General features: G+C 36.4%; 9 protein-coding genes across 31 annotated transcripts; 5 read left to right on the top strand and 4 right to left on the bottom strand.

The window, feature by feature from the left end:
• Nucleotides 1-4,053: 4,053 nt before the first annotated feature.
• On the bottom strand, nt 4,054-10,489 carry LOC103707063 (uncharacterized membrane protein At1g16860-like). 2 transcript variants are annotated; one of them, XM_008791413.3, is made up of 5 exons: nt 10,273-10,489; nt 6,173-7,244; nt 5,369-5,524; nt 4,950-5,161; nt 4,054-4,640 (listed from the first exon to the last, which is right to left on the bottom strand). In XM_008791413.3, exons 2-5 carry the CDS (start codon nt 7,064-7,066, stop codon nt 4,448-4,450), a joined length of 1,455 nt encoding a protein of 484 aa, XP_008789635.1. In that variant the 5' UTR covers nt 7,067-7,244; nt 10,273-10,489; the 3' UTR covers nt 4,054-4,447. The 2 variants fall into 2 exon arrangements, with proteins under 2 accessions (XP_008789635.1, XP_008789636.1); XM_008791414.4 differs by having other exon boundaries at nt 6,173-7,294; nt 10,273-10,464.
• An 11,792-nt stretch (nt 10,490-22,281) lies between these two features.
• On the top strand, nt 22,282-41,779 carry LOC103707060. Of its 8 annotated transcripts, none has more exons than XM_017842798.3 (8): nt 22,282-22,408; nt 28,180-28,328; nt 28,518-29,568; nt 34,088-34,148; nt 34,234-34,349; nt 35,622-35,712; nt 38,150-38,197; nt 41,030-41,779. In XM_017842798.3, exons 3-8 carry the CDS (start codon nt 28,559-28,561, stop codon nt 41,078-41,080), a joined length of 1,377 nt encoding a protein of 458 aa, XP_017698287.2. In that variant the 5' UTR covers nt 22,282-22,408; nt 28,180-28,328; nt 28,518-28,558; the 3' UTR covers nt 41,081-41,779. The 8 variants fall into 8 exon arrangements, with proteins under 8 accessions (XP_017698287.2, XP_026660439.2, XP_017698286.2 ...); XM_026804638.2 differs by having other exon boundaries at nt 28,405-29,568; XM_017842797.3 differs by having other exon boundaries at nt 28,180-28,934; nt 29,037-29,568.
• Nucleotides 41,780-42,899: 1,120 nt separating this feature from the next.
• On the top strand, nt 42,900-46,355 carry LOC103707059. Of its 14 annotated transcripts, none has more exons than XR_001879447.3 (3): nt 42,900-43,558; nt 45,622-45,764; nt 46,086-46,355. XR_001879447.3 is itself a non-coding variant. In XM_008791410.4 (3 exons), the coding sequence occupies exons 1-2, from the start codon at nt 42,926-42,928 to the stop codon at nt 45,737-45,739; spliced, it is 663 nt and encodes a 220-aa protein (XP_008789632.2). In that variant the 5' UTR covers nt 42,909-42,925; the 3' UTR covers nt 45,740-45,764; nt 46,059-46,355. The 14 variants fall into 14 exon arrangements, 7 of the variants coding, with proteins under 7 accessions (XP_017698264.2, XP_026660435.2, XP_026660434.2 ...); XR_003385704.2 differs by having other exon boundaries at nt 46,059-46,355; XR_003385706.2 differs by having other exon boundaries at nt 42,901-43,558; nt 45,669-45,764; nt 46,059-46,355.
• A 2,626-nt stretch (nt 46,356-48,981) lies between these two features.
• Nucleotides 48,982-65,036, top strand: LOC103707058 (mediator of RNA polymerase II transcription subunit 8). Its single transcript, XM_008791408.3, has 12 exons — nt 48,982-49,236; nt 50,299-50,423; nt 51,259-51,383; nt 51,474-51,657; nt 51,841-51,948; nt 52,204-52,271; nt 53,872-54,141; nt 54,967-55,023; nt 55,120-55,326; nt 60,384-60,437; nt 63,207-63,270; nt 64,334-65,036. The coding sequence occupies exons 1-12, from the start codon at nt 49,007-49,009 to the stop codon at nt 64,489-64,491; spliced, it is 1,650 nt and encodes a 549-aa protein (XP_008789630.1). The 5' UTR covers nt 48,982-49,006; the 3' UTR covers nt 64,492-65,036.
• Nucleotides 65,037-65,708: 672 nt separating this feature from the next.
• LOC103707057 (diphthamide biosynthesis protein 3-like) lies at nt 65,709-66,183 on the top strand. The gene has a single exon (XM_008791407.4). It carries the CDS (start codon nt 65,906-65,908, stop codon nt 66,146-66,148), a length of 243 nt encoding a protein of 80 aa, XP_008789629.1. The 5' UTR covers nt 65,709-65,905; the 3' UTR covers nt 66,149-66,183.
• Nucleotides 66,184-70,036: 3,853 nt separating this feature from the next.
• LOC103707056 lies at nt 70,037-76,282 on the top strand. Its single transcript, XM_008791404.4, has 5 exons — nt 70,037-70,203; nt 70,690-70,771; nt 70,927-71,095; nt 75,555-75,615; nt 75,775-76,282. The coding sequence occupies exons 2-5, from the start codon at nt 70,735-70,737 to the stop codon at nt 75,958-75,960; spliced, it is 453 nt and encodes a 150-aa protein (XP_008789626.1). The 5' UTR covers nt 70,037-70,203; nt 70,690-70,734; the 3' UTR covers nt 75,961-76,282.
• An 896-nt stretch (nt 76,283-77,178) lies between these two features.
• Nucleotides 77,179-89,824, bottom strand: LOC103707054 (cryptochrome DASH, chloroplastic/mitochondrial). Its single transcript, XM_008791402.4, has 15 exons — nt 89,737-89,824; nt 88,109-88,297; nt 85,892-86,738; nt 84,930-85,069; nt 83,174-83,389; nt 82,930-83,070; nt 82,376-82,450; nt 81,678-81,794; nt 81,546-81,592; nt 81,336-81,412; nt 79,464-79,539; nt 79,275-79,344; nt 77,939-78,062; nt 77,798-77,847; nt 77,179-77,595 (listed from the first exon to the last, which is right to left on the bottom strand). Exons 3-15 carry the CDS (start codon nt 86,406-86,408, stop codon nt 77,398-77,400), a joined length of 1,848 nt encoding a protein of 615 aa, XP_008789624.2. The 5' UTR covers nt 86,409-86,738; nt 88,109-88,297; nt 89,737-89,824; the 3' UTR covers nt 77,179-77,397.
• On the bottom strand, nt 88,799-91,322 carry LOC103707055 (probable plastid-lipid-associated protein 8, chloroplastic). Its single transcript, XM_008791403.3, has 4 exons — nt 91,072-91,322; nt 90,300-90,423; nt 89,737-89,916; nt 88,799-89,358 (listed from the first exon to the last, which is right to left on the bottom strand). The coding sequence occupies exons 1-4, from the start codon at nt 91,258-91,260 to the stop codon at nt 89,168-89,170; spliced, it is 684 nt and encodes a 227-aa protein (XP_008789625.1). The 5' UTR covers nt 91,261-91,322; the 3' UTR covers nt 88,799-89,167.
• Nucleotides 91,323-93,338: 2,016 nt separating this feature from the next.
• On the bottom strand, nt 93,339-106,964 carry LOC103707053 (glycosyltransferase BC10-like). 2 transcript variants are annotated; one of them, XM_008791401.4, is made up of 11 exons: nt 106,627-106,964; nt 105,124-105,559; nt 103,378-103,476; nt 100,802-100,902; nt 100,645-100,716; nt 100,323-100,413; nt 97,388-97,468; nt 96,317-96,376; nt 96,091-96,213; nt 95,948-95,986; nt 93,339-93,888 (listed from the first exon to the last, which is right to left on the bottom strand). In XM_008791401.4, exons 2-11 carry the CDS (start codon nt 105,505-105,507, stop codon nt 93,760-93,762), a joined length of 1,179 nt encoding a protein of 392 aa, XP_008789623.1. In that variant the 5' UTR covers nt 105,508-105,559; nt 106,627-106,964; the 3' UTR covers nt 93,339-93,759. The 2 variants fall into 2 exon arrangements, with proteins under 2 accessions (XP_008789623.1, XP_026660432.1); XM_026804631.2 differs by having other exon boundaries at nt 105,124-105,651; nt 106,627-106,944.
• Nucleotides 106,965-112,384: the final 5,420 nt, after the last annotated feature.

The raw sequence follows: 112,384 nt of genomic DNA, 5'->3' as shown, positions 1-112,384 counted from the left end.
TCTGCTTTCATCATCTATTGAGCTCAGTGCCTGAGTCTCTCCTATCTCCGCCTGCGGATAAGGGTTTAGCTGTACTCTTTATAACCGTTCAAACCTGTACAGGCGCTTTCCATATCAAACAATTTTCCTTTCATTTCATCTTATGTTCTCTAGTGTTTGTAGTTGCTAAGATCTTTGTATGCTCATGAGCATTCCCATCATCAAACCAATCAAATGTTCTAATCCCTGCAGTAAGCCACTAAGTTCTTAAAGAGATTAAGCGGACCAAGTCTTCAGGGCATTTGATGGCATGATACTTCGATACCATATATTAACCTTTCCAACTTTGTTTAATATTATGCGATCCTGATTCAGGAATGGTATGGCATACTCTCATTACCAGTTCAAATGGTAAAAGTTCATAGTTCCGGCAAGTAAAATGCCTAAGTCAATTCCATGAGATAAATGATAGACATTGGCATATAAGAATAAAAATAAACATATTCCAAAAGAAGAATATCAAGACATTTATAATCATCCTTCTGAAAGGGATGTGAAGATGATAGCAGAACGGCTCCTTTGGCATACTTGAGCACCGTGTGAGAGCAGCTCTTGGAAGGAGCTCAATGTGTTCTTTGTACATGGAAAAATGGAAGCCAACACAGGAAGCCTTGGTGAAGGGAGTAGGAGAGAGCAACCGGTATCAAAGAAATATCAACTTGAGGAGTTGCAGTTCAAATGGCAAGGATCAACAACCATTCACATGTATCCAATACAGCCAAGTGAAATTCAAGGACATACAATACTGCAGCAGAAGACCTAAAGCAGCAAGAATATAGTGAAATGCCACTGATCCCATTGCAAGAAACATTAATTTTTCAATACGCACTGTTGGGTTTTCCATTCATTCTGTCGTCCAGTCAACAAAAGCAGATTGATCAAGAAGAGCTGAAGGATGATACAATAATATAAGGCAAACTATACCGTGCTACTGGACTCACTTTACAAATGTTCCACCACGAAGAAAGAGGTTATCGATTGAATAATTCAGGAAGATGCCATTGTGACAGAACACCTGGCCACTTATTGGGGGCTGACACCTAGTTCAGTTGACATGCTATACACATGCAAGAAAGAGCAGAGAAGATTTCAAGATCCCCGTGTTGTATCAGAAAGTATATCACCAAAAGATAGCATAAAACTAAATGATCCACAGCCATCTAAGCATGAAAACTAATGAGCCAAAGCAATTTAAGCATCATTAGTAGATTCATCTATGACGATTTAAGTTGAAGATGGTCCTCACAGAGTACTATGTTTTCTCCATTGATCATAAATGGATTGAGGACTAAATTCTAATTATCAACTTCTACAATTCAAGACTCGTAATCCATCTAATTACCTTCAAACTTTGTTTTTGTATTTCAATTCTTCCGGTCACAAGACCTCGTAGTTAAACACTACCATGTTATGGAAATGAATAAAAGCACATGCAGACTAAGAGTAATGGTACATCCAAATTGTTTTGAGAAAAAGTAATGGTACATCCAAATAAATATTTAGATTCCTTAAAGAATGTTTTGCTGGGTGTTTGAAAAGATTGTGTCATTCAAAAGCTTTTGCTTTTGACAACACTCTTACTTTAATTTTCTTATGTACAACTCATTTCAGTGATGCAACTAGTAGTTAATCTGTGGACGCACCTAGTTTTCTACCATTCTTCAGTTTGAAAACGTTATATATACCATATCCTACTAACCGGACTACATATGCCCGAACATATATGACTGCTAGCTCCCCGTGCACAGATCAGGTTGTAACCAGGATAATTCTTGAACAATATATTGAAGCATTTATCTCCTTGTCATCTGTTATACTCCTATTCGTTGATATTCTTCTATTTGCATCCTTTAAACAAACATCCAAGGTTAAAAACATTCTTGGTTCGCAAGCGTTTAATGTTTTGCTGCTGGATGTGTAATGTTGTGGCACAGTGATGTGTCAGGGTTGACAGGCCAATTCCAATTTCTCAAACTTGTGCACATTTATATATTTTTTCTTCTCTAAAATTTCTGTCATATCTGTAGCTTCTTATTTGTTTGACTCTTTCAATTGTCGATAAGTATAAGACTCGTCAGAATCTCATCTCAATATGCAATTTAATTTTACTTTCTAATCGTGCATGTCACTAACCTGTGCACTCATGCTAATTCAACTACCTATATGACCCACCGAGACAAAACTTTACATAGGAACCAGAACCCCTACATTAGTAATGTAACAACTAGTTAAAGGTAGTTACAGAGAATAGAACACAAAAGTTGCCATGGAAAAGTCTGTTAGGAGCTCATAGCTAATTAGAGAACAAGTGCAGAAAGTGACCGTAATGCCAGGTGATATTCAGCAACCAAAAGAGGAAAATTCACTAAAGCCAAAATGGTGCCGAAACCTTGAACTCACCTGAAATTCAAGGATCCTATTGTAAAAGCAATTTAAGTTAGTACAAGAGTATTGGATGGTTTACACTCCCTCACTTCTTGAATTTTAAGAAGGGGGAAAAAAAGGAGAAGTTTAACTAGAAGGGTAACAATTTTAACATCTTGTCATTCTCGGCAAACCAGCTCACTACCAAAACAAATAAAAAGATAAAGATCGTAAAAGGAAGAACTTTTTGACAGCCACAATCATGCATGAACATAAGTTAAGAAATCCACAATGGGGTTTAATATTGATAATGAACATTGAATTTCATAATGCTGCAACTGGAGTACTGAGCAAGGAGTAGACAATTTTATTAAATAAACCAAATTCAGTCGACAGAAATCATCATGAGATCATCATGCACTAGTACTGGGTGATGGCAGTAGCTACAAATAAACATTGACCCAACTTCTTATTCTCAGAAACTCACTCTAGAGCCAACAGAAAAGGTGTGGGAATTCAATAGGAGTGGATAGCCAACCCAATGCTCACCAACTCTAGCAACCACCCCATATTTACCAAACCATCCACTCAAAAGAAAAAGAAATTATATAAAAAAGATAGAAAAAAGTACCTCATGATGATTCACTCATCACAAACAGTAATAAGATGAACGAATAAGAGAAAGATGAGTCTAAAGTGCGAAATCGCCCAAACGTCCTATTTACATCACAACCATCCCAAGTTTATAAAAATCCTGAAATGATTGGCATATAAATCTTCCATTCATAAGTTTATAGCACAAGACAAAGCAAAGAGTGCAATCAAAAACAAATGGCACCACACAGACATTACACTAGGAATAAAGACAAATAAGAAGCAAGCACCTTTGCCAGAGTAAATTCTTCAGACACATGACAAAATATATCCTCTTGATGGTTAGAACCAAACAGGGTTTGGAGACAATGGGAATAAAAATTCAGGCTTGCAATGATTTTGGCAGCATCCATGAGATGTTCCCAGAAACCATCGCTTTTACTATTATGTTGGTGCTCAGGTCCAAAGCAGGCATCTTTTAGAGGGAAAGCTCGAGAAATAGCTTTGCCAAAGTAAATGTAGTAAATAGCGATATAAGCCCATGAGGTTGCATCCTCTGATATACTTGAGTATATATTAGCCACCAAGAAGACATCCTGACATGACACAAGGATTTATTGATCACCAGCTTTTCCATTTATAACAGATATTAAGATGCATTTGTGAACATGTGCAGAGAGGGTTGATCAAAAAATTATGCAAGTTCAACTCTCTTCCCACTTAGAATTGGAGATGTTTCGGGAGCATCTGATCAGAATACTTGATTCAGAAAACTCGCCTCCCACTTAGAATTGGAGATGTTTGTTCCAAATCAAGGCAATGCTGAGATGATACCTCAATAACTACTGATGCAGTAAGGCTTTTGTCATCTAAGTTCTAATAAATCCAGTTTTATTCTTGTACAGTCAGATGTTTGCAAACAAAAAATCCACATGCCAGTGAGATATTATCACCCATAATTATATGCACAGAACAATCTATGGAGCAATTCCTGAACTCTTCTCAAAAAAACAAAATCAAGAAAAATCACGACCCCATGAAACGAGCATCTGTTGCTAAACTATTAAAACATTCAGAGCAGGTGAGGAAGGAAAAGGGTTAGAGAACCCACAAGACAACAAAGTTCTCTTCAAACATGATTTTACTCAGTAACTCCAAAACTAATAAACCAAATGCCACTTTATCCTTCCCTTTGAACACAAGGAAGACCCCTCTACTGCACTAAGCATACATCCTTGTTACAAAAGTACTCAAATCTTAATAAACAAAAAGGTGGATAACAACATAAAAGCTATACAATCAAAACCAAGTCAAGGAAAACAGCACCTCCATTTTAATCCATCATTGTCACCATCATCATTTCAGACATTGCCAATGCCAACAGCCAACAAACAAATTCTGGGGTTGACATAAATGATTACCCCACAAATGTGAACTCAACTGCTGTCCGCTATACCGGTATGACATCAATCTTTGAAGTGTCCTCACATCTCAACACTATTCCTTCAAGGCTTGCTGGGAGTATGCACCTTGCCCACTGGCATCCCATGGAAAAAGGTTCTGAGGGAGGAACTATCATCAGCACATTGTCATTCCTTTGGACAACCCCCATTACACTAACAGTGCTGCCCTCTTTGATGTACCTACAGGTGACAAGATAAAGAAATTATCTACAAAGTGCTAACAGAACATTTATGAACATGTTAATGCAGTGTTTTTTTCCAATTTTTTTGCTTTATGCCATATCACTCCTGATGCCAGCCCATGCAGTATGCAGCAAGAAATACATCAAAAATTCTCACCGAAAAAAGAGGCCTTGCACTATCATGCTTACTATATTTAGATATTTCTTGGCAAAAAGCTTGCACAAGTCCAACAAAGAAAGAAAAGCAACAGACATGCTTCTTCTAAACTTGATAGATGCTTATGACCAAACATAAGTTTCAGATTACCCTTCTTTCAGGCGCATTACACGATCATCACTTGAAAGGTTCCTCTGCCGCAACCACCTGAGGAATTCAGGAGACAAATCTTTGTTTTCTGGGTTGATATCAACAACAATGGACTCGTCCACATACGGGGTGACCCTGGCACCATAGCCTGTTTTGACTAAGGCTCTTAACCCAGATTGAAAATCAGAGATGTAAAAGTCGACCACATGCCTCTGCCAAAGTTCCAATTTTTGATGAAGTGAGTTCAATGTCACAAAATCATGATACAATAAAAGAGCATTTAGGATGGCTGCAGAAAAGGCAAATCCGATATATAACTTGAGTCATGACAGCAGGGTTCAAGTGGCTTAGGTGCTCTTTGAATCACAATTTATCAGTTTATCTTAAACAAAGTTCAATAAAATAAGAGAGTTGCTTACCTCCGACGACCTTAGTCCCCAGGTAAAACATCGGTGCTTGGAATTGGCAGCCTTTGAGTCCCAACCCCTGTACTCATATAAACTTGTAGATGTATACACACATCTAGGAACCTTCTGAAATGACGACTCCAGAGGGACATTTCCACATGTGACAACCTGCAAGAAGCACAAGTCTATATGAAAAATCAAAGAATACATGGCACTGACCATAAAAGTGAACAAGAGGAGGTGAGTACTTTAGGACTAAAAGAAATGTCTCTAACAAGACAATGAGCTATTTGATCTATTAAACTGAAAAGTAAACACCATAAATAAATAGAGGAGTGGACTTGAGCTGAAAAATAGTAATCTGGAATAACTTGTGGAAGATTTCTATGCTCCAATGTCAAACAACAACAGTTCAACTCAATGGCAAATGAGGAAAGTAGACAGTAGAACTATACCAAAATTTCCATAGTAATATACAATGAAAATCCATAATTAAAAATGATGTAAGTCGCATATACTTTCCAAAATTATGAGCACATCAAATTTGATTTTCTGTCACTGGAGGAAATCAATTTATTTTTTCTGCAGTTCATTAAATTTGGATACCATGTAAACAAAGATACGCATAGAATTTCAAAAACAGTCTGAAGCAGAAGGTGTGAGATTAATTGGAATCCCCTGCATATCCGTTTCTGTTAAGTGCATAGCTCTCATAAAACAACTAAAAATAGAATGTCTCCATAATCTTAATTTCAAGTTTGCTTCCCTCTTTAAATACTGAAAAAATCCAGTAATGTTTTGCAAGAAGAAACATACCCCAGATACTTTGACATATTGACCATTTTTTGCAGTTCTAAGCTCAGCATCAGGATAGCGGGTAATGAACCCAACAATCGCTCTCCTTCCCCAATAAGTATTCCAAATGAAAAGAGCAGCAACCGCTCCAAATATAACCACAACAACAATGAGAAGAATGGCATTGTGAACAGCAGCAAGAATGAAACCACCTGCAATAAACCCCATCACAAACAGCAGGACAACAGACCACAATATGGGCTTGGGCAAACTCCCCTTGAATGAATTCTCATCCTCCTGGATGAGATTAGTGACAGCTTGGTTATGAGCAATGGAGATGCTATGCAACTTCATCGACCCAGTAGAATCCAGAGGACCAGAGACTTTGCGAGGAGCGCCAGATGAGTTAAGTGACCCTGAAGAAATTGGTCCAGATGTGATTAACCCTGTTGCAGGAAGCACTGGTGGAAGGGGGCCCGAATTTTGGCGAGCCATCGGGGTGACCCCTCCAGGCTGAGGACCAGATGACTTCTTAACTGGATCAACATGTCTGTTAAGTGGTCCAGAATTGGTTTTCTGTCTGTTTGAGCCTCCAGTGACCGGAACTGCAGATGAAAGAGAACCAGAGGAGTAGCCAGAGCGACCAGTTGCATTAGGCATGATAGGTCCTGAGTGTGAAGCTGCACCACCAAATGATGTGCTCCTTGAAGGAGCATTATTAAGTGGTCCAGATTTTCTTGATTTCTCCACATGAAGATCAAACATCTTTCCAAGTTCTCCGGATTTTTTGATATCTCCACCTGTGTATGGCATGGCTACAGAGCTCATTGTTGGAGGCTTCTCCTTTGGTTGCTCTGGCCGGCCTGAAACATACAGGCCATTGCTGAGCTGATGTGATGGAAATCTGGAACCCATCAAGCTTTCTCAAACTCACTACACTAGATCTCAGCAAACCAAATGCCAAATATCTGCTATAGTTCCAAGGGATCAAAGTTAAGCTCTATTGTCCAATGGCATTATCATCATGAAGCCAAATTTGCAACCAAAGTTCTGGTTCACAGAATACTTCCTGAAAGCACTTTGTAGGCTGAACCTGTGAGCCATGTCAGAGATCAATGAATTCGTGTCCATACTGGCAGAAACCTATATGAAATAAAAGGGTTTCCAAAAAATTACTGTAAATGAATGAATCACGGTTGAATTAGTTTCAATTTATAATATATGCAATATGTACATATGCATGGAAGCAAATTGCATCCTAATTATGGTAATGCTAATATCAAACCTCATCCCAACAGATTAGAGTTAATCTTATTAATCATTCTTCACCAAAATTCTTAAGTGCTCCAACCATTTTACAGGCAACATTTCCAGGTCCTTTCTTAAAATTTCATCCATATCTTATCCACGCCTATCTTGATCTTCCAGCAGAAATCTCAGCCACTCTCCATACTGAGCCTCCTTAGATCTTTGCTCCCATGCTAAAATTAGCCCTGCACTACTTTATCCTCAATTGGTGCACATCCTACCTTCCATAGTGTATTCATTTCTAACCCTACCTTTGTTTCATGAGGCATCTATTTGGCACTCTTAAACATCGCAAAAGATGAAGAAGCGCAAGAAGGAGAGGTGCAAACTATGACATGGATCATGGCTCTAACCTTTGGTGTGAAAGGAAAATTAGAGGGCATTGAGAGGGGATATCAAGTCATAATCATGAAAGGAAATAGTCAGTATTTTTGAAACATGGTCTGACAGTAATCCCACTAAATTTAAAATTTAAACCACTTAAAACCTCGTTCCTCAAAAATGTCATGGCACCAAAAACAGAACTAAAACTAATTAAGAGAAATCATAATAATAGCTGCAGCAGAGTTAAAAAGAAAATATCATGTTAAAAATTGTTTGTCTAGCGCTGAAAATATGAAAACTTGGAACCAAAATTCAGCAAGAACCTTGGTGTTAGAAACTAACAACTGAAAAAAATAACATACTTAGCAACAAATTACGTATACATGCAAAATCTTCCATTGTTAGTGTCAGTTGTAGAAGCTAAACAGATTTATCACAATAACCAATGTAGGCACCAGATATATTCAGAAAGGAGAAATTAGAAAGGCATGCACCTCCAAGATGACACAAGTACCAGATTTTCGTTGTACCAATCTTCTTGCTAATTCCACTACATTGTTTACTGGAGCAGAATCTTTGCTGCCATTCAACCTATTGCCAGGTTTATATAAAAGAACTAATTGCCCTATTAAGTTCCGTATGAAACTAAAAGAAGGAACAAAAAGAAAGAATCCATGTTCTTACATCAAGAAGACAAGGTGGTGCTCAATCATATTCTGGTAAGATTTTATCTCTCTGGTTCAACAATACAGACTTACCCACCCGAGTCAGGTCATTGAAACAAAGGCATCTTGTTGATTAATTTTGGAAGAAGATTGAACTTAGGATTCTAAGTTGCACATTTGGTGAATTTTCTTCCCATTATCACGCATTTCTAAGGAAGGTGACTGATCTCACAATCAGGACTCATGAATTCTTATGTATGAGTGTAGTGATTCAAGCACAATAAATGCTCAAAATATTAAATGGAAAATATGATCTAGCGCCACTCAGTCACACCATAGCAGGATTGTAGCCAATCTCATACCCATAAGCAAAAACTGCAGATTACAGTAAAACACTTCAATGATATTCTTTTAGATGGCAAGCTGCACCTATGTCAACCTACTGCATAGAAAACCAAGCCCTGATCCCTGTCTCAACATCAAATTCACATCAGGAGACATTTCAATTCCACTGAAATCAGGTCAAACATGTAAGACCAATAAACCTAAAAACCATGTAAAATTTCAGAAATTATACTATCTTTAACACCCGGAGTCTACACCTAATCTCAAGAAAAGCACATTCTTGATAACCCTTTGAAGAATTGGGCATATCCAGATAAGTCTATATAATAGAAAAAAACAAATGACATAACTGAAACCCCACGTTCCAGATATATCGGACCAACATTTTCAACATCAAGAAGTCAAAAGGAAGAAACAGATTCCACACAGTAAGGCATGACATGCCCACATGTCTGTTTACACAAACTGTTTTCAACATCCAAACACTACAGAAACCTGAGAGTAGATCGATTAAAATCAATGAGAAAGTACCCAAAACCTCATCGCAAAAGGGAATATTAAAAAAAATACGTGCAAGGAATGAAGATCCTGACCAAAACTACCATTTTCCAGCACCTAGAAACAAGAAACTAGATCCCGTATCACATCCTGGGGGACCACAAAGACCCCAATCTCAAATCCATCAAGAGAGGCCAAGAATTGAACCCAAGTTTACGGAAAATCCTTACATATTACCAAGAACCATTGCTCCAAACTCAGAACCCAGATCTCTAATGGCGAGGCCAAAACTAATAAGCTGCCATCACTATAGAAATCAAGCATTCCTTCGGGCACTACAAAAAAAACCACTCAAACAAAGTGATTACTGCACCATTTGCAAACATAGTTCTAAATCAGATTACGGATCTCACTTAGTAAGTCAAAATACACACAAATTCCTCCCTCTTATTCACCATATTTTGCAGTGGCAAGAAACTGAAATAATAGAAAGAGCAAAAACTAAATTGGAAAAAAAAAAAAACGAACTTTTCCCCGCAAATCGATCACCAAAACTAGAACCGTCGATCGCATACCCCAAGGAAGTAAATCGAGGGACAAAGTAACCCATCCCATCACGTTTCGACTGCCCTCTGAGAAAAGGAATAATTTTTAGCCATCTATTTGAATCCCCCATCCCTGTACCCCAGATCCCAAATCCGGAAAGAAAGCAACCCACATTCCCACTCGCATCGAAGGAACACCAAACGACAGAGACCAAAACCACCTAGAGCGACCCAAATCCCCCTAAAGGCCGGAGCGTTTCCCCCTCTCGGACCTCAAACCAGAAGGAGGAGACCAGCCCACATTCCATTCCCGCAAGAAACGGGCATAGTGGGATGGATCAGAGACCCAGATTCGAGATCCCAAAGCCGCATCACGAAGAGAAACACACACGCACAGAGAGAGAAAGACTGAGGAATGAGGAAGATCTCTCCATACCTGGGGAAGCCGAGGCAGGGAATGGGCTTAAGCTGCTAACAATCACCTCAACCCCAACACTCACGCAGAGAGAGAGAGAGAGAGAAAGAAATCAGCCGTTTCTACCAGTACTATGAGTTCTGCCTTCCACAAAACCTCCAAAGAAACAGAGGGAGAAAAAATAATAAGACGGGGAAAGAAAAGCGGAAACACACCATGCCCCGCTCTCAAGTCTCACCTTCGTGTAAAAGTTAACCATATGCCTTCCCAGATTTAATTTTATATCTAAATTTATCCGAATATAAATAAAAACCTCATGATTCATATTTATATCTATATTTGTAAAAAATATATAAATATAAATATATAATTATTCAATTCATATCTAAATCTCTTTTTCTATTTACAATCCTATTTAATTTTATATCACATTTATAAACCTCTACAAAAATATATATGGTTATAGTACTATTTTAACTTAATTTATTATTTATTTTTTAAAAAGGTTAAATTCTGTGGTCATAAAGTTTAATTATCCAACTTATATTTGTATTTATATTCGTGCTTCTAATATTCAATTTGTATTTGTATCTATTTAAAATAAATATGAATATAATTAATATTCATATTTTTATAAAAAAAATAAATTAAAAAAATTGTAAAGTGTGTGGATATCATTTGAAAATGAGCAGTTCAGATAGAATTGAACTTCCGATTAATCCGTAGACTTGCGATGAAAATATGGTCTCTATGACCTCATTGAATTTCATTCAGATGGAGAATCCTATAGAGATCGTATTGATTTTATCAAAGAAAGACAAATTTAACTGAAGCTGTTCAGACAAGCATAGGTTAACTAAATGGTATTCTCATAGCAATTGAAGTTAGGATTTTAAGTTCTTGGAAGGTAGTATGAGATCCATAGTAGGCATGAAAATCACCGATATTTATAGAATAAAATAAATATAACTATAGATATATTGGTATTTGATTCGTATTCTATCCGATTTCAGACCAACTCTTAACCATTGCCCTTTTCCAACTTCTCTCTACGATAACCAAAATATCCCTAAGGTTTTGCTGATATAGCTGCAACCTGCAATGACATATGGATGTATAGTGGACTTTATGTATTTACTTTTATATTAGATTTTTATTATTGATTTGACCAATAAAATTCCTAAAACTATTGATAATAATATCATTTTACATTATGATATGGGCAATGTTATATGAGCATATAGTTAGAAATGCCCTTGTTAGTATACACCCCTTTAAAAAAGAAATTGCTTGTATGTTAATAAATATTCAGACATTTGACCTTCAATGTAATTTCATATTAGGGCTTTGCATACTATAACATTTCATAATATTATCCTTATACATATAATTCATGATAAACCGTTTGAAAAATTTAAATGCGCATGCGTCCCGAGATTCGGCCGTGTGCGTGTTTAAATTTCGCAAAATGGGTTCGCGAAATCACCGCGGGCGCGTCCGCGGAAGGTGCGGGCGCGTCCGCGGAAGGTGCGGACGCGTCTAAAAAAAACCAAAAAAAACTCTCTAAAACACCCATATAAATACCCCTTGATTTCATCTCTTTTGAGACACGAAAAATTAGAGAAAAAGATCAAAAAAATCCTGAAGAAAAGTTTTTCCTCTTAGCCACTTCTGATTTTTATTTTTGCAATTATATTCAGTTTATTTTATTCTTTTTATTTCATTCTTCGCTGGATCTGCAAGTCCAATCGGATTCGATTTGGCTTCTTCCGAGACGTACCGAAGAAAAAGTCTAGGATCATCGTATCTCTGAGGAGGATTGCCGGGAGATCCGTACATGGAGGCAAATACTTTTTTGGGACAGCATCTACGCGCTTCGACATGCCTTCAATTAGGCTATTTCCTCTAACTTTTCTTTTTAATTTAATATTAGTAGAACTGTAGGATTTGCTATTTTATGATTTGAATTTATTAAATGAATAGATTTATTTTGTGCTAGAATAGATTTTTTTATGATAAAATAGATTTATTTTAATACTGTATAATATATATATATATATATATATATTGTTCCGTTTAAGAATTTTTATTAATTATAATTATAGATTTATTTGCTTAGTTAGGTGATATATTACTAACAATCCAAAAAAGTGATTGGTTTATTATTTTTGTTAGTAATATATAATTCAGTAAATCATTCTAAAAAGGTAATAATTTGTTTAACCTCCAAGAGATTTATCATACCTCCATTTGGACTCCTCAAGGAATAATTTCGAGATCCCATTCAAACGAAAAATTCGAAAATTGGTTAATGCATAATAATTAATTCATTGAATTGACTTATTAGATCTCAATCAATTATTCTAATAAGATAATAAATCATTATAATATATAATTTATTGAATTAACAAATTAGATCTCAATTACAATAATTGATTTGCTAGCACAAAATTAGTAATCGATTATTCTAATAAGATAATAAATCTTATAATTCATTAAATTGACATTTTAGATCTCAACTACAATAATTGATTTGTTGGCACAAAATTAATAATCTATTATTCTAATAAGACAATAAATCAATTTTAATATATAATTCATTGAATTCACATATTAGGTTTTAATTACAATAATTGTCTAGCTATCACTAAATTAGTAATTAATTATTACTAATTCGAAAAATTCAAATAGAAAATTTGAAAATTGATTAATCCAAAATAACAAATTTAAGTTTACACTTAGGTTTTTGTAAAAATTGAATTTGTATAATTTTTAGTAATTATATCCACTAACTAATAGTATCAAAAAAAAAACTTATCAAAAAGGCATACGTGCCCAAGAAAGATTGGTACTTAAGTAAGCCTAGTACTCCACCACCGATTTACAGCTAATCCGGCTATTATTTTTTGGATATATCAACTAGACATTTAACATTCAATACAAATTTTAGTGCAATCTTTTGACATTTGCCTTCATTCAGGTTTCTGTCTCTTTTCTATAACCTTGAACCTATGGCCTTTAAAACTAGTGACCACCTTAGTGCCAAACATGAAAATTTGATGGTCATAACTTTAAAAGGTGGCAGAACCAAATGTGGTTCCTTAGATGTTAAATTTACCACAGAATATGTCTTTCTCCTATGAGATGCTGTTGTGTCTTGGAAATCCACCAAACAAACCTTGATATCTAGGAGTATTATGGGGTCTAAACTGATAGCTTTAGACACCATTAGCACAGAGGCTGAGTGGCTCAGAGATCTACTAATAGACCTTCCTGTAGATGAGTCATCTTTACCACCTGTCTCCTTACATTGTAATTGTAAATCTGCAATAGATAAGTGTAACCAAGAAAATGCCAATGTAAAAATGAACAAGCACTTAAAAGTGCATCAAAAATCATTAAGATATAAATAAAAAAATTAACGTTATTGCTTTGAATTTTATAAAATTAGAAAATAATTTGGTTGATCAGCTTACAAAAGGTTTGTCTAGAACAGTAGTTCTAGAGTCGTCGAGAAAGATGGAGCTTAACCCATAAAAATAGATTACCACGGTGGGAACCAACCTTAAAAGGTTCAATGGATAGAAATAAACCGGAGTGTGACTACGAGAAGCACTATTTTATGTTTTTCTCATCTCTGTGGTGCTAGTGCTCATAAAAGCAAGCGGTAGGATGAGTTTGTTTGTATAACTCTTAATGAGTCCGAGACCCAAGAGGCATGAGCTTCCTTGCTAGCTTTTTTATTAGGACTTACTTATATGTGCAGTCGTGAGGCCGCGATTTGAAAAATAGGCGATTCTCTAAAAAGCACATAAAAGATATCTGCGCATGGCCACATTAGCGCAACCTGTTTAAAACCCAGATCGGGCTATATTATGTGTGCTGTTGATTTAATTTAAGCCATGGACCGAGGTTTAAGGTTAAGACCACCTTAGTTCCACAGATGTAATCAATTGTCACTAAGTGGAGGTTCAAACTGAAAGGTACTTACACCTATTATATAATATAAGATATCCAACATTTTAGTTTGATTTTAAAATTATTTAAATTTTTGTGGAGAATTGTTGGAAAAATTTAAATGCGCATGCGGCTCGAGACTCGGCCATGTATGCGTTTGAATTTCGCGAAATGCAATCGCAAAATCACCGCGGGCGCGTCCGCAAAAAGACCAAAAAGCTCCTCTAAAATACCTTTATAAATACCCATTGATTTCATCTCTCTCGGGACACGAAAAAATAGAGAAAAATATCGGAAAAATCCTAGAGAAAAATTTTTCCTCTTAGCCACTTCTGATTTTTATTTTTGCAATTATATTCAGTTTATTTTATTCTTTTTATTTCATTGTTCACTGGATCTGTAAGTCCGATCGGATTCGATTTAGTTTCTTCCGAGACGTACCGAACAAGAAATCTAGGATCGTCGTATCTCTGAGGAGGATTACCAGGAGACCCGTACATGGGGATAAATACTTCTTTGGGACATAGTCTATGCGCTTCGACCTATCTTCTATTTTTTCTAACTTTTATTTTTAATTTAATATTAGTAAATCTGTAAGATTTGTTATTTTATGATTTGAATTTATTAAATGAATATATTTATTTTGTGCTAGAATAAATTTCTTTTGTGATAAAATAGATTTATTTTGATACCGAATAAAATATATATATATTGTTCCGTTTAAGAATTTTTATTAATTGTAATTATAGATTTATTTGCTTAGTTAGGTGTTATATTGCTAACAATTACTCCCTAAGGTTTGGGCTCAAAATTATTTGAATCCCCAACCTTTCAAAAGTTGCAATATCATCCCTGACATTACAAAAAAAAGTTCATTTAAACCATTACCATCACTTCAACATTGCTAATTAAACAGAACTGCACGGGTGGCATGTTTTTTATTAGGTGGAAAGAAGATGCCACTTATAGGGCCAAGACATGGTAGAGTGAGTAACTAGGATAAAAAATTACGATGTCAGCAGGTTGTTAGGAGGAAAATATCCTCCAAAATAAGAGGGAAAAGAGCTATGGTTTACAAACAAAAAAGAGAAAAAAAATAGGAGATTGAGAGAGATAATTAACCTAGTTTACAAAGATGGAAGCCCCTAATGGAGTCATCCCCATCTGTTTTTGCAGAGAAAGTGTATCATTGAAGACTTCATGGATGGAGGCCAATCCAAGGAGAAGATTTCTTCGGTGTAAGAGCTATGGAGTGGGTTGGCTGCCGTTCATTTTTTTTCTTTCTTCTTTCCAGCGAGGAGGCCTATCTATTTTTTTTCTTCTTTCTTTGTTTGATGCACCCTCTTTATTTTCTTCTTTATTTTTTTGGTTAAGAGAATGGAGATGGAGAGTGCATTCGAAAGAAGAAAGGATAGATGCTTCAACCTAAAGGACTATTTAGTAATGAAGCCCATTATTTTTTCTCCATAACTTTTAATATTGGTGGTTATATCATACCTTGATTTTAATATTGGTGACTTGAATATAACTTTCATACCATGAATTTGGTGTTGCGATTTATCTGCATTGAATGTTACAAAAATATCATTAGATAGCGATTTAGGTGAAGAAGAAAGGCACACCTCTATCTTCTTTTTTTTTTTTTTTGTGGTGGTGAAAACGACATTCATAGAGCTCTTATATGGGTATAGCCTGCCAAGTTAGAAACAATAAAATGATACGAGGCACTAGTTCAAAAAAACTCTCTGCAACGTAAGAGGCGACCCAGTTTGCAACTCTATTCGCCTTCCAATACACGTGTGCAGCCTGGAAGAAAGCTAACCCACTAACCAGTCTGCAAGTCTCAAGAATCAGTGGATGACCATTCCCATATCGATTAACCCTTCATATCCAATCGATCACCATGAAGAAATCTCCCTCGAAGTATATTTTTTTGTCTGCATCAAGTACCTTCTTCGCACAGGAGATGCCCTCTTTTTAAACTCTTATTTGTCTTTCCTTGGAGTCCAGCTATATGTCATGCATGATATTTTTTTTCTAATATTTACTTCGTTTTTTGTTTCCTGCCATGGAGGCTCTTCTTCCAAACTTGACCGCCGGCTGCGAGCTTGGTGGAAGAAATCGCGGGAATCTCGCGTTGTTTGTTTGTTTGTTTGTTTTTCATGCGACCGAAATGCTCACCTGGTTTTTAACCAAAAAAAAAAAAAAAAAATGCTCACCTGGTTGCGGCAATGATGGTGTGAGTACCGCACACTGCTTTCGGATGTGATGTCTCTGTCACTTCGGCTCGACACCTGGGCACGAGATCCACCCACGGGCAGGGAGGTGGTTCCAAAATGTCCTTAGATCAGCGTCATGATCACATGGTTGGAAGCGGTGGGACAGCGGGCCGAATGGCTTTGTTGTTGGCACGTAAATTAGCCATCAGCAATGGCCCGCACTTGAGAAAGTCTAACTAATCTTCGTATTAAAGTAAAAACAAAACTTTATCCTGTCTTGATTTGGGCAACTTTGATCAAAAACCTAAATTGGACACAACTACTTGGGTAGATTGGTATTGTGCAAAGTCTGACTAGAAATTAAATTATTATTGTTTTTGAACGAGTTATATGATATTTCAACAAATTATACATTCCAATATTTTTTGAACTAAAAAATTTGCATAAATGCCCTATAAATATTGGTCTTTATGCTTTAAAAATAGAGAATATGGATTAACCCTGTATTGTATTTTAATTTTTTTTTTCTTTCAGTAGCTACTATATTTTCTGATTTATAGGAAGGAATTATTGGAGCTTCGGTGCAATGATAAGATTGCTTCATTTGCATGAAACGGATTTTTTTTGGCATATGGGGTGTAGATTGCCTGCATCTAACATTTTGGGCCCTGCAGTGGTTGGGGGATGCCCTTTTTGAGCAAATCATTGCAATAAATTATAACATAATCATTTTCTTTAAAAATTTTGCTGGCATTAAAAAAGAAAAAACAAGTTTGAGGTCATATAGGATTTTTAATTCATTGATGTAGCAATGGTGGAGGGAGCATTCATCGTGCACTTAGATTAATACATTAGTGAGCCTTATATCCAACCTCTACGACTGGTTTACTGAAAAACAAAATGATTACATAGAGTATTTTACGAGCCACTATGCCTCGGAGTACAAATGGATCAGGTGGTCTTAGATCTTTGAATAAAAAACTTTAGGAATCGAGCCATGCTCAAAAATGATTCACCTGGATCAAGCTCCAAGACAACATGTTAATCCTCTGATAAAACAAGGTATGAGTTGAGTTATGCTCGTCCATTGGTTATTCTTCACTCTATTTTCCCTTAAATTAAGGCTAAGATAGGAGATAACGACCTCTCAAAAAAATGCTATATAATTTGCTAGGTTCAGTGCAGATACGTGCATGATAAGGTACATACATAAGCAGGAATACAATAGAAATCAGAGTTGTTTTGGTGTATAGGAACAAGATGAGAAAACAACCTTGGACAAAAACCAGCAAGAAAGGAGTCAAGAACTGGCCATTTTTATGAGAAAGGTTTCTTCGCAACTTGGATTCATAAGCTGCTCCAGAACCACTACTTTAGTGTCTTTGGGGTAGCTAGAGAGAAAGGCTAAGGCGCTTTTAGAGATTTTTTTTTTCTTTTTGGTTGATACAAGAAGTTGTCAAGAAGATTTTTAGGTGAGATTAATTCCATGGGTAGTTCCCAACTTGTTTTCAATCAAGTTTCTCAGGAGGGGTCATCAACAAAGACTTTATGTAATTAGTTCAAGTCTCTTCAAAAAGGCTAATGGCGACGGTGAAAACGATGGACGCAGCAACAAGTCTTAAGGGAGAAGGCAAAAATTAATGGTGTGGCATATTTATTTGTTCATTGAATAGTTAGAATATTCCTCTTTACTATTCTATTGGTTAAACAAATACCTTGAACATTAGTGTTTTTTGACATGAGAATAGCTTTAAAAAAAAAAATCAGGGAGATTTCTTGTTTCAGAAGAAAATCACAATGATTTTGTCATTGTAGTTAGTTATAAGCAATGGGTTTGGTGAGGCTATACGTAACAATTACTTTAGCCTCTTTAACAATGTGATTGATCCTACTAACAACCAAGCTGCTTGCCAGGGAACAAGAAGACTTGCTGCTTACAAGAAGCTCCAGAATCTTATTGGAAGTGGTCCCTGTAAACTCAAAAGTAGTCATGAAACATGAAGTTGTTAGCTTTAGAATATGTACACGAAATTACTTCCCTTTCAGAAGTCATATTTTCACTTTTCCACCATTACAGCAAGAGTGAAGAGTAATTTTGGAGGTTTTGATTGGTTGCCATAGCCTATGAAAGAGCATACTAATAGAGACACTAAAATGGAAGAAGCATAGATTTTTGAAAATCTCAAAGGAGACTTATGCTTCTGGAACATTATTTCATTGCATTATTTTTTGAAACTAATGGAGCATGAAGACAAAACTCAATCAATAATTCATGCATGAGCAGATGGTGTTCTACATCATATAGATTTCTCAGGAGAAACATCCAAGATATATAATGCAACAAGCCAACAGACAGCCCATTCAAAACTGAAATCAGATCGAAGCACTGTAGGGCTGGGTTTGCAGGGTACTCCTCTAATCTCTTCAAAAACAAGAGGAAAAAGAAGGGAAAGAAGCGAAGGAACCTTAACGTTATGATCTTAAAACAACTACAGATATCTCTTCAGACACCCTCTTCCCCTGTTTGGCGAAACCGGGTGGAATCTTTACATAAACCTCCTCATCCAAATCCTCATGGAGGAACGCATTATTGGGAGATGGAATTTAGCTGAACTAGTGGCCTTGCTGAATACTGCCAAGGAAGATTTATGCATCCGTTGTTCCTCTACTGAAAGGTTTCTGAGATTAGATGGTAATGATCCAATGGAAGCAAAGCCCATTAAGGGACTAAACTATAGGTGAATGGCTTAGACTATAACTATAGAAAAGAGTAATTTTGCAGGAATCAGTATCCTTTGTCAATCTTTCAGTTGTATGGATTTTGGATATTTATGAAATTTCTCTTAAAAATGCAAGCAATTAGCCCTTCAACTGGCAATCAGTTTACCTCCCTTAGTAAATTCACTGATTTTTATCTTTGGAGGCTCCTTGACATAAGAATAGTCATCTATATTATTCACTTTATAGATCTCTCCAACACAAGCTAGGCTATCAAACAAATCTGTCTTCTTGGTGATATGAGCATGCCGTATGCTGAGTATACAGTTAATAATTTACATAGAACTTTCTCAGAAATCTTGGGTGAAGTACCCAGTAAACACCTGCCTTTCTGCTCTAGAATGTCATCCAAGTAACAGTTGCATAAGGTAGAGTAAATTAAGAATCAAATTTTAATTGCCATTACTTTTATTTTCCTTTACGTAAGTAATTGTGTGAATTATAGATAGTTTAATTATTAATAGTCTTAAATGCAGTTAGATATGCGTAGTCTACCTGCATTTGTATATGCTGTATTTGATCAGGCTCAACAACTCTTCCTTCCACCTTCATCAGCTTAAATACAGTAAAAAGAGTAGGAATGCTCTCCTGATATGATATAGTCTCCTTCTGCTGCATTCTCAACCAAGAAATGAAGAAATCTTCCTTTACTGCTTTTTGCAGCACCATAGTAGAAATCAGCATGTTCTTGAGCTTTAAATATTTGGTCCAAGGTTAACTGTTCATATGGTTGTTGAGCGCGATGTTTCTAATTATATTAGTCAGAAGGACCACAGAGAATGCAATGATCCTTGACCTTTAGAGAAACAATCTGGCTAGGCTTTGTGGCACCTGACTTGGTCTTCATCTACAAGCTCACACTTATAGTAACAACCATCCAGGAAAAATGGAAATCAAACTTTAGCCTGATCAGTTGTTTTAGGCCTTCTTTTCTACAGAGCTTTTTCAAAGGTCAGCAACTGTCCCACAGGAGGAAAACCAAAGAAACAGCTTTAGTTCATTCAGAAGCTGCTCAGAGCTGACCTGCCCATTCACTGGACTCTTCTTATCCAAAAGAATGGGAAAAGAAAAATGAAGATTTGAAACAGTTAAAATCATAATGTGCACAGTAATGAAGCTTTATTAGGAGCTGGCTAGAAAGCTGTAGCTTTGTTGAATATAGAAGATAAGTATGCAGAAAGAATGTTAGAATATGAGGACCCACCAAGGTGAGCAAAGAGAATACCAGAGATTTAGATTACTGAAGCAGCAATTCCAAGATGGATAGATATGGTTTTTTTATTCTATGAGATGAACAGAATCTCCCAATTGTGAATGGGCAAATATTATCATGGAAGAAGTGGTTGCGTCCTTTTGAATGCTATATTATGTTTGATTGGTCTTTGGTTGTAGTAAATTAATATTGGATGATACTTTGTAACTATTTTATTTTATTAGAATAACACGTTTTTTATGAGGAGAATCAAATGCTTGCATTATTTTTTAATAAAGTTTCCAAGTTTTCTGAGGTTCATGTTAGCAGGATCCAAACTGTGATGATGCTAAATTGCTGCCAGCCATGATCAAATTGGAAAGTGTTACTTTGTACACAATGAGAACTCAATTCAGTAACATGTTTATTCCCATCAACAACAATAACTGTTTATATCAAAAAGCTAATCGCAGGAAATTATTAGTCTGATCATACATTCTGTACCACTGCATATTGACAAAGATGGTTAGATAGCATTCTATTATATGGAGTGGTAATTACTGGAAGAGGGACAACCAGTTTGCATCAAAAATTTCATACTTATTAACAATGAAGCATGTATTTTTGATAATTGATGAAGCAACTTCAATTATGGTTATATTCACCCAGGGATCTAAACCAGTCTTCTGGAAAATAATGTTGTCTATTATGATTCTTTTGTTTATTTCATTGTTTGGCCATTTTCATGGGAAAACATGGTTTCAACAAGAGCCAGCACTTTTATCAAGTAAATTGTAAGAGGAACAGATAACCTCTTTACATGGGTTCAGCTCTATTGCCTAAACCCTTAACCAATATACAGTGGCACCCTATCCTAGGCTAGTAAGAAGTCCCTGTAGTTAGAAATGGTGTCTTGTGAGTATAATCCATTCATCTTTCCAAGAGATCAGCAAGTCTCAAAATATTGTTCTTTAAATAGTTGATATTCTTGTTGCCAAGACACCAACAAAACATTAGCAGAGAGATTCGAGTGTAGGATCAAGCTAGAAATTGGTGAGATAGTGGATTATAATCCAAGTCGAACATGCATCAATTTGCTTGCTGTTTTTGCCAATTTAGTTGCCTCTTTGATAGGAAACAAACTCAATTGTTGTCGGCCTGACACTTAAATTTTCTAAAAGTTTGTCAGAATTGATTGATCATATGGTACACTCATACACTAGCAAATCCATTTGATTTTCAAACTGGGAGAGATTCGCATAGGTAATGTTAGTAGCCACCATGAATTTGTAGCATATGTAAGTTGTTGTATCCTATACCAATAAATCTGTTAATTGTGAGCAGTGCCATCTATGTTCCACTGAATTCATAATCTAGTCTATTACTCAGCTTGAAGGGTGCCATTTCAATGTATCTTCATGATAGGCTGCATCTTGAATCTTAAATGCATAAAGTCCTTTGTAAAAATCAAAATTTATAAATATTTATTGCATCAAAAAGAAAGAAGAGAAATGATTATGGATATCTCATCAACATGGTTCAAGCAAGCATGATCATCACATCAAAGATCATCTTGATCGCCATGAATTCTGCTCCAAAGTCCATACCGAGCTAAGCATGAATTGTGCATGATGAGATAGTTGCTGCAATGCTTATCCCAAACCAGTACACGTATTCTCTCGAAATCCGAAATCACCTTTTTCGCACCGTATAACGTGACTCTATCCATACATATACAGCTTTCTACGGTGCAAAACATATATATGGCCCAAACTCAAAGGACACCACGGAGTGGTGGAACACTGTAACTAAACTGTTCCTGCAGGTAACTTACAGAGAGTGTCAGTTTAAAACACCCAAACTTAGGGTGGCAAATGTGGAAAAAGGTACAGAGAATTTAAAAAGATATATCCCCAACTATAAGAGTGCATTCGGAGAGTCACTTGGGCGAGTTTTGACGAGAGTTTGGGTTCTTCGCCAATGGGCGAAGCGGGTTCCGAGCATATCTTGGGTAAATCCGACTCACTAAAATTTCATCTGTATTTTGTCCTAAGTTTTTGCTTTCAGTTGCTATTTTTTTTATTTAGTTACGTGAATCACTTGTCTGGAATATTTTGATGGTTAGGCTGCTGCTGCTGTGCTAATTTCGCCTTTTCCTCAAATCTTAATTAAGTTGTTACCAGTTGTTGTTTTTGTCTCTTTTTAATGGTTTTTTAGTCGAATTTTGGTGCTATGGATTGTATTATATGCATGTGTCTTGTTGGGTTATTTGGAATCGATGGTTTTCTTCACGTGGCTGGTTTCAATTAGGGTTTTCTTGTTTGATGGTCAAGAAACAGGTTGTTAGGAATCAAATTTCGTATTCTTCAACAAACAATATTTTCCTTGGCAAAGCAAAAATGGGGCTTAAATAAGATGAAAAAAATGAATTGCTTTATTTTAAGGTCATCCACCTTATGAAATATGACTAATAGTTTGGCATATGTAATTGTTTAAGGCGAATTCCAGACATGGGAATTTGTATTTATGCATTCATCTAGTACTTTTCTGATTTAGGTTGTCATGGAGAGGTTTGGTATTTTCCATCAGCCTCGTTCTTGTTTTGGTTTTCTCCATTGTTTATGTTCTTTTGTGATGGTTCCAGAATGCCACCATATCTTTCTTCTTCTTCTTCTTCAAAAAAAAAAAAAAGATCTTCTGAATGACAATTATCCATGCTTGTTGGGAGTGGAACATGGTATGCTAATCATTGTTTTTATATTCCTGTCTAGGAAACCTATTCGCCCAGTATTCTGTGCTTTATCATTAAGATCTAGTTGTGCAATGTTTGATTCGACAATGTTTAGTTTACCATTTATATGTGTGATTATGGCTGTATGTGTAATCACGCAGTCTTGTCCTTGCTATATATGATTGTATTTATGAATCATGAATCGTTCCTATTACATCTTCCATCCATATTAGCTCAGAATTTCTCAAATTTTTTTAATGGTTGCACTATTACATGATGCGCTAACCACAGAAGATCAGCTGCTAACATACAAAAGAGGATAGCATGATAAACTTTTTGTATTCTCTTGATGAAATGGTTGATGGTTTTCCTATCTTTAACATCGGAAAAAGAGAGGATATATGAATGCCAGAATCAACACTGGAAGTACCCAGATCACTGTTTAGATCAATGAAGGGTTCAAATCTTGAGATTGACACATAATCAAGATCTTTTGAGCCCTTATCTAGTTGTTAGGAGTGTGATTAAAGTGTATTGGAGCATTAGTAGTATAAAATGGTTTATACTTGGTCCAGCAAAGAGCTCACTTCCTTTCCAAGTCCAAAGGAGAGATTATTGCAGAAGTCTCAGTGGTGTTAGATAGTTTTTAGGAGCCTTTTTTGGATGCCCAACTCATAATAACTTTACTTTCCTTTTATTTTGTTATTATTTGGAAAGTTTTGGGTGCAATGGAGTTTTAGGTTGGTGGGTAGTCTCTTTTGGAGTCAAATTGTGTTGAAAGAGTCCCAAGATTATAATTGGTAAGATGAGAATCCCTCTTGGACTAGGAATTGTTGTTTCTTAGCTATTACGGTCATTACAGTACATTAGAGTGATGAATTTTGAAGAATTTTTGAGTTATTCTAATTGAAGAAAAAGAAAGAAAGATGAGGTTTGGCTATTCTCCCTCTTTATTTTCTCTTCACTTCTTCTTCCTGCTCATCATTCTTCTACTTTTTCTCCATTATTTCATAGGATACTAATTCTGATGATAATTGGAACAATTGTTGGTTTTAGTTTGCTTACTCATAATCTAGCAAATCATCATTAATTTAACCTATCAGTTCAGTAATCTACTTAAATCTATGCACCATTGTCTTCAATTCTTGCAGAAATTTATTGCGGTTACCGAATTTTGACTTTTGATCAACACCAAATCCAATTTGCTAGTTCTTAAGCTTCATAATTCCTTTTCAGAACCCTTCCCTCCCCTTTAATCCTAGGAGCGAGGATTCAAATCCCATTGTATGGGATGGTATCCTTAGTACTGTACCATTTTGATTGGAAAATGCGATCGAGATAGATGTGGGACACCATTCTCTCTTGACTAGGAAGTCTTGATCGTCTTGGCTATATGCCGATACTTGGGATGCACCAAGATAGTCAGAACAGCTGGGATGCTTTTTTTTTTTTTTGTTCTTGTTACTGATTGTTTCACTCCTTCTCCATCATATTGTCCCATCCCGATACTTGTACCATTGCACGACCAAGTGGAGATGTGGCTTGATATCAAGATTTAAACCCCTGCCTAGGATTAGTTCTGAAACCCTCTTTTATTTCGTATAACTTTCAAAATACATCACTTATGCCCTATCACAGAATTAGGGATAGAAGGGTCGGGCTTTGGTCAAGCCACCTATTGCTTGAGTTTGACCTGAATTGTTATTTTTCGGCTTCAAGCCAGGCTTAAGCCTTAAACTTTAACAAAAGATCAAGGTTGAACTTTGCCCAAGATCCAGCCTGAGTCAGGCTTGAAGCCTAAATAAGTCTGATTGTGATGTGAAAGAGAGGCAAAAGGGACTTTTTTTGAGAGAGAGAGGGACCTAGGGGGAGAACTTCTAGGAGCTAAAGTGGAGGCAGAGTGATGTAGGCAATGGTGCAATAGTGGAAGCATCTGGACAAGGTAGATGTGGAGGATTATCGTGGCTATGGATGACGATGGTGGCAACAATCATGGAAGAGAGGATGGCAGGCATGGGCTATGGTGCGGCAATGGACAAGCATCTAGTTGAGGGAGATGGGGAGGGATGTGTTGTGGCCATGAATGACCATGGTGGTGGAGTTGCCTTTGAAGCAAATGTTGATGTCGATGAACTTGATGTAGATGGCAGAGGGATTCTTGATGGGTGCAATAGGGCATTAGGGGAGTGGGGCAGAGGAGGATAAGTAGGATATGAGAGGAGTATAGGAGGATAGATGGGAGACGAAGAGATGAGGGATCTGCTAGGAAATGGATTGGGAAATAGGAAAATGGGTTAAGGTTTCTAGTTAAACCCAATTGATCCTATCCATTCATTAGAAATGAATTGTTTGGATTTTAAACGTTTTAATGCATTATGTAAAAATATATTATTAAGTATGATTCAGGCTGAGCTCGAGTTGGACAAGAGCTGCCCAAACTTGGTCTGAAATCCTTTAGGGCCTTTAACTTTAGTCCCAGGCCAGGCTTAGAACCTAGTTAAAATTGGCTTGGCTTGACATGCCTTGGTTTAGACTAGGCCCATTTCTTACTGTAACAGAATCTGGACGATGATCTTATAGTTTTGCTTGAACCTTCTGATTTCCCCTTCCTAAAGGCCTAACCTGCTCAAGCACCTTAACACATTGAGATTTATGTCTATACGGGTGCTTGTTAAGGATCTAAATCTATAATCAAAATTCATAGTATAAACTTTTTAGGAAGCTATGGACTGGATAAGGGCTTCAAGATTTTGGAGTATGATTAAATCAAGGTTTTAAAATCTGGTGTAGGTACCCGTGCCAGACATCGGCCGACATGCATCGTGCCATGGGCATTTTTGGTTGCGCATTGGGTTTTCATGCCATCATTATAATTTTTATTATTTGTTAACCTATTTCTAGTTAGGTGGGTCTTATATGATCCGTCAAAATATATATATATTTTTTAAGGCGGCTATCTAGCCATACATATCTATGCCTTTGCATGTTGACATACATAAAAGATGGAAGTTGATGATACTTCAAGTCAAACACTATTAAGGCACATTATCATTGATACATAATCATTTATTGTGATGTATGCTAACTACACATGCACCAAGCTCCCACAATGAATTACTAGGTAATTAGTGATTGTGTTATTTTTTATGCCATACTCTTTTTGTGTCATTGGTTTCCATGTCCTTTGATACTGGTGTCTTTTCCCCCTTTGTAAATGTGTTCTACTGATTATCATGAATTTTGTCTTCCATTTTATCTCAGTCACTGATTTCATGTTCTCTCATTATGTTCTTGTCCATTTGTCATGTGGGTTGCATCTGGCACTTGACTTGGTCGTAGGATTTTTACTTTTGACCATCAAAAATGTGTTCTGTTTGGCTTGGATGGACAAAATCCATTTCCTACCAAGCTCCCAACTTCTTTATCTCTCCCAGCTTCATTCTTTTTTTGGTTTGCCAGTTTGGCATGGGCTAATGCAGGCCGAGACAACTTTGATACTGAGTGATTCTGCTGGCTTGCAATACTGGCCAATTGCTTGGTGCTGACTGTGCGAGCATGTTCGAACTTTGGATCACAGGTTGGTACTTAAATCCTTTGTTAGATATTATCCCTAGGCCTGTTATTTAGCCGAGCCCGAGCTTGGGAGGCTCGGGCTCTGTATTGGGCTCGAGCTTGGGCTTGTTTGGCAAAGCAAAGGCTCGGACTTGAGCTCGTAAAGCTCGTTTCAATTACGAGCTCAAGCTCGAGCCTGAGCTCAACCCAAAATCCAACACCCATATCTCAACCTACCGCCGCTCCTCGAGCGGAAGGGAGATGGACGCGAAGCAAGACGCAAAGAGGAACACATACCAGATCGGCTTCAGCTCCCATACCTCCCTCTCGATCACCACCCCCATCGAAACAGAATCCCCCCTCCGATCTCCCAAACCTTGGATCGCGTCTCGACGTCCCGCTTGCGTTCTTCTCTCTCGACACCCAAAACCGAAGACGAAATAATAATTTCCGACGAATGCATGATGGGGTTCGACGGAGTCAAAAATGATGTTCAAGAAACCGGATCCAGGAACCTGAGGCGAGGGAGTAGAGGAGCAGAAATTCCTCTGGAACCGCAGGAACGGCGCCGTAGGCTCGAGATCGAAGAGCGAGGAGGCGGCGGAGCCTCTAGTGGCGCCGCTGCTCCTCGAGCGGAAGGGGCGAAGGGAGATGGCGCGAAGCACGATGCAAAGAGGAACACATACCAGATCGGCTTCGGCTCCCATACCTCCCTCTCAATCACCGCCCCTATAGAAACAAAATCCCCCCGCCGATCTCCCAAATCTTGGATCACGTCTCAACGTTCCGCTTGCATTCTTCTCTCTTGGCACCCAAAACCGAAGACGAAATAGTAATTTCTGACGAACGTGTGATGGGGTTCGACGGAGTCAAAAAGGGTCCAGGGCCTCCAGGTAGTGTTAAGTCACGAGCCCAAACGGGCTCGTGAGCTACTCAGGCTCGAGCTCGAGTTTAAACAAGCCTCATTTTGAGCTCGGGCTCGTTTGACTAACGAGCCGAGCTTGAGCCGAGCCGAGCCCGAGCCCGAGCAGCTCGGCTCGTTAACAAGCCTATTATCTCTGAGGAATATATTGATGGGTTGGATTTGAAGCCCCTCTAATTTGGTAAAGCGAGACCTAACTGAGCATCATTTGAGTCATGGGTGCCAAATGTCAATCTGAATTTTTTGTTCCTAGTTTATGACCTAAAGGAGCTGCTTTGATATGTATGTATGCACGCGTGGATATATGTAAAAGCCAATCTAACTAGTTGCAACAGTACTGGTCTATTGTGATAATTTGACTCTTTATGCTTTTACTTACAAATGATTGTTAATTTTTATTAGAAATGTTCTAGGGTCTTTTAATGTGGATAGAACATTGCTAATTTTAAGTAGTTTTTAACTTGAATATTACGATCCTTTCTCTATCTATTTCTCTATCTTTCTGTTTCTGTATGAGGGTTTAGCTGATCCACATATATATATTTGTATATTTTTTTTATTAACCAAAAACTTGCAGAGTACAGGCAAAGTGGCTTGCGGTTACACCAAAAAAATTCTAGCATTTTAGCCTAGAACGTGAAAGATTAAATTCTAATCCAGCAGGGAGTGCTGCATTTCAGATTCTCTTGATATCAAATGTTGATTCAGAGCTCTCTTCCTAATTCTGTGAGGACAATTTTTTTTCCTACTTCTGACCATGAAAAAATCAGGAGATGAACTTATTTTGTGATTGTCCACGTAGTGGTTAAGCTAGGCTGATGTCTCCAAATTATGATGAATTCCCTTGGGATAGCTGTAGAAAATCCATTTCTTCTGAGGAGGAAGAATGCAAATCATCTAATACTGATGTTGTAGATTTGTCGAGAAGCTGCTCAGATTTATCAACTGTCCACAACATGTGTCTAAGTTCTACATCTAAGAGGGATGGCTATGTGTACAAGAGAAGGAAGTTGCATAGGAACTCTATTGCTATCCTGACAGAAGAAAACAGAACCACAAAAACAAAAGAAAATGTTAGTAATCATTCTTGCATGAGTTCTGAAGATTTCCAGTTGACCTTGCATAAGGATGATCTTGGATGCACTCCGATCATCTCATTTTGTGGTTGTTCCAGAGACGTATCGCTTAATGGAGATCTATTGATTTGTGAACAGCACCATGTACAGAAGTCCATAAATGTACTTAGCTCCCAGATTGAGTCTGTTCCGAACTCTGGGACCCATGATATATGTTCTATTAGAGAATCTGAAATGCCTGCAAAAGCTTCTATTGGTAATCTTTGCAAACCTGTATTGGGGCACTACTACAGCATAAATGATAGGTCTTCATCATCAAAATCTAATACAGAACTTTGCTCGGCTTTCATGAAGACAGAAGTAGAGGATCCTGATGCTGGGGAGTGTTCGTCATCTGACATTGCCCTCGTAGAACCATGGGGAGAATTCACATCAGCAAGGGACCTCTGCATATCTCTGCTCAAAAGCCATGGACTCCTTGGAAGTGCATGGGCTGCCAGTGGATCTGCTTCTTTAGAAGTCCCGTATGATAATGATGACAAGTTTTCTCAGACTTGTAAAATATGTGGGCTTTTGGAAAACCCAAAGAAGATGCTAATTTGTGACCTTTGTGAACAAGCATATCATTTGTCTTGTTGCAACACTAGAGTAAAGAAGCTGCCAGTTGATGAATGGTATTGTCAACCTTGTTTTAGAAAGAAACCAAAGCCGCTGACAGGAAAACCATTCAATGCTGAGGGTAAAATTTCTGGGTATAGGAAACGGATGTCTTATGGAGATCTGGGTTCTATATCATTCATGTTGACAGACACTAAGCCATATACATCTGGGGTTCGTATTGGTAAAGATTTTCAAGCAGAAGTTCCAGACTGGTGTGGTCCCGTTGCCAAGTATGTTATTCCATTGCTTCTTATCTCATTCTTGCAACTCCTCTAACTTTCATGTCGTAAGCATGTAAAAATAATCAGAGCTGATCTAAAAGTGAATTAGCAAGCCATGATTCTTTATGGAGAAGCAAATTACTGCATGCTCCTATGAAACTTGTGCGATGCTTTTGCATGGCAATTGTACTATATAATGTTATGCTCTTCCATTTTCATCTCAATTCATTCTTGCAACTCCTCTAACTTTTATGGCTGTAAGCATGCGAAAAAAAAACATTTAAGACAAAATGAATTAGCAAGCCGTGCTTCATAAGAAGTAAAAAAATATTCGTTCTTATGAAACTTTTGTAATACTTTTGTTCTTGTGAAACATAGCAAAGAAATTTACCTACTTTTGAGGGAAATTTTTCCATACTCCCTTGTCTTTTCATATTGCGGTGACATGCCAGGATCTTTTTTAAATGATTACCCAAGGGAATTTGCGAGAAACCCACAGATTTCAGACCATATTTTGCAGCCCACACTTAAGGCCATCATTAGCTGAAATATGAAGAATGACTTCACATAGAAGACTGGTCTGACTTCCAGCATCAAACATCACTATAACTGAATATTGTCATTTACTCATTTATAGAACTAAGTAGTAAGTACTTCAAGTACTCGAAGTTTATTCTTAGGGAAGGCTACCATACCATAATATCCTCTCATTAATTTTTCAATTATATCGCCTCTCTATAAGGAAAAAGTAAAGTTAAATGGGAAACTAGTTTCTAAAGAAGCTGATACCTCACAATCTCACATAATATATCATATCAGCTCATGACCTATGAGATGTTAATTTTGTGGCCCATCTTGTACCAAGCATAGGGTAATGTTTCAAATCTTGTAGGATGGGGCTCTCTCATTTTTCTGCGGAATAGAATGCAGACATCCCATCCCAGGCTGACGCTTGGGATGGGGGATGTCTTGGGATGTGCTTAATGGGATTCTGAGATGATGGTGGGTCAGTGCCATCCTCACTTTAAGGAAAAAGTGAAATTAAACTGGAAACTGGTTTCTAATGAAGCTAAACCACACCAAATATATCTTATTGGCCCACTACCTATGGCTCATTATTAAACTTGCGGTCCATCTTATACATAGGACAATGGTTCGAGTCCCATAAGATGGTGCTATCCTGTTTTTCCCATGGAACAGGATGAGCGGCCATCCTACCTCATGCCGACAGTTGGGACGATGATGTCCCAGGATGCGCCAAATAGGACATTGAGATGATGGTGGGTCAGGCCCATCTCAACACTTGGGACAACGCCTTGCCCCGACATCTTGCGAGACATCCCACCAAGACTGGTATTCTTGGCATAGGTATAGTTGAAAGTCCTTATACTAAATGGTTAATCTCACACCGATTCTCCACTTTAGATGTCTTATCCTACGTGCTTGGAGGTTGCTGCATGCTAAGCATCTTTGGCTTTCTCGGATGTTACACATCAAATCGCTGAATTGTAGGGAACAACTTTGTGTAATTTGTCACTGAATTGAAAATTGCAATTAACTATGTGTATGGTGAAACTAAAATAAGCTGAATTCTTTGATAAATTAGATATGAAGAAAATAATTTGTATGTTGATTATTTTTCGTATATATGATTCATGTTTGATATGATCCGGGAGAAGAAAGATTTTCTTCAACCCGCTCAACTTAGATCTCTCTCAAAAAAAAAGAAGAAGATGGAAGGAATAAAAAAAGTAGGGCTTAAGTTTTCTTTTCTTTCATTGATCATCCACACATCCAAAATGGAGGTACATAGCCCTTATTTATAGTACTAGTGAGGTCTCCTCTTTCACAATTTGGGTTGGATTCCTCTCTTGATTTGAATAGGACTAGGTATCTTACAATAAATATAACTAATAGAAATATTCTAGAAAAGACTAAAATTTAGAAATATTCTAGAAAAAATTTTTTTTTTAAGGAGGTAGACTTCGACTTCTACATTAACTCTGCCTTCTACATCAACTCTTCCTTCTGTCGTTTTGTCTGATTTTTTTGGATACAGAGCTATGCCCAGTCAAAGTCTTACCCGAAAAGAAAATTTTTGGTTTGACCAGCCTGTTTTGGGGCCTAAATGGTAGAATTTTGTCCTACTTCAACCTTCTAATTGTAGATCTCAAAAAGTTATCCAATTCAAAAAAAAATCATTTCAATCAGGTATTGTATGACCAAGTTATAGCCTCTGAAAGTTTGGTCTGCTACTTAGCTTTCGGCTGCGGCGGATCTTGCTGCTGAACCCTGTCCAGCCCTGCTTGTAGTGGCTAAAGTATTCCACATCGAATTTAGTAATCCTCTTGAATACTTGTAGCGGCCAAAGTGTTCCACATCAAGTTTGGTGATCCCTTTGGATATCCGTAGTGTCCAAAATGGTCCATATCGAGTATGATGATCCTCCTGAATATCCATAGTGGCCAAAGTGATCCACATCGAGTTTGGTAATTCTTCAAAATTTTCGTAATAGACAGTATTCCACGTTGAGTTTGGTGATCTTCTTGGATATCCATAGTGGCTAAAGTGATCAACATCGAGTTTGGTCATCCTCCTGCATACTCGTAGTGATCAAAATGATCCACATCGAGTCCGGCGATCCTTCTGGATCAGAGCTCTCCTTATATAGGAAAATTAGCTTCAGCTAAATCAGAACTAAAGATGGAAAAATGCTTGTTTTCTATCTCGCGGCTGAACCACATAGTTTTGCTCGAAGATAGAGTTGTTGATGCTCGTGTTGAAGGTGTGGCCAATTGAGACATGATCTCGGTGACTTGGGTATTTTCTTTAGTTGTGTGAGACGTTTCATCATCTTGTTATCCATCGAGGTAGAACTAACAACCTTACTCATCTTTATCCTTCAATGTACTTCAAGCATGGATAGCCCTTGTTCCGATTGTTTGTATCGCTCACGTATCCGGACCATGCACTAAGGCTCCTATAAATGTAGAGGATCGAAGCTCTAATACCAAGCTAATCCGATCGAAAAGAAGGAAGACATTTTTCAACCCACTCAACTTAGATCTTTCAAAACAAAAATAGAAAAAGATGGAAGGAATCATGAAAGTAGGGCTTAAGTCCTCTTTTCTTTCATTAATCATCCACATGTCTTAAACTGAGGTATATAGCTCTTATTTGTAGCATGATATGCCGTACCGAACTGAACGTACCATGCCGTACCGTGCCGTACCGTACCGTACCGGTTCGGTACCGGTACCGATAGTATACCGACTCTCGATATGCTAAAACACTCTGTATCGTACCGTACCGACACTATGCTAATGTGGACCGGTACGGGGTTCCGTATCGATATGGCGAATCTTGATTTATACTACTATTGAGGTCTCCCCTTTTACAATTTGGGTTAGATTTCTCTTCTGGTTCGAATAGGACTAGGTATTCTAAAATAAGTATGACTAATAGAAATATTCTAGAAAAGACTAAAATTTAAAAATATTCTAAAAAAAACTAAAATTCTTAAGGAGATATATCTCGACTTCTACATCAATTCTGCCTCCTGTTGCTCCGTCTGATTCTTCTCGGATAGAGAGCTATGTCCGGTCAAAGTCTTACTAAAAGAAAAAAAAATAGGTTTAACCAGCCTATTTTGGGGCCTAGATAATAGAATTTTGTCCCAATTCAATCTTCTAGTTGTAGATCTCAAAAAGTTATCCAATTTCAATTAAAAAAAATAATGTCAATGGGGCATTGTATAGCCAAGTTATAGCCTCCGAAAATTTGGCCTGCGACTTGGCTTCTCGATGTGATGGATCTCGTTCTTGAACCTTATTCAACCCTACTCGTAGTGGCCAGTGTTCCACATCTAGTCTAATGATCCTCATGAATATTCGTAATGGCCAAAATATTCCACATCGAGTTTGGTAATTTCTTTGGATACTTGTAATGAGCAAAGTGGTCTATATCAAGTCTAGCGATCCTTCTGGATATCCGTAGTGGCCAGAGTGGTCCACATCGAGTCTGGTGATCCTTCTGAATACTCGTAATGACCAAAATATTCCACATCGAGTTTGGTGATCCTCTTGAATACTCGTAGTCATCAAAGTGATCCCCATCGAGTTTGGTGGTCCTCCTGAATACTCATAGTGGGCAAAATGATCCACATCGACTCCAGTGATCCTCCTGGATCAATGTTAGAATTACAGATTAATCACTGTGATACAACTTCATGTGTATTTTATGTTCTTAGAAGTTCATTTCTCACCACTCTTTGTTGATGCTTTTCAAAGCAATTGCAAGCATGGCATGTACTGAATCATTCTTAACTTAGTTCTTTCTACTATAGCTTATCAAGTCATTGCAATGTTATGCTTTGTAGAAAGAACTCCATCTTCCATGTATTTGTGTTATGTGTCATAGTAGAACTCCGCATCCCTCAAGATCTTTAATGTTCTCGAAGTTTATAGTTAACTCTGTGGTTCACATTGTTTTATGATGCTTTTTTTGATCATTTTTCTTTTATATGCAGTGATCATGATTATTTTGATGCACCCTCTGAAATAGATCCTGGTGAATTTTCTAATCCAAATGTAAGAGTCCAGGCTTTAATGCTGATGATTTTTATTATGGTTTTTTATAATGTATATTTATTAAGAACGTTCCGTCCATACTTAGGAGTGGAATGGTAACAAGACATACAAAAGAAGTAGCATTGGTAATTGGATTCAATGTCGGGGGGTGGTTGATACTGGTGGAACCAAGGAGGAGATTATTTGTGGAAAGTGGCGCAGGTAAACTTCTTTGCATGAATTAAGGGAGTCCTTTGATTCTTTCTTTTCTTCAATAAGTATTTAGATGTTTTAATAGATAATTGGGTGAATCTGCATAGATAATGGTGTGCATTTTTTGTTGTGCTAGCATCTAGATGTAATATGATGATTGTAGTAGCACTGAATTAACTATTAAAGAATTTCTATCATGAAATCTCGAAGACCTTATAGAACAAATTTAGTAAATACTGTCTTCTCTAAATAACTAGAAAAGTTGATCCTAGGTAAGGATTTAAATATTGGTGCATATCTATCCATATTGGCCATGCTGTACCACATCAATAAGTTATTGGTATTAATACGCCGCTTGGTACCAGTTCACACCAATGTCATGGTATGTCACATCATTTTTTCGTTGTGTCAGCACCAAGATGCTTACAACGGCAGTATGATATGCACCATTTCCAGTAAGGTATCTTATGGTCATTGATTGGTACTTCAACCCTCGATCCTAGGATTCATAAGTTCCTCTATCGTCATACTTAAGTATATTAATGCAGTATTTACTTGTTAACAAGTATTTTGTGAGCAACCAAACTGGTCCATTATTGGGTATATTGACTCGTATAGGCAGGGAACCAATACTTGGTATCCACCTGTACTGTCAGCACCAAGAATAGTATCGTACCTACACTATACTAGTTCGGTATCTGTATGGGTACCGAAACCAAACTGAAAACCTTGGTCGTCTTGTATATACTAATGTAATTCCTGCAATGTAATTATCTTATAAATAATAGGAAGTTGTGAACTGGACAATGATTTACATTGATTAATAGTAGCACAAAAGTCACAATTAATCCAGAAATTCCAAAGAGTTTTAGCATGAACTCCTATCTTCATACAAAATATATTAAGTAATAGGTCTTTAAATCATCAGATATGTAGTCTTAGGATTCACTATTCCCCTGTATCTTGCCTAAGTGTATCGGTATGATCATGTGCACTTGTTCAAGTTTGGATTGATGACTAATGATCCAGGTGAGGAGGGTGCTTGCACGAGTTTTAGAGCAACATGATGGAAGTTGAAATATTAAAGAACATATTTAAAATATATATTCTGTAATTTTTTGTTGTTTCGTTCCTTATTTGTACACCTGACTGCAATCTCCCTTCTATTCCAGCTTCAAGTAGCTCAGCCTGTGATTATTTTGTGCTTATATATAATCATATTCAAATATCGCTAGTTAATCCCTATGTGATATGCTTTTCCTTTGCTTGATTCAATCCCAGAGCACCTCTTTATGTAGTTCAAACTGATGATTGGGATTGTTCATGTTCTGTTCTTTGGGATCCAGTCCATGCTGATTGTGCTGTTCCTCAGGTAAGCTGCTTGCTTCATTCTTGCACTTCAGTTTCACTTAATTAGTTATTCCAGATGTGATCGCGATTGTTAGTTAGACTTACAACTGCTATGGTTATGGCTGCTTATAATGCTTTTTTAAAGAAAGTTATTACACCATGATTGACCAATTTGATGGATTTCTTACAATTGGTACATCATCATAATATTTCATTTTGAAGAGTAGGTTTTTTTGGCAGGGGCATTCTGATATTTATTTGCATATCTGACACTTTGCTTTCTACAACATACTCATACTCCTAAAAAAAATTGTCTATCGCATGAAGTTTCACATGCCGACTTGAACCATCTTGTTACAGCCCGTAAGCCTTGCTGGAGACACACTACTAAACATTTATGGTTCGCACTATTTCCATCCAATCTTTCTTGGCAAATTTATTTGCATGTGTAGTCCATTATTATATTGAATCGAGGACATCTAGATTCAATTATGTATGGTTACTGTTAAGTTGTTCACCAAGAATATTATAAAATAGTTTAGAATTTAGGTGCACAGCAATACAGTAGCTGCTTTAGGTAATAATATTTTTCTATTAATGAATATGAAAGACGGTTAGGGAGCTGCTGAAGTTAGTCATATTTATAAGCATAAAATGAGGCTTGGGAAAAAATCTGCTAGTTGGTAAAATTTGGGAGATGTTCAGGAATGGTACTAAATTATATGGTAGCATCTAGTAGATAGAATTCCACTAATAAGAGAATTTCAGACTAAAACGTGAAAAATTCACAATGATTAATTAGACTTTTGTAAAATTTTCTTTTGTTTTTCATATCTTGTGATTAGATTAAGAAACAATATTGTGGCAAGGAACATATCAAGTATCAGACCAAGTGGTAAATTGTGATAGATTTAACTCACCCTGGACTTAGCCTAAGTCAATCAAAACTAAGTCCCACTAGGTACGACATCAACCACTATAGTCACTCATGATTCCATTAGGCCCTCTTTGGGTTCAAAGTTGGAGATAGCAATGCACTTTTAGTTTGGATCTTTTAGATCTCGACACAATTCAAGCAACTTATACCCTTACTGCCTCTTATCCAGCATTGTTGACCTAAGTTTTGCCTGAACATCCAGTTCTGTTCTCCTCATGAAGAGAAAGGATAATATTGGGACGAGAAAGGTGCAAAACAATGCTGGCAGTGAATGCGTGTGAAACACATTGTTTTCAAGACTTGAGAATCTCTCTCTCTCTCTCTCTCTCTCTCTCTCTACATACATATGTACATGCATAAATGCTTACATATATAGAGACATAGCTGACACTCTAACAGGCTTTTGAATAAGATTTTGCTGCATGTTATATCGTCAGTTTTAAATAGTTCTTAGTCTCTGCCAGGGTTATTTTATCAATGCGGATGTTTAGATTGAACAACTGATTGATAAATTCAGGGGCTGCCATTTGGTAAATATATTGCAGATCCATCTCTGAAGTTTGAAAACTATGTTTGTCGTCGAGAATATTTCTGTGGTCAAGTTGTTTTTCAATGGAAGTCATTTGATGTAATATAAATGTCAGATGCAAAACCAAAGAGCACAAAGTTTTGTATACTTTAGAGACTCAGAATATCATGTAAGTTTTGAGCTCTTAGTATGAAGTAGATGCTGAAGGTTTGAAGACCTTGCATGTGCATGGTGTGTGTTTTATATGGTAGCTGCAATGGTGAATTGTTGGAAGCATCATACTCTGTTCCTTCACTCTTTAGGGGAAGTTTCTTTATTCCTAGTCTAGTTTTAGGACAAAATATGGATTTTTGAATGTTTAACATGGTTGCTGTTTATTAGCATTCTACTAAAACTGACATTAGGGCTTCTTGACAGACTAGCACTTGTTAGAAAATTAGTAAGTTTTCTGGTGTTCTAGAATACATGGAATATGGATGGAGCGTTATCATCGGTGCCCATTCCAACCAGTTTATGTAAAATGCTGTTTAAGTTGGGTGGATTTAGAATTGCAAGGCAAAATGATCAATGCACTTGCTATAGTGGGGTCAACAACCATCTCCAGGCCTTTCAAGTTTTTACCTGTTCAGTAACTCTGGCCACCTTGTTAGGTCAAATCTTATACTCTTGTTTCATAATACCCATGCTCATTAGCCTAAGAGAAAGCCAGCCCAAAGTAAGATGTGTAAGTGGTTCAAAGGGATATAGCTCATCTTTAAAATATAAGAAAACTGCCAAACTGACACCTTCAGTTCTATAGGCCTGTTTTAGTTCTATTGCCTACTTCAACTGTTTTCTCTTTAATATGAGACCTACTTTTTCTTTATATATCTCAGTCTTAGTGATATGATGTTAATGTTTAAGTTTTGATCTTTTTAAAGATTATTTGATTGTATTTTGGTGGGTACATTGTTCTTTAAATCATTGTCTGCAATGGTTCTGTGTAAAATGTAGGAGCTGGAAACTGATGAAATTCTGAAGCATCTCAAATATATGAAAATGGTATGTTTGAAGAGCCCCTTATGAAGTGAATTTGTTGTAAAATGCATTCTTCTTATACATTTCAATCTGTAGATGAGACATGACTTGTTCACTTGGTATGAATCATTTTTGCTCTGGAGATTTTTTGCTCATGTATAACTTATTGAAATATACGCAATAGAAAATTTTACATGTTTATGGGGAATTTCAAGGTTAGTTGCTTGTTCAAGTTATAACCTATATATTAGAATTAGGTTATTATGGGAGCTGTTGGGACTCCTTGTACCAATATACTACTTTCTATTATATAATATTCTGTAAATTAATAATCTTTGCTATTTATAAACTATTTTCCTGTTTGTGTGTGTGTAAGAGTAATATATGCATATATAATGCATTAGACTATATATCAAAGATCAAAGCATCAGATATCTTGCAGCTGTGATATAGTCTTGGTTTAGCTGATTTATTTATTTTCAATCTATTTTCCTTTTTTTAAGTATCAGGGTAATGGGTTAGATATTTTATGATTTACCGCAATTTTCATACTCAACTCCAGGGGTTCTAGAGTTAATTTTCTTGTAGGTTCTGGAATCATGTTATTCATATTGTGGGAAAGATCAATATCTGCAAGTTCTATTTTAGGTCTAGCTTAGGTTTGGTAAAGTTTGCATTGTTAGGATTGCATTTTGCATTAATTTTGATTCCTCTCTGTAGAGTTTCTTTGTGGATACTATTTTGCTGTTTTAACGAAGTTCCAAAGCATCTTCTTTGCTTCTTCTCTTATTCTTTTTTTTGGGAGAATGTCTAGAGGTGCTATTAGTCATCTCTTGCAAAAGAGGATAAAGAAGAGGGTCTATTAGTTTTCTAAATGATTTAATAGAACGTTTTTGTTTTCTTTATCCTCTTCATCTTTTTCTCTTCTCTATTTTGTCTCTTCTTCTTATCGAGACCTGATATAAATCTTTAAAGCAGATTTTCAGCATAGGTCTGATTTTCAGTAGATACTGCTGACTGAAATAAATTTCAGATCTTAATGGTTCATCTTCTAGAGTGAATCCACACCAACCTGTCAGGGATCAGCACGACATGCATTCTATGTCTTGCTGACAATAGGCACACAGAAATGATGCACAGATTTTGTTGAAGGGTTTGCAACTGATACATTTAGCTCGTTTGTTTCAACTTTTATTCAATATAGACCTTTTTTTATCTTTTTGGGGCATTACACAGTAATTTTGGTTGCTTTATACTAGTGCATGGGCAAGTTCTAAATAAATAAACGTAACTATGCAGTAGAAACTAGAAAACTTTGATTACAATCATCTTAAATATTTATGATAATTGCAGTTTAACATGTCTATTTCACATCTTCAAGCAACTTGTCATACAAAATACATTACACAACTATATTGAACATTAACAAAAGAAACAAGCTAAAAGTTCATCATAGAAATTGCAGTGGGACATGAAATTATATTACGCATCAATGACATATTCAAAGTATTATACTGATGCTGCTAGTACATTGGATGCCATGATCTTTAATCTCTGGTATGATATAAAATCTTGATGTTCTATCACTATCACTTAATATGTAGATTAGATTTTCAAATCCTTCAAAAGTAAAAATGGAAAATTCAACGAGAACATATTTCAGACCATCTATAGGGATGCTATTAACATGTGCAAGCACATGTTTAAAATGCAGAAGGACACAAACTTAAAGCACTATGTATTGACTTGATGGCCTTTTTTCTCATGTGTCCCAAGGTTATGACAGCAGCCAGTGACTTGTTAGGGGTCCATACCTTGATTTTTTTTTTTTCAGTACTTGGTCAAAACACATGAATACGAGGATATGCATTGATATGGGCTGGCATACATGAATCATATAAATTGGTTAAGGTACAGAACAAATAGGCAATTGAATTCTTACTATTATAAATAAATGCATATATTTATGTCTACTATATCATAATCCCTGCATATGTTGTAATAGTTTTGTTCTACATTTTCTGTATTAATTTATAATGCTGGAACGGGATATAGTTTAAATGCAACATGAGTTTTTTTTATTTAATGCTGGAATGGGATATATTTATAATGTTGTTTTTTTTTTCTTGGAACTAAACCCAAATTTCTCAATCCATGTTCATTCTTTTTTGTCTCATTCATGCTCTTTAAATGGAGAACCATCGGGTTAATGGGTCGATTCAGGTTAAGGCTTGACATGACCCAGTCAAATGTGGCCATAGACTCAATCCATTAACAAGTTGGGTCATGTTTGGCCTTACTTTGAAGTGCATCCATACTTTTAGTAATGTCTCGTCTGCTGGTCCCTAGTTCAGTTCAAGGGGAGGGTCAAGGCATATGACTCATGGATGAACTATCTATAAAAACTTTTAAGTTTGACTCAGGTTCAAGGGGATTTAACCCCCACCCGAGCGAACTAGTTTCTGATGCCATTGTCTGCATTATATGCCGAATTCAAAATAGTTGATTGTTATGCCATACAATCAAAGTCTCACATATAATGCAGACAGCAAAGTCTCACATGGAATTGAAACTTGAGCTATAAACCCAGCACTATTTGCTCATACCTAGATGAGGTGGGTAGACAGCATTCATGTGCCCAGACTGGCTTGCCTATACAGCACTATGGTCCTAATCCATGCCTGCTCAGATGAAAAGCTATTGTTCTCTTAATATGCTAAGATGGATCTAATATTTTGTTTATTTCTAATAACTGATGACCTCAAACTAACAATTTTTTCTTTGTACCATGATTATTATTATAAATATGCAAAGGTGCTATTCTTTAATTCTTATATACAATGAAATGCCATGCAGCTGAGGCCTTGTCCGGCTGAAAAAAACGGAAACCACGTCAAGCCCAAGTAACTGCCCTGAATTCTAGATTGAGGATGGCCAGCGGATCTAAGCAAGTTTTCAGGCATCTTACCGTATCAAACGTCTTGTATGTTGCATCTGAGATATGTTGATAATTGGAGGGTTTTGCACATCCTTCAAGTCATCTCTTGTACATTTCGACGGAGTAATTCAGAATGTGGTTAATACTGGCATTAAGATACTAAAATATCTTATTTTGATTATCAAGTAACCTGGCATGGACCACATTTTTCCATGCCATGGTGTTAGATATGAAGCAATGGAAATATGAGATATACTTTTGAGAGCAAGTCATTATGGCTTTGTTTCTTGAGGCATTTTATTTTCTCGAACCCTATACCATAATTGGATTGGTCTGCAATGCAGTCTTCTGCAGTTTGAGATTTAAAGATATATCACATATGGAAGTTGGCACCTTTTGATGGCAGCAATTTCATCGGCATGGCATGGTCTTTCCAAGAACCCAATGTTGTTGTCATTTCCAGGTTGCATGATTTAAACTGCGCCATACAGGTTGATTCCATGTATAACAAATGCCTTGGCAGCATTATGGGTGTAATTCACTAAAGAATTGGCTTGAAATTGATCTTCAAACGGCAGTAGACCGATCAGTTATGATGTAGATGTTGTGTTGCGCTCAAAGACTGAAGAGATGTAGTTGTGTGCTTCTAAATAAATCATTTTCTGTAAGATAATTCAATAAAAGTTAGCATGTCATGAGTACGAAAAACTTACTTTTAGCAGAGAAGGATGCTCAACATGAAAGAGATTTTACTCTCCATAGGTGTTAAAAAAGATGCAGTTGTCTCGCTCATCTCACTCTAGTTCTCTCTATTGATTTGCAGCCCATCGAGTTGTTTTTTTAGCAGAGAATGCATGAACAGGAATACTGACTCTGTTATGGTGTTAGAAATTAATCAACCGAATAGCACGGATTCATATTTTATCAGCAGATGAGAAAAGATGGTGTCTTTGCGGCAAGTTGTTAAATCGTGTTTTTTTTTTTTGGTGCGGAATTTATATTTTTGTCAAAATTGGAAAAATAAATTAAGTTATTTTCTTTTAGAGGATATTTAAAACTTGTTTACAGTTAATATTATCATGAGAATTCGCATTAATCAGCTACTTTTCTCATTATTTCCACTCCAAGCACATATGGAAGAAGCTATTATTCCCTGCGGTGAGGCGCAAAGAAGAGTATGGGCACCACTGAGGTGGTAGCCCAGTGGGAGCGTGGCCTTACTTCCAATCAAGTGGTTCCGAATTCGAAACGCGCGGACGTCGATTAAATTGTGGAGGCCGGATGCTTTTTGCTCGGACATAGGGTCTGGAAGGACGTATCGCTCTGCTGGTAGCCTCGGTGGTGCCAGGTGTAACGTACTCACACGTGGTATTCATGCCGAAGCCCAAGGGGTAACCGAGCCGGGCCCACAGGTGGGGAAGGTATGAGTAAAATCGGCCGAAGTGTCCAACATACGGTCATTTCTGCCCGTATCGAACATTCTCCTAGTGGGGTGGGGGCCTAGTGGAGGCTGCTACGCGGGGTAGGCTTGTCCCTTCCTCCCCTCTTCCCCTTTTTTTAAAGCAAAAAAAAAAAAAAAAAAAAGTATGGGCAGCAACCATGATGCCAAAACAAAACTCCATGCCATAAGCCAAATGCAATGATCCAACGGTCATCATGAACGTAGCCACCGCCTGAGACGCAAAGATTATGATGACCCGCGGAGCAGCGAAACGTCGCATCGCGAGCTTAATCCTTCGGAACACTGCAACGAGGTCGAGAATTTTGAACACACTCGATTTTGTTACAAGAACCGGCCTTAAACCAAGTGCGGGATGCCAAGTGACGCCGATGATCGAAGAGGCCCCAACCCTGCCATCTTTACACGCTTCCCCTTTCGAACCGACCGCATACTCCCGTGCCCGAGTTCGGATCCTCTACGGTGCGTCGCCAGGAAGAACTGTGCTTGCTCGATGTCTCCGCTCTCCCTGTCTCTCTCCTGCCTCGCGATGGCTCGAATCCTCTCCCAAACCCTTATCCGGCAGTCCCAAACACTAATCCACGATCCGGCCGGAGCGCGCCTTCTCGTGCCGCCGGCGGTCCACCTCGAGGGCCGCCGCGGCCGGGCGAGCCGGCCGGAGAAAGCCCAGCTCGTGGAGGTGGACCTGGAGACGGAGGCAGCCGGGCCGGACGCGGAGTTACTTGGGATGCGCCGCCTCGAGGACGCCATCCATGGGATTGTTGTTCGCAGATCCGCCCCCGACTGGCTCCCCTTCATCCCGGGTTCCTCCTACTGGGTGCCGCCGCGGAAGCGGCCCTACGGCGTCGTGGAGCTTATCGGCAGGCTTGCGAACCCCATGACGGAGGAGGAGACCCTCTCCCTCGCGAGCGTCCGTGGTTGGCCCTCGTCCACCTATTTCGTGGAAGGTGAAGTTCCAACATCTCAGATCCCTTTGTTATATGGTTTGGTAGGTTTTTCGATTTCTCCGCTGATGATTTCACCATAAAAGATGAAATTTTTAGCTAATTCTTTCGCTAATCAATTCGAAAGTTTGAATTTGCTTTAGTTTTCTTGGTGAATTTGTCCTCCATTTTGTGGACGGCGTGGGATTATCCTGCGATTCTATTTTACAATTTGGCTGACTCGGTTGGGCTATTAATCGACGTGTAATGGCTTTGCGTTGTTTCCCCGGAGCCCCGACCATATCGAGCTATAGAAACATGATAGAAACATGGCTCGTTGAACAGCACTATTTAGTGCATGTTATCAAAGTGGCACGTGTAGGATACAGATTATGGTATGCTATCTAACTGTGATGCCACTAACTTTTTTCATATATGTAACTAGTTTGGGAAATACGTGTTTGGGATTTTGATTGCTATTTTCTTGAGTTCTGTAGCTTGGTTTTCTGTAAATTTTCTATGCTCCCCAAAATTCCTGCTAAAATGTAGAAGGGATTGTTATGTGCCTCTTGGGCGTTAGTCTCTTGTGTTGAGGCGATATGGTAAGCTGATCTGTATTTCACAAATCTCAGTGACTGTTAGGAATAATTTGCCGGAGGATATATTTTTTTTTTCAATCTCCATCCATATTCATAACTTGCACATGCCATGAATCTTAAGACGTCTTTCACAAAGGTGGCCATGGATAATGATCTTATGTATCTGGATCACTTGGATTGCTCCAGTGGAAATAGGACTATGTTTAATTCCATGACATTTGACTGTGCAGTCTGTATTTCTGTATTCTGTAAAGATGTATGACCTTATGGAGAGAACTTTTTTTTTTGGTGGTTCCCATCCCTGAATTATTGGGGATATGACTACTAGATACTATTTTGATTGGTTCTCCACCTTTGACCTATGGCAACTTGCAATAAATTCTCTTCCTTATTTTCTCTTCTCTAACCTGGATGTGACAATGACCACAAACATTTTCCTAGTAAGTTGAAGTTTATAAATTATGGACTTGTGATACCTGGACTATCCTTGTTTCTATCTCTTCAAATCACTGGGTATCAACTGGCCTGTTGTACTGTGACAAGAGACTGGCCAAAAACTGCACAGTTGCTTGGCAAGTGGGCATTATCAAATTCTTTATAATTTTTTGTTTATTATCCTCATTCCATTGTCAGTAATTATTATGATGGTGTTCTTCATGAAAATAAAGTTGATTGCCAGGGAGTCTATCATCAATATTAATTTTAAAAGTTTGGTGAAAGGTTCCAATAGTGTGAAGAGAAATATTGCAATTACAAGATTCTTTGGTTGTAGTTAGAAGGGAAACGGGTAACTAAAACTAGTTGACATGTTCTATGTAAAGAAATTGTGATGCAACATTGGTGCATGAAGCATATTTGATAGTTAGAAATTGAGATTGTTTGTGGAGGTTGAATAATTTGAATCATCAGAACGATGATTCATTGGTTGTTCTTATGAAGACCTATGCAGGCATGTGTTTAATCCCACATCGGCTATGCACTGTGTAGATCCTGAATATTTATACAGAGTCAAAAAACTTAAATAATGCCTTCTGGCTAGTCTAGTGGGTGAGATTTTGGATTGTTACAAATGGTATCAAAGCGCACCTAGCCCATAGGCATATGAACTAGGGGACATTGCTACACATGTCCATTTGGACTAACCATGGGTTGATCAAGATGTTTGTAATTGGATTTGAATGGATTTGAACCTTTAGCCTAGCGAGTACATCAAAATTTAAACCGGAGGAGGATGTGAGGACCTGTGTAGGTGGGTCTGTTTAGTCCGACACTGGCCATGCAATGTGTAGATCCTACGCACTTTTATAGGGCCGAGGAACTCAAATAATACCTTCTGGCTATTCTTTTTGGGTGAGATCCTGAGTTGTTGCAGTTTTTAAACCATGCACAAAGCATGTTTCAGTCTTGTTTTCTGTTCTGCTATGTTACATAATCGCTGTAGCTTTTATCTTGATTCCATTTTGTTGCATTTGTGAAAATTGAAGAACAAATCAGGAGGTGAGATGTGCATCCTATCTATTGACTAGCAGTTATTGTTTTGTTGTAGGTACTTGACTCATTGCTTTATGGATTATAGGTGTATCTCCACATCCTGTGAAGAATAGCCCAGAGAAGGCTGCTGCACAGTCTGATGATGAAGAAAGCTGACTGGTATCTGATTGACAGAAGCAGGGTGAGCAATCATCTTGTTTATATAATTCCATGGATCTGATGGGAAAATAACTTCCTCGATTTCTCCATTGTTGTATTTATGGTATTAGAGTGGTGTATTAACTCTGGAAGTATCAATGACAGTTGGTTAGGTATTCACAAATTAGTTGTTTCATTGTGTATTGCTGTCTATGTCGCTGGTTTTCAATCAACATAAAGTGATATAATTTTATGCTTCTGTTCAAGTTGAAATTGGGGCATATCAGAATTTGATATCTGGCATCGGCCCTCTTACTTTTAGTTACTTGTTTACCAGGTTGAACCATCTATCTCTAACGTGCAGGCTATGCAAGAATGTGGGTATTGGATGGTGCCAAACCATCCAGAACCTCAATGCAAGTTGTACATGTAGGCAGGGGAAGCTGGCGCTGCATGGAATGCCCATGAATTCCACAACTCCCCTTCACTTCATTGCTTCATAAAGATCAATGATGTAATTTAACTATTTTAATGTTCTCCGAGTGTAATGTAATAAATTATCAGATTTTTCTGTATTTGTCTTTGTGATATAAATTGTGGTTTGCATGTGAGAAGCATGCAGGTGTTGGATTCATTAGGTGATAAGGGAAGTATGCTGTTGGGAATGATAAGAATTAGGAAGCAACCATGACTGCAATTTAGTAGGATGACCTGTGCTGTTGATTCTGTGTCAGTGATTTAGACTCCTAAAACATGATCTGGTTCTGAGTTTAATGAAGGTGAGAATTAGACCAGGTTTAATGTTAAGAGGAGTAAGAAATAGATGTTTGCTGTTATTGTTGGTGGAGGGGGGGGGGGGGGGGGGGGGGGGAGGGAGGGAGGGGGAGAGAGAGAGAGAGAGAGAGAGAGAGTTTGAAACGGTCAAAATTTCAGACCGTAGGAATGTACGATACTTGAACTGATGTTATATTTCTTCAGTATAAGTTGAGTTGCTTGCTCTCATCGGATAAGTTTTATTGCGATCAAAATTCTAAACTATTTTGATGCGGTCGCTGTGACTATTTTAATACAGGTTCCGTGTAAGTAGTTTGGTTTGCTGGGTCCTGCAAACCGGCTACCCTATGTACAAGGTTTGTGCTGATCAAGCAATGTGATATCTTTTTCCTCTCCAGTTTCTCAAAAGGATTGGATCCATCTTATGGAATTGTTGTATTTTAGGGAATTGCCAACCAACAGTGAAGACTATGGATGGGGGTCGAATCCTTAGAGATGGATGCAGGTAGAATAATGATATCCAGAGATGTATCTGTGGAGAGTGAAGAACAATTTGGTTGGCAGCTTAGCGGGGTAGTTTAGTATTCTTGAAAAATCTAACTTTTCATTTCTTTGCATTAACATAAAACTGATAGTTTAAGAAGTCAATTGCTAGATATCTAGAATTTTTTTTTTTTTTTTTTATAAAGATGTCTTTTTGTCCTTTTTCATGAATTTCTTTACAGTTGAGCGAAGATCGTGTGTGAATGTATCATCGAAGCTGTCATTAAAGATGTTTCAGTTTTCTCATATGTATGGCTTGCATGTTGAAGCAAAAGGTGGAAGAATTGGTACAGCATATGTCAATATGTTTATGGTGGTTAGTCATGGCAATCTTTGATTGTTTTAACTTCTAGCAGGTATCACAGAAAATGCTCCATGGATTGGAACCATGTTAATATGTTGAATATAACTTCAAATAGAGTGTCATGGCTTGAGGTGGTCTGTGCATGCTTGCAGGTGGACGATCTCTGAAAGATTATTTTGTTGCAAAATTGGCGTCGGACCTGTGAGGGTTATTTGTGGGGTGGGCATTGCTTTTTGCTGTATAACTCACCAACCTACAAGATTTTGTTGTTCTTACATTAAGGAGATGCATTGCAACCTATGACATATTAAATCGGCTGATACTTGCTGCCTTTTAGTTATTAAAAAATTGTTTGCACATAAAATTTCAAATTGGCTGATAATTGTATAACTTATTGGTTATAGGCCTCTTCTAGACCCCTCATCAAAAAAAAAAGGAAAAAAAATCTAATACAATAAATCAATCTGATCGGTATAGAACTAATCAATTTCGAGTTCTAGAATTAAATTGTATGTATTTATTGGATTGGCTTTCGATATACCATCAAACTAACGTACTAGTAACGCTATGTATGTATGTATGTATGACAAGAGTTAGTTTGCCTCCTTTTAGTTTCAAGAGAAACTAAAGCTGCAAATGGGTCGAGGTTGACCCATGATCCGACCTGACCTATTTAGATTCGACATGACCCGTTTTGAAGCACTCATGGGGCCGAGTCGGATCTTAAAATTGGACTCATTTCATTTTTCAGGTCGGATTTGAGTTTACTGAATTTAGATCCAACTTGATCCATTTGAAATTTGGATAATTTTGGATTTTTAATCCTAGCAACCCGATCCGATCCGATCCGAATATGTAAAATTATTTGAACCCGCGGAGATGCAAACAAGTTCTGAAGTAATAGATGAGTTGACCCGAACCGACTTCGATTTTTTGGGTTGGGTCCAAAAAAAATAGAACTCGAACAAGAAACATGGTTGAGTTGGGGTCATTCACTGGACTCGTCTGACCCATTTGCACCCCTAAGAGAAACCATGTGTAATGAATCTGTATATTGAGAGTAATAGATATTATCAAAAATTTCATCTAAATAACTCTACATGAAATTATGAAAACTTATTGTTCTTGTATGTTTTCAAAATGTCTAATTATAATTCCGTTTAAAACAATAGGCAATAGCAAGGAAGCTAAAATGTCAAAGCAAAAAAATTAAATTATTCTATTTGAAAATATCTCATTTGTTTGTGGTTTTTATTTAATTTTAGAAGGCCTTAAATATATCAGAAGTCAACTAAATAGCAGATATTTGTCAAAAAAAAATAAATAAATCGCTGACATTTAGTAGCAAATATGAAAATTATAATTTACAATTACATGGAGACCGTAGACGGCATTTTCAAACAGATGCAGCCAAACTACTGGACTCTATTTTTTTGAATTTGTTAAACGAATTTATTTGAATTTAACCTGTGGACTCCGTTTAGAGGGCGAGAAAATAGAGTCGTGGGCGTGGCCGCGAACCGGCTCCGGCCGAGACCTGAGACCCGGCGCTGCCGTTACCGAGTCGTGTGCCCGTTTCTTTCAAGATGTTCCGTCGGAACATCATACCCCAGTCTCCCTCTAATTTTATTCCCTTGATCTCTCTTCCAGTGGTAGCAGCGGCCATGGAAGCGACCGGCGGAGCAGTCCCGCCCCAAGGGCAGCAACCGCCGCCGCCTGCGGCGGGGGACGCGGCGGCGCAGCCACCACCCAAGGCGGAGCGCCTCAACGCGGCTTTGCAGCAGCAGCTGAACCTGGAGTCGGTGAAGACCCGCGCCATCGGCCTCTTCAAAGCCATCTCCCGCATCCTCGAGGACTTCGACGCATACGCCCGCTCCAACACCTCTCCCAAATGGTCTCGTCCCTCTCCCCAAACCCCATTCCCTTTGTCTCTTCTCCCACCACCGAGACCTTCGACCTCTCTTCTTTCCCCTACTACTACCCTAGAATTCCTTTCTACGGTTCTTTATGGGTTCTTTTCTCTTTCATATTATCTATTAAATTGAACCATTTTTTCGGTTTTTTTGGTTCCATGATGTCGATTTACTGGTGTCGTATTTGTTTGCTTTCATGGTTCATGAAATCTGATTTATTTTTGGAGGTTCTTATTTATTTGGATTCTCCAGCAAATTGGTTTTTTATTTTTGTGGCTATAGGAATAAAATTTACTAGTTCTTGCCTTTATTTGTTTGCATGGTTCTTGAAAGCCGATCTTTCTTTGGTTCTTCATTTATAATCTCTATCAAATTGAAATCGTTCTTTTTTAAATCTTTTTGCTATATGATTTGTATTTAGTTGTTCTTGCATTTGCTTGCTTGCGTGGTTCTTGAAAGCTGTATGGTATTCAAGTTTTCTTTGTTGCTAGCTTTTGATCTCATTATGTCTGTTCAAGAAAGCTTATTGAGTAAAATTGCCATCATTTTCAAGTTTTGGATTGAAAGTATCCATGGATGGGAACTAGCGTTAATAAAGTAGAACTAGAACATACCTCTTAGGGTAGTGCAAGTGGCGCATGATTTTATCTAACTGTGCATGCATGAATATATGCATGTTTCTTTTATTCTTGATATTTCTTATTTGCGAAGTTTGGTTGGAATTGGTGGGTGAAGTTTAAGGGAGAATTATGGGTCTGGTATAGTACAACTAACTAATACTGATAATTTTCTTTTGAAGACACAAGGAGCATATGAATTGATATGCGGCGGCGTTGCATGTATCTTTAGTGGCAACATTACCATTCAAATTTCCTGTTTGAGTTTTGCAGCTAAATTAGTGGGTTTTGGCAAAATTTTAGTGTACAAGATATGGTCTTGTCTTATTAACTATTGAACTTCTTATTAACTATTGAACTGGTGCTCAAGTTTCTCCTGAGCATGTAATAAATTTGTGAACTGATGTATCTTGCTTTGCTTGGCAGGCAAGATATACTGGGGCAGTTCTCCATGGTTAATATGGAGCTCTTCAACATTGTGGAGGACATCAAGAAAGTTTCAAAGGCATTCGTGGTGTACCCAAGGAATGTCAATGCTGAGAATGCTGCCAGTATGTTTAACACAACAACCCTTTGCTAATTCGCAATTCCATGTATTGTAGCATTTACATCTGGGACCCAAATCTCTCCAATTTGAAAGCATTGGTAATGAACATTCTGTAAACAATAAATTTGTTTGTATTTCCACAACTTTATATAATAACCACAACTCTTTCTATGTTACTAAGATTTACTTATGAGGAGGTTATCTTTTTTGAAGTTGGTATCACATTTTACTTGTACAAGATCAAAAAAGGAAAAAAAAACTCAGCTCAAGTGATATTCAAGTGACTTTAGATGAAAAATCAAGTGATATTCATTAAGTTGAGCCCTTGTAGATGGAGAAGGCTTATTGTTCATGTTAGCAATCATGTCCCATCTTTAAATAGTTGACCGCATGAATCACTGATTTCATGTGTTGCCATTCATTTCTGTTAGTCTCTAAATCTAAATCTTTAATTATGCACCTTGTACCTGTGGTACCAAGTTTGCCCCTCTTTACATACTTTAATCCTGGAACAAATAAGGGAGTGGGTGTAGAAATAAGAGCGAACAAAAAAAGGAAAAAAAATCATGTAATGACTTCTGGTAAATTTGTGCCTCATAAATGAGTTCAACTTGACAGGAGACTCAAACCTGCTTCTATGGTCATAAAGTTGCTCTATTAGCTCCTTAAACATTAGTTTCCTGCAAAGATCTGTGTCACATGTTCCTGTTGAGTTAATTCTATATCGTGACATTTTTCCCCAAAATTATGTACCTGTAGTAGATGCTTCAGACACTTTCAAATTCTGTCCCTCTTCGAGAAGCTAATGCATTATATCTGATTTTCTGAGTTGGTCACAGTATTACCTGTGATGCTGTCATCGAAGTTATTGCCAGAGATGGAAGCAGAGGATAATGCAAAGAGAGAGCAGTTATTATATGGATTATCAAATCTTCCTGTGCACATGCAAATTGAAAAGTTAAAGGTGATCTAGAGTTCAATACAGAATAAATTTCATTTACCAATATTATTATCTACCTTTTGGTCTAAATAAGTACCATCTGAAATTTCACAGGCTAGAATTGATATGATTGAAACAGCATGTGAAGCTGCAGAAAAAGTTATAGCTGATGCTCGTAAAGCCTATGGATTGGGATCGCGTCAAGGGCCAACCCTTGTTCCAACCTCAGACAAGGTGCAAGCTGCAAAAATTCAAGAACAAGAAAGTCTTCTTAGAGCTGCAGTGAATTTTGGTGAAGGTGTTATTTTCAAGTATTATGTTTGCTTTGCATTACGATGAAGATTTTAAACTAGACCAAAGTTCTATATCATGACTTTTTTGTAAACTAAGCATATTTTTTTTTTGGTCAATCTGTTCTTTAATTATTTTTAAGACAACTCGTTCATTTTTTGTCCAACTAAGAAATAATTCGGTGCCTCAGGATTAAGAATACCTGCAGATCAAAGGCATCTCCCATCATCTCTTCCTAGTCATTTAGTAGATGTGCTCACTTGTGGTGATGGCGCACAGAATTTTGGGGACAACTCTGGTAAATTACTTATTATCCTTCTATGCCATTGAGAAACTTCTTTTGTTAGTTATATTACTTCATCATTGGTCCTTAATTTGGCTTCATAGCTAGAACCTTTGATATTCATTAAAGATCTAGGTTCTAGGGCTGGTGCTGAAGCTTATTAAAATTAAATGATAATGGCTTCAAGATTCTTTTATTTTTTTCCAATATATTTAACGAATCAATGTTTTTGAATCCAGTTGTTCTGATACTAAGTTGTAATTCTTGTAGGTGTCTACACAAAAAATACTCCATCATTCTCATCTAATACTGTCAGCACTCAGGGAGCTGTCATGCAGGTCTTGCCTAATTACCATGGCATTAGAGTTTAGTTGGTGAATTGTTAGAAAAGTAATCTTATTTCTTAAAAATGTATGAACAAATAGTGTTTCAAAAAAAATATTTATGACAATATGGTGATACTCCATTTTCTTCTTAATTAACCATTTTTCTTCACTTGGATATGCATCTCCTTTTTAACTTCTGCTGCAACTTCATGTTGTTTCCTTCACTATTTAGTGCTCTTCATATCATTGATTATTTCATGTTGCATATTGGACTTCATTCAATTTTCAAGAACCCCTTCTCCCTCCCAAATGAATGTGCACTTTTTATATACAAAGAAAGGAGAAAAATGAAAAATGGAAGGATGCAATGAATAGAACAACTCAAAGAAAGAACCAAACTAAACAATTCAAAATAAATAAAATATAGTAATTCAAGCATATGTGTATTTGTGCTGAGTGAGCCCTCTCACCAGAAAAGGAAAATTCAAGTGATGATTTGACGTTCTGTCCATTTGAAAGTGGGGATTGAAAAAAAAGTATTTTAAAATGAGAAGGTGTATTTCACACTGAATGGTAATTAGACTATTATAACATTTTAGGTAATAACCTAACCAAATTATTCCAGACACTTCAAGTAAAAAATGAGTGAATTTCACAAGCCAACATTATAGATCTTCTCCATCCAATTGGTAGAGCATAAAGTTGAGCACCTAAATGCTAGTAATACATAACATGAATTACAACTTGATTTTTTCATGCACAATTCCCTTGTAAGTTTACTTGGCATTATCCTTTTTACTCCAGATTCATTCTGGTTATTATTGTTGCCAAATTTTTTAAACAATCATCTTGTCTTCTTCATTCTATCTGATTCACCTCCCTATTTTCGTAGTTCATATCTGATCAACTGCAACACATCTTTGATGCTTTGTTATTGCTTAATTGGATCTTTAATTGTTCATGTAGCCTTCAACATGGCTTCTGATGTAATACAACATATCATCCCATGTGAGTCCATTTCTTGACAGCAAATAACTAGGTCTCTGACTAGGTTTCTATTTGGTGCTTCTTGTGTTTAAACATATGTAGCACATGCTGAAACAATATTAAATAATTTCAGCATATGCAGAAACTATGGAAAGCTTGGCAGTGGTTATTTGACATAAATTGTAGTAACAGACTGAAAAGGTGGTTCGATCACTTATGCAGAGTTAGTAGCTAAGGCTATCCATAAAGGTTTCCTATGTCTAATATATTCTAGTAATATCATCTGGAAATAGTATCGATGGGATGGGTGAAGTGTTATGGGATGGAACCAATTACATGTGCAAGTTTCAGTATTATAAATAAACTATGTTGCAGAACTTACCATGAAGTCATTTTCAATAATTGAGCAGGTAAGTTTTTATTCCCCTAAGTGATTGATGAACTATTTGCCATTCCTCAATTTCTACTGATCGTTAGTAACAGAAGTTGAAAAACTTTTAAGGCTGACCATGTATAAAGCTACCATCTTTTCTGTTTTATCAGATTCTTCCAGAATATAATTGAAAACTATTTACAGTGTTTCATCTAATATTTTCTTGGTATATGCTATTGGTTTTAATTGCAGACTCCTGGAACACAATTGATTGGAAGACCAGCTCCGTCGCCCTCTGGTGTCACAGGAACTGCTTCCTTTGACAATGCATCGACACCTCCTTTGCCATATGCAAATTCTCCTAGATCTAGTACAAATATGATGAATACACCATCACCTCAGCAGCAGACACAACAGCAGCAGCAGAGACAGAAAATGATGCAACTTCCTCAACAACATCAACAGCAACTTCATGCTCAGCAGCAGTTGAGGCAGTCGCCGTCTCAGGGAGTACTAGGACAGGTAAAGCAACATGTTCTCCTCAGTTTTCACTTTCGAAATTAATTATCCACTTAAGGGCCCTACTGTTTTATTTTAAAGATTGTAATTTCTCTTTTTTTATGGACCTTGCATGTCAGGAAAATATTAACTTTGTGTATAAACTTTTGAAGTGGTGAGATTTTTCATGAGCAACATCTCTTCTGAGTGCTGATAGCCGAGGTGCTTAGAAGTTGATTGTGTTAATAAACTGCATCTGTCAGTGATGATAGGATACAGAGAGTGCAAGCTGTTAGCTCTATGGAAACTTCTCAAGTGTTTAGCAAATTCAAATGCTTTCACATTGACCATATAAGCGGCATACTTGTACTTAAATAGTTGATGTTGCGAAACTTTATTAGAGCTTATACTAGACTTTTTAGTGAGAGCCTGTATCGCAAATTATCAATCTTAGAAAGTGATATTGTTAAAGTAAAATTGCAGCGATTATTTAGAACAGATTGACCTGTACATACTTGTTGCGCTGGTCTGCTAGGTGAAAGTGAGTTTACCCTCATGTATTTTTATCGCATGAGCAGGGTTTAACCTTTATTAGTTTCACTAAGTTTTTCTAGTATTCTTGTTTCAAAACTCTTTATTCAACTTTTATTTCTATTCTGATTTTAACTAGCTTAAAATCACTGTCATTTTTTCTTTTGACTTATGTTGTGCGCTGCCAACTACAATTTTTCGCGCTGCTGGATGCAAGAGACTGATTTTCTGAAGTAGACTTATTCTCTGAAGTAGTTTTATGCATGAACCTTAACAAGCCTTAATTTTAGTTGTATTATTGACTTATCTCGGTTGCAGAACACAATGTCTCAACTAAATGATATACAGGGGCACACTCAGCAGAAGTTTCAACAGGTATTTAGTAGGCAATACAAATCCTTTTATGTGTGTGTTTGTTAGCCTAATGATCTGCTTTAATATTGTCATAACACAAACAAGTCTTTATCCTAGGTACCTGGACAGCACCAAATGCAGTATTCTCAGCAACTGCCACAACAGCAGTTTCAGAATCGACAATTGCAGTCTCCACATATGCAGCATAACATGACACAAAATCAAATAAATCATGCAAGTCAACTAAGGAACCAGTTGAGTCAATTCAGTGCTGTGAATAGTGCCTTGTTCAATGCTGCCCAGTCCTCACCAAACTCTCAAATGGTCAGCTCATTGTCTATCATAATCATGCAAATTAGCAAAATAGCATGCTTATCATCATCAGTACTAAGAACACTTTGTTTCCAATATTGGGGGCAAGAATATTGGTTGTTTATATATCAACATGTTTGTGGCTAGTGTTAGTTGGACACATTATACTGGTGTGAATAATCTAGCCTGACAACCTTAACATAACCCAAATTGCTGACATGCTTGCACTTTTATGTATGCGCTTTTGGAAGCATGTATGTGCTGCAAAATTACTAGGATCAACTTTTTCACAACCGTATATAATCAACAAAACCATTTCATCTAGGATTCGCTGAACCGGTCTTGAGAATTGTACCAACCAGCGATCGGTACCGAACTGCAGTGTACTGGAACTAGGGAGAAGGAGAGGGAGAGGAAGAATGTGAGGGAGGACGAGACAGAGGGGGAGAGAGAGGCCGAGGTCTCCGAATTCACTTGAGAGAGAGAGAGAGGGATCGGATATGGAGAAAGGCATCCAACAACAACTTCGTGAGGGGATAGAGGCTGGAGGAGGCAAGAGAGGGAGAGAGGGGGGAAGTGAGGGCTTCAAGAGCTTCGAGCTCGTTCGACGACTTCGGATCCAGTGATAGAGATCGAGACAGTGAGGACTCACCTGGCTAGGTCATTATTGTCATTGGACATCGTCATCGTCGATAGGGATTGAGGGCTTTGAACAAGGCATTGGTAGAGCTCCAGCAGCTTTGAACCTTTGGTTGAGGGCTATTTATAAATCTTGTTTAGGCTGGCTGAACCGTGCTAGTAATTGATCTGTCCGGTTTCGTACGCTCCCGAACCAGCCGGTTCAACATGACTTGGCTTACCCTGATTTCATCGTTTGCCAATAGTTACTGGTATTAACATGGAAAGATGGACCTCTTTCTGAGCATCAAGGAGTTTCCAAGTGCCCCAAGCATTGAACCCCTTGAGAAATCCTAAGTCAAGTGTACAAGTAATTATATGATTTATGGAATAGATGCCCCTTTTTTGTTTTAGATCTTGGCATGTCTTTGACAATGGATGTCTATCTGATAGTTATCACCAGCGATCAGATTCTTTTGGTTACAAATGCTTGGTGGTTTTATAGTATTATGTTTTGTTTTGCAACCTTGTATCCATTAATGTTCTCACGGGTATCACTAGATGTGTTTCTGTTGCTATATTGATTCTATGACGTATGCTAAAAGTGTGAAGGGAATATTCACTTCCTGATTCCTCATCCTAGCAGTCTATCTGCCAGGCTCGGTGGGGTGATTATTTATTTTCTGATTTAAGTGGCAAATTTGGGAGATATCATTTCTTATATATTAATAAGAAAGGTATCTAGACCACCACTAGCTGCTTTCTACTTTTCTTTTTTTGGGAGGGGTAGGGGAGAGGTTGTACTTTAATAAACAAATATTTTTCAGATGCTACAAACTTTTTTGGAAAGGTTTAAAAATAAATTTCAAAAAATATTATTTTATTAAGAATCATATAAAACCCAAATAGCAGCTGTTATTTGTCATAATGGGCTATTATAATGCTAAATAACTTATTATAATGGATGTTATCTTTTTGCCTTTATATATATATATATATATATATATATATATATGTATGTATGTTTGTATATGTATATATATGTAATGTAGTGGAGCAGGTGTGAAACTGTTCTAATGGCTGTTATTTTAAACCATGCTCGAGTTATTTCTATTGCACCTATATTTTTTAATGATTTTTTTTATTAGTTTTCTTTTCTCATACCTCTTTATTTATTTATTTTTTTTGTATTGATGCTTGATTCATCTCATAGTTTTGGTTTATGGAGATTTTGGAAGAATTATAGGGTAAATGTTTCCAACCCCACTAAATAGAAGGTGAGCCTTGGCATAGTGGTAAGCTATATGCATCCAACCATTCCTAAACCTTGCAATGACATCAGCTTTGTGCACGGGCCGCCCCGAGTTTCCAAACCCTCCAAATAATGGAAATTTTAGATTTTTTTTGCTGATATATATATTTTTTTGTAATGAAATTATATTGTAGGGGAAGAATATTGTTCAAGATTGAATATTTGATGGACTATCATTGTCATATTCTTCCCATGGTAAATAAAGAAAAAAGCATAGTTAATAAATGTCTCTAATATCATTGATAGATGCTCTTTTTACAAGGTTTTTAATTCTAGCGATCTTGGCCATCTCGATGAATGACCAAGATTGAGATATTAGATTTTCTCGACCTAGATGGAAACTAGAGCCAAAAAGGAAAGGGTTGAAGTATTCAGGAATCTCAGCTGGTATTTCTGGGATTGAGATAGCAAAAATCTAAATAAACAGAGTATATATGAATTGACTTAGGATTTAAAGGTATTAATTTGAATGTTATTTATTGAAATGTAATTGAATGGAAAATGATGGATTAGGGAATCTTGATCGGTGTTTTGCTAACATGACCGCCGACATTTTGAGATATATTGATTTATATAGAACAAGATAACATGGGCCAAGATATCGATCCATCATACCAAGAGTCTCCTATATTGATGCAAACCGATATCTCAACAGAGATGAAAATCTTATCTTTTCAAATTAGAACTTTGTGGTCATCAATTTGTTTTTGACTTATTTGAATTGTTTGTCACATGTTAAGTTAACAACTGTTGTAGTGGTTTTAAAGGTCTCCTCTTAAGTTATATAGTAATAATGAAATATTTAAACAACAGGTGTTCCTTTTTTTTATTATTACAACCATTATATATGGGATTAATGGTTGTTATTTGACATTTATATTATTTATCTGAGTATAATAAAACATGTGCATTTTGCATAAAAGTTTTACTTAGTTAATAATTTTGCCAAGAAAAAATCTTTTTTTTTTTGCAGAACAATACACATTAAGTGGTCTTTGTCCTTGGATCTAAGTATAAAACCTGTAATGCACAAATTTAAAATGCTCGATGCACATATTTTGAATGCTTGATGAATATATTCAAATATCTGAGACACATTTGTGTAGATAACTCCCTGCCTTGTACTTCAATCAAAGGGCAAAATCATCGAGGATCCTGTAAATGCGCATCATTCTGCAGATAGAATAAATCCAACTGTTTTATGCAAATCAATAACCAAATGGATTTTTTATGCAAAATTTATGCAGAATCAATAATAAAATATTATTATACTTTATAATTAATATAAAATTGCTCAAAATAATATTATTATATTTTCTGTTATCTGCACGTGCAACACATGCCAAAAAACTACTACAACAAAGCTTGTCTAGTGGGAGATTAAAGAAAGTGACATTAATGACTGTTGAAGGCATGCATGCTGAAGCTTTTAAAAGCATATATAGTACTTATGAAGGGACTATGTAGTTTCTGGTGATACTAGGATATCGCCAAGGATTTGTTTTAAGATCTACCGCTTTTCACTTGTTAAGAAAGCACTAGATTTGCTCTTTCCAACAATCAAGAGGAGCCTTTTGGGTAATCTTTTTATCGAGGTTATACTCTTGGTTCATGAAACTGGAAGTTGGGTGAATGTTAATTCAGTAATTTGGCACTATACACCGTAAATTACACCAAGTTAGATGTTGATAAATCTAAGTTTTAGTTATCATGAGACAATAGATGCCTAAATCTAAGTACCTTTACCATTTTTGGTCTAATCTATAAAAGATTGAAGATGAAAAATAGATGAGGATTAATAGGAATAAAATAGGGCAGGTAGACTAAAGGTGCTTATCTAGAGGATTGTGCTATGATTAACTGTCATTGAGACTTAGGAAAATTAATGAACTACTCAGCAAGACCAGGTTTGCTTTTAAGATCATAGGCTTCAATTCAGCCAGTTGCAGATCGTACTCCATTCTTTGCTTTATTTACACACGAAGCTCAATAGCCATGCTTGTGGCATAGAATAGAGACTGTATGAAGTGCAATGTGCTGCATGGATTTTGGGCTCGGATGTGCCCACTGTTTTCAGTCCATTTGTGGCTGCATATGTAGCCCCAGTCTATGTGACACAACAGGAAAAGGAAGAAAGGGCGATTTGATCGACGAGCTTATGTTTCGAAGATCAACATGCAAATAAAAGAAAACTAAATTGAAGAATTCTTTACTTGGTGAAAGAAATTCTCTTGAAAAGAGTTTTATTAATATCTCGAAGGCTGTTTTATAATGTATTATTATATGCGTATTTATATGACATGATACCTTGACCCTAATTTAGGCATTAAATCTTGATACAAAATCATACTCGAAATATGACTCAACAATAAAAAAGCACACTAGAATTGTTGTATTACAAATATAGAAACGTGGCTAAAATTTGATATTGCCTCTAATGAAAAATTTATAAGAAAATCTGCTGAAAATCTTTGCATCCTGTTCGCTATATCCTTCGACACTTGGCATGGTCTAGTTGGTCATAGTACCTGTTGGATGCACTTTGTGCTGCATCACTATGGGCACCTTGGCAACAAGAAAAAGAAAAAAGAAGGGAAAGAAGTTAGGAAGAAAGAAAAAAAGAAAGAACCTCTTAATCACATTAGGTGTCCAAGAAAGCCAAAAAATTATTTTATTGACTATCTATTTATTGCATAACCTGGATTCTAGAAGAGTGTGTTGATGAGGATTTGTGGCTTGTGTTTCCGGGTTTCCACCATCTCATGTGCCACATGTGCCATGCTCAAGTTTTCAATAACGAATGTGCATGCAAGTCACAGGTTATTTCTTGAAAACTTAGTTAAGAGCTTGCTTCCTAGAGCATCTGTTATTTGCTAGAATGAAAAAAAACAATTTAGTATGTTACTTGCTTAGACTTACTGCAAGTAAGTTGTGGATTGGGTTTCCATAGTTCTGCTAGTTGACATTTACATGGATTTCTGCAACCTTGAGGCCTTGGGATGTATCCAGTTGATCCCAAAAAGGATAGTTTTAAAACTTGAACTATTATTAGCAATATCTGTGACCAACATAACCGGTAACAAATAGCTTAATTGAGGTTATACTGCAGGCAGTCTTATGCTTGTCTTCTCTTTTGCAGTTAACGAACATGTCAGCTACAATGCAATCACAATCGCTTTTGCCACGAATGCAGGTTAGTATCTTGCATATTCGTTCTTTCTCAGACTCAGTCAACCTTGAAATTTGTGACTAGAAAAGATTTTGTTTCTGCAAATAGATGTTGGTCGACTTAATAAATTTATGAAAAATGGCTATTTTTTATGTCCTTGAATTATGCTATTCAGGGCTGGATCTTATATATTTTTTGTGAATCAAGTAGCTTACTCTGCAGTACTTAGGTGGAGATCAATTTGGCAGGTTCCGGTTCTAGAGATGAGTTCTGGTAGAAAATCAGTAGGAAAAATCTAGCTGAAAACATGAACTCATATGAATCATATGATAAAAAGAAAATAATCATGTGGTTCACTTGATCCGTCATTAGGGTGTTCACCACATTTTCTTGACTGAAGATATATATGGATTCTCTATTTCAACTATCATTTCGAAACATTATTCCCCTTCGTGTGTCTTAATTTTACAACTTTCCTCGAGTATTTTCTGTACTGTTGGATTTACGTTATAAATTTGGTATAAATTAGTTCGTAAAGATACTGGAGTTCTTTTGTATATAGACTTCAATGCCATCAAGTATCCAATAATATGACTTTCTATCAACTTCCTCCAACATGTGGCATACTACTCCAGAAGCTCATCTACATTTTAACCAGCCATTACTACCTCTATAATGACTTTTAGCTTGAATAATTAATCTGAGATAACGTAAAAATCATTCCGGTTCATGTTTGGTCGACATTAGATATTCATTCTCGCAAAGATTTCATCTACATTCTCACTTGTTCCTACTGGCATTCAAAAACCTTCCTACATTCCCTCAATCAAAATTTGTTTTCCTGGTTTATTTATTAATTTCATATATATGGTTTCACAGGCAAAATGCTTTTGCTAATTTCTCTAATCCCAAAATCTTTCTATAATGCAATTTAAGGCCAAATTCCCTAAAATTCTAAAAGTATTTACTAATAAGATATGCAAATAGTCATAATTTTGCCTTGATGGTCATTGTACTTAAGAAAAGTTAATATTCTAGATGAGGGTATTTACTGATTTAAACTGTGTTCATGTATTCGCTTCAAATAGGGGATACACCTTCAAAGCTTAGAATTACTATCTGACATCACTGAAAATCTCTTTCCATAGTTGACATATGTTTTATATAACTTTTTTTTTAATTCACATACGAATCCATAAGCTTTGGTTTTTCAGTTAAGGGATTCTGATATGTAAGGGACTTCGGAAAAATTCTCTATTGCATGTTAGTTTCTTATGACAGCAATCACCCAGTAACAAGTTCAAGGACACCAAGGATCCTCCTATTGGACCTTAAATGACTGCCTGCTTTACCAAATGAGATTCAGTAGATTGTGGAGAGCATGGACGATATAATGTTTACAAGATTTCACTCTTCAATATTAAACAATGATGCTATCATGGCTTATTCCATTGTACTTGAGGCTCTCACTTTTCACTGAGGGGTTATTAGTACTATTACAACTTGAAGGGGTTTAGTTGTTGCTTTCAAATTCATGGTTTTGGACTGTGTGTTGTTGGCTATGATGAATGGGTTTTTCTATTTAGCTTTACTTCCTTGTGATTTTGACAAGTTTTTGGTTAGAAGAGGGAGGCATTGAAGAGGCTTCTAGGCTATTCCGTTGTCTCTCCTCCACATAGCTTGTACAATGTCCATGTTTTATTAATATTACTAAGTTAAGTGATAATGAGATTGTTGGGAAAAAAAAAATACTTGAGAGGAGCTCTGGACTTGGAGAAAAAAATTCTGAATATGCTTTGTTTTGCATGTTGTTTTACCTTTAATCTTTGTTCCTTGGTTGATGAGTGAATATTGACTAACAAATCCTTCAGACCTAGGTTTCAAATCTTCCTTGTACCCTATCATATTAGACCTGTATTGCGCTATATCAACCTGTTTCAACATGAGCTATTTATTTTGATGAACCATGAATAGATACAAGGGGTGTGCTGCATCCTGTGCTGTACTAGCATGTGAACAATAGCCCATATTGCAAGATTTGGCACCTTGGATTAGACTCTACCTAGTTCACATGGAAAAAATATATATTTTGGTTCATTCTGCTGATTTTGATTGAAGATACTCAAAATTTGGACCTAATTTCACCTGATATAAAGTTAAGCCCTTATTCCTGGTTCACTTGAGTCTGGGTCAAGCAGATCTCCAAAAATTTTGCAGCCTAATGCAATTCTTTTATGATCACTGATCTATATTTCATTGTTGTGGAATGGAACAACAAAAATCAGAAGATCTTCCTCTTGAGGATTCTTTATTGTTGATCCCTGTGTTGTTTTCATCCATGTCAGCCTTCTGGATCTCCCATCTGTAAGCTCTCTCTTTACATTATAATAAGTTATATTTCCATTCAAAATGTATCAACTTGAAACTTAATTCGAGTCCAAGGAGCCCTAGATGAAATTGGTGAATGGCATCGCGGAGAATGGAGAAGCAAGAAATGCAAAACTACTAAAATAAGTGGGACAAAATTGCTGATTTCGTTTGTCATTAGTTTAACATTAGGATCTACTCAAGAGGTGGCTGAAATTAACTGATATTTCACCAAGTGCATGCTACACTAAGTGTATGTAATTATTCTGATTTTCTTTCCAATTAATTAGCCTGATAACAGTTCTCCTTGACTAAACATAAAGATACATTTCCTTTCATTTTTTCCCTTATATAGCTTGCTGGTATGATTTTAGCATTGATATCCATTTGATTTATAATTTCTTTCTTTTGGTGGTATCATATCAGTTTTATGGCATGGCTGGTGGGCATCCTCAGAGGAATCATCCATCGCAAATTATAAATGATCAAAGTATGTGATAAATCCTTTGTCTTCCTAAATTAACTTCTTTTGTGGGTAATACTGGAAGCAACATGCCATTTTCTAGCAATATAGAGTTTCTCTCTGTAATATTTTAATGCAAAGAAAAAGTGTAACATTGCCACAAACACTTCTTGCTTTTACTCTGTAGAAATGTGGAGGTGGTGTAACAAACTATCCATATAGTATGTATGTTACAACTTATGCATGTCAAGTATGTTATATATTCATGTACTCTTTTTTTCATGATAAAAATGTGAATGGCTTGTATATATCGAGTGAACTGATACATGCACCTTGCATATGGTGCCTTGCTTGTTTGTTTAACTGGGAGCCCCTGCTTTTGACTGCATATTGCAATGAGAAATTTCTGCCATTATTTTGTTCATCAGAAACTTCCATCTATAGTTCATCTCTCCTTATGCTGTGATTTATTCTAATTGAATACTAAACAAATGCTAATCTTTTTTGTTGATGGGTTGCCTTAAATCCTGCTACCATTTTGTGTGCATGTTATTATTTAACGAAGATGTAAACACAAGTAGCGAGCTAATATTGAAGACCGTCGATAGGTTTATTTTGAAGTTATATTGACGTTTAGATCATAAAGTCACACTTTTGGTAGCAGCTGGTTTTGAATGACAAAGTAATGTCAGAGTAGATCTTTAAGGAACCTCTTGGAGAAGGGAGAACAACATTTTCAATAGCTTGTGTTGAATTGAAGTCAGTTGCCTGTTGTTTGATATTAACCAATACTATCTACTACAATCTATCAAATAACTCCATTATTCTGATAAGTATGATGATGATGCTTGCAATTGATAGCGAGAATGTTTTTGCCCCATAATGCTTGTTGCAACAGCTGACTTCCAGCTCAAAATGCTAATTACTTCCCCTACTTTTAACTGGAGCATTACCATCTGAAAGTGGGAAATTTGTATCATTATTCTTTTCATCGGAGAGAACTTTATCCTGCAATTTAAGTCTCACTTTTATAATCAGTAGTGGTTTGTTATGATTTATTGCTAAGATGTTTTGTATATTTTTACTGCAGTGTTCGGCATGAATAGCTCAAACCCTGCTAATATGGTAGCGATGCAACAGCAGCAACATGGAACGCAGGGTGGCTTTGGAAACATCCCGGCAAACAATCAAAATATGCAACCTGGAATGGTCAACTTTCCACAGCAGAGGCAGCAGAATCAACAGTAGCCTGCAAACCTGAAGGCAATCAGCGATTACAGTTGCAGCAACTGAGATGGAAATTTGCAAACGAGAGGCCAAGGCAACCATCACCAACCTAAAATCAAGTTTTAATCCCGACAGAATGGTTCGGCTGTGGATTAGATGCCATAATGTTTCACCCCTGGTCGTCTACACTCATCTCTATAGGAGAATGACTGGCTTGAGAGCAGATGCTCTCTTCCACTTCACAAAAGTGGTGGTATGAGTTTGGTTACTGTAAGTGGATGTGGTTGGTCTGTTTATGGTTCAATTAGTCAGCAATCCCAAGCACCTGTTTGAAGTATCTTGACATATGGCATTGAGCCAATTAAAACAATGAATAGTCGAAGTATCTGCCGGACACATTCTTTGAGTCGGGGTGAACGCAATAAATAACAAAATTAATATGATTGTCCGAAGTATAGATAATACATAACATGAAACAGTGAATACCGAATGATGGTGTAATGTAAGACACCTCGTACAGCATGTTTCATGACGACTATTAGAGCACATTTGGTTTGTGACCGAAATGGTTATATCATTAGAAATATTTGGTTTGGTTTGTGGATGAAATTGGAATAGCATTTCCATTTTCCCAAGAATCAAGGTGGAAATGGAATATTTTCTGACTAAACCACTGGAATGGAAGTTATAAATTTCTACTCTCATGATCTCATCATAGTTCAATTTTCTCTGCATGCTATTGCCTATTAGTGGCTAACTTTAAACCAGGGCAATAAATCATAGAACTGAGTGGGAGCAGGCTCTGTGAACCCCGAGGAGATTGGCTTTCCGCACTGGAATCTTACCACATGCCTTGGAAAAATAGCAAGACTTTTGGAGGTATGGTTTCCGGTGCCTCCGGATTTTCTTATTCCTCGTTAATCTCTCAAAATATTTTTAAGGCTTTGTAAAATAATTAAAACGAGTGAAAATGGGCATTACCATGTCATGCCTTGTTTGGTTCAAATAGTAATTTGTTCAAAGGAGGCAAAATAATTGCATGGAGCAAAACTGAGCAATAGAACTAATAACATCCAAAAAAATGGATCCGAATTGAAATATTAAGTGAGGTATAAAGGTTTCCTGACATTCTCCTCCTGCCTCTCCGCTATTATGGTTGATGCCACCGCCACGTCGGATTACTGACCTCGGTATCATAATTTTTCCCTACATAAAATACGGAAAACATCAAAACTCGTATTTAAGTCTCCGGTGATTTTTCTTCCCCCGACACTTACAGAAACCGATCAGAACCGTCCAATCACAGCATCTTCGGCCACCAATAAAGAGGGGAACGCCGACGGACGTCTTCCAAGCTTTCGGTTCTTCCATCGTCTCGGTTTCTCTCCGGTGGTCTCCCCGCTGAGACCTGAGAGACCGATAGGGGAGGGAAGAGATGTCGGCGTACGACGAGGTGGAGATCGAGGACATGGAGTGGAACGAGGAGCTGCAGGCGTTCACGTACCCGTGCCCCTGCGGCGACCTCTTCCAGATCACGAGGGACGACCTCCGCGCCGGCGAGGAGATCGCCAGCTGCCCTAGCTGCTCCCTTTTCATCACCGTCATCTACAACCCCGAGGATTTCGCCGATCCTCCCGACCCCAAGAAGAGCCAGCCCCAGCCTGTACTCGTCGCTTGAGGCGAATCGATTCGAGTCGGCCCGCAATTTTTCAGGTTAGGGTTTCGAAGCTTTCTTTCTTGAGATAACTCAGCAATTATTTTTTCCTTTCTTATATTTTAAAAGTTGAAGATAATAATATTCTGATCCATCTCTTATCATTACGTACCAGATTTCATGTTTTCTTGGGGTAATTAGTAGATTCCGTGCTTTCTTTCGACGGTTTTTTGAAAAAAGAATCCTTTTGTCTTATACCTGGCTAGGTAATCACAATTAGATTTTGAAATTTGCAAGAAAGTAGAAATATCGGAGGAATTGACTGATTACAAGAAGAGTGGATGCGAGAATTTGAATTGGGTTGGAAATCAATTTATTTGAATTAGATTTGATTTTTTTAATTTAATCTTAATGAAGATGTGTCAATTCTTTGGTTTGGAGTCTGGATTACGGTTTATAGGCAGGTAGAGAATAGTGGAAGCGATGAGCGTGGGGTTCAAATCAAAGTCTTATCATTACTTACCTGGTTCTATTCTTTCTTGCTAAGCATTAAGAGTCATTAAGGAATGTTGTTTATCCTACAAACACGAAATTAGTTTACAATAAAGGATAAAGACTAGAGAAATTAGCTAATTAGAAGAGAGTTGGATAGAGGGATTTAAATTAGATTTGATTGGAGTGTATAAGATTAGATTTGATTATAATTTAGTTTGAACTTGAATGTAACTATCTTTTAAAAGTAAAAAAGAGGTGTACTCTAGTCTCCATCTTTCCTATGTTTCAGATGGCATGGGGTTTGTATACAAGTATTCTTGTTTCAAATGAGAATTTGCATTAGAAATATTGGACCTGCTAGGTAAATTGAAAATTTGAGATCCAGATCAGTCACAACTTGAACTTTATAAATGTTTTTTTTTTTGTTGAGTTTTTCAAACTCAATATGACTCAACTTCAAGACACTTGTTTATTATGACTAGGAATTATGGTCAAGCTAAAAGGAACAAAATATTTGAAAGAACAGAAAACCTTTTTCCAGAAGTTCAGGTCTCAATCAATTGTGAACCAGGCATTTGAATCGTGGCCCAGAGGAGCCCATCGCAACCATGCCTTGACCAACAAAAACCTTGTTCCTTCTCTATGGTCATGGTTCAAGATATATCCACCAGGCCTGAAAATTTTTATGGTTGACATGTCGACATGTTTCTTGCTAACGTAGCTTTGGGCAAGAGAAGGGCTTTCCTTTAGATAGTAGAGCCAGTACAGAGGTAGGCAATATGCTTGATCAGTTATGAAGTTTTAGTTTTTGCAAGTTGTGCAATAATAAATATACCTATAGACTTGAAAAGAGCCAAGATAATTGGAGGAATGAACAAATAACAAGTTATAGGTCAGAAGCTTAATCTAAATGCTATCTCCAATTACTTATGTCCCTAGCCTTTGAGCTGCTGTCCTCACCTGGTAGGAGAAAAGATATTAATGAGTGCTGCTGTCTGTTTTTGTTCCAAGCCACATAACTAGTTTAATATCTGATATCCATGCGACTTGTTGCAAAAATGTAAAAGTTGAAAGTTTATGTAATGTTGTTCGTTATGCTAGGAGCTCGGTACTATTTAGACAATTGTGCAGTGATGATTTAGTTACCATTGAAGCAATTCTGTGCATTTTTCGTGGCAGTTAATCATGAATTATGTTGAGACGCGGAAAATACACAAACTAGGTTTCAATCATAGAAAATTCTTTCTTACTTTAAAATAACAAGGAACAAAAGCATTCATTCTTCATTCAGGCTTGCAAGTCAGCTAGTTATTTGTTTCTGCTGTTATTGTAGGTATTAGTTATCTGTTGGTGCACAGCCTTCGGAGCCTGTCCAATGCATACTCTTCAGAGCAGGTCTTCTACCACCTCCACCAGTGCTTGCAATGACCCACAAATATGGGCCTCGTGGCACCCATCCTATTGATCCCCCAAGCGGCCATTACTGGACTTGCAAGAGCCCTGAAGCTGCTGATCAATCTGAATGCAGAGAAGCTGAGGAAGATCAAGATGGTGATAAGCCAGATCCTTGAAAGGAAATTGCACCTCCGAGAAATTGCAGCACCTTGTTTTGCGTTGGGTGGCAGTTGAATATGTCATTTGGTGGTTGTGAATCTATGGATTTGGTTGCTTTTGAGACACTAGTAGCACTTCGAATATTTTTGAAACACAATTTATTTTACTCCTGGATGCAGTAGATGCGGTTAAATTCTGAAATAAATGGTAATATCTGCTATGGTCTCTGATGTCGTTAAATTTTGAAATAAATGGTAATATCTGCTAGTCTCTGAATTGGTTCTGAATAAATACGTAGGTTAATAGGCCTGCAGGCTGGGCAGATGGCTTATTGCTTGGGGGTTATTCATATTGCACTCATGTTCTGTCTCATTTTTATAATTTTACTTTATTCATATGCCTGTGGATGTGCTGCACCTAATTTGGTATTGAAGTAAGTTCTGCTTTTGCTGCTGCTATTGCTGCCGTGACATCAAGCATGTCAAATAAAGCCAAGGCAAAAAAGTGGTTGTGATTTGAAATTCATCATGGCAATCTAAGAAAGCCTAGATGTCCCTTTGGAGCATATGCGCCAGCATTCTTAAGTCCGGGGAAAATGACCTCTATCAATCAAAGGAGAGAGAATGATGCGTATAGGTGAATTAAGCTCGTATGGAGGTTTTAATAGAAGGCGCTATCATATCGTAACGAACTTTCACTGGAATGGCTAATTATTATTGATCATTGTAATGGTTATGATGTTGTTATTTGTGATCTAATAATATTTCTAATTATTGTAATATCAAAATATTTTATAGAAATATAAATTATATAGTAGTTATTTCTATAATCTTTAATATTTATATAATTTTTTTACTATAGTTACAAAAATAATATGAAAATTTATTATATTACGGTAGAAAAGAAATACTGTTATCAAATAATCTTACGAAAATAGTCTTTAACATTACACAAATACTGGTCAATGATAATCTTACGAAAATGTATCTCTTTCAACATTACACAATCAAATAGAAATGAATTTTTGCCGCTACAATTCTAGTTATAGTATTTTTAGTTGCAGTTTTGTTGTTTCGATCATAATATTTTTAATTACAGTATGTAAACAGATCGTCCTTTAGTAGGGATGGCAGTCGGACGGATTTTTTTGCCATCCAACTCGTCTCGAACTCCAATAAGGCCCATTTAGCAAAATTCTATAAAATTTAAAAAGGGTCTGGAGTTTAAAATTAAATTCACTAGAATTTGGAACATATTTGAGATTTGACCATTAATATCTCCTAACCAAATCCAATTATAAATTATATATATATTATAAAATTATATATATATAAATATAAATATAATAGAGAAGTGAGGGATGCGAACGTCCAACCTCAAGGAGGTCCAAAATGCACTCCGAAAAAAAAAAAAAAAACTCTTTCAACATACACATATTTTTGATATCAAGACATCGACCTTTTCTATTTGAACCATGCTATTAAACTACCTCGAAAGAGATTCAAATCCAATATCCAATCCAATCCGAATAATTCGATCCGAATAAAAATTAATTAGATATATTCAGATATCCAAAGGTTTACCATTTACTAGAACAGGTTTAGAATTTTTGAATAATTTTTTAATCAAATTTAGGACGGATTATATAGAATTTAAATGGATTCAGATATATAATAAATTTTACGTTTAGCCAATCCGTTGCCATTTCTATCCTTTAGCCTAATGGGTCGGAGGGGTGGCAGCTTTCTTTAAGGTTGCATCGACCACCTTGTGCCCCCAACTCACTGGCGTACCTTCAACGCTAGGGGTAATGTTGTCATTTCACATATGCAAGAGCGAGTAAATAATCCGTTCACCCACGTTCGGCCGCCAACGGACCCTGTCGGCGGGCGAGCGAGCGAGCGGCTGGAGAGCGAGAGTAGGAGACTCCTCCTCCTCCTCTCCACTGCTTCCTTCCGCTCTGTTCTATCTATCTGTCTCTTTGATCTCTTCCTGTGGCCTTCTGAAAGGAAGGATTCAGTTTGTTTCAGGTAATTATAATTCTTGATTACTGTCTTCCTACTGGTTTTCTTGTCCTGAATAAGTGTTTGTTTTTTTAAATATTTCTTAAAGATTATTTTATCTTATTTTCTAGTATAATTAACGGTTCATTGAATTGCCTGAATGGAAGTTGCTTGAAACACGCTGTAATCTTTTTTAGTGATTCCGATTCGTGTTCTTGATTGAGCGTTGCGTGACTAGGGTTTGTGAAGATTCAGTTTTTTTTTTTTTCTCTTTTTGTTGTAGAAGCTGCTGATTTGAAACGTCAAGATGATAATTTGTTGGATTGTCTTGTAGGATTTGATTTTTGCTAGTTCAAAGATTGGGATCTGGACTTGAATTTCTGGAAATCGAATCATAAGAACGTTAATTCATGCTATCACATTATGTCTCGCTAAACTTCAAAATGTAATCATGGAAAATTATTTCTCTTTGTACAGTTTCTGATGCTTCCAAGTGATGCTTTTTTTATGCAGGGTATTTCTCTAGTGAAGTATTTTGGGTCCTGCTGTTCTTTAGAAATGGAGTACTTAATGAGCATGATGGCACATTCTTCAGGTCTTATAACTCTCCGACCAGAAATTCTTGAACGTTTGGTTTTTAATAGTTTGGTAACAAACTGTCCTTATTTCCATAATCTTGAAATGTATGTAGTTTGATGTGGCTTTAGTTTGATTTTATTTTATTTTTTCTTATTGTTTCCCTCCATGTAGTTACATATGTTTCCCAAGCAAGGCCGAAATGTAATGGAAAGAATTTGGAGGATGAAATGAAGGAGCTGGGAAAGTTGAGAACAGCCATCATGATGGAAAAATGCCAGAGTGGGGATGAAGTTGTCATCTGTCCTATACCAAGGAAAAGAAACACCGGGACCATATTTTTGTAAGTTTATGTCGCATACTTAACAAGACAGTTAAATTAACTGTTGAAGGAGCTTTTCTAGAATGTCTTGTGATTGATGGTTAGTTAACCTTAGCTTAGATACACAAGCCCCAACCATCTACACGGAGTTGGCACTAAAAGTAAAGGTACATACTCTATCAAGAGGAAGAAAAACTCGGTCTTGACTCTCTGTTATTTTTTGCCACATAATTACATAATTATGAAAGTTCATTATTAAAAAGATTATGATATGCTATATGATTGATAAATAGTTACCCGCGATGGTAAGTAACAAGCCTTGTCCCATATATGTGGGTTGGCGTGAAGGAGAGCAATGATCTTACCGTAGTTTGAGAGGATTTTATAGCTGACCATTAACCTAATGTCCATGCTATGAATCGGTGCCAAATTGTTGGCCTAGTCATCTTTAGATAAAGGGGGGTTTGACATGAAACCCCAAAGGATATTTGATTAGTAAGGGCCAGGGGTAGCCATATTTGCAGTTTGAGACTGTTTAACTATGGAGCGATTGTCCATAGCTCTTCAAGACTTTGAAGGAGTCTAGATGAAGAAGGAAGAAGTATGGTTCGCAGAGCTATTGCGTTTATCTTTAAAGTATAATCTACAAGCCAAACCACCAAACCGACCATCCTTATCAGCCTTATCTCAGCTGGTTGGCACCCTTTTCTAAGGGCTTGTTCTGAAGGAGGTCCAGGGCTCAAACCTCGTGGTTCACATTACACCACATTGCTCAAAAAACGGCCAAATGAATCTGCATGACTGTAGTCTAGATGACTTTTTTAAATATTTATTCTCTATAAGGTATAACCTAGAATAATACATTGTGATTAGTTGTAAGGAGCATGCCAATGCGTATATGATAAAGTTGAAGAATGCCATTAACTACTTCAATTGACGTGGTAAACCTTCCAAAAAATGTTTTAAATGTATGGAGATGAGTACTGATATGGGGGAGAGTAGGCCATTCTATAGGGTGATTCCGAAATTGTGGAGGCTTGGTCCGATCAAGCTGAGATCCAGAGTTGATGTTCACTTGTCTTTAGGAATTGATATAACTTGTGATGACTCTAGACAATCCAACATGCTGTTGCTTAAAATTCTATTTTATAGGTTTCTTTAGGACAGATAAGCTTTTGGTGAAATTTCATGCTAGAATATATTTTCTATCATCAGTTCATTGGTCTTTTTTGAATCAATTAGCATATTCTAATCTTGCAGATGTTGAATTGCTTTGGAATGTGAGTCTTGATGTTAAAGTATTTAGGATGTGAAAATCCATATTGCATCAGTTAACCAGTTCATTTTTACACCTTGAGACCAAGTATGGGAAGATGCAACAAGGTCTCTAATTGCTCCGTGAATGGTCAATGATTTTGATGTGATCTATAAGAAGACCACATCAGGAAATGCAGATGACCACTTGCATCAAATTGATCCCTACTTCCCTTTTTTTGAGAATAAGTTATGCAAGTCAATATTCTTTGCTGGGAGTGGGTCTGTACGAGTAGCCAAATAGGTGTTCCTTTATGATAGCAGAATAAGGATACATTTAGTATTGAAGGATTAGTATAGGATTAGTATTGAAGGATACATTTAACAGAATAAGGATGGTAGTCAAATTAGGCAATTAAATTGGTTTTTATGGAGATAAGTGATTGGAGAAGAGTTTTCTTTGTGACAGTAAAGCATGGATAGTATTAGTATGTAGGTGCTGTGGGGAGCTTTACTTCAACAAGAAAAGCTTGATGAGGCAGCTCTTCTTGACATATTTTTTAGCTATACCAGGAAAAATTATAACAATAAACATATATTTCTTTTTTTTTAATCATTCACTTGTTCTCTCTCATTGCTCTGAGCAATATCTCATCATGAGTTAGAGAATTGAGGTTTGTCATGCTATGTTTTTCTTAGTCTAATAATTATTTTGGACTGCTGAGAAGGATGAGAAAGGAGCTGAAAATTATATACCTAGTCCAGATTGAGAGCACCCATCAATATATATTGGTTCTTGAGGAACAAACCAAAAGCCAAGAAAGTCGCTGGCTGTCTGTAGCCTCAGCAGGATCGTCAGCTCCAGCCACAAATTGGTGTACCTGCTAGGCACAATTAACAGGTGCTAGCTCCATTTTCTTGATCATGTGTTTGTGCAGATTGTTTGAAATCTGTGAATACCTCATGGTGCAAGACCTCATTAACCACTAAGTAAAGGTGCCCATCATGCCTTTTTCTTTCTTATTGGTGCTTGCCAGCAGCTTATCCAGCATGCCCATAATCACATGAATATTTGAACCTTGCATGGTACTCAGGTTGATCCTATGAAGGTTACACGTTGTTACTTCCCTAGAAATATTTGGAGCAGGTTCCTTGTGCTATTATGCTAGCATTTTAGGTGATGCTATATTCATAATTTTAGTATCAAAGGCAAGATGTTTTACTGTGACCTCAAAAGTCAATTTTGGCCATTGGGATTTGAATAAGAGTCTTACTGAGAGCATCTAACATTTTTCCACTGATTTTCAATCAGACAAGGCTATGACTTGGCTTATGCAATATCCTTATTATTAGTTTTTTGATAGCTAAGGTCAAGACTGAATGAAGACAAGGTAGACTTTTATGGGTGCTTTTATAAAACTTGCAGTAAAGCAGGCTTTTGATGTTCTGCCCCCCTTTTTTTCTGAATATCAATGCTCTGAAAATGGTGTGGTCTCAGGCCATTTGCAAAGTTATGCATTATTCTTGAACTACGGAGAGGAGGACCGTAACATATTCCTTGGAAAAAAGGGATTTGCCAGGAATGTCTGGATTTTCTCCATTGATTTACAATTAGATGAGGCTATGACTTAGCATGTGCAATATCCTTATTATTATTATTTCTTTAATAGCTTGGATCAAGAGTACATCAAGTTTATGTAAACTTTCATTGACAATTTGGCAGAGATTCCAGTGAAGCATGCCATTGGCATTCTATCTTCGTCTCTCTCTCTCTTTTTTTAAAATTTTAAATACCAATGCTCTCAAAGTGGTCTCGTCTCCATCCAGTTATAAAGTTATGGACTCTTGTGGTTATTTGGATTGCTGAGACATGCAGGGACTTATAAACCATATAGATAATTTTACTGATATTACATGTACACTTTTCTCATAATCAGTGTTTTTTTTTTCTTTCATGATAGGTGAGGTCAAATATTAAATACTGTTTGTAATCATTTGATATTCCTTTTTTTGTGTATCCAGGGATATTGGTTGTTTTAAGTTTGAAAAACAGCTGATTAAAATTAATGCATACATTTTGGTATCGTCATTCTTGTTATCTATTATTAGTCAAGAAATTACCAGATTAAGGGTCAGATGAGGGGATCCGATAATGAATGTCAAAGTAATTATCATCCTAGTTGTTCCATGCCACCCACTCTTTCCATAGTAGTCATATCGCAGTTGAAGATATGCTTAGCTGGAGAAATTCAAGAGATTTGACTGAACTTTCTACATCGCAGATGGGAAATTTGAAACTCTAAGAAAATGGTAGAAGAATTAATGACTAGAAAATCATGGTTCAAGATTGATTTGATGACATGTTGGTTCAGTCCCAAGTGCTATATCTGACTAGCTCCCTTTCCCAGAAAAGTTAGAGAAACTGGGAGAATGTGAATAGGTTAACTTTCTGTTTGCAAGGAATCATATTATATTTCTCTCATTTATGAACATTGGTCATTGAAGGTGACAGAAACATAATCATGTTGAGAGAGCAGTTACATTGTTAACCCTTTTGGAGGTATTCTGCTCTCCAAGTAACAGCAAGGAAGGCATGCTGTTAACTTTGCTGTTTTTGCCAGCTCGTGAGGCTTAATGTTTTCAATTTTCATGTTTTGTTGTGTGCCAAACTACTGAGGTATATTGCTTTTCAGTCCTATTTGTTGCACGTGCCTGTGGGCATGCAGGCATATGCATGCATTAAGAATGTGCTATATTCTATAGCCAGCATTCAACTAGCCTAAGCAAACCTAGCCTTTTACCTTGGTCGCATTAAATAATTGTGCTCTGCAAGAGTTGGATTTTGATTGTATTTGAAGCACAATAAAGGATTTATATATTCTTTCAAGTTGTTAGAAAGTTAATATTGCTAGCTTAATCACGGAATATGAAGTTTTCACTGACCGGGCTTGATGTATTTGACAAGATTTTGAGCATTTAATTTTGATTCTAAAAAAATGCTTGTCAAGCTAGAATCTTTAGTTCGCCTAGTGTGTTAGTTGTTTTACATCGTCTCAACACTTGAGAATCTATACTCAGCATCATACTTATAGGTGCCTAAAATGTGAAGGCTGTCGTTTTGTTATTTTTGGCATATTTTTTCACAGCTGCAGGCATTTACTCTGTCATCGTATGGTACATCTGATTGCATTTCTTTTTATTGCACTAATACTTGTAAAGAATGCAGGTCAAGCAGAGACCATAATGAGCTGAAAGTTGTAGCAGATCCTGACATTATTATGAGCAAGGTCTGTGCTTATGCTTCTTACTACTTGCTGCATCTCCGCTGGATTCCTCTAGAATTCTCTTAGTTTTCTAGATTTTGTTTGCATTGGCTGATCAGAAAGTGTATGACCACAAGAAAAACTAGATAACAAGCTGAAGATGTTTTCTGCTATATTCTGCAGGCTTCACCACCCTGCTTTTCTTGTTCTCCACCAATCAGAGCAAGCAATCCTCTCATTCGAGATGCTCATTTCCGTGAGCCAAGGGTGCAAAGGGCCTCCCAAGTGCCAGTTATTGACAAACTTGCCGAGGATTTTGATTGTGCCAATTGTGACTCCACCATGCAAAATATCGTGACAATGGCCTGAAAGTTCTACCTCCATTTCCAATAATTCAAGGGGGATACCCTTTCTTACCCTGAAACTTTGTCAAGGTTTTTTCTTTTATCTGCAAATTGGATGGTGTATATATTGGAGTTTCGTTCTGAGGCTTCTTAAGTTATATTGTCCTCATCATGTTGGCCATCATGTATATATTTTGATGGCCACAATCTATGATCATGAGCCAATTTTGGTGAATAACTACCTCAATAATTTTGCATAGCTGGAAATGTTGCAGGGTGACCTATTCTACTTTGTGGTATAAATAATTTTAAGATCCTGGCTAATAAATTCCCGTTCCATCCGAGTATGATAGATATTTTTGAATCTTGGCATTTTTCATTGGATCAACACTACTATTGGCACTGAATTTTATACAAGCATATAATGATCCAGGTTTTATGATTTGTCATTTTGGTAAATCGGGTTTAAAGAAAAGCAACCAAATATTATTCTCAATGATTTGTCATTTTGGTAAATCGGGTTTAAAGAAAAGCCACCAAATATTATTCTCATGATGCTAATGATCCAGGTTTTATGATTTGTCATTTTGGTAAATCGGGTTTAAAGAAAAGCAACCCAATATTATTCTCAATGATTTGTCATTTTGGCCTTGTTTCCTAGAAGCTGGCAATTAAAAAGTCGGGCTGTTTCTTGTACCAGAAACATGAGCTGCTTCACTTGTTAAATTTAAGAAGTTCCAAGTGTTCAATCTCTAATTTGAAAATGGTGGCTTCTAGCAAGTTTGAGATGCGAGGATAGGAGAAAAAAGAATACAAAATTCAATGGACACATTTAGTTCCTACAAAGCAGAGATTTTTAGTTGGAAATTTGATGGTCGGCTTGTATGCAACTTGAATTCCTGAACTTCTAGTTAGGATGTATTTCCTTCCGAATAACTTGACCCAACTCCAGTAAATGTTTACTTCCACATAACTCTTGACTGGCATCCAAATAATAGTGTTGCTCACTTTGGTGTGGTCACAGAAGGAATAATCTGATCTTTGGTCTCTCTCTCTCTCTCTCTCTGGAGAAATGTTTGCATATAATATAATTTGAGCGGATGTTTTTCTTTTCAAGTTCCAGAGATCTTACAAGCAACCAGATTATGGTTCAACAATTATCTGGATCCAAATTAGATTGGTTGCTATTTGCTGACAATCTGCAGTGGAGTTAATGCACTATTACAAGTAATGAAGTCAGTTCTATATTTATGTAACTTATTCCAAGTTCAAGCAAAAAGAAATCATCAGAGACATCTGATGTTCTGGCATGATGTTATTTCATTCTGAATTCTGGTAATGAATCATCATAAACTACTGATCTTTTAGTTTCTATTCAATGAAACACTAGTTGAATTCTGGTTATAAAAAAAAAAATCTTCATATGCTGTCATTTTATTGCATTATCAGTATATGGGGCCTCTCATCCTAGGTGCATATTGTTCCGTCTCCCATTACCTCTTTTGGCATGATCATTCCTCTGATTTGTATTCTCAAACTTTAAAGGTACAACTTGCTTAATATATGATTGTCCTGGGAAGTTCCTTCTCTCCTTTGGAAGCGCTCGTAGCTCTGGCAACCAGTAAGCAACATACTCACCTTCAGGATCATAGGTTTTTGCCTGCACAAAATTGTCAATATTAAATCTTGATTCTCTGAAGTCCGGGACGTGAACTTGATTTATATCACAATAAAAACTAAATTTAAAACAACCTCTTCACTAGGAAATAATATGGGAAGAATTCCTTCTTAAATTCAAAGGTGCTAAAGTATGGGAAAGAAAACAGTAATCTGAACATCATAATAATGTCAGCTGCACTTACTTGTTTTGGGACACTAAAATACCGATCTTCTCTTGGGTCATTACCAACTCCTGTTACAAACAAATGAAGACACTTATATTGTTCTTTTTTCTTATACAAAAAGCAAAAACCTATGTGTATTAATTTTTGGTGAACACCAACCTGCTCCATAAGTCCAGTTACCATAATTTGATGCTGGATCATAATCCAAGAGACATGTCTCAAACCACTCAGCTCCCATGCGCCAGTCTATGCCCATATCTCGAACCAGAAATGAGCAGACGATCTACAAATAAAATAAAAAGGCAACTTATGAATTGATTTTTCACTCCAATCATACAGTTATAGTGAATTTTTATTTGTACTGAAGAATGAAATCGATTGTTCAATAACATGTTAAAGCAAGAGGTATCTGAAGTAACAGAAATTTTTTGCTAGTAACAGATGAGTCAGCAAAAGATGCAGAAATCCAGCAAAAATTTGAAATACATGGCTGATTCTGGTAGAACAAGAGAGATCCACTTTGTTAGATTCGCTTAAAAAAACCAAGAAGCTCCCATCCCTTTAAGCAGAGGAACCTGAATGCATGTGCCTGTTCTCTCTCGTTCATCTTTCTTTTGATTGGACAAGCTTTTGTTTTTCTTCTCGGGTATCAAAAATAAAAAAATCTGATATACCCAAAAATACTATTAAAGCAATGAAGCAGCTAAATTACAGTTCTGGGCATGCAGGCCCCATGTTTGTGCACACCAGACTGTAATAATTAGCAGGATTTTAGGGCAAATGAGCATTTTAGCAGCCTTTCAGACAAGAAAACAAACTAGATGCCAGAAAAATTATGAACAAGTTATAAATCAAGAACTTGGTGGAAGAGGAAACGACTATAAAATCAAAATCACACCATAAGAATACTTATTCTGCCGATCATTATCTAAAAGTATCTGATAACCAATATGAAGTTCATGCTACAGCAAGAACAACAATGCCATCAAAGCTTCTGAAATATGCGGGCATGGTGGTTATTGCTAAGAAAAACAAGTTTTTGATGAATAATCGGTCTTCTCATTTCATAGGACTTTGCCTTTGATAGGAATCAATGAAGTAAGATGCATGAAACCAAGGCCAAATGGATTCAGTTTGATCAATTGTCTACATTTGAGGACAAATAACTAATATCTTTGACTGGATGTAAAAAATTCTAAATGCTTTGATCTCTACATTTGATGAAATGGTAACTGCTAGAATGATCTAATGCCTTTGCATGATGTATACTCTTTTCTGCTGTTAAACTTCAATCCAAATATTATATATATATATATATATATATATATATATATATATATATATCAACCTGAACAAAACTGCAAATCAGAATTTTCCTCTCATCCTTTACAAAAGATATATAAATAGGTCCTTCAGTGTAAACTTTTCTTTATAAAACTTCCATTGTCAGAGTTGACAATATTAGGAATGGATCCCTCAAAAAACAGAGAAGTACCTGACGCCCCCGGTTTGACATGAAGCCAGTGGTACATAGCTCTTTCATGTTCGCATCAATGAGAGGATAACTATGAATCATAAAAATAGGCGGAAAATATCAAAAGACAACTTACTGCATAATTCCAAGTTGTTCAAAACACAAAACCAAATATGAAATGAAACAGAAGAAATAAAATATTAAAGATACCCTGTTCGGCCATCTCTCCAAGACTCCAATAGTGACTGATCTTGGCTCCATTTGATCATCACTTTTCTTGGACCCCCTGAAAAAAAAGAGTAGATAACCAACTCTGAGACAAAAAGATAATATGAACATGATTCAAAATCTATTTCTGCCTAAAACTAGGATGGATGTTTACTTTGGATCTACAAGTAGAGCACTCAAGCAGTGTATCAATTTCAGGGAATTATGCTTGGATCATCATAGAAGGAATTCAAGGAAAAGTTAACTGAAACCAACAAGTCAACAGAACATGCATCCTACTAGGAATTCTATCGAAATCGTCAATGCTGCACAATCAGAGTTAACAATAGACTGGTAAACGTACCAAAGGTCCAAACTTGTATATAAGTTATTAGGGAGAGCACTGAAAGGGGCAGTAAAACTGGCAATGTCAATACACGAGAAATGACTGTCTTGAACATAGAGATCTATCACAAACAGTTATTAAAATGCCAAGAGCAAAATTCTCTTAGCTACAGAAAGAAAAGTTCTATATTGCTATTAATCATTTAAAGGCTGCCTTTAATTCCCGGAAGATGAAAGTTTTCAAGTATCATCAAGGATACGATACTGTAAACGGATGGCAGCACTCCAATCATTACTCAAAAAGGATGCTGAAACTGGTAAAAATTGGCACGAGTTTGCAAATTATTTTATTTTATCTATAAATAAATACTAAATAATGTATTACTAAGTGAATATCAAATATGCTTCCTATCATCCTTCAGGCACTATGTTCACTGCACACCAGCATCCAGCTCAAATATTCCATGTCAGATATGTATCTGTGAATCAGATATGCATTAAATAGTTATATACTCATAAAATTCTCCAAATCTGACCTGTACATATTGGTAGAAAGTTGGAATTTTCAAACTACGAGTTCAACCAACCATAATGTCACTGGAAGTGGATTTCTGCCTTTAAGAGGTTGGTAAAGTACATGGGTATAAAAATAGCTTTGCAGTATTGTGTTTCATATATCCTTAAGTTCAATTTGGAGTTTGGATGAGAAAGATGTTCATGGAAAGACCTTAACAAATTATATTTCTTAGTGTATTATTTTGCTTATAATGAAAAGGGAAAATATATAATTTACTTTACATAAATTTATTTTTTCGTTTATTTCACCATTTCTCCTTTTCTTGCTCTTGCCTAATTAGATGCTTGGATACATGTCAAAATTTGACTATCACATCTGTATCCATGCAGCAATATTCAGGTAGTACATACAACTGGATCATAAAACCTCATATTAAAGAAAAAAAAATACTCAGGTACACCACATATCCTAATGACATTATGAACGAAAATGTTCACAGCCTTTTCCTTCTAGCATGTATCTTAAGTCCTAAATAAAAGAATAATGTGATTATCTACAAGAAAAGAAGGGCATAATATGATCAAGAACACCTAAAGGTGAAAAGTTTACTGATAGATCAGAATTAAAAAGTTACTTTTGCCCTTGCATTTGGAACTACTTTTAGTACTTGATGGTAATTAGAAAAATTGACTTTTCTTAAATGTTTTTGTAGCACTTCATGCAAATTTCAAGACATTGTTAGAATATACATGAATAGATTTGTCTAATTCTATGTGATTAAGTACTAGAACCCTAGATTGTTGTATGAATTGTATATAAGAGAATGAATCCTTCTACAATACACTAATCAATCTACAACCTGTATGTTTTGATGCTAGGTCCTCTCCTAGTGCAATGTAGCAGATGAATTACAATAGGATAGCCATAAGCTAAAGTGATTTTATATTTCTATTATCTTGTGGGGCAACTTCCACAAATAATAACGGCAATTATGATTGTAAAAAAAAATGTACCTAGATGAAAAATTGAATTTCCATATTTTATTGAAAGAAACCTGAAGTAGTCCCTCCATATCAGCTCAAATAGAACCCTGGAATCACAACCTTAATATCAACAAAAATTTGCTGTTGCAATTGTAGTATCATTGCTAAGTCAAGAACTAAACCCCATGTTTCAGTTTGCAATTGGGAGCAACTTATTTACAAAAGTTGAAGATACATTACCAGTATGTTGAATCATTTGCCAAGCGCTTCTTCTCGTATCTCTTTACCTAACAAATGTAATGAAAACAAACATGAGAAGGAGACTCAAACTGTACACTATTTGGGCCAATCAATCAGTAGGAGATTTCAAACCTCTTCATAGATATAACGTGGAGAAAGACTACCAAAAGCAAGCCATGGAGAGAATTTTGTGGAATAATCTGGCCCTAACATACCATTCCTTGTCTCCTTGTAAACCCTTAACATGTCCTGCACGAAAACATATCACAGGAATAGAAATAACTTAATTATTAAGACTCATTGACAATATAACAACAACAACAATAAAAAGCAAGCACACTTTAAATTGCCGAAATTCAAATTTAGCAGATTATATAATGGCAAATATAGAAGTTATATGTCAATATTTTATTTACAGAGGAAACCATGATTAACCTCTAAATGATTTCAGATATGAATATATCTGGATAACCATTTTCAAGATAATTGCATTCTTTCATGCATATGTAGTGGCATGTTCCAATATATGTTGTATATGACAAACTACAGTGATCAGAAAGATGATAACTCAAAGTACCAGAACCTTCAGTATATAAGACAAAAATGACAATAACAACAGAGGCAGCTAGTTTTATGTATATCAAACATTTTTTCCAACCTGCCACCCCAAATAAATGGGATCAGACCTTTTTTTTTTCTTTTTGTCATGATCATACATATTCCCTCACTATTGCACTGATGCAGACATTTTTATTTTTTCCAAAAAATAGAGTTGGCAAGACAGAAATTCACATATCACCTTCTAAATCACTCTTTCTCAGAATACTTACAGTCTTCCAGAAATATTCATGAACCCTACACAAAGCTGCATTCTCACCTCCGACAAAGTGTATTCCTCGTTCAAACTGCATATAGAAAGGCAATCATCTTTAGTTTATAATGAATTTATATTTATCCATGTTATACATAGAAGACTAAATTCACAACCCAGAAACTAATCTAGAATATATAACTCTAAGAATTTGCAAGAATCATATTTCAAGCTTACTGCATAAGACTTAACATGTCCATTGAGAAGAAACAAATAACTATAGAAGAATATATAATATGTATCTAAATATCATGGAGAAGAGAAGAAGAACCATAATGATAAACATAATTTGCAGATGTATAGATACTGAAGGGCACAATATATGCCATTGCATTACCAATGAAGATAAAAACAAGGGTAAGTGGGGAGGGAGGCCAACAAATCATTCCAGCAACAACTCTTAGATCATTAGATAAATGCATCAGTGCCGTCAGATAAAGAAGGTAAAAGAAACACTAAAACTTCTATGCTCTTAGATTAAGAGATATAAATGGTAGAACATCATGGACCTGCCTTTTTCTCGTAGTGTCCTAGTTGTTCAAGTGTAGGAATGGTTCCCTGTCCACCAATTTCATCCAAACTACTGCCGGGTAGTGGCCCAAGTGATGCTGGCAACTTGAAGCAACTCCTAATTGAACACTTCGATTCAACAGCCTGTGAAATGGACCAAAAACAAAGACCTATGTTTGTAGGCTATCGGGCTAATGCAAAATATGAAGATGATGCTCATCCAAGAAAAAAATAAATCTAAATTTACCTTACGAAACTGTGTATATACATCTGGTAAATTCTTTGCTTCAAATGGAAGATCGTCTATATGGTACATTGTGCTTCCCCATATAAGTTGTAGCTTAGGATATACAGGTTTATGTTTCAAAGATTCTCCCTCACATACCGCTAATTGATGCAAGCCTTTGCGAACAAGTCGTTCAACAAGAAGCTCCTCGCTGCAAGTTTCTTTGTGAGCATAAACCTGATACCATCAAAGTGAAACTCATCTAAGAAATACTAACACTAAGCAGAGTGTCAATTTAAAGGAAAAAAAAACTTATTTAAGTAGGTCCTTAGTATTCTTAAGTATGATTGAAGTGTGCAATTATTGCCTTGTTAGTTATGCATTTATGCAGATCAATAATCATGTTCTTCATGAAGAATTCCAGAAATTATGGCCACCTGATCGTTTACAATTCTCCATATTGCCAGTCACCATTGTGCATCAGGAAAGATGACAACTGATGCACATTCAGATCATGAGAACATATAAAATGCTTAAAAGACCTGTCTCATACTGTTCAAGCTCAAGTATTCTGAATGAGAAAATAAGAAAAAAGAACTTGAAACATGACATTATGAACAAACAAATGAAAGGACTGTTTTGGACGTGGTTGGGGAGAATGGTGACTTGAGATGTCTCTGGAAAGTAGAGAGGCTTGAATATGCATCAACGAGTCTATCTACATGGTGATCTGGATGAAATTCATGAACAAAGATGATAAAAGTTTAGGTTGACAAAGATTTGGCAGTTATACAAGCATATGGCAAGGCACCTCCAAATATATCAGATGACTGTATTATGGTTGTAGTTGTTCATATTCTATATCTAACCACAAGATGTCTCTGCATTTCACGCCCCTGCTTTTCTTAGTAGAGTGTAGTTAGCAAACAAGGTGTAATGTTCTGGTCAATGTATAAATTTTTGAACATCAAACTTTTTTACCTTATTATCAACATTTTTCATTTTATTTTTTATAAACCAAAGACATGACTATGTTTCCTAAAGTCATCTTCTATATACTGACACTGACATATGTCAATTTAAAGTGTTAGAACTTTCACCACTGCTATTCAACATGTAAAACAGCAGTTACTCTAAACAATCCATTCCTGCACATTCATGGATAGTAAAGCATTGCTTTAAATCAAATAACATACAAAGTTAATTTTGACACTTTTCTTGAGTTATATATTTTTCTAGGTCAGGAACAGGAAATTTTGATACTCTGAGTACTTTTTACTTAGTAAATGCATGAAGGAGCCTCTATGTACGGTATTCAGGATTGAAAAATGAAGGAAACATGACACCCCATTATACCAAACTTCTATATCATTCATAATTATTTTTATGTCAAAGAAAACAGATTCTATGGCTAATCTGGTGAGGGATTCCAAACTCAGAGTGGATCAAGAAAAATTAAAAAAAAATCAGCCAAGGTACTGCTATACAAATTCTTGGAGCTTTCAAAAGAAATCCCAACAAAACATCTTTGAGCTTAGGCCATAACTGTATCTGACATCAGTGCAATTTCGATACATAGCATTTTACTGAAGAGTATTATGCAAGCTTTCACTTCACATGTGGTGAGTCTAATTCCATGCCTGTCTAGCAGCATAATGAAGGATCCCAGATGAAAACAAAAGAAGAAATCATGGAGACAGAGGAGCATTCAAAGATAAATATATTGAAAGAATGCACACACACAGAGGCATAAAAGGGTATTTTATAGATTAATAACTGTATGGGCTCCAAGAGCTTTTGCAACTGAAGGAAGGATGTCCTCAGGCTTTCCATGTCGTACTAGCAAGTCTAATCCACGCTTCATCAAATTCTTTTTCAAGTCAGCAAGACTTTCTATCAGAAACTGTGCTCTGAATGCTGTTGACAATTATAAAAGAGTATGTCAAGTACGTAAAAAAAGCAATAATGAGTAATTGATAATATAAAACAGCTATGCGATGCAATAGATGAGAGCAAGATTCTAGACATCAATGTGCTTAGATTAAAAAATACAGTAAATGATAATCATGCTTGTTAAACTTTGAATTTTCAAAAGTCACTAACTACGTTTGTAAAATTGCAAGATGTTTATTGAGAACCAAGTCTAAGCACACTCTATCAGCAATTTTCATTACATATGAACACATTCTAATGTGTTTCCCAGCTAAGGTCGTTTCCTGAGCTTGGTTACAGCTGTGACCCCAGGACTCCTACTTATTAAAAAAAAAAAAGAAAAAAAAAAGATCATTGTGATATATGGTGCAACAGAAGATAAGTTTCAGATGGTCTTTCATGCAGTTTTTTATAGCAGACTTAATGCATTCATCTGAAAAATACTGACAAATCCAATGTTTAAATACATAAAAATGGCAAGTGAAACATTTTTAGTGATTAATATGGCAGTTATCCGAAAAATGATTTTTCAGATCGTTCGCATCTGAATTGCTAAATTCACTGATTTCCACTTGCGATCCCAAAACATAATACCTAAAGAAGCAAAAAGAGAAATAGTAAAGCCCATCACAACAATAAAATGTCTACAGTTTGAGCTATGTTTTCAAAATTTTTGTGCAAAACCCCAAGAATTGATCAAATAACCATGTGTCACATTGCTCAATAGTCAATACAGCGCATTAAAAACACTAAGATCATTCCAGCAGAAAACAGAACCAATATAAGTGACTCAATCAACCTCCTTACCTCCAGTTTTTGGAAATCCGAAGTAATGGGTAGTCCCAAAATGGCGAGGGTCCACACAGTACACCGGTAAGACGGCATCAGATGCCGCCAACGCCCGGATCAGCGCCTCGTTGTCCAGAACCCGGAGGTCGTTTCTAAACCACATGATGGCGATCCCGGTGCCGTTCCGCTTCAAATCGGGAGAGGAATGCCTCCCGAATGCCTCCTCGGAAACCGCGGCGACCTCCTCGGCGCTCAGTCCCGGGACTGTATGGCACCGCGCCTGCCGGCATTCGTCAGGCCGGGAAATGAGATTCGAAGCCAAGCTCATGATGAGATGGGAATTGAAGGGGAGTGGATTTGGAGTGCAAGCGAAGGCTCTGGAAGGGAGTAAGGAAGGAGAGAAGGGAAGGAGGAGGAAGGGCATGGTGTTCGCCTTCCGACCGGGGAAAAAAAAAAGAGGCAGGGAGGGCAAGGAAGAGGGAAGCGCGGGAGGAGTTGCCACGTGTATATGGCGGAAATGATTACGTGGCGCCATTATTAGCCTAGAGAAAGAACTTTGGTGAGCTGATGAGTTGTGGATTCTTCGATTTGCTGCGAACCGTAACGCAGCTTATGACCACACGTTCTGGCGGGGCCCACGAGACATTTGCTGTGATCGGTGCAGAGTACCATGCAGCAAATCCGAATAATGAACGACTGCCACGTCGGACATTGTAAGAAATGTTCGCAGCACTTTTTAACGGGCACGGCCTCACGGATGCTTACGGGAAGAGTTTGCTCTTGCGTGCATTACTGTTTGCACGAATCTCGGCATTCTCTCAGATACCCGCACCCCTTCTGAAATTAGTTTCACTTACAGTTTGCTCTGATGACGATATTTTTGAAATTCAATTGAATAAAAAAATCATAAATTTGTTCGAAAGCTATACTGTTGTAAAAATATCTATCGGGAGCTAGCTTTTACATTCAAATTTTTTTATTTCGACTATTTTAACCGGAGCTTCCGGGAAAATTATGGACAAGAAAGAAAAAAAAAACTTCAATTAGGGTAAAGTAAATTGGTTGGTGTATGAAAGATAGAAAGAAAGGAAAATAATTTTACAAGAGTTTTAGTTCCGTTCGCTCCATAACGAAAGAAAGAAAAAAAAAATTATATTTTTATAAATAAACCAAACACGAAGAAAAGAAGAGTATAGAAATTATCACTATTCGGCAAAGTAGCCGCTGTGTTCTTCTTCATCAAGAAAAACAGATGGGCATAGCATTAATTTATGATGAAGCAAATTTTCTATCGGTGATGGGTTGTACAAACTTTTTAGCTCAAATATAATGTGCAAAGAGCTACGCAACCAATCATCAAAAAAAAGCAAAAAAAACATAAAATAACCTTGCCAACTTTTAATCATTTGAAACTTTCATTAATTAATTTCTAAATAAAATTTTTATTTGTGAAAAAAAACAAAAACTTGTTTCTGCAAGGGTAATTTTTATTCAATATGTTTTTATAAAATATATAGTACATCCCCCACAGTATTGCTCTCCTTAGTTATCTTACCATCACAATGCAAACTTAGAGCTCCATAAATGGCCCAACTCATAAATTTTATGAAATCCCAAATGCTATGTTGGATGCATAATTCGGTGGATAATGAAATGGCATAGTATAGAATTACTTGTGTTATTGCTAATTCCTTAAGATGAGTAATCATCTCCAATGAGTCATTTAAATTTTACTAGGAGCCTGACTTTCCTTTTGTTCTCGAGCAAGCTTCTTTCCTGTTTGTTGAGTAATTTTGTTTTTTGAAAACTATATTACTTTTAAAAGATATTGAAAGAACATATTTGCAGCACCTTCATGAATGGACGATCGAATATCTCCATAATTCTCATTTCCTTATGATCTTTGAAATACTTCATGTGTTGTTGGAGGGTAAAGAAACTACATAATGTTCATGTAACCAAAAGTTTCCAAGCAATGCATTATAAGAAGTACTTGCTTTGACAGCAAATAACTTTGCTTCAAAAGATGAGCTCCTAAAATTAATAAATCAAAATATTGACCTAGGGACCTTCTTGCATGCTAACTTAAATTCTAAATCGCAACTTTTTCAGAAATAAGGTGGTGAATGGACAAGTTTATACGATTCCTCAAAAGTCATAAATTTGACTAAGGAACCAAAAATATAAAATATATAAAAAAAAGGAATCAATCTCATTAAATCAGTTTATGCTTACCGCAACAATCTGAAACATTTAAAATGTCATGATTATCTTAACCATATATCATGCTTCAACAAAAGTTAGAGTTGATATATGTTCTTGATGATCCTTGGGAATTCAAGACTGACTTTGATTAATTGAATGCAAAGGAAGTCTTATAGAGTCATGTGGCAAATGGTCTTAAGTTGTTTCAGTTATAAAGACCTGCAGTCAATGTAAACCACAGATTCCATAAGTAATACATGAAAAATCATGATCATTGATTTGATCTATAAAGAAAAATATAGTGGAGAAAAAGAAACAAATTGACATGTTTTGACATAAAAATGTCCAATGTATAATCACAATACACGCTTTGAAAGTAAATAAGCATACTTACATAGACAAATTACATACAAATCAATTTGGCATATCTTTCAATCAAATTCACCATACGGAGGAGAGATTTATTGGTAATTTCACTTGAGATTGGCATAACCTATGATTCAACAAGATGGCAATTTTGAACAGGTGCCAGCTCTCATGGTAATTTTGTCCAAGTTTAATCAAATTCACCATATGATCCAACAACATGGTAATTTGCACTTTATTTATCTCTATAAAATGAATTAAACAACCAAAAGGAAAATCTCAAATGATTATAAGAGACTTACAGACCAAAAGTAGGCAGGCAGCTTTAGCAAGGGTGTCACCAATTCCAAAAGGTGTCACAAGCTTGACTTCAGATTCTTTTTTTATACAACATGAAAATGTTCGACTTCAATATAGATAAACTAAAACAAAAGCAATTGCACCATTGAATTAGGTTCAACCATCTGAATCACACATTATCATTCTCAAATGCCGCCTCATTATTCCTCACAATCACGAAAGGTTATACTACATGATATAAGCCATAGGACCACATATCTAAAAAAGTCAGCTGTTTTAGAATATCCATGGCATCACGGAGGACATTTGAATCACTTCCCTGGGAAAGGAAATGGCAAAATTACAAGTTAACAATAAAGAATGGAAAATATATAATAGGGAACATGTTCTTTCACTGAAAAGGATATGCAAATATGGCTTTCATTATCCTCGTCTTAGAAAGACAAAAAGAGAACCTCTAGAACCCTTCCCTAGCCTGATCTTCTCGTCGATGTAGGTTATTTGCAACTTTACCTCACTCTCACCACCATACTGAAACCCCAGTGAGCCAATCTTTAGTTTAGGGGGTTCGAATATGACTTGAATCAATTTATCATCCAATACTTTCAGTGTACCTAAAAAACCATCAAGAAGACCGAAAATCAACCAATAACGCCATCATATGAATCATTGTCCCTAGCAAAGTCAGGGCATTTTCTATTATGGACATTAAAAAGGAAGAAGTGACATGGAAATTACAGCAAATAGAGATTGGTTAATTTACATGCATACAGGGCATTTGAGGTCCTATCAACTTTACCTTGTGGGGCTTATGTTGAGTAGAGTATATCTAAAGTATGATCAATCCTATGCATGTCTGAACATGTGCATGGAAATCATGATATATATCTCAATTTTTTATCGACAGTACGGAGGCAGAGTAAACAATCAAATGACACTTATACAATGCACAAAGAACAAATGTGCATCAACTATGTCTAAACGATTGTTACCTTTTAAGGATACTTCTCCATCAAGGAAACCGAAGGCAGAGAATGACACCATGTTTCTCACAGCATCTGGGGCTTCCACAACTTGCACTATTTCATTTGTTTTGAAGACAAGGCGTCCAAAAGCACTCCGGTAACCTCCGCCAGGAGATGTTGGCCTTGAACAGTACACAACATCCCACTCTGAGCAACATGTATAACATAATAACGACTCAGGCAACGACTGAGGAGATAAGTGAAAAATAATGTCATTGTCTTCTTTATATTCGATAATTGGGTAAACTACAGCAGTATTTCACATGCAGTCCTCTAAAGGCTGGCTTAATTAGTTCAGTAATTTGATGAACACATTGAAAAAGGTGGGAAAATTGGAGTATTTAGTATTAGCATTTTCAGAAGCCATCGGAACATCCAAAATTCACCTAATTATTATGGGAAAAAAAAGTAGGGTGAGGATTTCAAAAATTTAAGGACCACATAGAGCATAAATTAGGGATAGCTCATGAGTCATCTAAATTATTTTATCTGAAATGTCATGCATTGAAAGCATTTATTTAACCTTTTACCTCCAAATATAAGGGGGCATTTAACAGGCTCATCTACGCAATATTTTTCCAGCTGTAGTGCCGCACCAGCTACCTCTTTGTGCCCATCCTTGGTGAGCAAAACTCCTCCATCAGTCCCCTTCACCTAGAGACAGTAAAGTTATGTCATCACATTCAGATTGAAAATATCAACAAGATAAAATTGATAGCAAAAGAGAAAATGGGTAAATAATTTAGGAGCAATTTGAGGACAATTTCCAATTCAGATGGTCTGGTCTTAGATATGAAATAACTGGAAAGAAATGGACAGGTGGTGAAATAGAAAAACAAGTCTTAAGAATACAAGCAAAGACCAAATCCCTTTTTCCAAGTCGTAGTCATAATCAATGCAATCCATTTGAATATCTTCTCAAAACTTCTCTTTTACAATGTGAGAATAAAGTTGCTAAAATAATTTTCTTTGCCCAAAACCCATTTTTAGGGGCAAAAAAGGAGGGACTACAAAATCAAGCTTTCTCTTTAAGAAAATTCGGATGAGCATATAATTGCTAGAATTTTCTTAAAAAGATAGCATTTTCCACCTTCATATCCAATTAATAAAGAAAAAAAAAGATCGCTGTCTTTATACATTCATAAGAAAGCATCCATGACGACTGATCTCAACCTACACGAGTTCGGCATCCAGAAAACGAACTCCAACGCTGAGATTTTAGAACCAACTACCACAATTTCTTTCTCTTTTTTTATCTTTGACTTCATTAACACAAGAGAGAGAGAGCTCGAGAATCCGAACCTTGGAGAGAATAGAAGCCACGAGATCGTCGGGTGCCCCAACGACCGGCCGCGCTGCGATCGAGGCGTGGACGGTCGAGATCTTGTATCTTCGGGGCCGGAGAGAGATCGACGGCGGATACGATGGGTTGGGGTGGGAGAGGAGGACTTGGGGTTTGGCGGGGAAGAAAAGAGCAAGGATTGAAGCCATCGAGTAGTGTGGCAGGAGCTACAGCTCGGCTGAGCATCTTTCGTTGTCCTTTTTTTTTCAAATAAAAAAAAATCTTTTCCTTTAAACTTCTCGTTTTTCGATTCGTCAAATATTCGATTTTAGATTTTGATGGGGCCCGTCAAGCTGAGCTGGAGAGGATAAGGGATAAGGTCTCCATTCGTCGGCTCCGACCCGATTGTAAAATAAGATCTTGCCTATGTTTTAGACCCCATGTAGAGCCTTTTAACTCATGGATTAGAAATCGTTCTTAGTTGGACCAGGCCTACTCGCATGAAAATTAAAAATTGTTCCATGGTTTGGATGCTTTCTAAGATTTTCAGATTGATTGGCCCGTCACAGTTCAATTTTTTGCATAAATACTTTTCTAAATATCAAATTTTGCATGAATACCTTTCTAAAATTAATATTTACATATATACCCATATAAAATATTTGTTTTGCTATTCTATTCTTTTTAATTCTTAGTTTTTGCATATATATCCACACCATCTAATGTCGTTAAAAAATTAATAATTTTAAATTAAAATAACTAAAATATCCTTCATGGATATATGTGTAAAAAAATATTTATAAAATAATCACGATGGAAGACAAAAATAATAATTTAAATATTTTATTTTATTTTTAATTAGTATAAATATGGTTTTTATTAACAGTGTTAAAAGAACCATTATATTAGGAGTATTTGTGAAAACAGTATTTTATGAAGGTACAAAAATAAATATAAATTTTATAAAAGTATCTATGCAAATTTCAATTTTTAAGAGAGTGTTCATGCAAAAAAAAAAATTTAAAAAAATTATGCATAAATTATCCTTTCTATTACATATGCATGCATACAAGTCACATATTTGTCTCGTCTAAAATTGAAGCCACTTTCCAAGAGTCGTGTGCGGACACCTTAGCAAGACATAGAGGTAATGAAGATGATTATGAGCCGTGGTTTGCTCACGGCATCGAAGATTCTATTATTACTTGATAGATATTTATTACTTGGTGGAAGAAAGTCAAACATTGGAGAAATTAGGAAGGAAGCTTCTGGCTTTTCTCTACCGGTTCAAAAGCTTCAAGTTATATGACCTACCCACGTAGCACGTATCCTATAGATATAGTAGCAAGGCATGTATCGTTTCTTATGACCACAGGAAAGAAAAACTGATATATTACGTTTCTCCCTCATATTAATATATATGTTTGTTGCTCTACTTTTCTCTCTCATTTTGAATCTAAAATTTGATATTACATTATCTTTTCTTCTTTGATTCATCTCCCCAGATGATAAGATACTGTATCCATCTTCCCTTTCTTATTATCTTATCCAAAGAAATTCCTCAAAAAAAAAAGACCCATTTTATTTTTATTTTGCAAAATCGGAACATTTTATTTTTTATTTTTTACACCCCATGGGTACATTTAAGCGACATGGATGCATATGTTTTGCCGGTCAACTTCTATATCATATGAATACACATCTTTTAATATTAAATGTACATATTTGTTAAATGCATTGTGTGCCTGCACAGGGTAAAGTGTTTTTCACAAACTTAGGTCTAAAACCATCTGAAAAAACAATCTATTTTGAAATAGAAAATTATATTTTTCCCAATCTGTTAATAAAATGATCCAAAAGGTGCAAAATTCTCTCTATTTAATTATTAACTCCTAACTTTCCAAATATTTGAACCGTAAATTCTCCAAAGCTTCCAAAGCTTTTTTTTCTAGTTATGGCCGCACTTTCTCCTCATTGTTTTTATCCGAGCCTCACAAAGATTTGAACACATCTACCATCCAACTAAATCTGTCATCTTAGTACTGGACTCCATACCGATGCCATACTATCATTATGTCAGTACAATACAGAATCTTTTCGGTATATCAAATATCGGTATGCCACCCGTATTAGGTACGGATATTGAGCTATTATGGTATGCCCCGTACCATCCGATTCAAGCCAATACGGCAAACCATGATCCAGCAATTTCACTTTCCGCCGGTATATAAACCATAGGGTCCCAATTTATGTTTCCTTTGTAGCCAATAAATTTGAGATGCGATGCTTACAAGAAGAAATGTAATTTATAGGCTTTCTTCATCTCGACCAAAAATGGATCATCTTACAACAGTTAAATAGACAAAAATTGCTGTTCAAAAGGCAGAATCATTAATAAATAAGTGAACCAAAAAAGAAAACAAAACAAAACAAAGCAAGAAAATACAAGAACAGACTACCTGAGAGATGGCATAGCGTACCAATTTAGAGACAGCCACCTTAGCACTACTTGGAGACACAGGAATCTAAATTAACCCAAAAAACTTCTCCCATATATCGAGAACCAGAACCAGAATGCATTGGGAGAGCTTCTTGTGGTTTCTCAATTTACAGGATCACTATAAAAAATAATGGCTAAAGGGTGAGCAGCAGAGATCAGAAGCAGATGCTTGCATCACCAAAGAATGGTTGATAAGCATGTGGATAACTCAGATAGCTGTATAGTTGGAGAATAAATGCATCAGATTATCAAGAGCTTCCGGATAAAATTTCCTAGCAAATAAATAACATGGTCTTTTCTCCCCATTCCACAAACAAGGTGTCCACGTTTTCACTTTCTGCAAGAAAAGAGAAGGAAAATAAAAGATTGTCAGCTTTGCATAAAAAGGACAAAAATTGCACTTATCAAACTTCGCAGATTTTTACATGCATGATTTGTTCAAGAATGCATTATGTCTTTTAGTTCGTCCAAAGTACGTATATATTAACTGATTTGGATAGCTCAGCTGGTTGGCACCTCTCTGAGGTGATGCAAAGGGGAATTGTAGGTCAAACATGTGGAGATGAAATTGCAGTAAGATTGATTCAGAAGCTATGTTGCACCAATCATAATGATGCTTCCACTGCAAGGGGTGATACTGCTGTCGTTACCAATCCCTCTTCAGCAACTTTGCAAGAAATGGTACAATGTTAAAAGGCTACCCAAGTAGAAAATCTACATTGCTTAGAAATGGTACGGATATTGAGTGCAATGTCAAATATGATTTATGCATTCTGTAGCCATGCCTCTCAATGACCAATATGTGACTCTAATGTGTATATTATGCACACGTGTTTCCAACATCACTCAAATTTATGAGTTCCAATTTGTTTCACAATATAACAAATAACTAATCCTTCTTCCCTTGTCTATTGGTTTTGGTGCCTGGATGCATCTTTTGTTAGCTTGGTTTTGTTACCGTGCTGTTTCTGGATGCTTTTGGGGTGGTAGGGTGCGGTTGTTGTAACATGGGAACCATTTTTGTTCTCTGACTTCCCTGGATTGTTCTCAGTTTCTGTCAAGATTTGAGGTTGTAGACTGTTTCCAACCTGTTTACCTTTGTTAGTAAGGAGGATTCACCACCTTTGACTAAAAATTGAAGACAATACATAATGAGCAATCACTTATGACCAGTTAAAGATTTAGCATGAACTAAGTCAAAGGGAACATAGCTAACCAATGGAACAAGATGTCTTGACATAAACTAGATCCGTCAATGTAGGCAATGTGTATGAACTAAGTCAAGATCATTTATGTGACATAACCACTGTTTCAGAGCATTACTCGATGTTTCTTATCTGTGTTCTGGCATAATCCAATGTTTGGCGGAAGTAAAGAATAAAAGACAAAATTATTCTGAGAGTTAGTTTGCAGAATTTATATTTTGCTTTCTAGTAAAATCAAACTTCTTCATTCAGAACAATGAAAAAAACTCCTCACTGCATCCGGTAAAAGACAATATAAAAAATTCCTTACCATATCCAGTAATGAAAATACATTATAGTTTGTATTCACAACAATATGAAAGAAATGAATACATTTCAAAACATTTTATGGTTCTGAAGATTAGACGATGGAGGGGGTTCAAGAAAACAAGATGACCATGGCAGAAACAAGAATTATGAGACAGATGCAAGGAGAAAGTATCGAGAACAGAGTGTAAAAAAGATATGTTATAGAAGGTGTAGGAGTTGCCATGATTTGAGGACAAAGTCAACGAAAATTGATCAAGGTGATAGATATTTGCAGAAAAGAAGCCCCTAAGAAGGAGAGACTTACAAATCTATGTCCAAGAATCTAGAATGCTGAACAGGAGACTAAATCTTAATAGATGGAAATTGCGAGAATTTGGAAAAGAATACAATGACGATTATCCCTTAATAAGTATGATTACTAAAATTGGGATTTAGAAGGTCAATAGCGATTTATAGGATCAAGGCTTGATGGTCCTGATTTAATCACATCAATACAAGAGGATCCACATGTACCTCAAATGTGAATGTTGTAAAACTACATTTCAATTATCAAGAATCTATCTATTTCGGACCATTAAAATGGTGATGATAAAATTCCTGTCCATCAGGGCATGAGGACACAATTTACCATCCAAGAATGAGAGAGAAAATTTTGAATGCCCATGTAAAGTTTGAATTGCAGTGTACACATGATATCTCAGCATACGTACACATGAACGTATATGCATCATTTACCTAATCAAATATCCACAGTTTCCAACTTTCCATGATATAAGTAACACCATAAACTATATAGACCCTTTGGAGCAGGAAAAGAATTACTTGCTACTTAAAATAGAAGGATGAGGAAAGCATATAGGAAACAAAATCTGCTAACATTACCTTCTCGTCACTTGTAACATGATAACTCTCATCAATAGACTGCAATTGCATCCAAATCATAAAAATGAAATTAAAATCCATGAACCTCAAATTAGGTTGAACCTATGATAAAATGGGAAACATCATGTGAGGGAAAGACATACTGTTATATTCTTCAGGAGTTCATAAGTAACATCTCGAGCCCGATATGCTTTTGGGTGCCACTTTCCTTCGGACCAATCTACATGTGTCACTGACCAATTGGCAATTCCAGAAGGATCAACCATCTAAGAATGCACAAATAAGTTCATGTATTTAGCCACAAAATTAAACTATTTTCACAAAAGGAAATTAGCAAAGCCCACATTGCAAATGTTGTTATGTGCTGACATTGAATAGGGTTGGCAGGTAATGTTCATCAGCATAGCAATTGCGTCCGTCCATATTTGGCTGTCAAAAACAAAATATATATAATGTCAGTACACTTTCATTAAACAACGATCCGTCAAAACATTTCCAGAGGCAAAGATGCAGGAAGAACCACAGGGCCTTGAATAAGGTAGTCATGGTCCCGAGGGTGCAGATGTCCTAATGGTGACCAAAGGAACATGATATAAATTTAACAGATTCTATCAAAGTATTTCATGCTCTACAAACAAGCTGCTGCAGTTATATACAAAGTCATGAATTTTTCTAAACCTTTTTGCTTTCCATAATTGTCAGAAATTGAAGAAAAGAATGAGATTAAATGGCAATTACAGCCGAGCTCCAACCAATCATGCTATTTAAGGCAACTTGGCGGCGGCAAAAAGGCACATATATACTAACATCATCTCTTGCAGGAGAATCTGCAAAAAGACTGGCCTTTCCGTACATGCATGAATTAGGGGGGAAAATCTCAATTAATCCTTGATTTGTCAAGCAGCATCTGATGGGAAGTCATGATTTATTGTAACTACCATCCTATGGGGAGGCCAAGAGAATTGGACAATTCTGACCAGCTTTTTATCAACAATGTCATGAGTAAATTATACCATATAAACACACATTATTTTTCGAATCCATTATGAATTTTTAATAGATTTTTTTTTTTACAAAAATAGTACTCACTTAGAAGTAATAAAATAGCTCTCCGAAGTTTGAATATTGATGGAAAAAAGCTTTCCATATAAATGAAGAGTGCACAAAATAATGTTTGTCTCATATGCTCCTAGAGGAATTATGCACTTGTTGCTAAATTTGAGTGAACTTAAAGATCCTAGTCAGAAACAAGATCTAAGTGGATTTTTTTGTTATGAGTGATATCTCTAATCTGATAGGCCCAGTTATCATATGGTCATACCAGTGCAAAATCAATTTTCTGTTATTAATGGATGATCTGCTTCTCCTAACCACATTGGCATTTGGCTGGACTATTCGACATATGACAAACTAAAGAAGAAAATTTATGCATATGTTTACCCTGCAATAAAGCTTGAATTTTGTGTAGTAAAGGCTGTCTGCTACAATTAACAAAGCATGCTGCCGCTTGACTGAGAACCACTGCAATACACGTAAGACTCAACATGTGTCAGACCAATACCATAGATAAAAGATCCTACATAAGCAATTTGACATTTTTTTCTTCATCAGAAAAAGGATAATTCTATATTTAAAAAATATTACTGATAAAAGTAATGTAAGCATAAGCAAGATACGGTACAAAGAGAAATTAATAAGAGTACTTTCAGCCTAACAGAGACACATTCAACAGGATATGAAACTTGCTGATAGCTGCACCAGCATCTTGAGGGTGCGTAACTTGATTATAATGCATTCTCTTTTCTGGGTGTATTGTTAGTTTCTGGATATTGCTGTCCCATGTTTCTTCTTTCTTCTACTCATTAATTTTCTTGTGTTCTTTGAGCATACAACTACTACAATTCTCCGACGAAAGAATGAATTTCTGAGGCAACAACCAAGAAAAGTTCATTGTGAAGTAAACCACAATCACTTGGTTTGTAAAATACGGATCTGCTAATGGTGGGTTCACAGTCAGGACTGATTCTTTCAGTAAATATGTCTTAGATTGTGTTATGTCTGATGTTTTAGGTTGGACTTATGAGAGACATGTATAGAGGGTCTTAGCTCCTTTTGACTATATATATAAATATGTATATATATAACTCAACCACAGTGTATCAACTAGGAAACCACTGCCCCAGAGCAAACTAATGTTAGCATTACATAATCTTCAGAAAGCTTGACACCAACCTCCATCTGCTAGGGAAACAAAGCAACTTCTTTCAAAACAAAAGAATAAAATTTCAAAGATGTCTAAATAGGACAACGTTTATTGATTAAGATAGTAAAGCACAATTGGTAAAAAAAAAATGCTATAAAGAAGTTTTACATGCCCAAACAAAATGGATCTCCTACCAGTCAACTGATAAGATTCTAGCATTGTTGAAGAGAGGGGGGCAGACAACACAAAGCAGAGAAAATTGACATTCTCATGATCCTAGGTCCCTAACAGACACCATAATTATTAAACATACAGTGCGTTGTTTTGGCCATTTGTGGCATCATTCATCATGGCAACAAATAGCATAAGTTACCGATATGAACTTTTTGTTGTATATAAAACATCAGTACCACTGGAAAAACAAAAATAAACTAAATTAGTAACCCTTAGCAAGTGAACTTAAATGTCTAATAAGATGCTCAAGCATCTTAACCTTATGTCACATGAAGGGTCATCCTTGTCAAATAGATTGAACCCTTGATCAAGCTCATCCCAAAGTCTACTTCAATCTTCTAATGCTCTCAGAAAGCACTTCTTAAAGTGGAAGGCAGCATTATGTGGTCACCTTTCACTACAAAATGAAGAAATATTATGCTCCACATGATATGCTATTGGCTAACAAGGATAGGATCAGCTTCCATGCAAGCAGATATGAGATACTCTCGAACATTCCACTTCCCATCTCCACCAGGACCAATAACCAAGGCTGCAACTGGTGACTTCAGATATTACCAATCATCTTGCCTAAGGAAATATACTAAGTGCCAAGCGTAAAGGTTTACATCTTTCAATAATAGCAAATCTCCTCATAAAAACTACCCAAATCCCAAAAATAAAAACACCACTACAAGAGTTTCTGCTAAACGTTATCTTCTATATGGCCCATGAAGCCAAGATTATTCATCATCTTGGCAAGGGACTAAACATAGAATAAGCAAGGACCAAGCATAAAATGGAACTCAAACAAAGGACCAGGTGCTAGGTTTCCCTTTTCTTTTGAACATGTCAGCTTAATTACTGCCAGACAAATTAGACTCTCATAAGATCTTATCATGCAATAGTCCACTAACAGATAGAAGTTGGCTAGTAACTCAGGAGTGCCAAAAAAAAAAAAAAGCCTTAAGAGAGGATGGCATGAAACACTTCCAAACTGAGAATAGATGTAAAAAGTGGATTGTTTACATATACAATATAGAGCTAGCTCATGTACTTGCAAATATGTCGTCAATGTTTAAGGTAGCTGCAATAATTTTCTTCCCAGACATTTTCTTTTGACAAAAATCTAGTAGTTTGGCTGACTTAGCAGATACAAATATTTGGAATATAGTAGGATAATACACAGCCTGACTTGAGTTAAGTTATATTTGGAATATATACACACAAATACTTACAAACCTAAGCATGTGTAAGTAATAGCGCATATATGCCAATAAGCAGTTTAATGAATATAAACTAAGTGGGAAGAGGCACGCTGCACAACAGAACTTACATATGAGGCTTGCCATGGATCCAACATTGTACTTGAGTTATGAGGCAATGGGAAACAACATCCAAAGAGTGGATGGCTTACACCATGACAAAACTGTTTATATAAGTTATAATCTCTTTTGGAAACCTGTTGTCAGCATCATGATAACCTAGCTAAAATGCAACAACAAGTTCTTCATATGAAATGAATCAAGCAACAATTTATTTTGAGTAACATTTTTATCTCAGGAGCTAATTTTCTATGCTTGCATCATTGCAATTTGCATAATCTTGGTCAACTCAATAATCAGTATCTCATTCTACTTTGACATTTCCTTAGATACTACAACATTCATGGCAGATCATATAAGATGCATCAATGGGTTCATTTTCATTAATCAAATATAGAAACCTCACAAAAATTACACTCATTAGACAGTGGAAAATGGATATATTAACAGAAGTTGTGTCATTGGTCGGCTTCAGAATTGGACATGCTTATAGATTATTTTTTTTTTGTTTATGTCCCTCTGCTTGGTCAGGTGATTAGTTTGTCATCTTGTTGCATCTTTAAGTCATTTGGGCACATTGATCTTCCATTTTCAGTGAATAACATCTCTATGACCAAAAATGAATTAAGTTTACCTGTGCACCCTTTCTAAAGTCCCTTTCTTCAACCTCAGGCAACATATACTCCGAGAACCTTCCATTTCCATGTGGACCAGGATCCTGAAAGCTGACAGTGGGAAACAATTTTCAACAAGAAGAATTGGAGATCACCATTCTAAATAACCAGGTTAAGATTTTTCAATAGGAAGAATTATCTATTGATGTGGTAAAGCTACAGAAGTGTTTAGTAGAGTTGTCATCATGAATTCATTGGAGAAATTTTCTGAATTTCGGTAAACAGCATCCAAAACACACCACTGAATGAAATTAAAATAGGTTAAATTGCAAATGGTCTTACCAGTCAATAAAGCTGATGTTTGTTCCCATCAGATAATTATACACGTAATCAAAATTATGTAGTGGAACACAACTGTCATATAAGAAAAATGAGTACTTAATGTTTTGATAAATGCATGAAAAAAAGAATCTCAACACTCAAGAATTTATTCAATCACCTGTCAGAAAGCAAAACAAAATGCTGATTTTCAGTGTCCTGGAGTGCATTTGCCAATAATCTCTTCTCTGCATCAACCATAGAAATCTTCCCCCACACCACCTATATGTACAAGTGCTTATTCCAACATTAGTTCTAAATAAGAAAAAAATAATGTTCAAAATTAATTATTAAATAATTCAATCTATTAATTGATGAAACAACCATTTTAGTTAAAATGAAAGCTACATCTAGTAGTTGAATCAATTTATATGAATTCAACATTTGAATCATAAATGTTTGTGTAGTTCAAAATCTCAACAAAGAAAATTAGGGTCCTCCAATTCATGATTTATAATTATTTTCACTTTGTTAAATCGAAGAAAGCAGATTTTTGAAACCACAAAAGCCTGACAGGAAGACCTGATTAGACCTAACTCCTTAAGGAAGTCCATATCCATGGGCCCTCTAGTGTTGTTTTTCTCTGTTGCCCTCATAGAGCTCTTCTCAGCCTCTTCTACTTTTGCACTGAAGCCCATTATTGCCAAATTACTGCAGACTCCTCAGAATCCCAATGGATGCCCCTTCGTCAATTATTGTCAATTCCGATAATTGTCTGTCCTCAAGGTTCTAAATATCGTAGAATGGGGCCATCCTGCTTTTTTCATGGAATGGATGCCCCATGTACCGACACTCTGGATGGTGGATGTCCCATCCCATCCCAATCCATTTCCCAACTTGTCTCGCAACGATGCCCCATCCCAACACTCGAGATGGTGAGACATTTTGCCATCCCACCAGTATTTAAAACCTTATTGTCCTCTAGGATATTGACGAGTCAGGTTGCTACTTCCTAGATATTGTTATTTTTTCCCACCCTCAAGCATAACTATTGTTAAGAAGGAATTATGACTTTGATTTTGACTCATCACGTTTTTTTGCTGCTAAACAAACTAATGATGCCCAATGCAATTTTACTTAAAGCCATGGTCAACCGAAAATGAACCCTCCCTGATTCCACTCGATATCCTTAATTTTGGATGGCCTAATCTACAATATCGTATCTCGTCTTGGCAAAGGATATGTTGCTCATTTGGCAAGCCAACCCGTCTGCATCCATCATGCGGTTTCTGCATATATAATATCTCAAGAGGATCTACCAACTCCCTCCTCTTCCATAACACCCCCTTACTAAAGCTTTTGGAGTTTTAGTCTTAAATAATTCTATTAGTGATCCTATAGATTAACATCACAACACTAGATATGCATCTTTCTCAGAGTATCATCTACTCAAAGGGGAAAAGGTGAAATATTATCTCTGACTCTCTCTAGTGTCAATGCTCAGTAACATGAGATGGCCCATGCAATCATAAAAAACATCTAATTTGGGGCACCATATTCATAACATAAAATTTAATTGTGATAATTAAAGTTTTATTCAAATCGATTGTATCAAATCGATGTTTTCCATAACATTCCATTCTCCTAATGAGAATATTAAGATCAACAACTATTTTTCACTGGAACTAGTAACTACTACCCCGGCACTTCATTATTTCCTTCCATCTAGTCCGTCAAACAGCTAGCGATGTCTTCACAAGGGCCTACTAAGACAAGGCCACTCATATTATACTAATGCCTCAGCCAAAAGCAGATATTATTAACATGATCTAGATAGTTAGGATACATTAAAATTATTAGCCAACACATTAGGTGACTTATTAATATAACGCTAGCTAATCATATTGACATGCATCTTCTTAAATTGTTCTACCATGGATCAGCAGCAAAACTAAAAGAGAGTGGGAAACAAGAATAAGAAGATGGCAAGAGTAAAAATGACAGGAAGAAAATATAGAAGGATTAACGAAAGATCAAAGAGAAAAAATGAAATTCAGAGGGAACAGATGGCTGTTTAAGAAGTGAAAACAAGAGTTCTAGATGAAAAACAATAAGAGGAGCACATAAAATAAATTTCAATGCTAAGATAGAATTTGGTATGTAGCAAATTTATACCTCAAAAAGGAATATAAGTATATGCAAGTGAAATACCGCCTTATCTTCATGCTTAAAGTTGCACAATATCATGCTATCTATATTTATCCACTTGGATACCATGATAAAGTACAAAAATTTAGAAACATTAACAGAGAAACGTGCTAGCTGAGACATTGCACTTGTATTGCTAGTTTTTTCACTTTTACAGTTCAGGCTACAATATGAATCATAAAGCATATGATTATAATACCTAAATATAAGTATAGATTTTTCACTGCAGTCTACTATCAAACACCTTATGTTGCACATCAAACTGCAAAATGATTTCTTAATCATTAGTGGAATTTGTTAACGTCTTACTCAAATGCATAAACATGATGACATAAACAACCGAAAAACCATTCATGGTTCATATATGATACAAGCGACAAATGATATCCATGTTAACCTTTTTTCTCTTACATGTTAGATATGAATTTCTGGAGACAGAGAGATAGCCTTTCCTTCCCCTCATGTTTGTATGTGTACAATTCATGTGTATAGGTGAAAAAAGGAGGAGGAAGGGACACAAGAATCTCAGAAAATAGAGGGTTGAAGCACCTTTTCACTTCGAATCTCTCGGCCAATAAATAAGGGACTCGCATGTTCTGGATTTTCCCTTGATGCATGTACATAGATGGAGAATCTCCCCTCATGTCCCTGGAAAACAGAATGTACAATATGTAAATACACAAAAGAAAACATCCAGTTACAAATTGTATTATTGGTAGATATTCTTTCAGTTATTTTTATACTGACTACTGTAATTGCAATTATTACTGTTCCAAATAGTCATCATATACAACTGCATAGCTTACTAGCGTCAACCAATTCATAACTCTCTTGCATGTTCACAATCCTTGTTACACCTAAATCAGACACCTATACAGCAATGACCTGGTCTGGATTAAGACACTGTCTCTTATGCTGCCTGTAGTAGATAGTTTTCGGCATAGAGAACTTTTGATTCTGTTATCATTTATAGATTATCCTCCATATTACTATTTTATGTAACAGATGACAAGATATTTAGATGAACAACCCCATAACCCTTTTCTTCCTTTCGCAAAAAGATCTATTGTGCATGAAAGAGTGAAGCTCGTTTTTTGAAATTTTCACTAGTGTATGATCAGATTTTTGTAGGAGATGAGGTACAAGAGAGAGCCCTTGAGGTTTTTTCCAAGTTTGCAGAGAAAAATGACAGCTCTAGGATCTTCACTGGAAGAATGGATTTTGTGATCTAAATTTTTTTTAAAAAAAATCCTACACTGTGCAAATTGGATAAGTTTCTAATTTCTTCTACTAGATTCACCAATTCCAGGCATGAACCGGTCCTTCAAGGTACCTCCTTCAGACTATACACCAATTTTCCAGCATTTAAACATGAGGTTTCATTCATATATGAATGGAAGAGGTCATCTAATAAAGAGTTCTGGACTTTTTTCAGAGGTGCGATTCATGATGGTGACATAACGAGGGAAAACCTGCAAGGTTGATGGGGAAGTCAAAAAAGTTCTGTAGGGAAAGAGGATCTGAAGAAGGAAGAGCTGAAGTGCACCTTTTAGAGGGACTAAAGAGTGAATATAAATTATTGATCACAAATAAAGACTTAAACAGGAGGCAATAGAAGAATTGAGTGTTCAAAAGGAGTTGGAAGAAGAAAAGATAACAACAAATGCTTGGAGATTTTTAAATTATTAATGTTCTTATAATCCTCACATACAACCTACAAATTTTAGTGCCCTTATAACAATGCTTTCATGTACTTCTTTTTTTGGGTAAACTTGATGCACCTCTTTTTAACTGTCTACTACTTGGCAGATAGATGCACTTATTTTTAATTGCAAAATTTCTTAGTTCCCAGAAGGATCTATCGTGCAAGGAAAGCCTTTCCTTGGTGAACTGGCAGTGATCAAACATCATTAAGATTCCATAGAAGAGAGGAGGTAGATAAAGAGTTTGACCAGCTTTACCAAGATTGTGGACGATGTGAAGCTAACAGATCTTCCCTAGAACGGAGCATTTAGAAGATTCAATAACCCAAGAACGTCAAATAGGTTCTGACAACAACAGCATTAACAGACTGCAAATATGTTTCCTATGTTTGTTTTGCTCATTTCATACATTTGAACAAGTAGATGTCACTTCCACTTTATGATAAAATTCTAAGCAACTTGAAGAAATGCTTGTAATAGGTGTGCCTATCCCTCTGGATTGAATATGAAAATGCATAAACAAATAATAAATATAAGCATTGTAGCAGGGGAAAAAGACCTAGATATTATATAGTTAAATTTAGAGCCTTACCAGGAAAAATTTCTCCCACAGCTTTTCAAAGGGCAATGATCCCGGTGTCAAGAACATGAAAGCAATTTTGGGATTCTTCGATTGAACGGATGGCAATGAAAGGATGTCTTTATTGACAGCACGAGAAGCCATCTCATCATCAGTAAGTGGCCGAGTAGGCATAGCAGGAAACCAGTCCTTAAAAGGAGTGCAGACACTAGAAGAAAAGAAGTAGCAAGCTGGATAATGCTGGGGTGGATAGATGTAGGCCCCTATCAATGAGATGCAAACCAAACATATTAAAACAATTATCCATAGAGGCCTTCTTGAGGTGGGCCTATGGCGCGGCACCGGCATTTTATATTTGTTCCCAATGCCTAGCTGCCACGCCTGAGCTATCTTCATTTCGTGCTTCTCATAACAGTCTGACCATCACCAATCCTTCTAATCTTCTTGGCTGCAACCATCAGATATCAAAAAACGAAACATTATGCAGAACCTACAGAGTAGCCACAATGCTGTGTATGCCATTGATTGAGTACAAATTTACTGCAAAAATAAAAAGAAAACATGCCCGTCACCTACCAGAGCTCTGAAAAATTGCATTCTTATTTATGGGGAAGCCAAGTAAAAAGTGGTTTCTGCATTCAATTTTTAATCTTTTTCTAAAGGACAAAGTAGAAGTTGCTCAAAGAGAACACATATCAACCCGCACAGTATGGTAGCTACGTTATCAAAATTAGCGGAACTTCAAACCTACCTCATGAGGAAAAAGTTTGTAAAACACAAGCAAAAAAAGGTTACTGTACAAAACAAATGGTTTGTATCCTTATAATTTCTCCTTCTACAGCAGGTTACACCTCCTTCTGAAACATAGGTAATTAACAGCTATGTTTAGTCCAACGAGGAGGAGAAAATAACCCCACAAAAATCATACGTCTTTCACCTTTTTTTCTTCAAAATTCCTCTTTTATCTAGATGAATCTTTTTCCTATCATAGGTTCTCGAAAGCCTGTAAAACCCTTGAGAAGTCAAGTCCAACCCAAACTGTCGAATTAAAACTATAAGTCAAAAAAAAAAACTTCGACTTTCTTTCATAAAGTCAAAATCCCTTCTGGTTAGATTTCCAAAAACCAAACCTAGAATTTCAAACCGAACTGCAAGAAAAGAAGGAAAAATATCAAATCAACAAAAACGAATTCCAATCCTGCGTGGCGTACAAGAAACTCTCAAAACCCCCTAATACTCCGTCCCTTCCAGCTCCCAACAACCGGATACCAACCCCCAAACAACAACCCCACCAAGAACCCCACAAATTTCATCCAAATTAGCTCTCCCGCACAAAGAACCACAAGAAGTCAACTTTCCGCTCCCTGGATCGACTCGAAGCGCCGATCGAGTCAGAATCCAAAGAAATCGACAAGGAAAAACGAAAACGAAAAAGCACCACCCCCCCCCCCCCCCCAAAAAAAAAAAAAAAGAGGAAAAAACAATGGCAAGGGCAAAGAGAAGGAGATCAATTACCTCGGATGCCGCCATAGCGGTGGAGATCATCGGATAGGAAGATCTGGAGTGGAACCCAAACGAAGCTAGCAGGGAGAGAGATCCAAGGACTCTCTCTCTATGAGATCCGTTCGGGCAGGAGAAAAGAAGATAAAATCAAACATATATAGAGGATGTTAGAGCGGAGGAGATTTCAGAACCCAAATTTCTTCTTCTTTTCTTCTCTTTTTTTTATTTGTCTTCTCTCTTCTTCTTGTTCTCCCTCCCCGCTCTTTTCGCACGGCTGAAGCAGTCGTTGGTCGGCCAGCTCGCTCTCCCTCCAACAAGAAAATTTTACCCGGATGAGGCTTAACGTGTATATATATATATATATATATATATTATTCTCGTATGACATCTATAGTCGTACGACCTTGGCGTATTTATGCGTGTATGTGACGGAACCGAAGGGCACGTGGCAAGAATCAATTAATTGTAATCCTACGTGGAAACGGAGCATGCGTTTTCCTCTTTTAGTTCTAGGTGATGACTTCCTCTCCTCTTTTGTGCATTTATATATATATATATATAAAATTGGAAAGCTTTCGTGCTTCAATCACGATCATCCATGTATTGTATTAATTATAACCATTGATATATTGCATGATAGCCATAATTTGATTCACCTTCACATATTTAACCATATAGTATCAAGAGAGTATCCTCTACTTTAAAAATCAAAAAAATTGGCACGACTTTGATGTGAAATCTAAAGCAAATGGTTTAATCATTTTATCTTCCACGCGTATTGCACCAACTTTCAACTATCACATAGGACAATGGAGTAGAATAAAGATGGAGTTATTAATTAAGAAACTATTTTGATATGTTATAAGTCTTGGAGCTCTTGTTGAGTGGGATGCCAAAATTGGATAGTGGCACTGGAATTATTTTTATTGTTTAATTTTAAATCATTCTTGGTAGGTGCACTTTAAGTTTCTTGGACTGCTTGAAAGTTGTTTTAGCCTACAATGTTTCAAACAATGGCTGTTATGTTATAATAGTTGTTACAATGATGAGTAAAAGTGTGCATGCAAATGAGAGGATAAAGTGATTATTTCTTACTAGGAGAAGATAAGGAAAAATTTTCAAGGGATCCACATTTTATTATCCAAATCCATGCTTGACTCATGAAGAGCCAATCCCACTTGGATCCCAACTTTTTGGAGAGAGATTCTATGAGGAAGAGATAATTAATGCATTTCATCTATTCTTTCGATGTGGCAGAATGGGATTGGTGCGATTACAAGGCTCCAACATCAGTCAGATAACGAGGTGGGTACTATAAATAACGAGGTTGTGGTGCTCGATGGCTTTCTTCTACACACCACATGCAGATGCTTCCAAGATTTTGGGGAAAAGGAGGCTTGGTTATCCGCTAAGCCATTTCACGTGTCTGTACTTCTTTTAATTATTTGAAGGAGGGAAAATTGCGAAGTATTGGCTTTCTATTTTCTAATTTGGATGTGAATGGAGCATGCAATTCATCATATTGCAGAAGAAAATTAGATTATTTGCACACTACTGCTATCAGACAAGTGCTACATGTAGCCAGTAGAGAGTTTGTATTCTCTTGAGGACATGTTCTTCGCGTATCGTGTTGTGTTAGATCGCTCGTAGTCGCGAAATATGGATAAAAAGGCGCAACATGTTCTCTTGACCCTTGCATAAATTGCTTTGAAGTGTAAGAGAGTGGTGCCAATTCTTCACTACAAAAAAAATAGTCTTTTTCGATGCTTTTTAGAGCATGTACCGCTGCATATAAGCGTCGGAAATTTTGACGCCGACGCTTTCAAATACATCGACAATAATGTCGGTAAAAGAAGAGTAAAATTTGTTTTTTGCTGATATCTTTGGAAAGCAAAAGAGTGTTGGCCCCTCGTATCCACCAATGCCTTACACGAACTCTTATACTGACAGTTGCAATTGTATGTCGAAGTAACGCATGGTGTATCCCCATTATCTCCTTTATGCATCAATACCTATAAAATAGAATTCTTTCGTGGCTATTAGCATATTGAATAAATCATTTTTATTAATAAAAGCAATATAAATAGATAATATATTAAACAGTTGGAAATGTCAGGCAGGAGAAAGCAAGAAACAAGAAAGAAAAGGATACAACCTCTTTCAATAAATAATTATCTCTGGATAAGACTTGAGCATGCTTACCATGCAAATTTGATCCGATATGTAAAGTTCTATGCAAGATGAATATTGTTCTAGAAAAGTCAAAATATCGATAAGCATTAGTTTTAAAACTTCGGAGGTTGGTAAAGTGGAAAATGACACAAATATTTCATTCACCATCTTATTATTTAAAGCAGAGTGATATCTCACTCTCAATATAACTTCTTGTATCCTTTCTTTCAAAAATTTTACAAAAATGAAATCAAAAGAGCAGGGCAAACCTCAAGTTCAAATGAAAGGAAGCAATATTAGGATAGGCTCAATATGTTGACTCATAGGACCACAATACCCTAGTGTACAAACAATTAAATAACACACACTTGAAAGATGATACTAACCAAAAAGGATTAACACATAACTAACCATATTTAGAAGTGATAAACCACATACTTGGTTGACAAGTCCCATACATATAGTCTTGCAGGCACTAGCCTTTATTTTTCAAGGATGATTTGCTTTGCTAGTTTTGCATTGCTTCTAACACAAATCACCAATAATAAACGGTCCAAGGGTCGCATGTTGCTAAATTACTAGCACATGATCTCAGCTTTTTATGACAAATTGAACCATTAATCGTGCGATATCAAATGAGTGGTTGGACCACACACCATGATGCCCTCCAAAGGTCAAGACATCACCAGCCAAAGAAAGTCAACTTTTAGAAAAAGCGAAGCCACTTAACTAAACCGCAACTATCATTCCAATCCAAAGGATGCTTGTTGGACCATCCAATATTGCAAAGGTGCTCTCTTTTATCATCAAAACATTGTGACTTTCCATCAGAGCTGAGCAACTAATTAAGCTTGGCTCAAGAAAAGCTCGAATCAAGCTCGATCCAAAGCTAAATGGGTCAAGTTCGAGCCAGCAAAACAAGCTCAAATATTATTTTAAATAAACCCAAAAATTAATCCAATTTGATCAGGCTCGACTTGATAATCTGTGTGCGAGCGCACCTGTGTGTGCACACATGTGCATGTGTGTGTGCGTGCGTGTAGCATTGCGCAAGTTGAGCTAAGCCGAAGAAAAGCTTGAATAAACTAATAGCAATCTATGTTAAAGTTTCAAAATTAAAAATATTGCTCTTCAACGTCAAAAGCAGTGCAATTTCATCTATAAAATAAATAAAAAAAATGGAAAAGTGCTCGTACTTGCTGCTAAAGAATCAGCATAGTTGTAGGTAGCATCATATCCGTATCACCATTCCAGCTAGCTCAGCTTCCATTTTCCATCACATCTTCGGTCCAAGAATATTTTACAACATATTATAGTTAAGCTCTGGATTTCTTTTAATCATTGTTGAGATCTAGGATCATCCTTCTCTTAACAATTACATATATCTTAATCACAATTGAATCCAAGAAGATAATAAATCATCTGAGAGTTCACTCAATCATATATTTCTTTATAGTAATCCAACTCAAATGGAAATAAAGCATCTAACAGAGTATTGAAGGTTCCTTAGTCAACACACAATCACTATATGATTACCCATATTAGAGTGAAATTATTGGTTGGACCAAAACTATCAGGTCAACGATAGAGTAGTCCAACCACAAAAAGGCATTCACAAATACAATATGTATTGCTTCTTTTTCTCTTATTTTTTTTTCGTCCACATGTCCCTTTGTGGTTGGACTGGTCCACGGGTGAGCTGGCAGACTTGGTCCAATTAATAATTTCTCCGTATTAAGAAGTTACCATCAAAGAGAGAGAGAGAGAGGGAGAGAGTCCCAAATCTTTGACTTTAAAATAGTGATAGATCATAGAAGATGGAGTAGAGGAGGGCTACAGGTTACACCTCAGTAGAGGTCTTTCTAACAAGTCTTCTTCGACCCTTTCTAATTTTTTCTCCTCTTTTCAAAATCTGATTCTATTTTTTGGTAGCTATCTGATGCTTCTTTTTTTCTTTAAGAAAGACATTTTCTCCCCGTGGCTAAGTATTACTCAACATAGAATTTCAAAGAAACACACTAGGTTGCCTCGACCAAAACTGTGGTTGCTTTTGGTTTAGAAATAAGGCCAGGTTCAATCAAAAAAAAGAAAGAAAGGAAATAAGGCCAGGTCAAACAAGTCTCGAGCAGGAAAAAAAATAAAGGTAGAATATTAATGTTTTTTTTTGGGGGGGGATGAGGCCCTTTTTGGCATGGATCAAAAACAGTTACTCCAATCAGGAATTAGATATTTCAGCTGAACAAAAAAAAAAATACCTTAAAAACGGTAAACATTCCTATACCGCTTTTCCTTATTCTCAAACACAGTATGGATGACGTCTATGAAACAGGAATCCGTGAAGTAGACATCTGAATTTAGATAGTATTTAAGAAAGAAATATATAATGCCTTCATATGGCTTTTTCTTTTGTTTTTTTCCTGCTTTTAAGAATCCAAATGGCTTTGTTTTAGCAGGGTAGTCTTCTGCTTTGAGATTAAGAGACGAAAGAATGCAACGGTCACGGTCAGACTTGGTCAATTACATCGCCCACAACTTCTGACCGTTCGGACAAGGACATTAGAAAAGACACAGTAAAACAAGAAAAAAATGTGCCTATCGTCTGACTTTTCCTATGCCACCCCTTTTTTTTTTATAAGCTATGCGATCCTCTTTGAACTTTATTGCACACGTGGTTTCTAGAAATGTGAAGAACTCGAGACCAACGCCATCCAAAAACTGATTGGTGATAGAAGATTTATTAACGTGGTGAATGATCTTCCTCCAACGTGCTGGTTTTTGCTAAGCGGCTTATTACATCTGGCTGGCCAGAAATAAAAAACTGTTTAAAATTCTAATGAGAGCCCTGTTGTGACTGTGACAAGGGCCATGATCAACACCTTAGATTCCATATGGGAAGAAATATGGGATCCTACTCTCAGCTTTTTCAAGATTAATTTTGATAGTGAGGAGCAAAGAACAATATATGGAGCAAATTTTTTAATAGAGTTAAGGGTTGTATGAGAGGGATTAGTTTATGCCATTATGATTTTGCAGGCTAATAAACGCATCTTGGAAGGGGATTCAAAAATAGTGATATCATGGATCTCTCCTAATTCAAAGCACTGGAAGACTTTTCTTTCTCTGTTGGTTGATATTCAAAGGCTCATAGCTAGTTGCAACTCCTATATGATAAGACACATTTATAGAGAGACCAACAAGCAACTGACTAGGTAGCAACCTATATAGTAGAGCACGGTGGCATGGTGGAGAGGAGTTTCTTTTTGGACCTGCCTCGACGATTCATAGATCTTCTTGTGATGGATGCTACTAGTTGTACCTATTCCACGGCTGCATAAAGCAGCCGCTCCAACAACAAGAGAGAGAGAGAGAGAGAGTCTCTAGCATATAGGGTCGCAAATTGGATTATTAAAATAAAAATTGGCTATTTACCAAAAGAAATAGAATGGACCAGTAGAAAGGTAAAAAAATTATGGGAAATTTATATAAGTTGCAGGAAACATTTGGAGGAACAAAATATTCATTCCAAGATATTGCTCGAAAAGGAAAAAATGGATACTAAGAAGTATAAATACTACATGTACTTGAGCAGGAGTTATTA

The sequence above is a fragment of the Phoenix dactylifera genome, chromosome 7, assembly GCF_009389715.1.
Source record: "Phoenix dactylifera cultivar Barhee BC4 chromosome 7, palm_55x_up_171113_PBpolish2nd_filt_p, whole genome shotgun sequence".
NCBI classification, from domain to species: Eukaryota; Viridiplantae; Streptophyta; class Magnoliopsida; order Arecales; family Arecaceae; genus Phoenix; species Phoenix dactylifera.
This window is presented reverse-complemented; position numbering and strand designations above follow the sequence as displayed.

Bases quoted from the DNA above. Each gene is read 5' to 3' on its own strand.
- LOC103707063 (XM_008791413.3), bottom strand. From the start codon at position 7,066: ATGGGTTCCAGATTTCCATCACATCAGCTCAGCAATGGCCTGTATGTT. The intron at 5,162-5,368 runs GTAAGCAACTCT...GAACTTTGGCAG, and splicing joins GGGGACTAAGGTCGTCGGAG to AGGCATGTGGTCGACTTTTA. The intron at 4,641-4,949 runs GTAATCTGAAAC...TGTCACCTGTAG, and splicing joins GTAATGCGCCTGAAAGAAGG to GTACATCAAAGAGGGCAGCA.
- LOC103707060 (XM_026804638.2), top strand. From the start codon at position 28,421: ATGTCTCCAAATTATGATGAATTCCCTTGGGATAGCTGTAGAAAATCC. The intron at 35,713-38,149 runs GTAAGCTGCTTG...TGTAAAATGTAG, and splicing joins CTGATTGTGCTGTTCCTCAG to GAGCTGGAAACTGATGAAAT. The intron at 38,198-41,029 runs GTATGTTTGAAG...AATGCCATGCAG, and splicing joins ATCTCAAATATATGAAAATG to CTGAGGCCTTGTCCGGCTGA.
- LOC103707059 (XM_017842775.3), top strand. From the start codon at position 42,926: ATGCCAAGTGACGCCGATGATCGAAGAGGCCCCAACCCTGCCATCTTT. The intron at 43,559-45,621 runs GTAGGTTTTTCG...ATTGACTAGCAG, and splicing joins TCCCTTTGTTATATGGTTTG to TTATTGTTTTGTTGTAGGTA.
- LOC103707058 (XM_008791408.3), top strand. From the start codon at position 49,007: ATGGAAGCGACCGGCGGAGCAGTCCCGCCCCAAGGGCAGCAACCGCCG. The intron at 49,237-50,298 runs GTCTCGTCCCTC...TTTGCTTGGCAG, and splicing joins TCCAACACCTCTCCCAAATG to GCAAGATATACTGGGGCAGT. The intron at 54,142-54,966 runs GTAAAGCAACAT...TCTCGGTTGCAG, and splicing joins CTCAGGGAGTACTAGGACAG to AACACAATGTCTCAACTAAA.
- LOC103707057 (XM_008791407.4), top strand. From the start codon at position 65,906: ATGTCGGCGTACGACGAGGTGGAGATCGAGGACATGGAGTGGAACGAG.
- LOC103707056 (XM_008791404.4), top strand. From the start codon at position 70,735: ATGGAGTACTTAATGAGCATGATGGCACATTCTTCAG. The intron at 71,096-75,554 runs GTAAGTTTATGT...TAAAGAATGCAG, and splicing joins AACACCGGGACCATATTTTT to GTCAAGCAGAGACCATAATG. The intron at 75,616-75,774 runs GTCTGTGCTTAT...TATATTCTGCAG, and splicing joins CTGACATTATTATGAGCAAG to GCTTCACCACCCTGCTTTTC.
- LOC103707054 (XM_008791402.4), bottom strand. From the start codon at position 86,408: ATGGCGCCACGTAATCATTTCCGCCATATACACGTGGCAACTCCTCCC. The intron at 82,451-82,929 runs GCAGGTCCATGA...TTCTATATGCAG, and splicing joins TAGGACACTACGAGAAAAAG to TTTGAACGAGGAATACACTT. The intron at 81,795-82,375 runs GTAAGTATTCTG...GTTTTCGTGCAG, and splicing joins ATGAATATTTCTGGAAGACT to GACATGTTAAGGGTTTACAA.
- LOC103707055 (XM_008791403.3), bottom strand. From the start codon at position 91,260: ATGGCTTCAATCCTTGCTCTTTTCTTCCCCGCCAAACCCCAAGTCCTC. The intron at 90,424-91,071 runs GTTCGGATTCTC...TACTGTCTCTAG, and splicing joins TGGCTTCTATTCTCTCCAAG to GTGAAGGGGACTGATGGAGG. The intron at 89,359-89,736 runs GTAACAATCGTT...ATGGTTTTTTAG, and splicing joins TGGAGAAGTATCCTTAAAAG to GTACACTGAAAGTATTGGAT.
- LOC103707053 (XM_008791401.4), bottom strand. From the start codon at position 105,507: ATGAAGATAGCTCAGGCGTGGCAGCTAGGCATTGGGAACAAATATAAA. The intron at 100,414-100,644 runs GTAAGACCATTT...TCCCACTGTCAG, and splicing joins AACATCAGCTTTATTGACTG to CTTTCAGGATCCTGGTCCAC. The intron at 96,214-96,316 runs GTCAGCACATAA...GTGCATTCTTAG, and splicing joins ACCTGCCAACCCTATTCAAT to ATGGTTGATCCTTCTGGAAT.